At 44.2% G+C, this 142,636-nt stretch overlaps 5 protein-coding genes across 7 annotated transcripts; 1 reads left to right on the top strand and 4 right to left on the bottom strand.

Annotated features, from left to right (window-relative positions):
- Positions 1–8,002: 8,002 nt before the first annotated feature.
- LOC129341898 (lipocalin-like) lies at positions 8,003–14,467 on the bottom strand. The gene is made up of 6 exons (XM_054997255.1): positions 14,372–14,467; positions 13,807–13,934; positions 12,916–12,983; positions 11,533–11,628; positions 9,262–9,363; positions 8,003–8,050 (listed from the first exon to the last, which is right to left on the bottom strand). The coding sequence occupies exons 1-6, from the start codon at positions 14,465–14,467 to the stop codon at positions 8,037–8,039; spliced, it is 504 nt and encodes a 167-aa protein (XP_054853230.1). The 3' UTR covers positions 8,003–8,036.
- A 5,196-nt stretch (positions 14,468–19,663) lies between these two features.
- Positions 19,664–27,134, bottom strand: TMEM141 (transmembrane protein 141). Its single transcript, XM_054998613.1, has 5 exons — positions 26,989–27,134; positions 23,654–23,720; positions 22,137–22,217; positions 21,582–21,689; positions 19,664–20,267 (listed from the first exon to the last, which is right to left on the bottom strand). The coding sequence occupies exons 1-5, from the start codon at positions 27,040–27,042 to the stop codon at positions 20,188–20,190; spliced, it is 390 nt and encodes a 129-aa protein (XP_054854588.1). The 5' UTR covers positions 27,043–27,134; the 3' UTR covers positions 19,664–20,187.
- Positions 27,135–27,206: 72 nt separating this feature from the next.
- On the top strand, positions 27,207–35,493 carry PAXX (PAXX non-homologous end joining factor). Its single transcript, XM_054998304.1, has 7 exons — positions 27,207–27,764; positions 29,831–29,891; positions 30,847–30,899; positions 32,137–32,327; positions 33,076–33,159; positions 34,482–34,581; positions 35,384–35,493. Exons 1-7 carry the CDS (start codon positions 27,676–27,678, stop codon positions 35,421–35,423), a joined length of 618 nt encoding a protein of 205 aa, XP_054854279.1. The 5' UTR covers positions 27,207–27,675; the 3' UTR covers positions 35,424–35,493.
- Positions 35,494–37,512: 2,019 nt separating this feature from the next.
- CLIC3 (chloride intracellular channel 3) lies at positions 37,513–48,967 on the bottom strand. Its single transcript, XM_054998303.1, has 6 exons — positions 48,871–48,967; positions 45,627–45,736; positions 41,749–41,874; positions 40,831–40,937; positions 40,111–40,286; positions 37,513–38,705 (listed from the first exon to the last, which is right to left on the bottom strand). Exons 1-6 carry the CDS (start codon positions 48,904–48,906, stop codon positions 38,544–38,546), a joined length of 717 nt encoding a protein of 238 aa, XP_054854278.1. The 5' UTR covers positions 48,907–48,967; the 3' UTR covers positions 37,513–38,543.
- Positions 48,968–55,463: 6,496 nt separating this feature from the next.
- ABCA2 (ATP binding cassette subfamily A member 2) lies at positions 55,464–142,412 on the bottom strand. 3 transcript variants are annotated; one of them, XM_054997361.1, is made up of 49 exons: positions 142,319–142,412; positions 120,887–120,980; positions 120,330–120,332; positions 116,996–117,107; positions 113,328–113,494; positions 112,594–112,721; positions 111,329–111,424; positions 108,942–109,160; positions 107,133–107,461; positions 106,355–106,514; positions 105,128–105,256; positions 104,298–104,465; positions 103,955–104,051; positions 102,946–103,119; positions 102,057–102,159; positions 100,846–100,960; positions 95,849–96,039; positions 94,565–94,715; positions 93,112–93,316; positions 92,169–92,333; positions 90,067–90,247; positions 88,300–88,512; positions 86,853–87,049; positions 85,948–86,130; positions 84,220–84,404; positions 83,004–83,124; positions 81,609–81,899; positions 80,376–80,588; positions 79,362–79,464; positions 77,149–77,477; positions 76,164–76,377; positions 75,905–76,010; positions 75,021–75,132; positions 74,299–74,359; positions 73,146–73,320; positions 72,849–72,964; positions 72,553–72,700; positions 71,831–71,954; positions 70,625–70,757; positions 67,087–67,204; positions 66,051–66,229; positions 64,328–64,469; positions 63,259–63,393; positions 61,822–61,925; positions 61,546–61,638; positions 60,670–60,772; positions 60,220–60,357; positions 59,838–60,044; positions 55,464–59,300 (listed from the first exon to the last, which is right to left on the bottom strand). In XM_054997361.1, exons 1-49 carry the CDS (start codon positions 142,382–142,384, stop codon positions 59,265–59,267), a joined length of 7,332 nt encoding a protein of 2,443 aa, XP_054853336.1. In that variant the 5' UTR covers positions 142,385–142,412; the 3' UTR covers positions 55,464–59,264. The 3 variants fall into 3 exon arrangements, with proteins under 3 accessions (XP_054853336.1, XP_054853335.1, XP_054853334.1); XM_054997360.1 differs by lacking the exons at positions 120,330–120,332; positions 120,887–120,980; positions 142,319–142,412 and having other exon boundaries at positions 81,690–81,899; positions 116,996–117,147; XM_054997359.1 differs by lacking the exons at positions 116,996–117,107; positions 120,330–120,332; positions 120,887–120,980; positions 142,319–142,412 and adding an exon at positions 113,676–113,818.
- Between the last annotated feature and the right edge of the window lie 224 nt (positions 142,413–142,636).

The following is a 142,636-nucleotide window of genomic DNA, read 5'->3' as shown; positions in this document are numbered from 1 at the left end:
TTTGAACCTCGATCTCCTTGGTCTAAGTCCAGAACTTAATCTGCTATGCCACACTGGTCCTCAGTGTTGCTGCATTTTCCCATGGGATACTCAAAAGGCCAGTCTTGGAGGAGTAGGCCTCTAACCCCGAACTACCCTCGTGACCCCGCTATCACAATGTGGCCGATTGGGTGGAGAAGATGCTGGACACTACCCTTGCTGACCTCAACCTCTACTATAATTCTTTTACTACCTCCTATTAGGGCTGCGAATCTCAAGTTGGAGCCTGGAGTTCTCCCAGAATTACAACTGGCCTACTGAGATCAAGTCACCTGGAAGAAATGGCAGCTTTGGAGGGTGGAATCTGTGGCATCACATCCCCAGGGAGCTTCCTTCCCTCCCAAATCTGCTGTTCCCATGCATTGCCCCCAAATCTCCAGGGATCTCCCAAGATATAGCTGTCAACCCTCCCTCCCATTGCTAACAAACTGGTTGTGGAGGTCACAAGAAGAGTTATGGGCAGATTCAGGGGTTCCCTCCAAAAATGTATCTGTCCCGTCATCTTTGCCATCATTCTCAATGCGACTCCTAATTTTTTTCTAAAGCCAGGGAAGAAGAAGTGTCAGATGAGGTGAAAGAAAAATTTAAGGAGCGTGCCAAAGACTTGTCACTTGACCCAGAAGCAATCATCTACCTACCCAGGACTAGTAAGAGCTGCTAAGCATTTATCATTCTCTGTTCCAGTAGGGAATTGGCAAAATGAGATAAGGTGGTATGAAAAGGACTTCGGTCTTCCACAGGGAGATCTTATGCATAGTTACTCTGGGGCTTAAGCTGAAGTAACTCTCCATAATATTACACTGTAAAACCTTTTGGGGTGATGGAGGCAATGATCAAAATGTTGCAGCACCTTCACTATGAAGAACATCTAAAGAACTTGAGGAAATAGACCTCCTCACTGTTAGCAAGGTCTCAGAGACACTGGGGCTAGAACCTGGGATCTCAGTATTATATTAACTTACAATGCTACTGTGCATGTGGAACTCAGAGCCTTCTCTTGGTACCAAAGAAGTAGGAACAAGCATCTCTAGTGAGCAGCCTAGGCAGGAGCAGGGAGATCGGGTGCTTACCTCTTCCTTCTCCCTGGAATCCTCCTGCACACACATGGCCCCATGCTGGTGTGATCATGCAAAGTGGGGGAGGCACACGCACTTCACAGCAGGCCAATTTGGGCCCAAAATGGACCTGTTCCAATCTGTTTGGGGCCCAAATCAACCTGCTGCAAAGCACAGGTGTGCTCTCGGGCTGGCACGATGATGCTGGTGACGTGGTCATGCTGGCCCAAGAGCTTGCCTGGGAGGCCTGTTCCTGCCTTCCTCCACCCCTACTGGCCAGGTAAGTGGGGGAGGGGCAAGAGGTGGGAGCAGGGGATCCCCCACCAGGGGAATGGGATCCCTAGAGCAGCCCATCTAAAGCCTGTGACTTGGCCAGGCCTGGCATAACTTCCAGAAGTAGGATTACCAACCTCAAGCTAGGGCCTGGAATTCTGGAATTACAACTGATCTCTGGGCTACAAAGATCAGTTCCCCTGGAGGAAAAGGCAGCTTTGGATGGTGGATTATATGTGATCACATCTACACTGAGCGTCTTCCCCAGACTCCATCTCCTCCAGGCACTGCCCCCTAATTTCCAGAAATTTCCCAAATGACAGCTGGAACCTGTAGGACTACTGATGAGGAAAAAGTGATGTGTCCCTTTAATAAGGGCTCAATGTGTAGAAATAAGCAGTTTTTTTACACGTGCTTTCTCTGTGGTGGCCCCCGTCCTATGGAACGGCCTGCCTGAGGAGTGGAGCCCCCACTTTCCTGGCCTTCCACAAATGATGCAAAACTGAATTATTCAAAAGGGCTTTTTACTCAGATAGGAGGGCTGTATCGAAGGGAAAGAGAGGCTTCACTAATGAGTTAGGGTAGGACCATAGACTTCACCACTATATTGCCTTACTAACTTACCTGTTGCTTTAAGTATGACCCTCCTGGGTAGTTTTAATTATATAATGTAGGTCCTAGAATTGCTTATGTTCTGTTTCAGCATTTCTTCAACTCTGTATCAGATTCTTGCTAATGCTCTCTCTCTGTAAACTTGTATTTATTTATCCTGTGGCATTGTTTATTGAAATGTCCTTGACATTGATTTGCTGATCTCACTTGATGTAATCCCCCTTGAGTGTCAGTGAGAAAGGCAGACTATAAATGACATAAATAAAATAAATATATCATCTGGTGAGTAACATCCCATCAAGACTCTTTTAAAGGTATGGAATGTTTTCTCCAGCCTGTTGGGAACCCTCTCCAGGAGCTTAGTCTTCTGTATATGACAGTTCAGACTCCAACACGTCTTCCAGACTTGGGAATGACTGCTCAGTCCTGGCTAAGGTCAAACAAAGAGTCTCCTCTTGTGCTTTTAATATCACTTTAATCTGCAGAAATCAGCAGGTGAAGCTTTAAAGCTTCATTTCATGTTACTATGTGCAGATGTGCCTGCTGCAGGAGGGGAGGAAGCAACCATACAACAGGCCTGTTTCCTTTGCCTGCTTCTACATTTTGTTATGATGACCAGATCTCTTTTCTTCCACAGCTCCATGCCCAGAGGCAAACCGCAAATAGGGATAGTCCCAGAAAACGGAATCCTGGTTCTTTATATACTTCCTGCCTTTCACCCTCCAGAGATTCAAGGTGGCTAAGAAAGTGCCAACAGGCAAAAAGTACAATGAAACAGAAAAAAGCAACAATAAAAACAGAGGCAAACTGCCAGATATCCACAGTACCCAATTCTTCCCTCAAACCACCAGCAGAGTCATGTCACCTACCACCTTCAGTGAAGGCCTCCTGGAAGACCAATCTGGCAGCTCTCCTAAACACAGGAATTATGGCTCCCTTAAAGGATCCTCTGACAAACGGTTCTATAAAACATAGATCAATGACTCCAAATCTTTAAGAACTGGCAGAGGAACAATAAATCAGTCTGTGAGAGGAAGACGACCAGAAGTGCCTAACTGATTTGTGAGTTCATTTTGAGAGACATGGTTCAGATGTGTAGATGGCAGAAATGACAAAAAATGGCATCATGGTGCCTCAATAAACTGCTAAACTCATGCACGTTATGGTGTCTGTGTCTTCCTATTGGCAGTCCTTACTCTCTAGGTTGAGCTACTGAACTTCTGAGGCAGGGTGAACACCAGGATGTGAGTCCCATGGCACCTTAGAGACCAACCAAATTTTCGGAGTGTAAGCTTTCGAGAGTCAGAGCTCCTTTCTTCAACCACAACGAGTCTGAAGAAGGGAATCTCATGTCTGATGAAGAGCTCTGACTCTTGAAAGCTTGCACTCTGAAAATCTTTTTAGTCTCTTAAGATGTCACTGGACTCAAATCCTGCTGTTCGACTGCAGACCGACACAGCTACCCACCTAACTGACTCAGGGTGGTGGTTGCAACTAGGGGTGTGCAAGGCCTGAGCAATTCGGTAAACCTGTTTCGGTTTTAATGTTATGGCCCCCCAAACCAGGTCCCCCTATCCTCGCCTAAAAAAGGGAAACATGAACGTATTTTTAGCTTGCTGCTGCTAATCTTCTTCATTATTTCCTATGGGGAAAAAATGAAGAGGCAGGCTTGTCTTGCCAGGGGTGGCATTTTGCATGCAAAATGCCCCCCAACCCTCAGGGTCCCTTCTCCCACCTTTCCTCCCACCACCCACCAAGGCATTTCATGGCCTCCCCAAGTAGGTGCTCTTTTCTCCACCAGTTCCACCTGGGGGAGGCTTGTCTTGCCAGGGATGGCATTTTGCATGCAAAATGCCCCCCAACCCTCTGGGGCTCTTCTCCCACCTCTACTCCCACTCCCCACCAAGGCTCAGCCTGCTGCCACTTGGGGGGGGGGCATTTCATGGCCTCCCCAAGTAGGTGCTCTCAGCCCCCAAAGTCCACCCCCCACAGCCCCACACAAATCCAATTCCCCCCCCAGTAGCCACACACAGACTCAAATCCCGATTCCCCACATTAGCCCCTCACAGACCCAAATCCACCCCCAGCAGCCCCACACCCATAACCCCAGGAACAGGCTGGCAAAGGCCAGCCCTCCCCCTTTGTTCCCTATGCTGGGAACTTCTAAACTCTCTTTCCCAGGGCAATTCCGCACAGCCCAGGGGTGCCACAATGGTAGGCAAACTTCTGAGTGCCAACTTGTCCCTGGGAAAGAGCACCTGACCTGACACACAGACAACCACCCCCTGACACCCCCACCACCTACAGAGAAGCCTGGCCAGCCTGCCGTACTGTTTCCTATAATGGGAACCAACTGCACATCAAAGAATAAAACACGAACAACACAAAATAATTTTTTAAAAAAATTATTTTCTCACTTTCAAAGTACAAGTAGGAAAAGCATTATGTCACATTACACCAGCAGTCCCCCACACAGAAAAATAGCATGACTCACTTAACACCAGAGAATCACAAAAACACAATTCCTGTCAAAAACACTTCATTTCTTGAACAGCTTTAGGTTACACAGCAGGGGGGCACACCAAAGGGTATGCCAGAAGTATCTTACACAAAAATAACACAACTCACTTCACATTAAAGAATCACCCAAAAACACAATTGCTTTCAAAAACACTTTATTTCTTTAACTGTTTTAGGTTACACAGTAGGAGGGCACAACAGGGCATGAAAGCAGCATACTACACAAAATAATACAGCCCACTTCACTTTTTTTGACAGCAATTGTGTTTGAGTGATTCTCTGATGTGAAGTGAGTTGTGTTATTTTTGTGTAGTAGACTGCTTTTACGCCCTGTTGTGCCTTCCTACTGTGTAATTCCATCTGGACCTGGTGCCTTGCCTAATTTAGTCGACTGAATAGCTTCTTTTATCTCTGTCTCTGTAATTTTTGCATTCAGCTTTTCCTTCCATTTTTCTGATATCAATGGTAATTTAATTTTATCTAAGTATTGTTCAATAGCATCCAAATTAACTTCTTTCCTTTGATGCGGTTTTGCATAAAATTAAAAAAATGCTCTACTAATCACTGATTGATCCATCAATGTCATTCCATTTTCTTGAATCTTAGTTATCACTTTTTTTTCTTTTTTCTTTTTCAGCTGCCACGCTCAATATTTCCCAGGTTTATTTGCTCCCTCGAATGACTTTTGATTTAATTTCTTCAATTCCCATTCCAACTCTTTATTATCCATTGCATTCAATTGTTCTTGCAAAATTTTAATTTCTTGATATAATTTCTTTTTCCCAGGTCTTTTCTTCAATTGTACCTCCTTAGTTCTTATATTCTCCACAATTTCTTTCTTTTTTCCCTCTTTTCTCTTTTTATCCCTTGCATTTAAATCCATCAATACTCCTCTGATAACTGCTTTGTAAGTATCCCAAACTTTGTGGGTTGGGACGGTGTTATTCAGATTATACTGTATAAAGAATTTGGTCTCCTTTTGTAACAGTTCTAAATTACCCTTTTGCTGCAGCAAATCCTCATTTATTCTCCATCCTCGTCTTTTGGTGCATTTTCCACATAATTGGATTATGATCTGAGCCTACTTTTGGCATTATCTCCACATCCTTTGTCCATACAACCAAGTCCTTAGAGGCCCCCAGGCCAGCATTTCAGCTGTTGGTTGCAATTCACAGAAGCGTCAAGAGATCTTCCATCCATTACATTTTGATCTGCTACTGGACCTATTAGAAGGATAAAGACCACCAAGCCCTATTGAGTATGAGTCCTGGATCTGTGATGATCCATTTCAGAGGCTGCCATCAGTACAGAAGGAAAGCTGGCTTGGCTTAATTTGGCCACAGAAGAGCAAGTTCTGGCAGCTGCACTTCAGCTACATTTATAGAACTTGCATAGGAGCTGATGCCTTGCAAGGTCCGGGTTTGTTCTAACAAATCTGAATGCGCAGAGGAGACTCCTTGCAAGATAGTTTACTTAGACCTATCAAAGGTGTTAATTTGATAACTTTTCTTAGAACTAACACTTTGAGGAAGGAAAAATCCCTGCATATTTCCATACTATAAATCTTCAAAAACACACAAAATGCAACAGAGTTTTTCAGTCTCTTTATTTAGCTTGGGAGCCAGGGCAAAGGAACAGGATTGCTAGACTGCAATCAACTGAACTGTCATGATGCTGGAGCCACACACTTTTCAACAAATTTCTCTGTAAAAATATAAACAATATGGTGAAAGGGATTTTCTTGGGTATGCAAACACAACATTGTCCCAAACCTTCCTCAGGTTGGTCACTGATCATATTAACATGGATCATAGTCACGTTTTTACTATTCTCAGGCACTGCAAAAGGGAGCACAGTGGGCAGGGCCACCCCTAATGCCCTTGGTTGTCCATGGACAGATGACTACTGGAGCGTCCAGATGCTCCTTCCAGTCATTTATTTGGCTTACAGTCACACTTCCCTAGTTACCCCACTGGTCAGCGTTAAGGCCATGTCTCAGAGCTCGAGCTGCCTCCTTTTGACTGAGTTCTACTTTTCTCATTCAGTCCATTGGCTGAATTCTTTCAGGCTTTCTAGCCACCTGCCCTCCCTAGATAGGCTCCCTTGCAGATGCAGTGCCTTGATTTTAAAGGAACGGCCAGTGAGGGAGGTGTTTCCCAAGGCTTTGACATCAGCAGCCACAAAGTGATTTAGCTGCCTGTGGGCCATTGAGAGCTGCCATATCATACTTAGTGGTAAAGCATGTGCCTGTTCTACAGATAATCTATGAATGACAGCATGAGCATTCTAATTACTTGTGTAAATGCAAGGTATTCCCAGTTGCTAAATGTTGGAAGAGGAAGATCCGGCGCTGTCCCTCCTCTCAGGTTTCAGAGGGGGACAAACCAAAGAGTTAGAAAAAGAGGTCAGGGCACTCTGTTTTCTGTTTACTATTGTTTACTGCTCTGACTGTCCTTTAATATGCAGATAGCTATTTTCAGGATTTCCTCCTCCTGACTCCCTCCCTCTGTCTCCTTCTCTTCCTGGCTTTGTTCCAGGCAACACCTCTCTCCTTCTCCTCCCTCCATCTTGGCAGCATGGATGCAGGCCTTGTCCTAGCATCCATGCCTTCCTTAGACTAGATAGGTAATTAGGATCTATCGCTCCTCCTTTCCTATCAGAGTATGGAGTTCCTGCAATAAAGAACTCTTATTCCTTTTCTAAATATAAACCAAGTGTATGCTTTTATTATTTTCTCTCCTGCACACACACCAGCCAGCAGAACGAGCTCACAACCACCTATAATCATGCTTCCTATGCCAAATGATAGACTCTGCTAACGGCCCAAACATGGACTCCTTTAATTAGGTTTCTGGGGCCTAAATAACAATTTATTTATCACTAAAGAAGGGTAGAACTGACATCATTATTCCGGATCAGAGCAAAGGGAGTAGTGATATGGGTTTTGCAAAGGAGATGAGAATTCCTGTCAAAAGATCATAATTACCCTCATTTTATAACATTGTATTATCAGCACTTCTGAATTCTGACCAACACAGGCATGATCCTGCCATACATGCCTTAAGTCCCATTGCCAGCAGCAGGAGACCCAAGCATGTGCTGCACACTGTAATCCTATATCCTCTTGTTTGGATATCCCATTGAACTCAACGGGTCTTTTTTGGGGATAAACATGATGTGGGAGAAAACTGTGCTTCTCCACTATTGAAATCCCCTAACATGCTGTACTTGAGTTGATGAAGATCCAAGCATCCCCAAGGAAACCAATAGAAATCAAAGCAAATGTAGCAACTATGAATACAATGAAAACAAATAAAATTATTAGAACACCTGCAACATATGATCCAGTCACTCCTAAAGCATGGAGAAGGGCAGAGAGCATGCAATGTGGAGGCTGTAGGTCCCGAAAAAATAGGATGCTTGCAGCCTTGTGCCATTATTTACAGTCTAAGTTATGGATTCTAGAATTAACTCCTTACCACAACACATTAAAAAATACACTTCCAGTTTCTAGTATTTTACGTACCTTGGGTCCAACTAAGGGCACCGATCTGTGGAAGGAAAGATACCGTCATCATATCAGAGCACAGTTTTGAACATGGTTGCCCATATTGTTACTGTATCCTGCTCCTATATCTTTCACTGATCTGCAGAATTTCATAGATCATACTTATATTTCCATGATATGAAAGACTATACTGCTGCTTGAACTGTAGCCACTGTTTTTTTTCCAGGGGAACTGGGGCTGTTCTCGAGCGAAATTGTGCCAGGAAGACGCTGTCGTTCTGGGAGCTTGGAGCGATGTTCCATGGCCAGTAAGGAGTGTGAAAATGGCCTGGCAACCCTCAGACTGCATGGGGTTACAAACATGCTTTAAGGTGGTTAGGAAAGGGCGCCACAGAAGAATAGCTTATGGTTTTTTGGTTCCTAGTCATGCCCCTCAACTCCTGCCAGCTCGCTTCTTTTAGCTTTTCTTTTTTCCACTCCTTTATTCATTTGAATCACTCTTTTCTGAATAAGGACATTTGATGAAGAACCAACTACTACTCCCTCATTTTCACAGGGCCTAGAGAATGTGATTTCATAGCACTGACCATTATTTTTTTTCCCCACCTGAGGTCAAATCACATGCAAAGCCCTTGCTAGCCTCGGTCCCTCATATCGGCAGGACCACCTCTCCCCCATGTTCCACCATGACCGCTTTGCTCAGCTGAGCAGGGCTTTCTGGGGGTGCTACCTGGCAAATAGGCAAAGTCAACATCTGTGCATGCACATGCATGCTCTACTGGGGCCTGACCTTATGGGATCAACTGCCTGCCTGAAGAGGTGAGGAAGGCTCCCATCCTCCTCGTTTTCTGTAAGCTATGCAAAACGGCATCATTCAAGAGGGATTTTGGCACAGAAAATAGGGCTAGACAGTAACACAAAGCTTGCGGTAAAGGCTTAGGGACTGTGGACTATACCACTGGATATAGTTTGCACTATGTATGTTTTTACTGTGTAATTTTTGTATCCTTTAATGTGTTGATACTAATGTTCTCTTCACCATTGTTTCTGATCTCTGGTTGGTTCCAGATTTCTACAAGTCCAAACATATTGCATTGTCTATTGGATGTCCCTTTCTCTGTGTATTCTGTGTAATACATCCTTGAGTCCCAGCAAGAAATGCAGACTTTAAATAACACAAATAAATAAATAAATAAATAAATAAATAAATAAATAAATAAATAAATAAATAAATAAATAAGCCAGCTGCTCTTACCCATAGTGTTGAAGTTAATGATAAACTTAATTTTAAATCCAAGGGATTGGGCACGGCTCAGGTACATATTTTCCACCATTGTTGGCACATCTGGTTTCCTGGCTTGAAACCCAAAGGAGAAGTCAGGTTGGAAAAGAAGGACAATGATGCAGAGACACGATCATTTTGGATTTGGAAATCCTGAATCCCCGTGCTCACCTTTTTGATAATGGAAGCATTTTGCAGGGGGTTGGACTAGATGACCCTGGAGGACCCTTTCAACCCTATGATTCTATGATCAAGACAGCTTGTCTTGGGCTTATTTCTCATAATCCTTCAATGAAGAATGCCATCATTTTGAAGACCAGTGTGGTGAAGGTGAAGTGTTAGATTTGGATCCAGGAGAGCCATGCCAAGCCATGAAGACTGTTCCATAGCCATGGATCAGTCACCCCTTCTTATGGCATAGCTAAATTCCAGTGGATGGTTTGATTAAAAGAATTTTGGGAAGAGCAATATGTGCTGTGGAAAAGTGCACAACTGTTTCCCTGTTCCAAATCATCCCTTCCTAAATCTGCCTTTCTTTTTAAAAAAAAGAAATGATATAATATGTTCGTGTAATCCCCCAGAACTAGTTGGTTTAGCCCTGCAGGCACTAAGTCAGTATATGGAGCTTAGCATCAGAGAAAGAAGCTGGTTGCTGGGGAGATTGATAATTTTTTTCTGGGCTTTTATGATCTTATATAAGGTAACTGGAAAACTTTGTATATGAAAGTTAATTAGTAAAGGAGGGTTACATTTAGATTAGCTGGCATTATTGTAGTAACTTGTTGCAGGGCAATATCTTTCAAGCTGCAGATTGCAGTGCAGTTACTGTGTTGTCCAGTTTGTTGGAATTGAGTCCTTTTGAAAGAGAAGAAGATGAGAAAAATCCTGCACCTTGGTGGACTTGAGAAGTGGGACTTAACCAACCACAAAGCGTTGCAAGCAAGAGCCAGTTGTTTCATTGAACTCACAGGCTATCTGTTACATTTCCTGTTCACTTGTATATTTATGTTTTTGTTAAATCAGTTTTGTTGCATTGTTCCATAAAAAAATGGAAAATTTGAGTTAAAGATTTTTTAAAAAATTTAAATCAATTTGTCATGGACGTTCAGCCCTATAGAACTCACACAGAAAGAGGTTACATTTGCATCTAATGTACAGTTCGAACCAATGGCTATGCTACTTCACAGAATTCTTGTAAGGGTAAAAATGGAACTACCAGCAAATCTTGATGCTACAATAAAATATCCATGGAATTTTGAGGAAAGTTAAAGATTTTTGTAGAACAACATTTCTCAGCTGGTGTGTGAATGTGTATGTGTTCTACATATTTCTAGATAGCAGCTAGATTTCACCAAAATTGAAATTTGAAAAGAAGATGCCTCTTTGTAAGATATATCTGAAGGATTCTCAGGGAATTCAGAAGAGCTTCAAGAAATCTAGGAAATTCCTTCAAGGTGTGGCTCACTTATTTTTTTATTTTATTTATATTTCAATTTATATACCGCCCATCCCCAGGGGCTCTGGGCGGTGAACAGTTAAAATCGATAAAAACAGACCATAACATCAAGCAATGGTTTAATTAAACTAACCATGGTTAGTGTGAGTGTCTGTGAGTATGTAAGGTCTGTCAAAGGAGGATTTGACACCATGGTTTGTAGTTGATTTATAAGCCAACATTAATCTTAACTGCCCTGACCTGGATACTCCAGGTGTGCCTGATCTCATCAAATCTCAGAAACTAGGCAGGATCGGCCTAAGTTAATAATTAGATGGGAGACCTCTAATGAAGACCAGGGTTGCAGAGGAAGGCAATGGCAAACCACCTCTGTTAGTCTCTCACCATGAAAACCCCACCAGGGGATGCCATAAGTCAATGCTGACTTGAGGGCACTCTCCACCACCACCAATCTTAACTAGGTTGTGAATGCAAACATCCTGGCTTGTTCCCCCAACACCGCCCTTTCCTGCTTTAGAGTGAAGATGATGAAACCAGCATTTGTCAAGATAAACTAAGATTTGACTGATTGTTTACAAGCTGAATCCTGCTTTCACAAGCTAACAAGGGTGTTGCATTATATCTGAACTGGGCCTCTTTGTCTCTGTGTGTTGCACCTTTGACCAAACTGAATCAGCATCCTTGTATCATTTTTAAATCATAATGCTGCATTTTCAAAACATGTCATACATTTCCTACAATACCCCCTCGACACCCTCCAATGACCCATTGTCCTCTTTGACACATACCAAAGAGCTGCAAAACACCATTTTTCGGTGTTTCAATGGAAAGTATGTAGTAACTTTCATAGCTTGCCTCCACCACACTCAAGACACGCTCCTTTTCTTTGGGAAGAAAACCAGAAAATAACTGTTAAAGGCCGAGTTATCCCCCTAGACGTCTAGTGCAGAATTCAGACTCAAACAGTGTTCCACAAAAAGGACTCAAGTGCCCATATTGCAAGAAGGCATCATTCTCTGAGCCAAGCTACAAGTGATGAATGACACGTGAATGGCAAGTGAACAGACTCACGTGTATTCCTCCCTGTTCGCTTGCGCTCCACTTGATCATGTAGTGTTCAAGTGTCATTCGTCACTTGTAGCTTGGCCCTATGCCAGGTAGAAGGAGAGACCCAGAGCAGTATTGATCACTTCCCCTCTGCCCATAGATGGGAAAGGACATCGTTCTGAGGGAAGGACTTATCCGCTTTGATAGACCTTATGCCGGAGCTGACAGGAGCAGGCAAACCCCAGAAGCATCTCTTTTGCAACTCAGAAAAATGGAGAGCAGGAGGCAATACTAATGGATAGTCCAGTTGCTTGAAGAATACCTGCAAACTGTTCTGGAAGCTGACTGAGGAAATGTAAAGTACTGTGAACTTTACTTTCAGTCTGTCCTTCAGGCTTGGCCTAAAGTGGCGTGCCTTGAGGGGCGGGGGGGACCTGAGCCCATGCAAAAAAGAATGGTGACGTTTCTTGGTGATTGCAGGTGTCTCCTCACTGGGTCTGAAGTATCAAGAAATAGCCTTGGCCTAGTGCCCACCAAGGCTTGGAAGAGGTGTTCCCACTCTTAACTAAAGGAAGGGGGCAGGTGTGTAAAGAAATCACAGTTGAGAGTCTAGAAGGGATAGAGACAGACAGAGGGACACAGTTGTGAGCTGTAATCCTTATGGGTGCAGGATCTCTATTTCTGGGAATATGATGTGAGGTGTAGTGGATCTACTGCTCTGGAGAAATGTCTTTGGTAGTCCACCTGTGTTCTACTTACACATTTGTAAATACAGCAAACACTACAAAAATGCTAGAAGTTTTCAGCACTGATTCTCCTCCAAACCAAACTAACCAAACTAACCCAGGTAAATGCTAACCCCTGGATCTTCTCTTTGCATGTAACAATGCATAACTTTTCGAGTGAAGAACACCCATGTCTTTAAATTCGGGAGGAAGACTGCGCCATAACTACCAACAATCTGGGCCAATGTACTTTCCTGCAATGAAACTCTAGAGATAGAATACAAATTTTAAGACTTCTGAGAGTGGCTTGAGATATACTGTCTTCCAGAGGCATGTACATGCATATTCTTTTGTTCTGTTGTCCCTACTGATCAACTATGATGAGAGTCTTGTATTTACCAGTGGTGAATATTCCAGCACGATCAGTATGTGACAAATGAATATTTTCCTCTTTGCACTTGTCCTTCCTGGAAGGGAAGAAAATGCATAAATGTTTCTACAAAAGACAGTCCCTTCCTTCCACCTGAACAGGAGGTAAGTCACACAGTCTGATCTGGGGACTGGCAAGTTCGTCTCTAAAGGTGGGCGCTTTCTGTCAGTGAGAGCTACTTCTCCCAAGAACCACCCATGATCTGGAATATGAAGACCAGGCTCTAAGCTTCAGCTCCACAACAGGCACAACTCTTGCTAAGGGATGACTACTTAGCCTACAAGGTCACCTCCTAATGTTCATAACAGGATGGAGTTGGGCAAGCCCCCATGTAGCAGCTTGAGGGCTGCCTCTAATAAAGCTGAACTGGAGATACACAAGTCATTGGCTTGGCTCCACTGGAGCATTTCTGGGGGCGGAAGGATTTTCATCCATGGAATGCACCTCTTCTGCTGCAGCCCAAAATGCCCCATGGAAATGCTCTGGTGGATCTAAGCCATTGTCAATACATGCTGGGAAAGCATGTATTATAGCATTTCAATTCATCATTGCAAATGGACCCAGAACTTGTTACTTTAACAACATGGGAGGAAGATGCAGGGCTGGTCAAATCCCTCGAAGATGGCAGCACCAGGACTATACTGAAGACAGTTCATTTGCAAACTCTACTACAATTTACAGAGGAAACATTCTTTGAACTTCATTTCTACTCTTAACTTGCATAATTTCCTGTTAACATGAAGTTGCACAATTTGGATTGTGGAAACTTGGTGGTTGGCTCACAAAAGGGAACAAGCTGTAACGGATGGCTTGAATGTAGGGGAACAGGAATATGATTACAGAAACACAAAGGAACTTACGAAGGTATCTGTGCTTGCATAAGCATGTCTCCATTTGGTAAGGGTTCCACTATATGGTCTAGGACTAGGATGCTCTCAGGTGGTCCTCTAGTCTTCACTATTGCAATGGCATACCACTTCCCAGCAAACTAGAAAGATTGGGAGAGTTCATTCTTAGTTTGTAAGACAGAAATGCAGTTTGCAATCTAATGTAGATGGTGGAATGACAGTCTGTCACTCATGTCTAACATTCTATCCAACTGTTTTGAAGGGTAAGGCTTGGGTGAGTTCTTGTAGAAGGGCCCTGTAACCTAGGAGTTAAATGAGAATTGTCTCATGCTGCCTCCCTCTTTCTTGAATTCTCTGTGCTGAGACTGGCATCATTTTTCAAGCAGTGTGCTTTGCTTTCCCCCATTCATGGGTCTGGCTCCAGACTGTTTTCCACCCACACAAGGCAGTTTTGTCCTGTCTCCAACACCCCCCCACCACCACCACCACACACACACTGCAGCCCACTAATCTCCCCAAATGCTGCTCCTGGGGGACAGTTCCCCCTCCCCTAATTTGGAAATCCTTTGCCTTTTACCTGTTGGAGGTCAAAATCTGGCTTTACTGGAACACCAACTCCAAAGTCAAGCCAATAGACAATGGCTAGCGCAGCACTGAACATCAGGCATTTCATTCTCCCAGCAGGCCTTTACTCATGCCAGCTGCCAGAAGTTTCAAGTGACCAAAGCAGTCTGGGATCTTCACTGCTGCCTCACTTTATAACCTTCAGCTTCACCATACAAAACAAATTTACTCTGTCTTCAGGAACAAGTGATGCCAAGTGGAGAGGGAAAGGGAGAGGGTTATTTTCAGAAGTAATGATTTCCCTCCTGCACAAATTCTGAAAACTCCGGAACGTTTTGTACATCACAACCCCAGTCTGCAGGCACCTGAGATCAGATATGCTCCCAAAGATGGGGGTAGTGGGTCATGATGGACCTCAGCACCACTTGGACCAGGATCAAAGTTAGTGAGAGCCCTTCAGCTATCAGGACAAGGACATTCATATACCCCCAAGGTATTCTGCAGGATCAAAGGCTTCATGTCTACCCAGATCCCACTGCCCACATGCCATAGTCCAGAGAACAGAAAGTGTAAGTTTTGATACTCACTTCGGAAACAAACATGCTGTGTTCATTCACATGACTTACAGATGAGGCTTAGTAGCTGTTCCCACAACTGTATTATCTTTATAACTGTATTATCTTCTATCTTATCTCCACCTCTAACTGATGCAGAGTGCTTTTCCATGCTGCTGAATAGGCCCAGAAGATTAAGGCGCCATGGTCAGATCTTGATTTTGAAAAAGGTGTCATCTCGAAGATGTGCAAAATACTTAAAAAAAACTTATTGGGAGGTAAAAGTACTATGCTGGTATGCCCCCCCCTTCCCCAAATGGTGGAAAGTTCCAGAGGCAACACCTGTAAGGTTTGATTTCTTTTGGATGAGAGAACACTGGGCACTTGCTACTATTTGCTTAATTTAGGAATATACAAGCAGATGTATATATCCTGCTAAGCATGTACTGCAAACATCCACCATCTGGCAGCCATTCATAACGCATCTCACATCCGAATTCATTGCTATCTGCTACCACTTTTACTGAGGACTGGATAGAGGCTTTTTTCCTGAAACCTGGGCACACACCATAGGCAGTGCCACTGGTGGCCCTTAAGGTCCTGCAGGATAACAGATAGACACATATTCCCTGTGTCACCCACTGCCTGAAGCCAAAAGTAGCAGGGGGGACCAGTAAGAGTGATGGAGAACTTGCTGACATACTTAAGGTTGAAAGGGCCATTTGCAGTCATTTCTGACCACCAGTTTCTTTCTTTTCTTTTTTTTATAATAATAAATTTTATTTATCAACAAAACAATAAACAACTTCAACCATACAACTTAAACAGTAAATACAAAAAGTAATATATGGAAGTAACAATAAGATACTCTTCATAAATAAAATTGCTGACAGAATGCTATGATTTGCAGTTCTTACAGTTAAAGATATACAAAATTTTCTTGAAGCAACTTAGCTCATAACTAACTATCTAGTATTTTCTGATATAAATGGTTTGGAGGATTTGCTTCTGTCCTATCAATGTAGTCTAAGAAATGCCACCATTTTTCATAAAAGTTGGATTTGTGTGTTGTGTTGGTTAAATTGTCTGTTATTTTGTATATGATAAGCTGATCCCATACTTTGGATAGCCAATGGGAGATTGGTGGGGGTATTTGTTTTTTCCAAAAGTGAGCAATTGAATATTTTGCTATAGTTAGTAGGTTAATGATTAACTCTTTTTGCGAGGATGGTATGTTTTGATTTTGCCAAAGGTTTAAAAAGATTAAAAGAGGGTCCAGTGGTATTTCGTAATTCGTTATTAATTTTATCTGTTTTAGTATCTCTACCCAAAATGCATTAATTTGGGGGCATTGCCACCAAAGGTGAGCAAATGTGCCTATACTGCCACAATTTTTCCAGCACATAGGCGAATAATTAGAGGTCATAACTGAAAGCTTCTTTGGGCTTAGGTACCAACGAGTGAGAATTTTAAACGATTGAAGTTTGATATTTATTGTTTTGGATTTTAATGTCGAGGAGGACCAAATTTCTTCCCATTGATCCAGTGAAATTTGGGCGTTACAATCTTGTTGCCATTTGTTTTGGTACGCGTAATATTTTGGTTTTTGGGAGGTTATGATAGTTTTATAGATTCTAGAGATTAGTCCTCTTCTTTGATTAGTATTATTTTCCAAGAGATCTTCAAATTGAGTTTTTGGGTTCGACATAATGTCTTTCAGAGATATTTTATTTGCCATATTTGCCAGTTGTAGATATGAGAACCATGGAATGGTTGTGTTTAATTTTAATTCCTTAAAATTTTAATTCCTTAATAATTGCTATTCCAACTCTGTGTAGTTGGTGTGTTAATATACACCCACCAACCGTTGGTACTGTACCAACTCAATCAATTGGAGTTGAAATTTAATTCAAATATATCTAAAAGTTGTTTGATAAACTGTTTTTTTTAAAACAACAACGACAACAACCACTTGTTGCAAAGAGCTAAATATAGAAGATCCCCATCCTCCCCCACCCCAAATCCCGGCTATTATTATATATATTTATTGTAGTGTAAAGTATAACGTTTCTTATATTGCTTAAAAGGTCTATTGCTGTTCCCCTTCAGGTATTTCTGATAGGGATTTTACTCCCTTTGCTGGGAGAGAAATCCTGCGGCCTCTTCCTTTTCTGTGATGTCTGGTCAATCTCCATGTTAGGGATTAGGTTAATGCTTCTCATAAAGGATCGACCTGATTCTGGATCCATTACAATATATTGTTTGCCACGGTGTTGAATTGAGAGTTCAGTGAAGTTTCTCCATCTGTATTGTATCTTGGCTTGTCTCAAGAGATCAGTTGTTTCCTTAAGCTCTTTTCTTTTATTCACTATTTCTCCAGGTAAGTCTGTGAAAACTTGTATGGGAATATTATTTAGGAGGATTGATCCTCTGCTTCTAGTTTCTGACCGGATTTTCTTGCGAGGTTTTTGATTGGCAAATTCTACAAGAATGTCTCTTGGTTTAGCTCTTTGGTTTTTTGAGCCTACACGATAGGCTTTTATTATCAGTGGGATCGATTCTTCTTCCAAATTAAAAGTCTCATTAAGCCATGAGGTCAGCCATGTAATTAAATCTTCATTAATATTAAAATTCTCATCCACCCCACGGAATCTAAGATTTCTCTGTCTTGTGCTCAGTTCAAGAGAAAGAACTCTGTCATGGAGATTTTTGTTTTCAGTTTGTATTTCTTTTATAGCACTGTGTGCTGAGTTGCTAAGCTCCAATGCTGCCTCAGCTTTTTGAGTAGTGCTTATTAGGTTCAATTTAATTTCAGTTAACTGTTCTTTAATTGGGCTCAAAAGTACTGCTATCTCTTTAAGCATGTTGATTTGTAACGCCTTCAGGTGTGAGGAAAGCTCTGAAGCGGAGGAAGGGTTTTCAGCGTTAATGACTGCGATCGCTCCGTCCGCCATTTTTAGAGCTATTCTCTTCAGTCAGCTCTTGTGAAGATGTTTGACTCAGTAATACTGAAAAATCTTGTGATTTCTTCGTAACTTTGCCTGTCTGTTTCTTCTCCGATTTGTTTGCCCATTTTGAGTGGTTTTTGAAACGTTATATTGCTTACCTCCAGGGTTTTTGGCCGGGGGAGGATCGGAGCTTACTAAAACGCTCCTGACTCCATTGAAGCCGAAGCCACGCCCCCTCCAACCACCAGTTTCAACACCCACCACAACCAGATTCAGCAACACAACTAAGTTTCACAATGCAAGCACATCCAGGACACCACTATGTGGTGGAATCACATGCTGCAGACAATCAAGGTACTATGAGCTGCAGCGTGTCATCACAGTGTTTTTGTGAGGAAGGACCTCCATATTTCTCATGAAGAAACTGTAGCAGGAAATTGATACACCATGTTTCAGAGCTTTATTTTGCACACATGAACAGACCTGGATTTCCAGTATTCCTTGTGAAGTTCCCCTGATTTTCAACAGACTGCAGGGATGCAGAGGAGGATGCTATGTGGCAGGCAGGGGGCAGGTGGTAAGTCAGAGGTGGCAGGCTTAACACAGGAAAAGGAGATATTCCAGCTTCTATTTAGAGAATATTCAGAGAAAAAGACAACTTCTGTGTATTATATACAAATTAAAGAGTTGGAGTAGAATTATTGTATAACTGAGCTGACCTACATGGCCCAGGATAGCTGAATTTTTCAGATCCCAGAAGCTAAACAGGATCCGCCCTGGCCATTATTTGGATAGGAGACCACCGAGGGAGTCCAGGGTCACTATGCGGAGGCATGCAATGAGAAGCTAGATCTGCTCATCTCTTGCCTTGAAAACCTGGTTTTGGGGGGCGGGGCACCAGAAGACAGCTATGACTTGATGGCACTTTATACACACATAATGGAACAGTGCAGGAGATTGCTTTATAAAGGAGATAGGCTTATGATCTATTGCAATGGTTTTTCTATCACCTTTCTTTTACTCCTCTGCCTTGTTCCTTTGTAACCCATTTTCTGTATTATAGAAGGCCACACCTTATAAAATTTTGTATCTTCTGCATTGTTTTCCAGTGGTGTAATCCTAGCCTGAATTCTCCCTAGAAGCTAAAATGATGAAACTGGGACTATTGTCACATTGTGAGAAGATAAGACTCACTGGAAAAGACAATAATGCTAGGAAAGGTAGAAGGCAAATGGCCCTTTCAACCTTAAATATGTCAGCAAGTTCTCCATCACTCTTACTGGTCCGCCCTGCTGTTCCAGTCTCTTTTCTGTATTGAATTATATAGCAAAGACACAGAAGGTCGACAGTTTCCCAAGAATTCAAACCAATGAAGGAGTTGCAGGAGAGCCTCACAGCTTGGATGGGTAGCTACAACAGGCTGCTGCCAAATCCATCACACGCTATTGAATCCAGGGCACATGTGGTGGATAGGCCTCGTCTGGTCAGTACTTTTGGTGCTCCTGGGAAATTCTAAATAGTTGTGTTCATTCATTCACTGTCCATTTCACCTAATTGTTTTGTTTTGCATGGAACTAAAAATATCCTGTAAAAGAGCTTTTCAAGGGAAAGAAATTGTCCAACTGGTTTGAATTTCCTTCATAAGCATTAAAGGAGCTGGACACCCTGGTTAGAGAGAGAAGGGCTGCTGATTTCTCCCTGGCATAACCTATTAAACGTGGGCCTTACGGTGCAAAGTTAATCTTACTGAACGTACGCACAAGTAGCCCCCCTCAAAAGCTGTGTTTTTCATACAAAATAGAATTCATAAAACACATTTATTCTGGTTTCCTGAAGACAAATGAGGGCATTATTGTAAACTAATTAAACAAAGCCAGATTTCTGGGTTGACTCTTCAGGATGGATCTGAATTGTCATGATAACAGAAGAGCTATCTGGGCATGATAACCAGTCCAGCCAAGTACAAAATCCAACAAAGGTCTGCCGCTGAAAATGGCAGGTGCGCATCAGGTTTCTGCAGCTCTTTCCTCAACTTCTCTAGTTGAAAGATGTGATGCACAATCTCATCATCATCATCATCATCATCATCATTATTATTATTGGGTGAGCAGAACAACAAATTACATAGGGCCAACACATCCCATGTTTCCCTAACTGAATGTTATAGTGAGAGAGGGGAAAGTGGATGGGGACCAGCCAGTACATGTTTAAGACACCTTCTCATTGTGCTCTAACCTAACCTAGAAAGAGTTTCAGCCACAAAGAGTTCAGTGTCTAGCTGTGCATTGGAGACTTCTCCTCTGGCAGCCTGTGGCAGGATCTTCAGGCTAATCCATGACATCTCCATACTTATTCTTTTTCTCTCCCATCTGTGTTTTCTCTTTGGGATACTGAGCGGGCACTTTCTCTGCAGAAACAAAAGAAGAATTAGTTGGAATGTAACACCCCTCCCCTCCCCAAATGATGCATCAATTAATTCAAGAAGCATAAAAACGAGCTCCTACACACAACCAATTTTGCCACCAAAATCAATCTGTGAAGCAAACATGTCTAAATGAAAGAAATAAGAGCCGTGTTGGGTGAGACTGGCAAGTCCAGCATTTAGTTTCCAACATCAGCCAGTCAGGAGCTCTTGGTCCATTCATAAAGAGAGCTGGAAGATGACACACTGCTGATGAACACAGCCGTTCTATTGAGCTAGCATTTCTAATAACAATTAGTAGACCTGGCTAAAATACAAGGGGGCTGGTCCCCCCCCCATTTTAATTTTTAAAGCTTTTTAATCCACCGATAATTTAAAAATTAGCTGTAAAATGTCACCCTAAACTTTCTAAAATCACTAATAAATAAAACCAGGACAGCTGTAAAGCTTGCAATAAAATCAGAGCAAAGCAAACACAGGTTTCTGTCAATCAAACAAATGAAAAGGGAAAAAGGAAGAAGAAACAGAAAGTGCCAATCAGGTGAACAACTATGAGAAGGGAATTCCAGAGATCAGGCTCTTATATTTTTGCCACGTTTTTTGATTATAGTTGTTGGTTTCCAATGTATATGGTATTTACATGTCTGATGCATTTCATTTATATGTACACATTATAATACAACTTTTTGATATACAAGAAATGTTGAAAAGCGTATGCATTTTACAGGGGATTTTTTTGGTAAGGCAACAAAAATGCAACAAAAATAAAGATCCAAACATTTATTTTTGTTTGATGTAAAATCAAAATGGGGTTTGGGATGTTGAAAGAGCAAGGATGAGAACTCCAAAGTCATCCTTCCCCACTACCACTTATGGCAGCAAATTCCACAAGTTGGAATGCATTACGTGCAGAAATGATTTATTTAGCCTGTATGAATCTACTGCTAATGGATTAAGAAAGGGTAACTCATGAAAAGTGTTAAAGGAGTTAACAGGAAGGGCTGTTGATTCTGTAGTTGTCATCGTGCCAACACAGGATTTCAAAACTGCACAAAGAATTCAACATTTGCAAATCTCAACAATCAGAATTTTAAAAAGCAAGAAATCTTTGAAGGCTGCAAAGGTAGGCTTGAAAGTATGTGACTCTTTGCCTACTCTAAGATGAGCCGAAGCAATAAACTACACACAGTAGCTTTGCATAAGAGTCGCAGCCTCTTCTTGCACTCATCAAGAGATCATTTTAGTTCTTCTTCTGTATCCTCTTCAACTCTACTCTTTCAGCTTCCCCACTCTGCTCACCTTTGGCCACATCTTGGAAGGGCGGTCCAGACTCCAGGAAGATCCATAAGTTGGAGCACTTCTGGGTTTCCCAGCGGGTCACTGCATAACTGGCAACTGAACCCACAACTGTAAACACCAAGAAGGATATTGACAAACTGGAAATCATCTGAAGAAAAGCTGCAAAGATTTTGCTTAGGATTCTGGATTCAGTTGGACAGTCTGAAGGAAGCAGGCATCAGACTGAACAGCCTTAACTAACCCACATTCTAACATGATCTTTCTTGCAGAATTGTTGCAAAGATCATTAATACACATGAAACATTTTGAATAGTTATATAAGCCCAGCAGTATTGTTATTAATAAAGACAGTTTCAGTCAAAAACAGAAAGGAGTTTAATGACAACAGCACATACATAGCATTTTGGATTTTCCTCTCCACCCTAAACTGTCCGTAAGCTTTAGATACTAAGCACTCTGTTGTAAAACAGAGGCTAGGCAAGGTAGCAAGAGGTTGCTGTTGGTGCGACACGGAAAAGAAAGAACCTTCACAATTGAGTTTCTTTAAATACCAACCCAAGGAAACAAGAATGTTCCACTGGAGTGCGTAGGGCATCTTCCGGTTGAATTTCTGAAGGACAAAGGCCATCCCGGAGCCTGTTTAGACAGATACACAAGCTCAGATTACTACTGGCACCATCACCAAACCCTGACAAGGCAGAAATTGCTGGTTGCAAAATTAGTGAGTCGTCAAAGGAAAGAATGTGGTGGTGGAGATCCCCATGAAGCCCACAGGCTTGAAAGAGATGACAAAATGACCTACAATATATAGTTTGTGCAGAATTGGCAATGAGCAGGGCTTTTTTTCAGCTGGAATGTGGTGGAACGGAGTTCTGGCACCTCTTGAAAATGGTCACATGGCCAGTGGCCCTGCCCCCTGATCTCCAGACAGAGGAGAGTTTCGATTGCCCTCTGTGCCACTCCGCGCCGCTCCAGCGGTGTGGAGAGCAATCTAAACTCCCCTCTGTCTGGAGATCAGAGGGCGGGGCCACCGGCCATGTGACCATTTTTGCCAAGGGCAATTTAAACTTTTAAAAACTCCCTCTTGTTCCAGCTGACCCAAAGTGACATCATTGGGCAGTCCTGGGAGTGTGTGCACACTTTGCGCTTGCACATGAGATACCGGGGGCACCACCTCCTGCCAGGAGTTGCCCCCTGTGCTGGCAACCCACTGAGTTCCACCACCTCTTTTCCCAGAAAAAAAGCCCTGGCAATGAGGCACCACCATTTGGCTTTCCATTCTGTTGGTAGAACTGGCACATCAAGGAGTGTTGGGGGCTGAACAGTAGGCCTTAAAAGACCAGTTTCATATCTTCCTCCAGGCTAGTTAAAACAGGCAAAATCTAGGGAAGCCTGTCTCTTGGACAGTTTTGTGTTGGCAGGTGAAACAGTGGCTTTTCTTAAGGGTTATCCCTATTGGCAGATGAAGTTAGTTTTGGTTGTTGGGGGTTTTCCGGGCTGTATTGCCGTGGTCTTGGCATTGTAGTTCCTGACGTTTCGCCAGCAGCTGTGGCTGGCATCTTCAGAGGTGAAGTTAGTTTTAATGCTTTGTTTTGCTTTGTCACCACTCATATTGCTGTCACAGTGCTGTTTTGTCATTAGCCACTGGAGTTTGGGTAATATTTTATATTGTTGAAAGCAGATTATTTTAGATGGCTTTTGTTATTTTGCATCCAACTTTAAAAATGCAAAGAATACTCGAATGAACAAATTATTAGACCAAGAGAATGAAACTGCCCTAAGGTTAACATTCTAGTCCTCATTGCTGTAGGTGGGGCTGTCTATGTCAGACTACAGATGGGGGCTCACATGCCTGAACGTTCCTCCAGATGAAAGTATTTCCTGTATGTAAACATCGAAGTTTCAGAGAGAAAAATTCTAGCCTTTGATGTTCCAGTTTTTTTATGAAGAAGTTTTTTTTAAAATGCAGGAACATTCACTCATACAAGCCCTCACCACAGGTTGACCGCTTTACTGCGATCTTGGCCTAAAGAATTTATACAACTGCAACCCAGGACATGTTTTGGGCTTACCTGTGATAAAGGTGCCAACGCCCTTCATGAAGGCATAAGATTGGCAGGCAGCATATTCCTGCAGCCCCTGAAAAGACACATATAATTTTCCTTTTAAAAAACCATCTATTCATATGGACTTCCCCCAATCAAACTTTAAGTGCATATAACGTGGGGACCTGCAAGCGGTCACAGCTCAAGAACCAGGTTGTGATGTAGTGGTTACAGTGTCAGACTAGATTTTGGGAGACTCAGGTTGAAATCCCCACTTTGCCATGGAAGCTCGCTGGGGGACCTTGGGCTAGTCACACACACACAGCTTAACCAACTCACAAGGATAAAATGGAGCGGGAAAAACTTTGTAACCTGCTTTGGGTTTTCACTGGGGAGAAAAGTGGGGTATAAATAAAACAAATGATGAAGTAAATCTACATTGCTGACTAAAGTGGGTGTTTGCTGTTACGTGGCAGTACAGAATTAACCCACAAAGGAGTCAAAATCACTCCCAAGCATGTCTGAGAGGGGCACCTTGATCCTCAGCACCTCTCATTTTAGAAACACCCCAGCTGCACACGAAAGCTGCAGTCGGGACCCAAGCACTGGAAGTGGGGGGCAGGGGGAATTGCTTCATTTTATCATGGGCCAGGCCAGCCTACAAATCTGTCATGACATGATCCAGTGATGTCATTTAAAAATGAGGAAAAAAATTCACAGAATGGTATTATGAGATGTGTCCCAGTTCGTAGTAAGCCCAGAGAATTGACACTTGGGCCCCGGCTGCAAGCCCCTGTTCCTTAGCCTTGAGTGTGCCTCTCTGTGACCCTTCCACATGGCATGTTAACAAGTTACTCCATGCACCATGAATCTTTGTACTTATTTAAGTATGTATATGCTGCTTTTCTGTCAAATGGAGACCCAATCCAACTGATAACATGACGTAAATAAGCAGGCGAAACAGGGGAGGGGCTTCCAGGGATAAGGCTTCCCTCCCACCAACAGATCTTCCCCGCAGCTCCAGGCTTTGACTCTTACAGCCAAGAGCCCATCGGCTTGAGCCTTTGGGTTAGTTCAAGCTTTAAAAGTTACCTTCAAGAAAGGGATGGTACACACACTCAGCTACAAGGCCTTACAGCAGCTGGCTGGTATTCCAAATCGCTCCTCTACTTGGACTTCACAAGAGGAAACCAAGCTGTGCTCCCCCCTCCAACAATCTCCCCAGGGGCAGACATGTTCCTTTTTCTCCTCCCCAGCTGGGTTCTCATGCTTTTAACCACTTGACAATTATTCATGGAGCAACAAGAGCTTGCAGTTTAAAAACTGCAAACGGGGGGGGGGGGGGGACACAAGAGGGAAAGGTGGAGAGAAGAGAAAGAAATCTGTGTTCATGCTGGTCACAAGCTCTTAGGCGTAGTGAGAGTGGATGGTGATGGAGGGATCACACCAGAACTCTGTGACAAGCAGAAATTCAACAGGGGCAGATTTTTCCAGGAAAACAACCTGATGATTTTCTACATTCTCTCATTTTTTTCCACGTGGATAGCTGTGTTAGTCTTCAGATGAGCCAAAGACCAACTAAGGGTTTCCAGGGTATAAGCTTTTGAAAGTCATGCTCCATTCGTCAAACAGAAATCAGAACAGAGATCTGTAAAGGGATTTTTTTGACTTTTTACCAATATGGCTCTTATTGAAGTTGCCCTCTTACACAGGAGGCAATTTCTGCCTCGATGGGTAAATTCCTTCTTTCAGATAAAAGCTGCGGGTCGTGATGAACCTACAGTAAGGACAGAATGTCAACATTTCTTTTGTTTTCATTTTCTTTTTTGCCTTGGATAAGCAGTCTCTTAAGTTTTATACTCATAACAAAAGCATGACTCCGGATATTGAAATGTTTATACTACAAGATCTGATTTGTCCTCTCTTAGGACTGTTGGTGCCATGTTTCCTCGAGGAATGTTCTTCTGAAGAATTATTTGTATTAACCATTGATCTTATATTCTGTAAACAAATAGCAATTATCCTGTAAACAAACATTATTGAGAGCAGGGCTTTTTTTCTGGGAAAAGAGGTGGTAGAACTCAGTGGGTTGCCCTCGGAGAAAATGGTCACATGGCTGGTGGCCCCACCCCCTGATCTTCAGACAGAGAGGAGTTTAGATTGCCCTCCGCGCCGCTGGAGCAGCACGGAGGGCAATCTAAGCTTCCCTCTGTCTGGAGATCAGGGGGCGGGGCCACCAGCCACGTGACCATTTTCAAGAGGTTCCAGAACTCCATTCCACCGCGTTCCAGCTGAAAAAAAGCCCTGATTGAGAGTATATAGGATTCTCTGGTCTTTACACGTCTCTCTGAAATGGAGAATGTGCCCGGGGTTATTCAATAAACCCATATTCCTTTGAAGATCACTGCTTTTGTTGTCTTGATTTGTGTAAAGTCATTGACTGTAAGGAGAATATGAATAAAACGCAGAGTACTTCAAATAAAATCCTCTTAAAAAATCCTACTCGTATCTCACAAAGGGAGCTTGACTCTCAAAAGCTTATACCCTGGAAACCCTTTGTTGGTACTACTGAACTGGAACTTCACAGTCAAAGTAGCTATGGTCTAAGAACCATGGTCTATTGCTGCCCCCAGATGGCAAAGTTACACCACAGATATATTGTCGAAGGCTTTCACAGCCAGAGAACGATGATTGTTGTGGATTTTCCAGGCTGTATAGCCGTGGTCTGGGCATTGTGGTGCCTGACGTTTCGCCAGCAGCTGTGACTGGCATCTTCAGAGGTGTAGCACTGAAAGACAGAGATCTCTCAGTGTCACAGTGTTACATCACAGAGTACATTAATGCACCTGAAAAAGCAAGCTCAGCCTCACGGAAGTTTCTGCTTGGAAAAAATATGGTAAAGTTTTGAACCTGCTCCTGAACTCCTGCTTCATTTTGTCCAGGTTTCCTGGCTAAGAGCCGAAATACCTATCCTTGTTCCATCTAAGCAACACTTGGTGGTAGCCCCCATCCATCACTAAAAGCACAGTTTCAGGCGGGCAACCGTGCTGGTCTGCAGTAGAAGAGCGAGATTCGGGTCCAGCAGTACCTTAGACCAACCAGATTTTCAGGATCCAGATCCTGCTCTTCGACCTGAAACTAGATTCCCAGGGTATGAGTTTTGATCTAGGTGGTCTTTAAGGTGCTCCTGGACTCGAACCTTTCAAAGCACAGGAACCCCGATAAAAGAAAAAAGGCCCACGGCTGCAGGCTCAGGGCAGTTGAGCGGGGTTTTACAAGCTCTCCATCTCCAGTCTCCCTGGCACGCCCCTGGCCCTCGGCAACTCTCGACTGGCCCCTGCGGACGCCGGCGCGGAACCCACCGGGTGCTTGGCCGCCACATCATCGCTCACGCGCGAAAGCCCCAAGTTCACCATTTGCGCAGCGGGCGCCGCCGAAAGCGCACAGGCATGCCAAAGCCCAAGCGCCTCCGGAGCCCCGACCGCTGGAAACCGGCCCGGCGCTTCCTCTTCCCCGTTTCGAACGAACGGCAGCACCACCTAGAGGCCTGGCGGGTTCGGGTTCAGGTTGGGGAGGAAGACTCCCTTTACGCGACAGAAAATCACCTTTTTGCAAAGGACTGGGAAGCGGGGAGAGGCATCCGAGGTGCGAGTTGAATCCAGATTTACGCACTTTCTAGCAGCAAGGATAGAAAACCCCTTTGTTTTAAAACTGCAACCTATGCCACGCAATCCTACGCCTGTCTACTCGGAAGTAAAGTCCCACTAAATTGTGGGACTTATTCCCAGGTAAGTGCCGGAAGAGGATTGCTGCTGCTGCTGCTGCAGCCTTTCATCTGATTTCCTTCCCGCCCAAGTCCCGTCTGAGACGCAGCTTTAGCTAAGAGGTAGAACTGGTTTAAACGTGGCCGATTCTTTTTAAAACGAGGCGAGAAGGGAAAAGGCAAAGGAGAAAACCAGCTGCTGTCGCCGCCGCTTCCCCTTTAAGGATCGGAGCTGCAAATCCGGCTCCTCCCTCCCCAAAGAGATCGAACTGCCTGAAGTCTACTGATGGCTCTAACCGGGAACTTTCGGGTCGTGCATCACGAAGGACAGCGTTTCCTCTGCTTTTACAGTGAAAACAGCGTCCCCAAGCTCCAGTAAGGCAACACCGGGGGGCGGGGCAGGGGGCGTAATTTAAAATAACAGGATCACTTTTCGACCATGATCTCCCCCCGCCCCCCTTCTGTTCTCCCTAGCCATTTCAGCTACGTGGAACTTCCATGTTCAGAGGCAGTGTATTACCGAGGAGCGCTTGCTAAGGAGCAACAGCCGTTGCCTTCACCCTATTTGCGGCTTTCCAGAGTCCCTGGCTGGCCACTGTGGGGTGATTCAGTAAGGGGCCCTGAGCCCTCTTTTTCATTTTCAGTATCCAGCCCTGGCTGCCAGGAAGAAGCCATAAACTCTGAAGAGAACTTCAGTGGCTCCAAGAGCCAGGTTCTCTCTCTCTGGGACTAGTGTGCAGGGCTCTTCCTCACAGGACTGGACTCCCAAACAGATGTAAGCCGCAGTCCCTTTGAAACTGAGGGAAAGGCTTATTTCTCTTCCCTAAATAAGTCTGGGGGGGCTTTGAGCCTCTAAACTAAGTGGAAATTAATAATTCTGAATTAAGAAGGGAGAGAACAAGCCTGTCATTCTAGGTTTGCTGATAGGGTAAATTCCATTGAATACTATAAGTTATACTTCTTGAGGAGGCCTATGTAAGATTCCTGTGTGAGCGTAGTTATGTACACATATAGTTACTTTTTCTGGTTCCAGTGAATGACACAAAACAATGTGCAAACTTTTGAGTTCCCCAGAACTCTTCGTCAGGCTGGATGTTAAGGGGAGGAGAGATGCCTGAGGCCTTGATGTTGAGCCCTGTTCCTGCCAGCATTGTGTGTTTAGGCACACAGCAAGGGAGGAACCCACTCAGAACAGTATCAAGGAGGGTGTGCATCCCTCTTCACATCGGCTCCACCTGCAATGATATCATTGACTGATTGCATTCATCTGGACTTACCATGATTATTTGACTCACCATTGGACTCTCTGTACTTACTGGACGTATGAGGGTCCTGTTATGGAATTATATTGACTATTTGATATTTGATTTACTGTTGGAGTCTCTGCGCTTACCTATTGAATGAGTTTCCAGATATAGCGTGTCTGGTTTATCTGTTTTGCCATTGACTACTTGACTGTTTGTTTATCATTGTGACTGAGTTATTACAACTTATACTATTTCATTCATAGTTTGAATTTTGTACTTATTGCTTTACGTTGCACCCTACTCTTGTGATTTCACCCTCCTTGATAGCATTGTGTGTTTAGGCTGAGCAGCCATTGAGTTTGAAAATGGTGCTGCAGTCAGGCTGCAACCCAGCTCTCATAGAGGGAGGGGCCATCTGGGTTTTTTCTCCATTAACAAAGTCCAGCAATTGACCCTATTAATTCTCCAACCCTATAAATCCCTTGTTGTCAGAAATTCTCCAACCCTATAAATCCCTTGTTGTCAGAGAGCAAAGTAGTCATAGTGTTAGCTCTGGGAGTCAATTTGAGGTGCTGCATGAAATATAGAGACAACTGAGGTCAAACTGGGCCTCATTCCCATTCTTATATGTGCATTTTCTCATTAGTCCTATTCTTCTTCTGCAATGTAGAACTCAAAGCTAAACATACAACAGGAACGAACCAGAGCAGGCTGCTGAATGGTGGAAGATCTTCCTCTGTATGCAGAAACTGGAGGAAGGAAAAAATAACTAAAGACAAAGGGGGACAAAAAGGGGGGGGTTAGTCAGCATCTAAAACTGTACAGAATAGATTCCATTTACACTGATGTGGAAGTTCGGGCATCACCCTGGAGACAGCCCTATTTCTGGCAGCCACAGATGATGGAGGTGGCCATACACAGAAGAGGTCTCTCTGGAAGGTACATACAAGCAATGTATTAGAAAAACGTGGCTATACTTCAGCATGGCTGCACCTTACCATCTCTCAGCGAAACAGTCTGTCATTCTCCAAGGTAACCTGTGAAAGGTTTGGAAGCATGAATTTGAGTACCAAGGAAAGCTGTGGAAAGTGCAGAGAAACCCACAAAATCTGAGCTAATTGTGGCCTTTTCTCTCACAAGCATCACATATGAGGGAATAAGAGCCTGATGACCTCTAGCCTTCTTTCTTCACAGTGTCACAAATGTTTGTGAGTTCTGGAGCTGCGATGTTGCTTTGGACAAGCTGGACAGACAGGTAAGCTTCCAGACGTAGGTGCTGGAGCCCTCTCAAAACCACTACAGACCCCTCCCGTCATGGAATGCTTGGCCGAGCAATGGGAGGCCTCCACTTTAACCTGCCCACTTGCCACACTCTGCTGGTTTGCAAAAACAGGCCTTTATGCCATGTTTTCTCCCTTGAGGGATGAAATGAGACGTATAGGAGGAGACCCAGTTTGGTGTAATGGTTAAGAGTGTGGGACTCTGATCTGGAGAGCTGGGTTTGATTCCCCACTTCTCCACTTGTAGCCAGCTGGGTGACCATGGGCGAGTCACAGCTCTGGAGCTCTCTCAGCTCCAGCCACCTCACAGGGTGTTTTGTTGTGGGGATAATAATGGCATACTTTGTAAACCGCTCTGAGTGGGCGTTAAGTTGTCCTGAAGGGCGGTATATAAATCAAACGTTATTAATATGTTATTATTATTATAAGAATGTAAGAAGAGTCCTGCTGGAATAGACCAGTGGTCCATCCAGTCCAGCATCCTGTCTCATACAGTTGCCAACCGGCTGCCCTGGAGGGCCAACAACAGGGCATAGATGCCGAGGCCTTCCCCTTTGTGTCTCCTTCTAGCACTGGAATTCAGAGGTTTACTGCCTCTCTTCAGCCACCACAGATAGTAGCCGTTGATGGGCCTGTCCTCCATGAATAGATATTAATTAAAATCTACCATTTTAAAGAAGCCCCAGCCCAGCATAAAAACATTGAGCATAAAAACAGACCCCAGGCATCTTAAAACAACAGTTTCTAGGCTAAAATAGTGTTTAAAAGTTAACCCCTTAGTTAAAAGCCTGGTTGAACAGAAATGTTTTGGCCTGGCGTCTAAAAGAAAGTGATATAGCCACCAGGCAACTTCAAGGGAAAGGCGTTCCCAATACATACACAACCTTTTGTTTCTTTCTCCGAGCAGTTGTTGCTTTTTTCACCCACCAGGTATCTCGGGATGGGCTGAATTCTTCATCCGATGACTGCATTGCTAAACTCAGGTGGGTGTCCTCTATCAGCATTTAGGTTCTTCCTTTATTTCCGAAGCTTACGGTGGGTAAAAATTAAACCTGTCTACTCATTAACAGTACTTGGTCCCATACAATGAGAATGTCAGTTTCATTTGCCTGTTTGCAATTATCTGTTTGTGGCATCCCCTTTGAATGGAATGAGATTTGGTGCCTGTGTTGAGGACAGGATTCCCTGTTTGAAATCCAGTCAGCAACTCTGCTTTGTGCCAAGATGGGAAAGAAAGAGGTCAACCACATATTGCGATGGAGTTTGAAATGTGAGGTCTTAATTGTTTTAACCCATTCATTGGTTACACGTAAGGGAGTTTATACATTACCCAAATGACAATATTTTGAGGAGCTGAAGGTAGTGTGAGATGATATGCAATTTCATATAATAACAGTGCAATCCTAAACAGAGTTACATGCTTCTAAGCCCCATGACTTCTGTACTATTCCAGCAGCAAGCTGACTATATTAATCAATATGTACCAGGCTAGAATGTATGCCTATAGTTTTAAGAGAACTGCATCTTGGGAGTTGTAGTGCCTTACCCCATAGGTTCAGTTCCTGGGGCATTCAAAGCCCTCCAGAACTTGTTAAGGCCATTTCCTTTTTTGTTCATTCACACCTCAGCAGGGAGAGGAGCAAGTCATCTCTCTTTTTTCACCACATTCATTGGGTCTACAAAGCTCCATCAAGTGCCTTTATGCATAAAAGATGCACTCTCTCCTTTCGTTATATAGAAGAATTGTGAGTAGAGATTCCTTATGTGTATGAAGAAGTTAAATAAAACCATTTAAGTTTGTAACCTGTGCGTGTGCATTGACACTTGATGACAAAGGGTTGGGAATTCCCTCCTCGCGTCGGAATAACTTCCATGAACTTTGACAGGAATAACTCTGCTTAGATTGCACTGTAAAACTCTATCGTACTTGTTGATGTTTGTCATTCTTAATATATTTTTCCTCTGAGTTCACATACCAGAGCCAAAATACAATTAATTTAAAAACTTAGTTGCTTAATGTGATTTCTAATTTTGTAATCCAGTTTCATTTGCATTGTTTTTAAAATTTTGTAATTGTCCTTGAGTCTCAGAAAGAAAGGCAGACTGGATGTGAAGCTAATAAATGTAGATATACTGTGTGCCGTACTAGTTATATTTGCACATCTGTCCGTTCAGCTCCCCAACATTTTGTGTTGTTGCTCTCCTATCTTTTCTCCATAGAGAAGCCTTTGAGTACCAGACTCCTACCCTCACCATACATAACAGCAAGGCCATCTTGCAGTTCCATGATGACGGACAAACTTTGACATTTGACTTGTTTAAAGTACCTCTCTCTGAAGCAAGGGATCAAGCCCGGGATCTGGTTTTTGGCTTAGTGGAGCGGGTGCAGACGCTGGAAAAACATCTCAAAGGTTGTATTTTGTACATACTTGCTGGGTGGGCTGGGGAAGGCAAATTTCAACTAATTCTAACTTTAAATCCATCGCAACATCTCCTTTTACTCTTATTCATAGAATTTTAGGATCTAGCTTGCTGGTGACTTTCTAGATTTGGTATAATGTAAATATAAAGAGTCAAATCAATATAAGGATGGTCAACATATACACTGTCTCCCACATCCTGCAACTCTACAAATTGCTAATCCACAAAATTACTACTCTACAATAATGTTTAGTGGCCTACCTGCCCACAAATGTTAATCATTTTGTGGCAAAAAGAATGTGTAGCTTGATCCTACGGATGTTTATTCTCACTGAATGTGGGATAGGTTAGCTTTCCTAACTCATCACTTGGAGACCATTCTTTATTCACCATAGGTAAGCAGCTATTTTAAAACCCCGTATCAGTAATTTCTGAAGGTACCTGAGATATATCAAGCAGCTTGTCAGTTTCCTTCTTGAGCTGGAGCAGAGGTATTTGCTCACCAGGTTGAAATTGACTGTCTTGTCAATTTCACAGGAAGGCTAAGATTACCTCCCCCACCCTTTTTTTTTTAAATTTCAGACCTGTTTGATCTCTGCCAAGGGAAAAATTGATTCAGAGGTTGTCAATTTTCCCTTGTCATTTTCACCCCTTCTGACTTCCAGGATTACAATGCTAGAGTGCAGGTTGAAGGCAGTTGCAAATTGTTGAGGAAAAATATTTTTCTTCTCTTTGCAGAGGGTGCTTTGGCCACTGCTGCTCCTTTGTCCATTGATAGCCCTGAGAAGAACATGCTGAAAAGCCAGTCTCTCTTCGCTCCAGGTAAGAGATGGACGGCACACAGCCACGGTGGCATGTATTGTTAGTCTGTCCATGGAGGTCTTTTGTACCAGCACAAATTTTCAGTCCTTCCTGTTTTAATAACTAACTTCTTCCCGAGGCCAGGCTGGCTTGCAAAAGAGAATCTATAAACAAGGCCATGTATTGCTTCAAGCCCCACCCATCAGTCAAGAAAAACCACATTCTGTTTTAACATCCACCAGTTTTGTTTGAGCTTGATAAGGGGAAGCACAACGCACCATTCTGAGCACTGAAGGGCTGTCTACCACATTTCCAGTTCTCACCTGGCTTCACAGGTTTCATCCAACATTAGGTACAAACCTGCCTTTGAAACCATAAGGCCTAGAAACTTGATGTTTCACTCTCTTTTTAAAATGAAGAGAAGCTCTTTTGAAAACTTGGGGTAGCAGAGAGAGCAACTCTGGCTAACTGCGGTCCTCTGATTTAATCAGTCTGTTCCAGTGGTTGCCTATCCACACCATATTGTGACACTCAGAGGTATTCGAGAGCTTCCCCCAGTATCAAAGAGAACAAGGAGGCCTTTCTTGTACTGGGGTCCTATGTGTGCACCAGAGCTCCTTATTCACAGTGCTGATGGCAAACAAGAGTCGTGTCAGCCCATTGGGAGGACTTGCTCACTCAGAGCCAAGCTGCAAGTGAACACTTAGAACACTTGATCGTTTTCGCAAGTTTTCCTGGGAACTGAAGTCCCAGTGTCCTTCCCCTCTCTGTTAGAATCACTGCCTGAAGAGCCAGAGAAAGCCGGATGCAGCAGCAGCTTTTGCAAATCCAAAGCAGCTCCCCGGGAGCAAGACACCCGGGGAGAAAGTTGCAGCTTCCCGCCCCCAAAGATCGTTGAGAGCAGGCTTGTGACTGGAGGAAAGATTTGCAAAAGCTGCTACTGCAGCCAGCTTTCTCTGGCTCTTCAGACAGCGATTCTAACAGGGGAAGGACACTGGGACTTCAGTTCCCAGGAAAACTTGCGAAAACGATCAAGTGTTCTATGCGTGAAAAAAGTCACTTGTAGCTTGACTCTCAGATTACCCCCAAGATCCTTGCCCAAGAACATCTAGACTTGCTGGTTGCCCAACAACCATTCATTTCCTCTTTGCTTTTTCAGTGACAACACTAGTACTGCCCCTTTGCAACCAACTGTAAGATTCTTGCCCTCAAGCAGCCCCTTCCCACCAATACACTTCCTGCCTATCTAGCACAATGGACAAATGAAATTGAGCTGTAGGAGCCCAGAAGGAGCTGTAGCAACATTGTCAACCGCTTTCTCTGGGTTTTTCTCCTGTGAACAGAATTGAGTCCACCCAAAGTCTGGGGTAGAGCTGGCCCAGGGCAAGCAGCAAGTAAAAAGAGGATGCCTGGAGAGTCCCTCATTAACCCTGGATTCAAAAGGTAATTCCAGACTGCCTCTCTCATAATTCACTTTGGCCCCGTTTGCAATCAGGTACTACTCCCAAAGCCTTGACTTTGTAGTTGATGGAAGAGTTCAAGCCATGAATGAAGAGCATATAGTAGCAGTCTGTTTCCTGGCCCCCAAAGCCAACTTTTGGAATTGTTCTCTATTCCATTGTTGTCCTCTTCTCTTTCTACTACTAAACTTGATGGTCAAGTACCTACCAAACACTCCCCCCCGCACCACCAAAGTAAAGAAAGTCGGGCTTTCTACATGTCTGAGGGGACTTCCAGGTATGCAGAAAACAATTGAACATAGTGAGTAGCTGGATGAAAATGCTGACAGTGTGTGGCAGTGGTGAAAAAGGTGAACTTCATGCATCTCTTTCACCATTTGTGGTGTGCTAGCTGGAGGGTTCTCAGTCATGGCACTGAGACTGAGGTACCTTCTCCCAGGGCTTTTTTTCAGCTGGAACGCGGTGGAACAGAGTTCAGGCACCTCTTGAAAATGGTCACATGGCCGGTGGCCCCACCCCCTGATCTCCAGACAGAGAGGAGTTTAGATTGCCCTCCGCGCCAGTTTTCTTTTAAATCTTCATGTTTTATTGATATGAATTCTGTGATGTCATTGTTAGGCTTATTTTCATGTGGTTTCATCTTTATTTCGATGTAAGCACATTGTAGATAATGGAATAGAAAAGCAAATATAAACATTTTAAATAAAGTTACAGTAAATGTATGGGAAATTACTAAAGAAATGTACACTGTGTGGATGCTATCTTTTCTCCTCCTTTTTTCATAGTAAAAAGCTACCAGCAGGGGTCGATTTTGAAGAAGTCTGAGTATGCCCTACATCAGCCAAGACAAATTTGCAAGGCCACATCACAGATGTTTTAACAAGATATTTTAAAGTACGTGCACGTATTTGATCATTTTAAAGTGGATGAATTGCCCAGGTTCCAGTCTGCCTTGTATTCAAAACAGAGAGCAGATTGAATGCCTGTAAAAGACTGCCTGTAATGCCTGTAAAGACTGAATGCCTGTAAAAGACACCATTCTCAGGTGAGATCTCTAGCATTGGTACCTGTTGAAGCCCACAGGTTGGCAGAGGACCCCACACCGCCCAGAGACATCGAATTGATTTCCCATTTCCCGGTGGGACATGCGGCATTGCAGTGATTCTTGCTTGCTTTTTCTAGACCTGCTGGCCACCATGGGGACTGAAAGCAGTGCAAGAAGATTACTCTCCACTGCCTTTAGTGTAGCATCAGGGGCAGAGGCGCTAAGGGAGGAGGAGGCTCCTCCTGTGCTTAAATGCATGCAAAAAGCTGCTTCTGGAACTGTGGAGAAGCCTTTCAAATGAATTAAATGTGTCTTTCGCTAACCCTTTTTAATGAAATATGCCTGTAAGTTATTTGAATAAAGCACCCCATGTCACTGTTTTATCAACTGTTTGCATTCTTGGCAAGGCTTCTGTGTGCCTACCCCCCACCCCTTGCCAGCACCCACTGTGAGACTCATCTGGTTCTTTAGACTCATCTGCTCTTGAAAAAAAATGCTTCTGAAAAACCTAATAGCCTACCTGTCTATTTTGCTACCTGGCAAGGTAAAACTCTGTTTGAACCTTCTTTATTTTAAAGCTATACACTTCACTTTTTGACTAAGTGATCTCCAAGGCATCTTACAGCAGATTGTGACATCTCTGTCCCTCCTTTGGCCTGGCTGGTCTTGCCCTGCTGTTCTTCCTGGGAGGGAGGGGATGCAGCCTGAGCTTTGCCTCTTCCTTTCGTGCTGGCCTTCTTGCATCCTGCAGACATTCAGTGCTAGTATCCACGCACCTGCTTTTAGTTTCCTTCTGCCCTAGACCAGCTATAGCCCAGAATAAGAAGCCTTGCATTAAACTGAATGCAGAAGTAACTGTGTTAGATGATCCTGCAGATCAGTGCTGCAAATGGCAACACATTTCTCCAGTGGAAGAGCCTTTTGCCTTAGCAGAGGGCATCACGTACAGTAAGGGAGCATCACCTTTAGCAAAGTAGGTCCATGTGATCCACCCCAACATTTAACACAGTAGAATACTTTTTAAAAGAAAAAGCAGTTAGAAGGTATAGTCTACATATGCAGCAGAATTACTCCAAGATGCATTCCTTGGTGAACAGATCCCTGCAAATGGAAAACAAGCATAACAAGAGGAGAGCTAGGTTTGAATTTTTCTCCCTGCTATGCTAGTTTTTTTACTTGCAAGGAGTTTTACTGTTTGTCTCTTGGATACAACACATATGGCCCGAGATCCAAACATGGCCCGCCAAGACCCGTAGTCTCAGCAGGTGACTACAGGTGGGGCCTGGAGATCTCCCAGAATTACAACTGTTCTCCAGACTACAGAGATCAGTTCCTTGGAGGCAATGGTTGCTTTGGTGGGTGGATTCTACGGCATTATAACTGTGCTGAAGTCCCTCCCCTCCCCAAACTCCACCCCCAAACTATCAACCCAGAGTTGGCATCCCTAACCAAGTGGGGGTTGAAGGGCTAAAAAAGCCCTCTCCCTTCCCTGCACGATCCTGATGCAAATTGAGGCTTCCTACATCTTCAAGTTGCAGTTTATCTACAGGAAAGGATGACTATCATCTCTGTTTTGAGCCTTAAGTGTTGCCAGCTCCCTAAACTTCACAAGGCAAGACCTGGTGCTGTTATATTTTCACAATACATCCTATTTAGTTCCAGTCAATTCTGAAGAATTAACTACTGGAGTGGTGCCCTCTTGTCCTAGCTACAGCAATAGATGCACCACTCCCCTTACAGTAATGAGATTCTTGCTTCTTTGTGTTATGGATGACAGGCTGAGAGAAACGAGCCTTCGTCTAAGTTACCTTGTGAGTTTGTGGCAGAGATGATACTTCAGCACTGACCACAAAACCCACACCACACGAACAAGCTTAGAAGAGTTTATTGGGTTATGGTGTTGAAGGAACCCCGCTGTTGGCCCCAGTTTAGCTTCCTTTGGGAAAATGCTGTCTGGAGGGTTAACATCAGGTAGAAACTACAGTCAAGTTAGTTGTGCTTCCCTCGCCCTGCCTCCATTATAAAAACAGCAAAAGACGAAATTGAAAATACTGTGACATTTTAAATATGAGCCACCCTACCCCCATGTTTAACCTGGCCAGCAACCACTGGCCAAATCAGAGAAATCTGAAATTGCTTCTGAACTAAGGTTATGCTTGGACTTTTAAGCAAACCTTCAGGAAGATGGAATGGAGGGGGAACTGCCGAGTGAACAGACCGCAATATTACTAAGAGGCACAGTAGAATCAAACCTTAACCTGGATAGCCCAGGCAAGCCCAATCTCATGAGATCTCAGAAACTACACAGGGTCGGCCCTGGTTAGTAATTGGATGGGAGACCGCCAAGGAAGATGAAGACGATGGGATAGAAGACCTCCAAGGAAGATGAAGGTTGCTATGCAGGGGAAGAAAATGTCTCTTGCCTTGAAAACTCCAGCAGGGGTCACCATAAATCAGCTATGACTGGAGACCACCCTCCACCACCATCAGAGTGGAATGTACAAGAGGACAGAGTACTGGGTTAAGAGGATCTGAACAGCTCTGCTGGTTCTTGCTGACTAAGCCCCCATTAGCAAGACTTGGCTGTCATCTGGATGTCATGAGGCCAGCAGCCAATGGTATTCAGCTCCAAGGTTGCCCTTTCTCCCCAAGGCCAGCATATCCACCAGCTGTCTCCGTGGCTGTCTCAGTTGAAGGGCAAGAAGAAAAACAGCATCTTTTTACTCAAAGGTCACCTGTGCGAGGTAGCAATTGGCCAGGACCCCTTTCGGTCTCAGTCTACAGAAGCCCACTTGACAGTTCTGGTGTGGAGGAAGAGGAGTAAAGCTAGTCTGTGGGGAGGGATGAGGGGGCGGATGCTGGCCCTCTTGTCAGGCCTATGCTGGTGTCATTCTTCAGGTTTACTGGAACGGCCTGACCACAGCACGGTAAGCTTGCACAATCTCCTCGCTGTTGGGACAAGTGTACTTAAACTCCTTCACCTCGGCAGCGCTGTCCAGATACCGCCACAGGCCAAGCAGCTCCTTCGGGATACCAAAGTGCCGATAATGTTGGCACACAATCTGCAGGAGGAAAAGGAGAATAGTTGAGAGCCTTCCCATTTTAATCTGTGGAGAATGAAAAGGCTGTGCAGACGGGGCCGTAGCTCAGTGGCAGGGGGTCTGCTTTGCATGCAGGAAGTCTCAGATTCCGTCCCAGCATCTCCAGTTCAGAAGATCAGGTAGTAAGTGATGTGAAAGACCTCCACCTGAGACCCTGGAGAGCAGCTGCCAGTCAGAGCAGGCAATACTGACCTTGATAGAACAGTATCCCATCTTAGTAAAAGGCAGCTCCGTGTATATCTGTTGTGTACAACTAAAGACGATGCTTCCATTTGCCAAGTAGGGAACAGAGGCCAAGACTGAACAGTGGGGGATCCTTAGCTGAACCTGGAGGTGGACTGGAACTGTTGTATCTCCCCCCATTTCTGCATCTCAGGATGCTTTGCCCCTGCAAAGGGTTCATGTGGCTGAAAGGGAGCAGGGTGGTATCCTGAGCAGAAGCCTCAGCTTGCTGGGCTAAATGCAGGCAGATGAGGAAGAGGAAGCAGCTAATGGTGTTTACAAAAGACACTTCCAATTTCCTGGTTGTGTCATCCCATGAAATTTTAAAAGCTATCATCTTAAGCTATCTTCAGGTCATAGAAGGAGAGAGAGAGAATAAAGTATCAAAGAAAGAAATCCTGCAAATGCAGTTTTGTGTTTTACACCAGTGCAATAACCAATATACAGAATTTAGGGTGCTGGAATATACTTGCTTATTTCAGTTCAATTCATTCTGTTACCAGTGGGGAGGGCCCAGAGGTGTCTCTGGCTACTGAATGCCCTGGCTCAGGCCTCACTAATGCAGGCAGAGATGATTCAGTACTGAGCTAGACTGGCCCAATGGTCTGTCTTGGTCTAAGGAAGCTTTATAGATTCAGTGGTCAGGGGCACAAGAGAGCTGGGGAACTGTTCCTTTAACAGAAAACCCTGGAGATCCTCAAGAACCATGGCCATTCGGGTTACAGGAGGGCAGGAGAATCAGTGTTAGGTGAGACAGATGATCGGGGAGAGTGAGCCTTTTGGTGTTGCAAAGCATTCATAGTCGATCCAGGGCATTCACATGGAAGTGGATAAAGACGACATAAAGAGTCACAAAGCATGAATTGGGGAGAAGGGTGAAATCGCAAGAGAGCCAGAATAAGGTGAGCATTCAGCAGGAGATGGCGCTAGTTTGACGCTAAATTTATGGCCGTGTGACGATGGCCTAGGAGAGCAACTACTTTGCTTGTATTCAGAAAGCTGTTGATTTGTTCCCTGGTTTGTCTAGTTAAAGATCTCAGGAAGGAGGAGTTGGGAGAGGGCTTTCCCTCTAGCCAAGAACTTAAGAGACCCAACAGGCTGTCAGAGAAGACAGTGCTGAGCTGAATGTGGTTGTGGGACTCACTTTAACAATGTTGAGCTTGGGTAAAAGGCTGCAGTCGGCAAGGGTCATCTGGTCACCATCCAGGAACCGCCTCTGAGAGACAGTAAGTTGAGGATCCCGCACCAGTTCATACTCCAGGGGTGTGTTTAGGTACATGTCCAACTTAAGGAAGGCTTTGAGAAGGTTCTTCTGTAGGGCTGGAAAAGAAATGCATGAAGGAGAACCTCCTTAGGACTTTGGTTGGTGGAACATCAACCAAACACTGTTTGTGTTTAAGAGTCTTTCCTGCTGCATCCCCCCCAAACTAGCATTCACCTATTGCACAAACAGTAAATATTTGGTTTTCTTACAGAGTGGAAAGGGGGCATTAGGCCCTCAGCTCCATGAGTCTACTTTAAGAGGAGACATTTTAGGGCACGGAAGCATTAACCAAACCACCGCCACCCTCTACAATTCCACCTAACACCTAAATGGAACCTTCATGTTCAGAAATAGTATTTCAAAAATAATAAAGACGAACAATACAATGCCTTGCTCCGTTGCCACCAGTGGAGACAGACCTCTGGGTTGATCTCACAAGGCAATTTTGGTGTCTTTGCAAAAGAGGTAGAAAAGCTAAAGGGCCAAATCTAGTCAATATGCCACTGTTTTGAGTCTCAGAGTTTTGGAGAGCTCTCTTAATGAGGAATGGATCCTCTCCCATCCTAGGTGTGCACCTCTATCCTTCTTATCATCTCTTACCTTCATCCTGGGCAGGTGCTGGATTCTTGATATAAGCAGAGAATCTGTGGAAAATATCATTTCCAGCAACAGTAGACTCTTTATACTTGGGCACCAAGCTTGGGAAACTGTGGGGAAAGGAGACAACTGGGGTAGCGGAGTGGGTAAGGGAATGAGCGATGAAGCTGGAAACTGACCTCTTGCCACACACAATGGTGTGCATTCAACCATCTATGTACAGAAGGGCACCTGGAGTTACCCCCCATGATCCTCCAGTGGACCCTCCTGCTCTCAAAGTGATCTTTCTAGGGTCATGGGACCTCTGCAGAGGAACAGTTGTGCGGGTCAGTGGGCAGGAGCAAAGAAGAAGCCCCATGAAATCAAACCATTTCTTCAGTAAAGATGTGCTTGCAGAAAAGGAAGGACGAGAGATACGCAGCTAGATACATAGACGTTGGATATACAGCTGTGTTGGCATCTCTCTCCATGTGCCAGGTGCAATACTCATCAGCAAAATCTCAGCACCTCTCTGTTGTGGCACTCGCCTTCTTGAAAGTGGTCCAAATGGCACTCAAAAGCAGCTTTCCAGAATGCTTATAAAATGCTCCTTCTTTGTTTAATTGTAACAGATTTTTTAAAAACTTCTGGACTATGGAACTGCATTCAGTGATTAATGCTTTATTCTTTACAAGACTTTAACATGTCTTTTTCTGCCCATTGTGATTGTCATAAGCTCTTGGAACATCAGAAAAAGTGGGATAGAAATCTTTAATATTCAAGAATAGGCATTAATATTATTATAGTAGGGGTGCGGGGGGAGGTTAAAGACAGCACCATCCATTTTACACTGCTTTTAATTCCACACACACACACACACCCGGCAATCTAGTTCTCATTCAAAATTTTCAGACGGCCCTCCCCATCAGGTTGGACACTTACTCGGGGGGTCCCAGAGTCTCCTCCAGAAACTCTTCAATCTTGTTAGTGTCTGTTTTGGATTCACCGTCGTACAGCAGCACAGGGAGCTGAGCTCCTGGGGCAAAGTCCTTCAGCACATCCAAGGACCTGGGAGGGGCAGGGCAGGGAAGAAGAAAAATCACTCTTGGTTACTGATCCAAAGGCTGCAGAGCCTTCATGCATGGCCCCAGGCTGAGTTTGCATCAGGCTCTAGTCTAAGAGCCAAGCTACAAGCGACGCCTGACACAGGTTGGACACTTGTCAGCTTCCCTCAAGTTTTGATGGGAAATGTAGGCAGCTTGGTGGAATGTTGGACAAGTGACAGTTGAAAAGTCCTTTGGTTTTTTTTTTAATTTTTATTGGTGAGTATACTTTTCAAATTCAATACATTCATTCCCTCAATATCTAATTAACCCTATCCCCCACCCTTTTCCTCCCCCCTCTCTATCGACTTCCAACAGCTTTCCAACCCTTAACCCCTCTTATTACTTAATAAATCCCTTACTCTAAGCACATTCTAATCCCCCCCCAGGTATTCTATCATATATATCAAATATCCTATCAATATAATATACTTCTATCAATTATGCTATCAAATATTCTATCAGTATAATATACATCTATCAGTTATACTATCAATATAGTATAGATCTTATACCCCTCAATATAGCAGACCAGTATAATATAGTGTAATATATAACAAAAGTCTTAATTTAAACATATTCTATTTCTTTTAAACCTATATTCTATCAAATATGCTGTCGTCATTATAATATGTATTAAAACCCCTACTGTGTGCCCTGCCACCAATGTGGCACAGCATACAACACCGTACTACACATTCATTATATAATATACAATCTGATCCACTAGCATTATAGTATATATAGTATACCCCATCAGTATATTTATTTAACTATTTCCTTATTCATATACTCTAAAAAAAGATATTACTTATCCTAACCTCCCTATCTTATTCTTTACAAAATCAGTTCTAAATTTCACCCCTTTTCTACTATATTATAGTCCAAGCTTAGATTAAAATAGATATAAATTGGTATAATGGTAAAGTCACTTCTCTCTTCTATTTGAAATGTCTTGTTTTAAAAATTCTCAAACTGCCACAATTCTCCTTTCACATCCCATTTTTTTTCCAAAAATTGTTTCAATTTCACCCAGTCCACCAAATACTGTCCCGGATCCAGGTCTTTAAGTTTTCTTGTCATTTTATCCATCTCTGCCATGTACAACAATTTATAAATCCAGTCCTCTACAGTAGGTACTTCTTGCATTTTCCATTTCTGTGCATACGGTAATCTTGCTGCAGCTGTCATATAAAATAACAATGTTCTATTCTGCACTGGAACATTCTCCATTCCCAAGTTTAGTAGCAGCAGTTCTGGGTTCTTATTTATTTGGGTTTGTAACACCTCATTAATTACTTCTATTATATCTCCCCAGTACTTCTTCGCTACTTCACAAGTCCACCACATGTGGTGTAATGATCCTTTGTGCTTTTTACATTTCCAGCACTTATCTGACATATTAGCGTTCCCCAGCGCAATTTTCTTCGGTGTTAGGTACCATCTGTATATCATCTTGTATACATTTTCTCTAATATTCGTACATGTTGTAATCTTAATTATATTCTTCCACAAGTGCTCCCATGCCTCCATTGCTATTTCTTTATGAAAATTTATTGCCCACTTCACCATCTGTACTTTCACTACTTCATCTTCAGTATACCATTTTAGAAGTATCTTGTAGATCTTTGAAATTTGTTTCTTATCTTCTTGTAACATTACTTCTTCCAATTCTGAGTTTTCCATTCTTATTCCTCCTCTTGAACAGTCCAATTTGTAAAGATCTCTAATCTGTCTGTATTGAAACCAGTTATAACAAGGAGACAATTCTTCTTCTGATTTTATTTTTGGCATTAAATATTGTATTTGTGTTATCTCCTTATAAGTTAAACGTTGCTGTTCGTTCTCGACAGTTCTCGGGTCTATTACTTCATACGGGACCACCCAAGAAGGGATTTGATCTTCCAGATACATCTTATATTTCTTCCAGATTGTGAAGAGGCTTCTTCTAATATAGTGATGCAGAAACAGAGAGTCCGCTTTTATTTTATCGTACCATAGGTATGCATGCCATCCAAATATTTTCTTATAACCTTCCAATGCCAGAAGCTTGCGATTTTTCAACGGTATCCAATCCTTTATCCATGTCAAACAAATTGCTTCATAATACAGTCTTAAGTTGGGCAGTTGCAAGCCACCTCTTTCTTTCGCATCCTGTAACACTTTCATTTTAACACGTGGTTTCTTGCCTGCCCACACAAAATTCGAAATTTTTCTTTGCCATTTTTCAAATTGTTTAGAGTCTCGAATAATCGGAATCGTTTGTAACAGAAACATCACACGAGGTAGAACATTCATTTTTATTGTCGCGATTCTGCCCAGCCATGATAAATTCAGTTTGTTCCACTTTATCAAATCTCTCTCTATTTGTATCCACAGCTTCTCATAGTTGTTCTTAAATAAGTCTATATTTTTTGCAGTTAGTTCAATTCCCAAATATTTTACTTTGTTTGTTACCTCGCAGTCCGTTAATTCCATCAGTTCTTGTTGTTTCTGTTTGGTCATATTTTTGCATAGTATCTTCGACTTCTTTTTATTTACAAAAAAACCAGCCAGATCTCCAAATTCCTTTATCTTCTTTATTACCTTTGGCATATTGTCAATTGGATCCTCTACAATCAACATTATATCATCCGCAAATGCTCTGACCTTGTAGGTAAACTCTCTTATCTTTATACCTCGGATTGTATCGTCCTCTCGTATCTGAATCATCAATATCTCCAAAATCAATATGAACAGCAATGGAGACAATGGGCAGCCTTGCCTTATGCCTTTGCTTATTTTCAGTTTTTTTGTCAAATCGTCATTCACTACAATCGCTGCACTTTGGTCTTTATAAATTCCTAGTTGAAAAGTCCTTTGGACAGCAGTCAAGAGAGCCAAGCTGCAAGACCAGGATGCCTACGTTTCCCATCAAAACTTGAGGGAAGCTGACAAGTGTCCAACCTGTGTCAGGCATCACTCGTAGCTTAGCTCTAAGCCTCAGTTTCAACCCATAAACCTGTTTAATGTCAAGTCCAGTCTCTGAGTGGTTGTCATGAAATGAAACATCAAAGCCAAGCAGCACTTTTCAAGTCAGGCTTTGTTTTCTAGCCCCTACTTCAGCTCTCTGTGTGTGAAGCTTTAAACTTAAGACAGTATTCTTAAATGTCTTGGGTTTTTTGGTTGTGGGCTACATAGCATGGTTTGCAATATCCTTAAGGATACGGGTTTGTAAAAGGCTCCTCTTTGGGGTAGAGCAAGGAAGAGGCTTTTAAAAGCCTTTTCAACCCAACACATTTTCTCAAATGCAAACATCCCTTCATCCCACTCAAGCAGGAAGGGGACATGTAGGTGACCTCTATTTCCTCCTCAGAGGGGTAAGATTGAAACCGCAGAAGGATACATTTGGAGTCAGGGGAAAAAAATCTTTACCCCTCCAAACATACACACACAACACTGATCTACAACATAACTGCTCTTTACTAATAAAAGAAGCTTGGAAGGACCGTCACTGATCTCACAAGGAGTGATCTACTTTGACTCTGACGGCAGATACTACAATGGTTTAATAATGTTTTTAAAAGAACTCAAAAGTGATATATAATCATTAGAGCAAAAGAACATAGACATGATATGTAATCATTAGAGCAAGCTAGAACAAAAATCCACAGAAATAAATACAAAGTATAAAAAATTAACTACTTGGGGTAAAGCCCCTCTCTGTGTATATGGTACCTTTTGGTATCCACCGTGGTCAGAGTAAAGGGTACCCCTTTAAGGAGCAAGATCATAAAGAGACGCTGGCAGAAAGGACAGTGCCCAATAGTCTCTCCATCATCACTTGCCTAAAAAAGAAAGAATGGGCAGATTAAAATTTCAGAAGTATCAACACCACAGATTTAAAGTTCTTTGACAACCATTCTAGCCCTGTTCACAAGTTCCAGTGAACGCACATACAATTCACGTGCAGTGTACACTTGATTTTTCTTTATACATGTGTTGAGTAATTCTTACGTTAAATTCAACTGATGTATCTGAACACGTGATTGAAACCTCACATTTGTGCAGGTACTGATACCCTGTTTCAATGGTAAAGTGAATGAACGTTGGCTCTTTCTTACAAACAGGTGTGCTTGGGTTCACTCTAAAGCATGAACAGGGTTTCTCTCTTTCAGGAAACCCTGGGAAATGTAGTTCTATGAAAGCAGGGGCATGAAAGGATATCAAAAAGGGAATTCTCAGTATCCTTGCTAAACTTCTTTTCCCAGCATTTGTGGGGAGGGGGATCGTGCCAGTTAAGCTGGTACAAAACCAATATACATTGATAGTGTAGACATAGATCTTCATTAGCATTACCAAAGTTTCTCAGAGTCTGTTAAAATTCCCCATCATGCTACCTCAGTTCACTCTGAATTTTATTTGAGGCCAGGTTTCAGTAGCAGTGTTGTTAGCACCTGAGGGTGGGTGGGTTTAGCATTCGCTCTGGGTGCCGCACAGGTGTATCCTGGGAGCAGAATGTTTTCTTGTTGCTGCTGCTGATTATCCCCTCGTCATTTCCTGATCTGTTCATGAAAGGCCATCCAGGTGACACAATGCATTTGGTATGCACCAAGTCACCTGTGGCAGAGAATGCCTTTCGCACAATGCTTAATGGTAGAGCTGCCTCCTACACTGGATATTCCAGGGCTCATTCTATCCCCAGCACAACATTGGTTTGCAAAGAAAACCCTTAGGAGCAACCCCCTCAAATCTCAACACCGCCCTCCCGCCATCCTTCCCCGTCATATTGGAGTTTAATTTTCTCCTCCTCTTTATGTTGGGATGAGAAACTTGGCTAGAGATGTTGCCCCAGGTCAGAGGCCTGCTGGCGCTTCAGATTGATGAAACCGGTTTGGGTGAGGTGTTATTTTGTGCAAGCCAGGTGAGCAGAATGGGCTCCTGGGCTAGTTACCTGCATCCTTAGAGCAAAGTTGCCCATGGCCTGGGCAGATTCTCAAATCTCATTACAGATGGAGAAAGGAGGCCCAAGTCTGTATCTGTGTGAGGGGGGGGGGCGTGATTAACATTATTTCTTTGCAGAGTGCTTAAAATGTAGTCAGCTCATTGCAATAAATTAAAAAAACAGAATAACAAGGCTCAGCCTGAAGGCTTGTAAATAACCTATGTTGGTCCGGATGCAAGAGGAAGTGTGGGGGACAGACTGGAAAACTGGAATATGCAATTGGCATTTTAAGGGCACAGACAAACATAAGGGGATAATCAAACTTACAAATGCAAAGAAATTGCTGCTGCTGTGTCATACATCTAAAAGCCGTGGGGGGAAATACCCTGTTTTTTATTCTGCTCTTCCTCTAAGCAGCTCAGGGAAGCATACATAGTCTCCCCTATGTTACCCTCAGTGTAGGCTGGGTTAAAAAAGAGATACTGGCCCCAAGAGATACTGGCCTCATAGCTGAGTGGAGATTTGAACCTAGGTCTCTGAAGTCCTAGGGAAAGGAAGAAGTTTTTGCAAAGGAGGTCAGAAGTATGGCAATAAACAGCCATGGGAAAAGAATGCAGCAGGAGAAGCAAAGGTGAAATGTAACCCTGGGGTAGACCTAGACAGGTACCAGGTTGATGAGTCCCCTCCTCCCCCATCTTCACAGCAAAATGAATGTGCAAGACTCTCAATGGCTGCAGTATCGAGCAGAAACCTGCATAGGTAAATGTTCTCGATGCAAACACTCACAGGGAAAACTTCTGCATCACCTAAAGTGACCTTAGACACAAGACATTTCAGTTGCATACACTTGGCCAAGAGTCTCAGAGCAATACAAGTCTGGGAGGAAAGTTGACAAGCACATGAAAACTCCTAGAAGGTGATCAAGGCTTCCCTCTCGGGTATGTTTCAGCCCCAGCATCCCTTAATTTTGAAAGCCCTGCAGGGAGCCTCTTTGTAATGGAATTAAGGGGCCAACAACGTACTGGACAGGACAAATTATGTAGGGATTCATTTCTCCAACCCCAAAACGGCATTTAATGGTACCAGACTGGCTTTATTCAAGGAGCCCATTTGTGGGGAGGGCGGGGTATAAATCGAATAAAATAAATAAAATAAATAAGGATAGTCCCCTATTAGAATCATACCCTGTCGGACCTCTCAGCTTAGAAGTTGCTCACTTTGGGGGGATTCTATAACTGAGCCCGCCTGGATAATTTATTCCTTTCTGCTTTCCATCCCTTCTTCTCTTATAACAAGTAGTCTAAGCTTTTGAGAGGATCCCCAACAGTCCAGTCTCTTTTCCTTTCCCCTAAAATGTATTTTACAGTTATGATGATCATTAATAAAAACTCGTGTAGAATACAGGATTAATTATAATGATAATAGGCTTGGAAGAAGGGCTCATGCGTGCCTGGTAGAAGAAAGGGAATCAAAGACAGAAGCAAAAATCTTTGTTGAGATAATCCTGGACCCTGACATTTTGTATCCTTGCCTGGGATGTGGGAGGGGGAAGTCGGCGAGACAGGGGCTTCACTCAAGCGCAGCACATCCTATACATATAGGCTCACACAATACACACGTAACTTATGGATCAGTTCAGTTCAATTGCCAACAACCTCTGATGTTAAATCAGAGGTTGTTGGCAATTAATTTGCAGAACTCATGACCACAAGATGAGGCAACTGTCTGCTACAATTCATGGAGAATAGTTGTGTCAGCCACGATGGCTGAACAGAGCCAGAGCACTGGCTGTTGAATCCCACTTGCTGGGGGACAGCGCCAGGGAAAACCTTCATGCCCTGCCTGTGGCCTTCAGAACCAGATGGACCTTTGCCCGGTCCCACCAAGACTCTTTCTTAGAGTTGGATCATGGGACAATCCACTGTTATTCCAAAACCACTCTGCTCCACAGGGTTTGAAATACTTGTGCAGTCTCATGCCAATCTCGACACCCTCCATTTCCCACAGTGCAAGGACCCAGGTCCTGTTAGATCTCACCTTGACAAACAGCTGGATTTTAGAGCTCTCGGCCATCCTGCTCAGAACGCTGCAGAAAAAAACCCAGGCTGGTCTCCAGCACCCTTCTCTCGGTCTGCTTTATAAACCAGACACACCCTCCCCAAAGCTCCACAAGCAGCATTCCTCTCGTCTCCTCTCAACGCCCTGTTTCTGCAGTTACCCAAATCGTCTTTTCAGAGGAACTCCCTCACTCCTGTTTCTGTGCAACCTCCAAAGGCTGCAATTCTGCCCCTGTCCCAAAAAGGCAATGGATATGAGACTGGCCAAAAGACACCAACCTTGCCCTACAAAATCCAAAAGAAGTATAATCTTCTAGGTGGCAGTGCATGAGTGCCTGCAAGCCCTTCTCTGCCAGTGGCTGAGCTGCTGTGATGTCAGAGACTATTCACAAGAATTCCAAACTCTGCAGGGGAAGGTATCACTTATGCAATGGGATTGTGTGATTGTTAGTGGGTGGAAAACCAGGAAGTAGCACTCCTGGTGGGAATCAGGAACTTTGCGAGAATAATGAAGAAATGAGATGTGGCTTGATATATTTCTGAGCATTGTGGATACAAGCATTGAAAACTGCATTGAAAACTGTCTAGAAACTTCAGTTAGTCCAAAATGTGGCAGCTAGGCTACTGTTGGGGCCTGGGTACAGGGACCAGGTCACCCCTGTACTAAAAGCTGCCTGTGTGTTTCCAGGCACAATTAAAGCGCTGGTTCTTTCCTTTAAGGCACTAAATAGTTGGGGGTGGGGGTGGAGGCAAAGTATGTGAAAGAGACCACCTCCTCCCATACTGCCCAGCCCTTGAAAATCTTGTTCTTTGCAGAAGTAAGATGGGTGGTGTCCAGAGACAGGGCTTTTTCAGTGGTGGCCTCTAGCCTGTGAAGTGCCTTTCCTTTGAGGCTTCCTTGGTGCCTTACTGGTTTGCTGGAACTATAACGCAATATAAAACAGTCACCTGAACATTATACCTACCCTACTCTTTTAGGTACCAAATCAAATCGTTTCTTTTCACCTAGGCTTGACTAAAGGGGATGATCATTTTAAACAGTATTTACAGTCTGTTTCCAGGGCTTGTTTTATGAAGATCGTTTTAGGCTGTTAAACGGTTTGTGCTGTTTTTATGCTGTGGCTGGTATATTTTTCATTCTCATCCTGTTTTAATACTTTTTATCTTGTGAGGCACCTTCAGCAGGTCTCTGGAGAGATATGTGTGTGCGCATACTCTAAATACATAAATAAATACAGAGATGGAGGCGCTCCACACTTGCAGAAACAGGGCAAGATATGAGCATTTCCCCTTTTCACTGGATTTGGAATTGGAAGAAACGTAGCCGCTGCGGCTATGCCTGCTGAATACAAGCTGCATTTAGCAGTGTATCCACCAGTATTTTGATGCCGCAACCTGAATCCAGAAACTTTAAGAGTTACCAAGACAGCTGCCTTAAAAATCTTCCCTCCCACATTGCCTGACTAATAATAATAAAAACACCCCAAAAGCCCTTTGATCAGTTTCCATACCTAGAAGGAATGGCAAGAGAACTGGAAGCTTGTAAAGAGAGGCACTGGGAATCTTAGCTCAGAAGCCTGTTAGGTACAACGGAAACTGGATGCATGCCATGCCATCTTCTCATCTGGCTGTGGGCTCTGCTCTTGGCCCATGTTTTGGAGGAGATGAGCTACGCATGACAGTTTGCGCCAGCAGCCTGCTCAAGGCAGGAAGCAACAAGGCCCGCCCACCTGGTTCCTATTACATAAAGGTCTTTTGCAATCACTGAAACTGCTGCCTTCGTCATGCTGCCTGCCCAGGTTGGCACAGACCCAGTTGTTAATATCGTTGGACAGAGAAGGTCCAACATTGAAGTTCTTGAGCTCAACAAGATTCTCCTACTCAGGCCTCGCCTTGGGGTCCTCTGAATGCTCTTCTAAATCAAGACAGAGTACCCCGGGAGGCAGAACCAGAGAGCCACCATAGCTGGGTAATTGCCAGATGCCATGATCTTGCTAAACACCTGCTGTTGACCTTAAATGGCTCATCCACACTACGGTTGCCAGCTCCGAGTTGGGAAATTCCTGGAGATTTTGGAGGTGAAGCCTGGAAAGTGACCTCAGAGGTGTATAATGCCATAAAATCCACCATCCAAAACAGCCGTTTTCTCCAGAGGAACTGATCTCTATGGCCTAGAGATCAGTTGTAATTTCGAGAGATCTCTAGCCAACACCTGGAGGTTGGCAGTTGGCAGTGCTAATCCACACACAGCAAGAAATGGAAGATTACTTCAGAGACCTGCGTGAAGTTGCCCGCTAGAGGGCATACTACCTAGGTCTTTCCTCTGTCCTCCAAACTGCCTTGGTGAAACATAGGGCCAAGCTACAAGTGATGAATGACACAGGTTGGACTCTTGTCAGCTTCCCTCAAGTTTTGGTGGGAAATGTAGACGTCCTGGTCTTGCAGCTTGGCTCTCCGACTGCCGTCCAGTGGACTTTTCAACTGTCACTTGTCCAACATTCTGCCAAGCTGCCTACATTTCCCATCAAAACTTGAGGGAAGTTGACAAGTGTCCAACCTGTGTCATTCGTCACTTGTAGTTTGGCCCACAGTTAAGCAAGTAACATCAATGATTAACGCAACATCCACCATGTTTTGACTGCTGTTTATACAGCCCAAGGTCCACACAAACAAAATAATTCCAGAGAGCAAGAACCTGTTGAGGTATTTGGCACTATCCTGCTTTCCCTCTGCTGACTCCACCTTCTCCAAGGAAGGGGCAGGGAAAGACATATTATCATTTGTATGCCATCAAACTGCAAGGAGGTTTCCAAAGTAACTCAAGCAGAGGAGGCTGTGTAGCTGCTACAGTTGTACCAATGACAAACTGTAACACGAAGTCCAGCTTCTCAAATCCCTTTGTTTTTCACTTTAAATTAAGAACCAAGTGTCTAGCCCTTATGGCTGCAAAGATGCACTTGAAAGTATGTGGACTTTGCCTACTGAAATGTCACAACTCCTATCCTGTCCTTCCTCCAAAGAGCTGGTGGGTGTACCTCATCTCTCCATTTTTAGAAAAAGATTTCAGGTGGTTGGGAAAGAGACTTCAGTCCCCCAAAGAGCTCCCTGTCCCTTTCCCACATTAACAAAAAGAGAACTGTGCACATTTGGATCATGTTGGAATATTTTATGTAAGTTGCAAAATTCAGCTTTCATTTGTTGCATTTTTTAAAAAGCCTTGACACGCACAGAGCCCTGCATAAATTAAAGCAGGGTGCTGCATGTCATATTTTTGGGAAGCACTAGTTCATTGGATAAACCAATGCTCCGCTCTATTAACAAAAGCAAGGCCAGTCTGCATTGCTTGGATTCCTCTGTGCCTAGCTCACATTTGTTGCATGAAGTCCCAGAATCCACCCTAGACTGGGCAATCCAAGAGTGATATCTTCGCAACCTTGTTTCTGGCAATGAGCCTCAGGGGCTGAAGCACTGCAACTTCTTCTATATATAACCTGCTGCCTCGCCCTACTCTTTTTGTCTCTTGCCACCTCTGAAACCAAGAGGGAGAGGTCCACACCTCCAGGAACATAAAAATAGCCATCATATTTCTGTACTGGTTCATGAGTCAATTGACTTTTGAAGTGGCAGAGATGAACAAAGCTTTATAAAAATGAGAGGTTGCTCAGCATAAAGGCTAGACTTTGGGGCTCTGAAACGATATGCAATTGAAAAGCATTATGCAAGCTACACAGTTGTGCAGGAAATCAGTTTCATTTCAGACTCTTTCTCTGCCACTACGGGACATGGCTTAGTGATGCATGGTTCAACCTAACCCCAAGGATGCCTCCTCTACCAATGAAATCACTGAGCAGAGACCCCCTTCTTCTCATTTGCCCACCCCTTGCTAAAGTGGAACTTCTCCAGTTGTGTCTGACCGCAGGATTACATAACACATGGAAATTTCTTCTCAGCTTCTTTAAGCCTGCCATTCTTCCTTCTCCCATCCCATTCCTTGAGGTGCCACATGCTATGCCCTCCTACTCCCCCCTTCTCTCTGAAGCCACTGTACACTGATAACGCCACCACTGATGGTATGACGGAAAGCATTGTAAAGGAGGGTTTCCTAGGTGCAGCACGGACAATTGGAGGGGGAGGAGTTGGCAGTGGCCTGGAGTGGAAGCTTGATTGGCAGGCTTCTCCCTTCCCTCTGATTGGCCAGTCAGAATCCACTCTCAGGATGCTTGAAGTGTGCTCTGACAGGATTTTTGAAGTGTGTGTGTATGTGAGAGAGAGAGGGGGGGAGGTCAGACAGGTTCCCATCTGGCATGATGGAAAATAAATCTGTTGCCCTAACTGTAACACCAGTGTTTTGAGGGAGAATTCTGGATAAGAATTCCAAGTAAAAAAGCCAGCACAAGTTGAAACCCGTTTACACAGCCAAGATAGAACTGTGTGTGTGTGCTTTGGTAGCGTGAGTGGGTAGTAAGTGGAGACTCCCATTCAAGCCAAGTGAATAAGGTTATGTCTTCTTAGGTGAAGAATTCCTGCCCAATGTCTAGAAGGGGGTTTGGCTCTAAGAAGGACCCTGGGTCTGTTGTAAAGGGAAACTGTTTTGAATTAACGTCTCTAAACCTGAGTTGTAAGGGAACTCTGTAAAGAAACATTGTTGCTGCAACCCTTTCATTATGGAACAAGAACAAAGAAACCTATTTCACCTGTAATTTAAAGAGTATTCTGTTCTACCAGAATACTGTCCTTACTCCATCCCTGCCTGTTAAATAAAGTTGTTTATTTTTTAACATTACACTATCTCCAGTGCCATTTCCCAAACAGAACAGGGCTCCCCCCCTCAATTTTCTGAATTGGGCAAAAAAGCCAAACTTATAACTGTTTATCAGGGTGTGACACAAGAGAACTTTAGAACCACAAATAGAGACATGCTACTTGGGGCTGCTCAGCCAAAACAGGCAACTTTGGATTTTGGCAAGAAAAATCTGTCTCAGAGTGTGGGAGTGAAGGAGGAGGAGTCTGTCATAGATGGGTTCTGACTTGTGGATCAATCTAAGGAATATAAATAAATAAATAGGCATCCTCTGATTTGTTTGTTCTTGCTATTTTCACATACGCTGGTGCAATTTTCAATGAGACATCCAGTTATTTGCAGTTCAGTAATCCCCCACATTTAGTATTTGATATTGGTTTTTCCTGCTTTCCCTTCAGTTGGTTTTATATGTTCAATAAAGATTAAAGTAGTCTCTTTCTCATTATCTGCCATTCCAAGCCCCTCCCTGAGAAGTTGCCCAAGCTTGCGCTTATTTCAAGCACAGACAAAAGATTACTTGACATAGCAATCTAGGAGTACATTTGTGAACAGAATTGGAACATGTTCTCTGAACGTTTACAGGAACACTGGGGAAACCCAGGTTCAAATCTTCTTCCCTCTGCTATGAAGTGCACTGGGCGACCTTGGTGTAGTCACTCTTTCTTGATCTAATCTTCCTCATAGGGGAGTTCTGTGATGAAAAAATGAGGGAGAGGTAAACCATGCGTGCTGCTTTGACCTCCTTGAACGAAGGTGGGGTTTAAAAAACTGATAGATACCATAGCTGAGTATTTGGCACAAAAAAAAAGAGATCAATTTTTGGGCACTTCATTACATAAACTATTCTTGAATGTACAGACCAGAGCTGCTGGTAGCACTAAGCACATAGTGCTTAAGTGGTTGGGTTGCAAATTAGCACTCTGTTGTTTGACTCCCACTACTGCCATGAGTTCTGCAGGTGGCCATGGGTAAGCCACTCCTCACAGCTCCAGCTTCCCAGCTGTATTGTGGGGATAATAATAACACCAAATTGGTTCACTGCTCTGAGAGGGCACTGATCTGTCCAGAAGCACTTTGTTATTATTATTATAAAAATCACTGTATCTTCATATGTTGGTGTTCCTTTTCAGGAGAGGACTCAGAGTAGTTTTAAATTTCAAATTGGAAGTAGAGTTTCGAAGGAAATCATTAATGCAACATTCACGAGTCTCTCTCCCCCGGCCCACAAAATTCCAGACATCTAGCAAAATTGTTTCAACACTGTTTTCTCTCATTTTAGTTCATGTTGCTTGCCATGTTCATAGCAAATAATTTTGCATATTCCTCTTGTAAAAAATTCTCATGTGAAAAGGAGAGATGTGGGAAGGGGTTCTGGGTTATTCTACCAATGAACTCACTCCCCCCCCCCACTTGCATCACATGAGAATTTGTAGCAGAGCGACCAAGTTTTAAGTGGGAGAAAGTGAGGCTTTCTTGCAAATCTCACAACCTGCAGCCTCACAGAGCAAGACAACAACAACAACAAAAGCAGTAAACTGCTTTAACTTCTGACATCTTGCAGCATACGTTTCATGACAATGGGAAACGGTTGTTGAGCAGAGGAAAATCTCAACGAGAATCGGCAAAGATTTGAGAAGATGAGGCATAAACACATCACCCCCTCCCTTTTAAAAACTAAAAAAGCCAAAGTTCATCTCATCCAAGATCCTTTCGTTGCCTCCATGTGTTGCAGAGCAAGTGACAGCAAAGTAAGAGCATCCAATGATTGCTGGTTGGTTATTACGATTTTTATTAAAACAATCATTATTTTCACATTTTGTCCTTTTTTTGCTAGCAATATACAGGCTTGTTGTAAGGCCCTTACCAACTACCAGGAATTCTCACAAAGGCCAATGAAACAGCCCTGGTTCTGGCTCAGTGAGGCACAGTACATGGAAAACTGGCCTGGCGAAATCAGAAAAACAGGGGGAACGCCTGGAGTGTTAAGGCAGCATGCCAGAGACCAAGAATCAAAGGCAGCCAGAGTCTTGCAAAGGGCAGGTTTTTGGGACATCTTTAAAATGCACATATGTGAGCTCCTCGTGGGATAAGGTGAAGGAATGGATCCCACAGTTGCTCATGTTGGGGGTACACTCTTCATACGGTCCAAAGACACAAGATCTTGAGTTGCAAGTGAGCTGCAAAGGGAGAGGACAATTCAGAAAATCTCTGGGGAAACCCTCCTGCTCCAGAGTCCCTACATGCATACAATCGGCCCTGCCCTGACCTCCTGCCCCTTGGTATATCTGAGGTTGTTCATTTTCTATGTTTTCCCAAAGAAATCCATGTTTTCCCAAAGAAATCCAACAAAAGTTTTTTTTTGTTTTTGTTTTTTAAAAACCATGCTTGCAAGAAAAATGTGCACTGGGTTTGTTTAAAAAATAAACACATTTTACACAGCTCATGCTAAGCAGCTCATTTGGCACAACATCTTGAGGAAAGGGGAGCTGTCTGACAAGGTACAGTAAAGAGGTGGAGGCTGGAAAGTAAGAGGGGCATTGAAATGGATGGGGTGGAGGGAAGAGAAGCACACAATTGTAGATAATGACAAGAGACAGAAAGGCAAGGGTGCCAAAATACAACTGTCAGAATCCAGAGATAGAACCAAACTACAAGACAGGGAAGGGAAAAGAGAGAAATATAATGTCTTAAAGTACCTTAGACAAACTTTCAGCAAAGCCCTTACAATCTCTCCCAGTGTTTTCCCAATGGATGAGAATCACACACACATACCCAAAAAAGAAGGGCATACCTCATTCTTACACCTGAAAAGATTTACTTTCCAGAATCACCCACATGAAAAGGAACCCCTCTCTTCCTTGGGTTTGATTGCTAATTGGAAGTCGCCATACGGAGCTGCAACTCAACCAGATGCACATTTTGCAGCCTCCTCAAAGGGCAGGGAATCCTGGTGTTTGCCTGCATACACAGCAGCCAGACAATCCAAACTAATCCCTTGAAAGGCAGAGATATGCTAGAATTACCAGTGCCGCTTTAGTGAGGGTTGATCAGAAGGGGTTAAGGGCAGAGCAGCAGACAGTGTAGAAATGCAGCAGGAAACCTCTATAAGGTGGGTACTAAATTAAAGACTCCCATGAAGCCAATTTCCCATGGTACACTAGCAGGCTTGTTACAGCACACAGCTTGGACATTTCTGTATTCCATAGGAGGGTTGGTTTAGGCTATATCCTAAGTCCCCTAAAGAGGCAATTTACATTTGTAGCACAACTACAAAGAGAACTGGAACTGAAAACTACAAAACACCTCTCCGGATGCCATCGGTTGATTGCAAAGGGTGCACTTATTTTCAAATGGTGCCTGTTTCCCTGCAATGCTCATGGAAGCAACCAAGAAAGGACATTTTCCCCCATGTTTATGGCAGGTTAGAGAAAGCATCTAAAACACGCAGCAAGGGCCTGATCCTCTCTTGATTCCCTTTTCTGCATTTTATGCAGAGAAATCCACACATTTAAATGCACAAGCGCTGTTCTCATTTGATGGCGCTGGACGTGCGGCTCTGCCTTTTCAGCTTCTGCTCCAAAAAAGATAAAAATGTGAAGCTGCCCAAGTTCTCCCCAGGAGGAGGGGCAGACTTCCTCCGAAGCACCATCTGAGCCAAAAAGATCAGATCTTGCCTCAGAGGCTCTGTCTGCTGCAGCTGCACCCATCCCTGCGACTAACAGATGCCTGTAACATTTCTCTAAAGAGGATCCAGCACCCTTCAAACATGGCAATATTTTGCAGGCATTGATATAGCCTGCAAAATATTGGGCCAACTCATGGTGGAGGGGGAGTTCTACTAGCAGCTATCACTCAAACTAAGCCTCTGTTTTCAGAGGCAGTATACCTCTGAATATCAGATGTTGGAGATGGACCACAGGACCCCACTATCTCCCATCTTGCCCATTGCATCTGGCCAGCCATTGTTAACGGAATTCTAAGCTTGAGGGAACTAGGGGGCATACTTCTCAGGTGCGGGGAGAGGCGCTTTCAGAAAGTGCAAGCATTTGGATGTTCAGATAAAAAATAGCACTAAGCAAGGTGCTTGAACCCGGTTCCCGAAATGGAATACCTAGCCTTAAATTCTGAGGACCTGGAAATGGACCCTGCCAGATCAACCTCAGTGCTGGAACAAACATCTCCAGCACCTTGATAGCCCAGTCTTGGACTCTCCCTCCAGGCCCAGGTCTGGCGCTCAGTCTCTGAACTGCCCTGGATTATTGCTGTAATATGTCACTCCAAAGGGAGCTTGAGGCTCACCATGATGCATCCTGCAAACCCCATTTCCCAAACAGGATGCAGCCAAATTGAAGCCAAACTGAGGTAAGGATACTCCCCTCACCTCAGTCGCAACTATGCAAAGCCTTGCTCCAAATGCTTCTCCCTTTCTAAGCCTTTAAAGCAGATACATTGTTGGTGTTCCTCAGCCATGAGGGCTAGAAGCATTAGTTTATTTTATTTTTCAGTAAGAGCAGCATTTCATGATCAATTAAGTTTAAAAAGAGCTCAGGGACCCTTGGTTAGGGTAGGGGGAGCAGAGACAGAGAAGGAGGGAAAGAACACAGACACACACAGGCGCACGCACACACACACACTCACTCACAAATAAACTTGCTTTAGCACAAGCAAAGATGTCCAGCAGGTTCAAGGGCATTTTCCAAATCTGCAAAAAGCAGATGGTTGTACTGATCCCTTTGGCCCTGAACTTAATGCCAGAGTGAGAAAGAGGGAGCCTGAGCCCCTGGACTCGTCCTGCTAGGGAGCGTGCTAAATATTCTCCCTTACACTTCCTTTTCAAGGAATCATTTGCTCCCTTCAGGAAATAAAACATCCAGACAATCCCTGGGTGCAAGTTAGATCAGTCAGTTGGCTCCTTCCCTTTCCAAGCTCCAGGGGAGGCTGTGCAAGACCCACCCAGGAAAGCAGTGCCAAGGCAGCCAAGTCAAAAAGTCAAGTCAACATCGTAGAAAAGAAACACGGGTTCAAAAACCCTCCAACTGGAGGGGGGAGGGGTCAGAGGCAATGTCTCCTCTTGCAAAAGCATTCAGTAGCAGCCAAGAGAAAACTGTCAGAGTCAGGAATGCACTGCCCCTCTTCCTCGCCGTGGTGCCTGCAAGGCTCCTGTGTTAGCACCTTCTGCCCCTAAGCCAGGCCAGTGATCCTCCAAAGAACCAAGAGAGTTGCATTAATGGTAGGGGCACAGTTCCTCCTCATTTAGTCTGCTGCCAGAGATCATGCTATTAACAGCCATCTCTGCTCTCCACAAAAGCAGCTGGTCTGGTCCAGGCCAGCTCCTCGTTCACGGGACTCGCTGGCAACATGTCGGGACCCTCCAGGACGCTCTCTGAAATCAGATGCTTGCAACAGCCTTGTTGGCAGGGCTTCAAGGTACCCCCTCGCCTCCTGCCACCTTGCTAACAGGGGGCAGCTACCGCTCAACGGAAGGTCAGGCGAGAGGCAAGGGAAGTGGGTGCCAGGCAGGAGAGAGTCTGTGGTTTAAAGCCAGGAGAGGGGGCTGAATCCCCCACCATTTTTCAGCAAAGCGTGTCAGTGTTGAAGGAGAGCTGAGCCTGTGGAGACAAGCAAAAAAGGAGTCCCAACTGAAAACTAGAGCTGATTGGTTAGCAGCTAACGTGGTTAGCCGCAGTTTAAATCACTGCGCAACCTGCAACTCCTCCCATTGCCAGCTTGACTTCCCCTTCCTTCTCCCTCCAAGGCCCCTCCCTGTCTTTGCACCTGCCTTTCTAGGAGCTCTGTGTGAGACCCAGTCCTACTCTTTCATTGCTAATCCTTTCCCAGCAGTCTTCTTTGCATTTTCTCAATGAATCTTTTGTGCCAATCCTAGCTTCTCAGATTCACTACTTCCGCTACTCCCCTTCTTTCAGCCACCTTGCATTCTGCTCTTCAGCTCCTTTATGACCGCTGCTATCCTGCTGTTCTTCCCAAATGGCAGCTGCCTGGTATCACAATGTTCCTTGCTGCTGCAGGACTTTCTTTCCCCCAACAAAAGAGGTTTCTTGCCTCCCTGGGTAGGCACTAACACCATCACAGTGCCTGTTTGCACAGCTTCCCCTCCCCTCCCGCAAGCTTGCTTCACCCCTGCTCACTCGCTCTTCCTCAAAGCTGATCAGTCCCTCGTCATCTGTTTCCAGATCCTCGGGCTCCTCCACTACAAGGGCCCGCAGTTCAGTCGGGGCGGCTCGTGGACGCAAGATGTTCAGCAAGCGTTGCAATGGAGACTCCACTGAACAGGCAGGGCTGGTCTCCTGCTGTTCCAGATTATCGCTCTGCTTCTTGGCAAAGTTCACAAACACCTGGGAAGGGTGGGTGGAGGAAACAAAAGGGCCAGCAAGTGAGTTTCTGGGTCAGTGATCCATTTCCAGGATTCGGGGCAGAGGTCCTTCCCAGCCCTGATCTCCAAAAGCAGAAACTTATAACCCAGTTAGAGAGTTGCAGCCTCCTGCTGCTCTGAGCCTCTCCTGTGCTTACATTGTCCAGTGTGGTTTGGCTGACGGAATAATCTTCAATGCCCAAAACATCCACCACTTGCTCCATCTTGCTGAACACTTGGGCTAGAGAGATCTGCTCAGATTTGAGCTGGTATTGCACCTTTGTATGATGCCGTTCCTGGGGGAGCAGGAAGAGGAAGAAAAACGTCAGTGGCAGAAAGGGGCTTTGCTCAAGTCTTCCCATTACCTTCCACACTTGCAGCTTCACATGAGCAAGTCAAACAGCTGGCGGTCCCCTTCCATTCCTCTGAGATCATGTTCAGTGAAGAACAATGCTGAATTTCGGTTTCATATTAATTGCATCCTCCAAGCAGCTCACAGTACAGCTCTCCTCCACCCCTCCCCAATTCAACTTCACAACAATCCTTATAAGTCTGCTTTAAAGCAAGGTGGGCAGGAAGTGAAGCCTCCCCACTGGAATAAATCTCACCTTGAGGATAGCCTCTGGGAAGTTCCTGTTGAAGAACCGCACCACCTCTTTGACATTCAGGCTGGATTTGGTCCGCACTGTGATCATGTATCCATCACCAAACCTGACCAGTGTAGAGACAGTAAGGTCAAGAAGCCAACTTTACCACTTAACTCCCCACCCCAACAAGAAAAAGAAAGCCCTCTCCTATGAATCTGCCCTGGTAATTTTTTACTGTTTTTAAAAAATAAGTTTTAGAAACCTAACTAGTAAACAAAAGACACGTCATGATCATACCATAATGGGATGATATGCCATTATGGTATGATCATGCAATATGCATACTCTCTGTAACTATTCCAAGAGGACATACATTCATTGCTCATTAACAAAGGGCAAACAGTACAGAGTCTCCTCTTCTAACTTCTCTTAGCTGCACAAATTAAGCTATCCTTACACATTACTGCACTTTTCTGCATCTGTTCTTTAACTTATGGAGTCAGGACAGCTGGATTTAAGTCCAGTGGCATCTTAGAGACAACAAGATTTTCAGGGTGTAAGCTTTCAAGAGTCAAAGCTCTGCCTGCATCTGAAGAAGGGAGCTTTGACTTTTGAAAGCATCTACCCTGATCATCTTGTTGCTCTCCAAGGTGCCACTGGTTTCAAATCCTGTCGTTTTACTGCAGATCATCACGGCATCAAGGCTGCTGGTCTTCACAGAAGCTTTGGACGTTTCAGCAAATGTGCTGCATCCAGTAAAACAGAGACTCACAGGAACCACAACCCAACTGCATGTCAGATAGATAACAGGAGTATTACCTGAGTATCAGCACAGTTCTGGCCAGACCCTGCAGGGCCAGAAGTACCCCTCTCCTCCCTCGACATCCACTCGATTACCTGTTTTTCAGGTGCTGGATGCTGCCCAGACACTTCAGGCGCCCGTTCACCATGATCGCCAGGCGAGTGCAGAGGGCCTCACATTCTTCCATGCTGAGGAAGGTGAAAAGGTAGGCATGAGCAGGGAATTGGTTAGGCAAATCACCTGGGCTTGAGTCACACATTTAGTCTTCCAGCTAAGCACATGCTCCTAGTCATTAATCTGCTGTTGGTGGCATGGTTTCAGCAGTTCCTCCCCACCACCCCCTCAGGCAGTAGGAATAGGACACGCCCAACCTGTGTGATGTCAACACCACTGAACGGCCAGTTTTGATGATGTCCAAGATAAGGTTCCACAGAAAACGCCTGGCTTTAGGGTCCATGCCAGTAGTTGGCTCATCCTATCAGGAAAGGGGGCAGAGGAAAGAATTAGCCTCTCTAGAGTAGCATCTCTAAGATTCCCATCACTGGTACTGATCCCAACAAAGCTTCTGTCAAGGGCTATGGGTCTTAAAATATACATTTCTAGAACAGAAGGGATCCAAGAGACCCTGTTCACTAGATCACTTAGGGCAGAATTACACAGATCTATATTGTTGTCTTTTGTGACTAGAACCTTACATTGGCTTTTTAAACATGTATCCTCTGTGAACAGGAACACATACATATTTAGTTTCCCCTGTTTTGGTATTGCAATGCTTTGGTTCTGCCACTAAGCGCTGCTATAGCACTATAGGTTTCAATACATATGAAGTCACAGCATAAGTTCTGCTCTGTCACTAGCCATATCTAGTGACAGAGCAGAACAGTACGACACAGAACTGAAGTTCAGTTCTGCTTGTTAGACAACAAGGACTGTACAAAGATGTGAATATTTGATATTTCTGAGTCAAAATTATATGCAAAATTTGCTGTTTTGTTTAACATGGGGATGTCTGAAATGGCAAAAGGCAAAATTTTGGGACCCCCCCTAAATTAACATCCTGAAATTTCAGGATTGGGGGGAGGGGGGTCATTTCACTTTCAGGGTAGACCTGACATCCAAGCCTGAATGCTAGGTCTAGTGCCACTGTTTTCAACGGGCAGTAGACCTGACCTCTAGTGTCCAGATGCTAGGTATACCATCCACTGAAAACAGAGGTGGTGAACCTGGCATCTATCTATCAATGCTTGGTATTCCCAAGTCCCACAAAATTATCCAAAATGGATTCCTGAAATGCTATCAATAGTAGAGGTGGGCATGAACTGAAATACGAACCAAAGCTCGTCACAAACTGGGTTGTTTTTTGGTTCGCGAACCAGTAGTTCATCGGAGGGCATTTCTGACAAACTGCAAGAATTTTTAGACAGGTTCATTTTGTTCGTTTTTCAGTTCATTACTGCAGACAGCCTGGTGCTGATCAATCAGTTTCCTAGGTAACGGGGGTGGGGGTGGGTGGGCTTTCTGCAGATCTTCTGCTGCCCCAGAAGTGACATATTCATGAAACAAACAAATCAGTTCATGAACCGGGCAATTTCATGCTGGTTTGTGGTTTGTGGAACATGATGAACCATGAACCACAATAAACGGCCATTTCCCCAGTTTGTGCCCATCTCTAATCAATACTCCAAAAAATTTCAGGAAAATGGCAATCATGCCCTTTCAAAAATACACCTGCCAAAATTAAAAGGAAGATTTTTGACATGCATATCCCTATGACTGTGCAAGGCCCCTGACCCATCTTTATCCCTCACCAGGAAAATGAAGGCTGGATAGCCAATAAGCGCAATGGCTGTGGACAGCTTCCTCTTGTTGCCACCACTGTAGGTGCTAGCAGGTTTGTTTGCATATTTTGTTAGTTCCAGCTTCTTCAGGGCCCATTTCACCACCTGAGAAAAGCAAAGGACATCATCACAAAAATCCTGAGTATCTATTTAATCCAGAAAACCAGATTAGAAACTCTGTTGCTGCAATCAATAACATGGATTATAATGCCCAACACTTCCCTGATGGAAAGTATGATTGGGAGCTGAAGTGTGTTAATTTTGTCGAAGGCTTTCACGGCTGGAGAACGATGGTTGTTGGGGGTTTTCCGGGCTGTCTTGCCGTGGTCTTGGCATTGTAGTTCCTGACGTTTCGCCAGCAGCTGTGGCTGGCATCTTCAGAGGTGTAGCACCAAAAGACAGAGATCTCTCAGTGTCACATCTTTTCCACACTGTGACACTGAGAGATCTCTGTCTTTTGGTGCTACACCTCTGAAGATGCCAGCCACAGCTGCTGGCGAAACGTCAGGAACTACAATGCCAAGACCACGGCAAGACAGCCCGGAAAACCCCCAACAACCATGTGTTAATTTTCATTATATGATTTTCTTTCTGGCTATGTGCATTCCCGTGTCTTGACTGTCAAGTTGTCTGAGTTGGAATAACCTTGAAAATGTACATAGAGATTTACAACAGAGATGCCGTGCACTCTGTGCTGGGATCCAGCTTCAGTTGATAGCCCCCTACCCTTCTCCAAGCTATCAGCTACCTTGCTTGATGCTAGTGGAAAAATGCAGCCAGACATCCTTCTACTCTGCTTGCATTCAGACCTCACTAAATTCAGCATGTTTTATTATATTTATATCTAGATCTTCAATTGCTGTAAACTGCTGGCCGAGGGACAATCTGAGTGGTTACCTCATGATTTGTATGTTGGCACAAGACTGTCCCTTTAGTGTTTACATCCCACCCAAGTCTTTATGAAGGAAAGGGGAAAAAAGAGCTAGTAGACCAACAGCTGAAGGCAGTTTCACTTGCCCCCACTGTGCTGCTGGCTTACCTGTTCCTCATCCTTCCAGGGGATGCCACGCAGCCGGGTGTACAGCTCCAGGTGCTCCTGCGCAGTTAACTCATCAAAAAGTGCATCAAACTGCGGACAGTAACCCAAGCTCTGCTGCACCTGGAGAAGCTCCTTCAATATGCTACAGAAGCAGAGAAGAAGAGGAGAGATTTGCAACTACAGAAATGCAAGGAGCAAGGCATGCAATACAAGAAATGAGGCAAGAAACTGAGTTACACCAAGCCCATCCCAAGAACTGAAAGGGCAGAATCTCCCTGCAATTTTCAGAATTACATAACGACTGAGCAGGCTCTGCCTTATGAAAGATTATACTCTTTCAGGAGGAAATGTAACCCTATCACAGGAACTTTGCTGGATTAGGCTATGGTTGGGTCCATCTGTTCCAGCATCTTGTTTTTAACAGTGGCCAGGAACAGAAGCATCTGACCAAGAAATCTGAAAGTAGGGCATGAAAATAACTATGAATGTGCAATCCAGGTCCAGGATTCAATGGGGAAAGCCAGATTTTTTGCCAATTTAGCAAAATCCAGCTTTCCTGGATCACATTAGAGAATCCCACACCTGATCAGGATGTCCAGATTGAGACCTCTAAATAAATCCAAGTACATCTGAGTTAATTTGGGAAACACGGCTTGGCTGTTCCTCTTGCTGTTTCCTTGCAAAGAAACAGCATTTACCCCCTTTTGGGGGAAGAGAGGGGAGAGGGAGGAAGGAGGAGGAGGAGTTTGGCAACGAGGGAGCAGTGAGTGGCCAATCTGTGCAGGAGCTCTCCTTATCTGCCTGGTTTCTGTGAGTGACACTGATCTAGTTGGGCTAAGTTACAAAAGTGTCCTTTGCTTCAGTTTGGTTTGGGTGGAATTCTCTGTTTTGACATGATTCTCTGGTTTGATGTTGGTCCCGTTGATTCACTTTGGTTCGGGGTGGGGGGTGTTCATCCATTCCTTTGCTTCACTTTGGTTCTATTGGGCTTCCTCTTGCATTTGAGAGTGTGCTTGGAAATGTTTCCCCCATAGGAAACAATGGAGACTGGCTGGACAGCTTGTCCTGGGGGCACTTGGGTTCTGAGGACTCTTCAGTTTGGTTCTGTTGGTTCTGTGTGTGGAGCTTACATTTGGGAGTGTGCTTTGGTCATGGCAGCCTTGACCTAGCATGTTTCTGGAGTAGGAGTCAGCTTGACTTTTCCCCCATAAGAAACAATGGAGTGGCTGGGGGTATCTTGTTCAGGGGCCCAAAGAATTGGACCGCAGGGTCCAATCTTCCTGAAATTTGACGGGGGGGGGGGTCCTTAGAGAACAATCAGCAATAGGTTTCTTGAAAATTTGGTGAAGTTTTCTTGAAAAATAACTCTTCCCCCCAATCCCCAGGGATAGCCTCAGAATGGTTTTCCCCATAGAGAATAAGGGCTGAATAAACCCAGATTTCTCTGATCCATCCAAACAGGTTCAGAGAATCTTCCCTGGATTTGGGGAATCTCAGATTTTTTGGGGATCCCTGAATCTGGATTTCCCAGAGTTTTGGGGGTGCACACTCCTAAAGACAACAACTTTGTCCTGTTCTTTATCCCCATCAAATGGTATTCTGATGTATAAAGTAATACTAACTTTCAACCTTGTCTATAATAATTGCCACTTTCTACCTGACCCCCTGGAAAAAATAGAGGCTGCTGTTCAAATATCAGCACCAACATCATCCATGGACATACCTGTGCCCATTGACAAAGGCCTCCCCACCAGTTGTACTTTCATCACCCGTCAGCATCTTGAAGGTGGTTGTCTTCCCAGCTCCATTGACACCCAGCAGACCAAAACACTCCCCTGGCCTGACACCAACACATAGGCGGTCCACAGCAAGAATCCGCCCAATTTTGCGGGATTTGTAGATCTGGTAAATAAGAAAATGGCATACAAATTGAGCCAATTTAACACATTTCACTGTTTCCTGGACTCCATCATACACTTCAGGTTAGTGGTGAATTTACAAAGAACTCCTTTTCCTAGCTGTCAACTTGGAACCTCTCCTGGCTAGAGATGAGCACAAATCAAAATATGAACCAAAGTTCATCATGAACCGAGCCGGTTCGTGGTTTGCGAACCGGTGGTTGTCAGAGCTCATTTCTGACGAACCACAATGAACTTTAGGCCAGTAAGTTTTCGGTTTGTGAAGCTCAAAGCAGCACTTGTCATGCCGTTTGCAAAAGGCAAGAAAAGTGTTGCTTTCAAATGCCAACCGCTTTTCAGCTGATGGGACAGGGATCCCCCATCAACTGAAAAAATCAGCCAGTGTTTGAAAGCAGCAACACTTTTCTTGCCATGCAAGATAACTGTTGCTGCTTTCAAATGCTGGATCCCTCCTCCCATCAGCTGAAAGGCTTGCAAACGGCAAGAAAAGTGTTGCTTTCAAACTTCCCACCCTGCTTTTTTTACTTGATGGGAGGGGGAGGAGGGAGTCCCCCCCCCAAATCGAGTGAAAAAAGTGGCGGGGTGGGAAGTTTGAAACTTTTCTTGCTGTTTGCAAATACAAACAGCTAGGAAAGTGCTGTGGCTGCTGCTGGCCCCAGGAAGTGACAAACCATGAACCAAATGAACCGGTTCGCGAACTGGGCAAATTCATGGTGGTTTGTGGTCCATGGCTTTTCATGAACCACAAACTGCCATTTTCCCAGTTTGTGCCAATTTCTACTCCTGACCCTAAACTCCACACCACTACCTTTGTTCCCTGCCAGTTACAGCTGCTCTTACCTTAGTAAGATTCTCAATCTTGAGCATGTCATTGTCGGCATCACCGCGCAACACACGATGTCGCTCGTTTGCAACGTCCACGTCATCCTCAATGGGCTTGGTGGACACAGGAAGACGTCTGGTGTAGGGAGAGAAACAGAGAGTGGTGAAGGGCTTTGTGGTGAAAGCTGTCACAATGGCTTGTTCTTTTCCCAGATCAGGAGAGTTAGCCACTTCCCAAGGATGGACTAGAGAGCCTTTGACAACTCAGACAATAAATGGACAGATTGGCTTTTAAGGCTCTTATCTGTCTTCATTACACAGCTGTGATTACATACCATTAATAGTAAACCTGACACCCACACAACCCCAGAATTAAAATCTTAAGACTGCCTGTTATGACCCTTACTTTCTCTAGGGTAGATTGTTGCCACCAGGAATATTATATTCCAAGATATTTTATTTAAGTTTTCCTTTCAGTAATGTGCCTAAGCATCAGGCTCCTTCATGGTTCTATGTGGCCCTGAGGATAGGAATGGAATATGACAGCTACTCTGGGATATAACAAAACATATAACAATGACAGGTACTCTGGGATATAACAGAAACATAACAATGACAGCTACTCTGGGATATAACAAAAACAAAATAAACTTATTTTTTCAAGAAGCTTATCAGTTTCATAAAAGTAGTTCTCAGTTCTTAAAGTTACTTCATTTAAACTCATTCATACAGATCTCTTCTAAGGCTTCACACACAGTTAGCCTCTTTCTCTAACTCAATATTTCTCACAGACGTGCTTAAAGTTACTCAGGCTGCACACAGCTTGCCTGCTTAATCCTGACTCAATATTTCTCTCACAGAAATGCTTAAAACTTCTCAGGCAGCACACAGCTAGCCTCTCTTTCTCTAACTGAATGTTCTTTCTTCACTCTCAGAGCCAAGTTACAAGTGACGCCTTACACAGGTTGGACACTTGTCAGCTTCCCTCAAGTTTTGATGGGAAATATAGGCATCCTGGTTTTACAGCTTGGCTCTCCATTACAGCTGCAAGACCAGGATGCCTACATTTCCCATCAAAACTTGAGGGAAGCTGACAAGTGTCCAACCTGTGTCAGCCATCTCTTGTAGCTTGGCTCTCAGTCTCAAACTGCATTCACTCCGCCCACACTCTCAGTCACCAGCCAATCATATCATTCACTCTTCCCTCTCTTCCCCCCCCCCCGACTCTTCACCTATCTCACACCAAGCATTTAAAGATACATGCACACATTTACTTGAAATAATTACACTGCCTTTGAAACATAAGACTGAAAAAGCAGCATGTTTAAGTTATTCTTTTCCCTTCTGGTTCACAATTATAGATAAAATATGTGCTCATGAAAAACAAAGTGATATTTTCATGCAGAATTGGTTTTCTGACTTAGATACCATTGGGCAGTCACAAGCCCTGAGGCAAGTAGGTAGGGGTGTGGGGGGGAGAGAGAGAGAGAGAGAGAGAGAGAGAGAGCATGTGCACGAGAGGGCAAATCCTAAGATCGCACAGGTGGAGATAAAACTCCCTAACTTCAGCACATCACAATGTAGTCATCACAAGAAATCCTTTAAAGATGAAACAAAACTTTGATTTGCTTAGGATCTTTACATCAATATAGAACTGCCACAAATTAAGTCAGGCCATTTGTCCACCTAGTTTAGTAACTCCTCTGACTGGTGGCAGCTCTCCATGGAGAAAAAGGTCTTTTCTCTCTCTCTCTCTCTCTCTCTCTCTCTCTCTCTCTCTCTCTCTCTCTCTCACACACACACACACACACACACACACACACACACACACCTTCCACGTTATATTTTGTTCTGCCCTTTGTATACAGACCCCAGACATTTCTTGGTGAATTCTTTAAAAACATTGATTTTTCTCCTCTGGTGGAAAACTAACACTCCTTCTTTCCAATTTGGATCTATACATCTCTTATAGAGTAGCACACTTCACCCTGGCAGTTAAGAAAATTCAGGCTTGAGATGTGTTTAACGCTGAGACTTCTCCTCCTGTGTATAAGGAAGCTGCTAATGTGTTTTAACATACTTTTATGCGTTTTTAACATTATAGTTTTATTGTTTATTGTTCATGTTTTACTCAGTGTGTTATATTTGCTTAACTGTGATGGCCTTTGGCCACATGCAATAAACATTATTCTGATTCTTATAACTTTTAAAGCTTCAGTTTGATTGTCCTCTTGGTTGCTGTTAATCAGGTTTGTCAGCTTTGGCTTGTTTTACTTGAAAATTGTCTTAACTTGTATTTATTGTAAACTGCCTTGGGAACCGAAGTCCTCACAGGTAGTCTTATTACTCTATTAGAGCAAAGCAGCAAAACAAACAAAATATTACGGTAACACTTTAAAAACTAACAGATTTATTGCAGCAGAAGTTTTCACAGAGCCATTTCATCTGCCTGATCCAATTAGGGGTTCAAACCACATGAAATCCCCTGCAAGCCTGCCACCACCCAAGTTGTTCAATATTCCCCTTCCTTTTATAAAAAGAACAAGAAGCCCCAATATGATCTATGTTTTACAAATGAAGTATGACCAAAGTAGAACATGAGTGAACAGGATATAAAATATCCCATTTACAGAATTATAACTGCAGAGTAATTTACTGTAAACAAAAGGTATATACCATTAAAAGTTAAAAACCTACCAACTTCTAAAACTTGGGAAGCCATTATGATTGACGGCAACCTATATTCAGCAAGTGAATTAAATCTAGTTCTGAATACCCACCCTATGGGGACAACCATCTCTCTGCTCTTTGTTCCAAGGGAGGCAGCCAGCCCAAGGACAGTGGATCAACCCCAATGACCTAACCCCATTCCCAAAACACCCTGCCTCTTTTGTCTCCTACACTCTCTTCTCTGTACTCACCTTTCAGATAGATATAAGGTTGGGCATTTGATTGCTCAAAATAATTGCTCAACTGACAGGGTCAAATATTTTTAATGCATTAAATTTATTAACAGAAGAGAGAGTTTAATTTTTAACATGTTTTGGAAATTTGGATAAGCATCATACAAGATAGCTGACTGTTGAGCAATGAAATTACCTTTAAAAAAGTGTTGAATTATTGCAACTTTTAGCATGAGTAGGCCTAGGCAATAAACTTTGCCACTACTAACTGCTTGTGTTTCTGTTTCAGGTGCAACTATGCAGAATCGAGGTTGGTGATCTGCAAGAGAAAATGTGCTATGCTACTGGATCAGCCCCTCTCCCCGTGCACACACAACATACAACCAGGCTCACTGGCAAGAGCCCCCCTTTCCTGCCCTTGCTTATCAAATCGATGATGGAACGGAACACGAGAGGGGAACTGCCTCCTGCATCATAGCATTTTTGGCTTCTGGGGATATTCAGCAGTAGTCCATCAGTGGGCATGCCAGTACTAGATGCAGCAAATGTAGTACAACCCATCTTAGTTAAAGCACTAGCCTGAAGGTCAAGGGCACAGACTCACACCACTCTAAGTCTTAGAGCAGGGGTTTCACACCCCACTGGGTACTCACTGTGGTTTCCGGAAGAAATTATACTGGCACATGATAGTGATGAAAAAGCCCACAAAGCCTTCGATCGTCATGGCAACCAATCCTCGTGTGACAATATCCCATTCAAAGGGTGATTTAATTTTGTCAAACTGTCCTGGAGAGAGGAAAAGGCAACTCACAAAGACAGACCAAGCTAGCAGCTGAAAAGCACTGATTGCAGGTAAAGAGGCGGCAGACCGGCTCTCCTTTGCGCCTAGATCCCAATCCGACCAAGCAACCAACAGCCATAGGCAGCCCAGAAGGAGAAAAGGCACCAATCAGGCATACTTCCATACTGACTGGACCAAGACCACAATGTTAATTTTTTCCATGTATTGCTGTATATTTATTACAACATCGGCCTGATTAGCCCAGTTTGGCCTGAGCTTGTGAGAGCCTGCAGGGTTGGCCACAGGCAGGAGCTGGATAGGAGACCACCAAGGAAGACTGGGGATGCTATGTGGAGGAAGGCAATGGCAAACCACCTCTGCCCATCTCATCTCATCTAGAACGCCCCATGGATGGGTTGTTATGAGACAGTTGTTCTTTTTATAACGTGCGTTATTTGTGTTTTGGCAGGCAACTTCAGAAGCCAATTTCTGACTGAAAAGCAGGCTAGACTTTTTTAAAATGTGTCTTTACAGGAATGGTAGTTGTGTGTGTGAGTGTGTGCTGTATTAATGATGTTTTTAACATAACGTGATTGCTACCATTGTTATATTTTATGTATATTACTGTGCTGTGCTCTGCTCTGAGCCTGCTTGCGAGGAGAGCGGACTAAAAATCTTAATAAATAGATAGAATATGCAACAGATAATGATGGGAAGGTACAGAAAACCTCTGGCTTGTTCCATGCAACTTGCATGGGGTCTGCTATGGAGCCCAAAAGCCCCATCTGTTCTGTACGCATTTTGATTTGCAAGAGATGCTACTTTATTCTGAGAGCTGCCGGATGCCAGAATTGAAGCATGAGCTAAGTCTTATCCCCCCAGTGATTACACAGCAGAAGGACATTACTCTTCAGCTGCTTGAAAGTTATTTCCCCCCAGTTATTGTTTCACACATTTCAGGAGTAAATTGTGGTACTGGAGACAGATTCTGGCACTCAGCCCCTGAATCCAAACAAGCCGAGCAGGAGGCAGAGATGAAGCGGCAGCACAAGACGCTTAAAAGGGTTAGCAAGCTTACCGATCTTGGCATAGTATTCATTGATGTACTCATTGTAGGCCATCTCCATCAGCCCATGGCCCAGGTTATAATTGGGAAAGATCAGGAAGCAGCTTTTCAAGTAACTGTTCACCACCTTTAGGTCCTATTGAGAATAACATATCCCACTGGATCAGGTCAAAGGTCCATCAAGCCCAATGTCCTGTTTCCAGCACCATTTATTTTATTTTACTCATTTATTTAAAACATTTATTAGCCCACCTTTCCACCTTACGGAATTCAAGGCAGTTTACAATATAAATAGAAAAAGCATGAAAATATATATCAAAAAGAGTTTAAAAACACAATTTAAAAATATCAATACATTTTTAAAAACTGGCTAGACAAACGCTATCCTGAATAAAACAGTTTTCAGCTGTCTCCTGAAGAATTTTTTTAAAGTGAAAAAACCCAGACGCTTGAAAAAAGGCTCCTCCTCTTTAATCATTCTGGTTACTCTTTTCCAGTCCTGCCACATTCATTTCAGATGCAGGAGACCCAGAGACGGACAATTAAACAAAAGGCCTGCAAACCAATTACATCCGCTAAGACAGGGAAAGACTTGTCCAAGGATAGACTTAGCCACTTTCACAGCCAGCCATGGATCAGAATGCAGGCCTCCCACTACCCTGACTTTCCTCACAGCCTAAAGTAGAACCACGGTTATTTCTTTGTCCTCTGCCCCCTACCAGAATCTCACACACCTTGTCATGTTCAAAGAGCTGCAGCAGGAAGGTGGCCACAGTGGCAGTGATGCCGATGAACAAGTTGATGACAATCAGAAAGACATAAGCCGAGCTGGGCACCTCAAACCAGAAGGAGGCTGGGTACATGATGGGCGTGATAGACCAGCTGCAAAAGAGGGAGGCAAGGGGGTGACGTTTGTAGGCAAGTCTATCAGGCTCTGGCCAACACAGAGGCAGGTCTCTCCTTCACTCTACACTTCCAGAACCACAAGTGTCTGACCCCAGTTTCGCTACTGGCAACAGTGACAACATACCCATACAGCAGGAAGAGAGACAGCACAGCTGGAAAGTTGGTTGGAGAGGTGTATGCTGGCAGGTCAAACACAAAGAGGATGATGATGCAGCAAGTAGCTGGCACCAGGTAGTTTAACTACAAAAGAAAGGAAGGGTGAAAAGCACTTTATACTACACCACAATGACACAAAAGACCCTCTTCTAGCTTACTTTACACCCCCAACATAACATTTACACAGGGCATCGGGTCTTAATCCATCCCTGTGACTGCCTTTCTAAACAAGGCCTCTCCCCCAACAAAGGCCCTTGGATCATACCATGTCCCAGACGTAATTCGCCAGCCAGTAGATAACTGGGTTGCAGCCGCTCACAAATTGGAGGTGCTTGGCTTTGGTGGACTTCTCTGCCACCAGGAAGACCACAAAGCTAGCCGGCACGAAGGACATGGCTACGATGATGAAGATGGCGATGACCACATCGGTGCCCTGGAGGCTACAATGGGATGGATCAAGATTGGGGAACAATCGTTGAGGCATAAGCATGTAATCAGTTGTAAGCTATGGGAGGAAATTAATGCATGTGCGCGCGCGCACACACACACTCTTTAAAACTAGGGATTCAGCCTTTAATCTGCTTAACTAGTAGAGTAATCAACTGCAGCTTTAAACTAACCTGATGGGGTCAGTTTTAAATAAAAAAGGCCAAGAGCATGCTTGATTATTTGTTCAGGCTACTTTAGTTGTGTTTCTACACTGGATCACTGGACAGCCAAAGCAGGTTTACGGAGATCTGGTTTTAAATCATCGTTCTGCCATCTATCTCACTGATTGCCTTTGCACTGCCCACATTCCCTCAGCCTCACAAGGTTGTTGGGGGGGTGGGGAGATGAGTAAGGCCCTACCGAGCATCTTTCAGGAAGGATGTGACAGAAATGTGTGAAACAGAGAAGATTCAAAAGAGAAGGCCAAAGCCAAACATGGGAGGGGAGAAATCTAAGGTTATTTCTCTGGATCACCTTTCTGCAGACAGTCATGACATTTGGGATGTATATACATTTATTTATTATTTTATTTTACTTCATTTATACTCCACATTTTCCCCCAACAGGGACTCAAGGTGGCTTACATAATTCTCCTCTCTTCTATTTTATCCTCACAGCAACCCTGTGAGGTAGTTATGCTGAGTTCATGTGACTGGACCAAGGTCACCCAGCAAGTGTCCATGGCAGAGTGGGGATCTGAACCCGGTTATTCCAGATCCTAGTCAACACTAACCACTACACCATGCTGTATGGCCATTGTTTAAAATTGTGACTATGCATTTGTATTAAGTTGCTCTGAAATTCTTGTTTTTATATTAAATATTTTTTTAAAGAAAGTCATGTTTACTCAGCTTGGAAAAATGTTGCTAGAATGTGAATTAAAAAATAAGTTAAATACGACAACAAAAAACATTAAAAAGGATACCTACAGGTAATCCAAAGAGAGACTGGCGCTAGTCTTGTTCATTGGGTGGTTGGTCAGAGTGATACCTGGAGCACATAAGGGGAAGAGGAGAGGTTCAGGGAGTTTCCTTTCACTCTCACATAGGCATACACAACCAAGCAGCATCAAGTTTCTCACAGATGGATTCCCTTGATATGACAATACAGCTCCCCAATGCCTAAACGATTTGAGCACATCCCAAGGCTCAGATTGCTTCTCAGTCCACTCTGTTTCCATATGACCCAGGAGTGCTTCCCATTGACAGACCTTGAGAGAGAGGGAGAAGCACCACAGCTTCCTGAGTGACAGACTTAGCAAGTCAGCAACAACGCGGCTTTTTACCATCCCAAATCAGACACAGATTTGGAGATCCACAAAGCTACAAATCAAAGAAATTAACTCAGAGCGGGACCACAAGTGACGCCTGACACAGGTTGGACACTTGCCAGCTTCCCTCAAGTTTTGATGGGACATGTAGGCAGCTTGGCAGAATGTTGGACAAGTGACAGTTAAAAAGTCCATTGGACAGCAGTCAGAGAGTCAAGCTACAAGACCAGGATGCCTACATTTCCCATCAAAACTTGAGGGAAGCTGACTAGTGTCCAACCTGTCTCAGGCATCACTTGTGGTCCTGCTCTCAGTGCTACTTCAGATTTCTGGTTTTGAGTTTTTATACTGTATTAGACTCTTGTTTCCAGAGCTACTCACCATAGGCAGCTGGGTTCCCCCTGCTTTTGGGCAGGTTGGCGCGAAGGATGGCATTGTTGAGGGTGTTGAGGTAGGTAGGCATACTGTGGTATCCCTTGTTGTTGTAGTAAACCTGGGCAACACAAAGAGGAGGGTTAGCCAGAACATATCAGCCATCCGATCTGGAGGTCTTTCAATAGAACTCATGGTGTGTGACAGGAGGTATAGAGCAATACCGTTCAACACATAATTATGCTATCAAAACTGCCGTATGTTTTGTGCTTGTAAGTTTTAATTAGTATGAAATGCAGTGGTGAAATTGCTCACTGGTGATTCTTCTAGGAAACCCAATGGTTTTGAACGAATTACCTGGGCTACAAATTAGCTTCTGGGCTGAATCTGAAGTGTGGGTTGTTTCCTTTAAGTACTAAACTGTCTGGAACCAGGGTACCTAACAGACCACTTACCCATAAGAACCTGTCCAGCAATTCAGATCATCTACAGGGATCCTCCTTTGCATGTATAGCCCCTTAGGGAAGGACTCTCCTAAGTGGTAGCACTTCGACCATATAACTTATTTGCCTGCAACTCTGTTTGGCCAGGTATAGACTTCTTTTGACCAAAGCATTTGGTAAATGTTGGTCCTTAGCTGCTTTACTTATTTTTCTTCATTTAGGTGATATAATTATGTTTTGTTTTATGTTGGTTTTAGTTGTGCTCCTGAACTAGCCTTTTATGGGCTTCAATCTTTTAATTGCTGGATTATTAGCAGAGCTGGTGTACGTGTATTGATATACTGCTTGTATTTTGATTTTATACTGTAAACTGCCTCAAGAGCTCTTGACTGAGAGTTGTGGCTCATAAATATTTTAGTTAAATACAAGAAAACGAAGCAGCTCTCCTACCTGGGCTGTTCGCCGGACTGCAATTTTCCGCACCATGGGAGGAGCTTTGGCCCCAAAGGATGCGGGAATGGATTTCTGGATATTGCCAAAGGTCATAGCACCATATCTGTTAAAAAAAAAAAGGAATGCAAAAGGTAAGTTCTAGAAGGGATATTGTAAAGCACAATATCCTTGGGCTGAGGAGACAGATCTCCCTAGGATCCCCTGAGTTAGGAAGCAAATAGTGCAGGCGTAATCCACCCTCCCCGCCCCCACACACCTGTGCAACCGGAAGCGGTCTGATGTATAGAGTAAGTACTCAGAGGCATTGCGCCCTGTGATGTCTACCAAGATGTCTCCTGTCACCACTTTCATCTGTGGGGGGTGGCCTCCAACTCCACTTGGGCAGGAGAAGCCTGTGCCCTGCATGGAGCAAGTACACTTCATGGGTTCATGGATGATGTGGGGCAGGGATGGAGCAGAGGTGACCATTTCTGTGCAAGAGAAAACACACAAGCAGCTCTCAGCCCTGGATTCTTTGCTGTACATCTTATTCATTGCTAGTTAATAAAACATTCCTCTTGTTTTTTGAACAGTAGATCTGTTGGAAGAGGAGGATCCAGCACTGTCTCTCTCCTCAGGGGGACAAACCAAAGAGTTAGAAAGATAGAGAGGTCAGGGCACTCTGTTTACTGTTTACTATTGTTTACTGCTCTGACTGTTCTTTAATATGCAGGTTGCTATTCTCAGGATTTCCTCCTCTTGACTTCCTCCCTCTCACTCCCTCTCTTCCTGGCTTTGTTCCAGGCAACACCTCTCTCCTTTCTCCTCCCTCCATCTTGGCAGCATGGATGCAGGCCTTGCCCTGCCATCCGTGCCCATCCTTAGACTAGATAGGTAGTTAGGATCTGTCTCTCCTCCTTTCCTATCAGAGTATGGAGTTCCTGCAATAAAGAACTCTCATTTTTTTCCTAAATAAAAACCATGTGTATACTTTTATTATTTTCATTCCTGCACACACCATCCAGCAGAACGTGCTCACAACCACCTATAATCACACTTCCTATGCCTAATGATAGACTCTGCTAACGGCCCAAACATGGAATCCTTTAATTAAGTTTCTGGGGCCTACATAACGATTTATTTATCAAGATCTTCCAGGCAAAATGAATAAAAACAGCACATAAAGCAGCAATCCAGCCCAGTTCTCCAAAAACTGGATCCAGCCTCTCATAACCTCTGTCTCATTTGTTGGCATTCCTTACCTTTGAGAGAGGAGGGGTAGGTGGTAGAGTTCCAGGCCCGCAGCAAGTCCTCGTCCAGAGAGAAGGGGTAGTCTGAGGGTGCTGGGGACGGGGGTGGTGGCACAAAGTTGGAGAGAGGCAAGCCCTGGGTGAAGGAGTCCACACACATTGCGTCGAAGTACTTGGCTGCCAACATCTTTGACTCATTGCTGTTGAGGTTCAGTGTCTGGACTAGCTGGTCTAAGGTGCTGTTGAAAGCCGTCTTAAGCACACAGGTGGCACCCACACCGGAGGGCAGGTGGAACGTTCCCACCATCTGTTGGGGGCTGGCATCTGGTGACAGCTTTAGCCTGAAAAGGGGGAGGGAGGATCACTTAGGAGAGAGGGCTGAACAGAACTCAGGGGCAGGAGACTCCAAAGAATCTAAGAACAGGTATAATCTGGTTATTAAGAGACTGAACTACTAATTGGAAGCCCCTGGTTTGAATTTTACTTCTGGCAAAAACTAAGAGGCAATCCACTATTTTGCTCAGCCCTTCCTCCTGCAATATTAGTATAATAATAATGACCTGCCTTTCAAGGTTGTTAGGAAGATAAGAATGAGAAGCACTTGGTTTTAAACAATAAACATTTTTGAATGTTCAATTCCACTCAACTGGAAATGGGAGAGAACTTATGAATTTTCATGCCAAATAAAACCGAAACGTTCATCTAGCCTCATTTGCATCCCTTGTCAGCAGAGGTTGGAAGACCCAGGTTCACAAGCTGGGGAGCTGCCATCACCTATTTGTCCCCCTGATTTGGTATTCAAGGGTATACTACTTCTGAATATGGAGGTTTCCTTGCCATTAGGGAAAACAGCCATTGACAGAACCTACCCTACATAAACTGTTCTAATCACTTCCTTAAAGCTTTCTAGGCAGGTAGCCATCATCACATCCTGTGACAAAGAATTCTCTACTTTGTCAGACTGATGAATTAATTAGCAGGCACACATGAGCTCATGGCAGGAACAGCAGTATCCTCATGGAGGAAGCACAAGCAGCCAAACAACATATCTTGTCTGGAGATCTTACAGCCACCTAATCCAGTTCCTGTGGGAACCTCTCAAGAAAAGGACTGGGGGAGAACATGGCTGCTGTGCCTTTCTCCCCACAGGGCTGTCCTCCCTCACAGCAAAGTATACTCCACAGTTCATTGCATATCTGGTGTGCAAAATCCTTCAAGAGCATGGGTGGTGGCAAGCAGGATTGCGGAGAAGGCTCCTTCACTGACAGAAGTGCCTAAAAGGAAAAATGTCACCATTTTGGCTCAGTGGCAAAGCATCTGTTTTGCATGCAAAATGTCCTGGATTCCGTCCTCAGAATCTCAGGCCACAGGTGCTGGGAAAGGCCTCTCTTTGCCTGAGTCTTTGGCAGGGCCAGCAAGCCCATAGAGGCCAGGTAGGCGGTGACCTCAAGCGCAAGGGCCCTGGAGAGGCGCTGGAGGGGGTGTCAGGGGCGGAGGCGTGCACTGCGGAGCTGGCGTGGCTGGCCCGCAGCTGCTGCAGCCAGCCAACCCTGTGCCACAGCCGTCACATGCCCACAGCCGGGCGCAGCAGCCATGAGCCGCTGCTGGGGTGGCGTGCAGAGCGCGGAGCAGCCTCTGCCCGCCACCCCAGCCATCCGCCGGCGAATGTCCCTGCTTTCACTGCGCAATGACGTCATCGTGCAGTCCACGCGTGTGGGGGGGGGGTTGCTGCAGGCACCAGAGACCCTAGCGCCAGCAGTGGTATTTGGAGAGCCTCTGCCAGGCAGGAAGAACAGTAATAGATGTAATATATCAGTGGGCTGACTCTGCACAAGGGAGCTTCATGTTCCATTCCCCGATTTTATTGGCTTTTTAAAAAGGTTTAGATCAAATCATGGTGTTGGTGGCCTGTCAACGACTGTTAGCCACAACAGCTAAATGGAACCTCCATGTTCAGAGGCAGCCTACCTCTGAACACCAATTACTGGGAAGGTGGCAAAAGAGGGAAGGGGCTTTGGCCTTTGAACCTGTTTGTGGACATTTAAAAACACCTGGTACTCCTCTGTTGGAAACTAGAAGCTGGACAGGATGAACTGATCCAGCTGGGCTCTTCTACTGTCATGTTTTCTGATCACAGAGCAGTTGCAAATGGTAACTTGCCCTCCTCTGCAGTTCTTCCAAGAGCTTTCTCGTGGTGCAGGGAAAAGAAAGAATAAAGTTCTCACCGGTATTCGTGCCGTTCTTCATTGGCATATGGGATAAAGTTGCCTTTGGGTTGGGTGTAGTTGTGATACTGGGATGGTGTGAGGATGAGGGGAGGCAGGTCTCCTGTGGAAATGCAGGAATCATTTGTCAACAGCTGACTTGGAGCTCTGGGAGCTGCTAAAGGAGTGCTAGTATGCCCAAGTGCTAACACGGCAAGGAGAGGGCTGAATCTACCCAGGATGGAGAAAGCCAAGAGGGGGGCTCCTGGTCAGTCTATTATCCGCCCCACCCCTCATTGCTCTGTGCATTCACCCCAGCACCATGCATCCTAGTGTTTATCAACTTCCAGCCTTGCCACTTTGCTCGGTTGAGGATGATGGTTGCTAGGCAACCTGAATTAGGCCTGGAGGCTGTCACCATGAAAGAGACTTCATGCAATTTTTGCACAGAGAAACTGCCATAAGGATTTGCCTCCCTGCAGCAAGGTCACCATTCACTTTGTATAGGAAACATTTGTTTGCAAAGGTCTCCTTCCCACTCCCACCCTCCCAAAACTCCAGCTCATGAGAGTTAAAGGACAAATAGAAATCTTGGTGCATTCACCCCCTATTCCTGTTTATATTAGTGATCCTTAAACAGGGCCTAATTCACCTCTTCTTTGGTATACCCTGGGCACTCTGGGAAAAGGTTACTCTAGGATAGCCTGGGTTCAGAAGACAGAATACATTCCATAAGTGGGTAACTGTTTGGGATATGCTCCCATGCAGAATGCTCATGTGCATGAAGCATGTGTGCCAAAAGAAAGCCCTCACTTCCTGAATAACCACTTCAGTAGAACCCAGATTAGAAATGCTGCTGCAGGGATGGGGGGGGGGGCTCAACTTATTTTTATATCAGTTTCTACTAAATACCTCTAAATGTGTCAGCTTGGCTGGCCATTGTCACTATAGCACCCTAGCCTGGTATTTATTCAGTCCTCCTACATTTCAGGGTGGCAGTGGCAGAGAACACTCCAGGACAACCGGCATACATACCTATCTCAGGTACAGAGAGGGCCACTGTCATAGCCACACACACAAAGAAGGCAGGCAGCAAGATCTGGGAGAAGAGAGCTTTGGTGTTGCGCTTGGCACAGTGGAAGCGCTTGACGATCAGCCCGTGGAATTGGCGCAACTTAAGCCAGGAGCCCTCCAGCTTGAAGCTCCCCTGCCCAGCCAGTGCATGCTCCTCAGAGTCAGTTTCTTGGTCTACAGCGGGGAAGAGCAAAAGGGAAGCACAGGAGAGACTGAGGCGCTCTCTCTCTGGGTGCAAATGATCTCTCTCTTAAGCAGATATAAAAAGAAATCTATCACAGGAAGACATGCTGCTATATCCACATACTGAAAAGGGTCCTCAATATCAGAAAGGAAGGTTCCCAAGAAAGGAAAGGCTACAAGGTGGCATATACAACTTTGTTTTCTCAGATCCTACTTTCTTTGCCTGTTTGCTCCCTCCTTTCTGCTGTCTCTCAGTCTCCCCTACTGTCGAAATGAATGGTTCTGGATTGGATCTCCCAAATATTTATTTAAAATGCAAAAGCCAGCTGTATGTGTGTGTTTGCGGGAACAACATGAATTGAGGAATAGGGTGCTGGGAAGGAAGAAGAAATGGAAATGGCCTTCCCAAACTGTTTTTTTCCCCTTCAAGGTGGGATGGAGGTGTTCTGATTACAGAAATGGCAGAAGGGATAGGTTTAATTCCCTCCTCCCACACACATGCAGTTCCATAGCCTAATCCATGTCACTCACCCTCTCACAACTTGTTTTTGCTGCCAAAATACAATTCTGGGGATCTGATCACGGATCTGCAATATTGTGTAGTTTGATACTTAGAATGGAAGCTCCTTGAGGCCGACACCTTCCCCTTTTGTGGCTTATGCTGCTCTCTAAAGTGCCAATGCATGTTGATCATAGCACATATATAATAAATACCACCTCTGAGGGGCAGGCAACAGCCTAGCAATCTTTCTGGGTCTAGGGTATGCTCCAACAGTAACCCAGTTTCACACAGATGAGACAAAATACAAGCACACAAATTTATAATCAAAGATTTTCCTGGAGAATAAATCTTGTCTAAAGTTTCATTTCATCAAAAGATAGGTTTTAAAGATATAAGATATGCCCCTTTCCCCAGTTTCTAGAACCAGAGAATCTGGTAGTGCGATCGTACCCACCTTCTCCCCCACCCCCTGTGATAACGCAAGGTCTCTCACACAATGTGTTACAAACCTTGCAAACTGACGTTATCAGGGTCTTGCGGATTATCAAACAACGGAGAGTAATCCCCATAGAACTCCGAATAAGCCCCACCTTCATCACCCCGCACGGAGCCCGCAGAAGAAGCCGAGCACAGCGATGTCTGAGACTGGGCTAGCTGGGAGCAGTCCAGCAGGTTGCTGTGGTCCATCTCTGGCTTGTTGAGCATTTCTGCACCTGGATGAGGCTCTCCATTGGCCTCAGGTTTTGGGCCCAGTGGGGGTATGGGCAGCAGAAGAGCATCTTTCTTGGACTCTTTCACATCTGCAAGAGATGGAAATTGTGAGGCCTGCAAGAGGCACCTGTGAGATGGATGCTTAATGTAGTTAAGCAAGTTCTGTGTGTGGAAACTCATGCCCAGACTACCTGAAATATTAAACATTCATAGTGCTCTGATTACCTTTTGAGCTGTCTCTTTAATTTATATATAGCTTTAGCTGCCTAGAGATGGGGTGAGTTCCCCCTCATTGGCAGTCTTCAAGAGCAGCTGGACAAATACCTGTTGGGGCTGCTTCAGGCTGTTCCAGCACTGGGCAGGGGGTTGGAACTAGATGGTCTATAAGGCTCCTTCCAACTCTATGATTCTCTAGTTCTATGAAATACCAGCATTCAGTTCACTGAAATGCTCTTACCATAGTTTAGTTGTTCAGTTGCTGCCACCTCTTCCATGTCCTGAGGAACAAAGTACCCTGGCAGCCGGTTGGCCAATGTGGAAAAAAGGTTGTGCCACTTTCATCTCAGGCATTCAGACACAGGGGCCATTTTCACATGTCTTTAAAATAGTGTGATACTCACAGAAGGCTGCTGGCTTCCTTGCACGATTTTTGACACCATCCATTTGCAGGCAGTGATGATGACACTTACGTGGCGTTTTGTAAACGGATGGCATCAAAAAGTGCACGAGGAAGCCAGCAGCCTTTTGTATCATGGTATTTTAAAGATGTGTGAAAATGGCCAAGGTCCTCTCTTTCTTCACTGGTTATTCACTTGCCTGCTTGTTACCAGTGGTGTTGCCTCCTACCCTCCTGTTGCTGCTGGGAAAGTTTACTGCCCATCCCACCACATCTGGCACTTTTTAAAAAGCAGCAGCACTGGCATCCCATGAACATGAAGTGTAGCTATAGCTCAGTAGAAAGGCACCTTGCTTTACATGCAGAAAGTACTGGATTCAATTGCCTGCATCTCCAGTTAAAGTAACAGGTGCTAGGCAAGACTTTTCTCTGTCTGAGACCCTGGAGAATTACTGCCTACCAGAGTAAATGACGCTAGGCTGGATGAACCAACTGTCTGATTCAGTATAATGCAACATCACACAAACTCTTCAGTGAGCTTCCATGACTGTGAAACAGGAACTCTGGTCCTTCTTACCCACATCACTATTCTCCAGAGACTGATCTTCTTCCGAGACCTTAAGGAAGACTTCCTCCAGAGTGGTGTCCATCAGCCCAAAACTGGTCAGGTCCAGGTCATCCAAGCTGTGCTCCAAGTGCTACAAACAGGAAGCCAGAGGAAGGGAAATCATCTCCAGAGCTTCTGGTTAAGCCTAGTATAGACTCACTTTCTCCTTTCTGCCCCCATCGCCATATTTTAGATCAGCAGAAAGCACCCACTTAGGCATACAGTTCTTGCACGAAGTATGAACAGGAAAACCACAGAGGCAGATGTTTTTTGTGAATTCCCTATAATTATGCAGCTAATAACTCAAAGCACAAAGTCAGAAACAGTGGAAGCATTGGCCACACTTCTCTTGCTTTGTTGGCGAAGGGGGTAGTCATAAATCAGCATCAATTTATTGTTTTTAAAGCATGTTTAGCTGTTAACAGAATTTTAACAAGATCTATCATCTCATGCCTAGATATATGAAGACCTGAGGAAAGAAAATGGGCAAGGGGACCAAAAGTTTTGCCTGTTTTTCTCCTCAAGGATACCCCACCCCCATTTTTCTAAGTTAAACATTAGAAATTTTGGTAAACTCATATTTCCCCTTTTGGAATGTGTGAAATCTTCTTTCAAAGGTTTATTCTCTCACAATTATTCTATTTTAGTACAATCTGCTGCATCAGAGCATGATAAATGTGTCCTGTAGACATACCTTTAATATTTTCAACACTACTTAATTTATTTAAAATGTTTATATTTCACCTTGGATTCTCAGACTCAAGGCAGATATATTGTTGAAATGTATCTAACATCTACAATTCATATGCTAGTATATGATAATACACCATTGAAAAGTTCAGGGTTATTTCAGTGTTAAAAACTTTAATATCCAAATATGCCACTGATCCTGTTACAAGACTGTTCCCATTTAAATAAACTTTTTTGTTACAAAACCTGTGCCGTTTTGAATTCTTATTTTTTCCTACCTCTCATATGGTAAAAATTAAGATACTTGCACTACAATAGCTTAGTGTAGCAGTTTGCAGCTCTCTTCCTAATACTGGGCATACTTATCATTTTGCCATTTTGTTTCGATTTCTGTTAATCTAGGCTACAAATTAGCCCAGTGGATCCCAGTTCCTTTCTACGCCCCTCCTCCTCCATCATCCCCCCCGCTCATGTGTGCTCATAAAACAGCTGATACCTGAAAGAGCCTCTCAAAACAGCCCTTCTTGACAGCTTCGCTGGGTAGGATGTAGGACAGTTCTGTGTTGGTGTCAGAGATGAGGAGGCAGGAGGCCACATACTTCTTGATGAACTGCGTGACCCGTACTTCAGAGCAGGGGCTAACAGAGGAGTGAGACGGGGGACTATGGGTCTGTCCAGAGTCTGAATAAGAGGGGAAAGAGAGAAAATGGCATTATGGAAACCAGCCTGCTCTTTGCGATGAAAGGTGGGCTAAAAGGGGAGAGAAACAGTTAAGGTAGGCAAGAAATTAAATGTACCAAATAGAGTCAAGGGGGAAGAAGCTAAGGTTGCAGAGCTGGAAAAGGCACTGAAAAGGGACAACTAAAAGGATGACAGAGTTGAAGCACCTTCCTAATGAGGAAAAATGTTTTGGGAAGTTAATATTATTGTTGTTGTTGTTGTTATTATTATAAATTATATTTCTCATCTGCTCTCCCCCATGAACAGGCTCAGAGCAGAATACAACATATATAAAATACATAATCCTATTATTTTAAAACCAGATAAAAACATCAATAAATATATAAAACAATTTCTAAAAGACAGCAGTACACATATTGCACAACCCAAACAGCAATCTGTGGGGCCAAATGGTCAACTATTAGATGTTGACAGAAGAGGGGGTAAACCCCTCCCCCCATGGCAGGAGGCTGGTTTCAGGGCCCACCCGCCTCAGCCACCATATGCCTGGCAGAACATCTCGGTCTTACAGGTCTGGCAGAAAGATAATTCCTGCTGAGAACCAGGTCTCCACAGACAGAGAGTTCCACCAGGCACGAACTCAGCCCTGGTCCTGGTTGAGGCAAGGAGGATCTCTTTGGGGCCAGGGACCACCAAGAGATGTTTATCCATTGATCTAAGTGTCCTCCGGGGAACATAGGGTGAGAGGCAGTCCTGTAGATATGCTGGTCCCAGTCCACTAAGGGCTTTAAAAGTTAAGACCAAGACCTTGAGCCTGATCCGAAATTCCACTGGGAGCCAGTGCAGCTGGCGCAATACTGATGTTATATGTGACCAGAACGGACTCCTGGTCAAAACATGCGCTGCCACATTCTGGACCAGCTGTAACTTCCAGAGCAGGCCCAGGGGTAGCCCAGCATAGAGCGAGTTACAGTAGTCCAACTTGGAGGTGATTGTTGCATGGATGACTGCAGTTAGGTCACAGGTCTAGAGGTAAGGGGCAAGTTGCCAAACTTGTCAGAGTTTTACAAAGAGATGAACATATAAGGCTGCTTCACTCCATGAAAGACTCTTAGCTTAGCATTTGTTGATTCTCACTGCATCTTGGCTGTGAAAGGACTTTTAATACCTGCTATCAGAGACCTTCTTAGCTGAAGATACGAGGGATTGAACCTGAAACTTCTGTATGCAAAGGCTGAGACTTTTGCCCCTCCCTATGATTAACAAGGGGAATGGATAAGCATTCATAAAATTATTTCCGGAGACAGAAGTTTTTCCATCTTCTTTCAAGAGTCATGAAACACTTTGCTGATTTGCAAGTAGTTCAGGTTGGTCAACGCATAAGGCAGTTTAAAAGATGGAGTCAAGTTGCTTGGAACCAGAACCATAGTGCAACACTGCCAGCCCTTTCTGTGGCAAGGACTAGAGGCTGGAGCCAACCACCAGTGATTCTTTCCAGGACTGGGAGAGAGACTGAGCAGAGTTGCAAATCAGGAGTGCTGACCTGTGTTGGTCCGGGAGTCAGACTGCTTCTTGACCACAGTGAGTTTGTATCCATCACCGTAGGTACTCTTCAGGAAGAGGGGTGAGCCGCAGCACTTCAGCTTCCCATGCGAGATAATAGCAATGCGGTCACCAAGGAGGTCGGCCTCATCCATGTGGTGTGTAGAGAGCAGGATAGTCCTTCCTGTGCAAAGGGAACGGGGAGAGGAAAAGAATGACATCAGGAAGAGCATAGTAATGACCTCTCAAAAGACTCATAAATCAATCCCGATTGGAACAAGCTGCAACTTGAGAGCAGGGGCCCCTTGGAAAAAGACTTCTAAAGAAGCTATATAAGTCACATGAATAAGTAAATCTATTACTTATCCCGGCATATCTTCGGGACCGCCTCTCCCTGTACGTTCCCCAGAGATCACTTCGATCAGCGAATAAATATTTACTTGTGGTCCCCGGCCCTAAGGAAGCCCGCCTCGCTTCAACCAGGGCCAGGGCCTTTTCAGTCCTGGCCCCAGCCTGGTGGAACGCTCTGTCAATGGAAACCCGGGCCCAGCGGGACATATTATCGTTCCGCCGGGCCTGTAAGACAGAGCTGTTCCGCCAGGCATTCGGTGATTGAAGGGGCGGTGCCATGTCGGCCTCCCACCTTTGGGGTGGGGGAGGGTTCTCCCCACCACTGCACTTTGTTAATTTGTTTTATTGTTTGTATATTGATTTTAGTTCTTGTTTTTATCGATTTTAACTGTTCACCGCCCAGAGCCCCTGGGGATGGGCAGTATATAAATTGAAATATAAATAAATATAAATAAACTATAATGCAAGAGCATGAACAATGCCCCAGGTTTTTCACCAGTCTCTATCTGTAGAGCCCTGGGAGGGAGTAGGGATTTAGTTCTCTAGGCTATGCACCTTGTTTGTATTTGAGGATGAGATCCCAAATTGCTCTCCTTGCATAGGGGTCCACGCCAGCTGTGGGTTCATCCAGGATGACTGCCCGTGATCCCCCGACGAAGGCAATGGCTACGGACAGTTTCCGCTTCATCCCACCTGAAAGTGTCTGCACCAGCGAGTGGCACTTGTGGGTCAGCTCCAGATCCTCAATCATCCTACAGGATCACAACCAAGGAGGAGGGGGATAGTTTGGGCATCGGACCAGGAATTTGCTTATTTTAAAAAATGTAAATATGTCTGAGATTTAAACACACACATGCACACTATACATTTTAAAAGCAGCCAATAACAATAAAACACAAAATATCATTTCTTTAGGGACAAGAAGTTTGTGCCACCTGTCTATGTGTCTGTCTGACTGATTCCCAAACACAGAAAAGTTTTTACTTTGGCCCAGTTTAATGTTCTATCCTTTGTACTTTTAGAAGGGAGATACTGTGGTGTACTGTGGCAGGAACATTGTGCAAGTGAGGGAGATGAAACTACTGGGCAAGTTTTATTGTGTTGCCCTGTTTATTACAATCTTAGATATGATTCTGTTATTCCTAGTCTAAAAAAAAAATACCTAGGTAGGTCAGAGAAATCATATATTTTCCTTCTTCTCTCAGACCATAAGTCTTGCTTTATAGACAGAGTCACCAGAGTTTGTGCACCTACTAGAGTTTATTGTAGTTCTGTATTAATTTAATGAAATATATTTGCTATTTTTATATCCATGTAATCTTTTATATTAAAATTTCTAGTACTGTATCTAGTTGTGTGCTGTCTTTGAATAATTAATTAATTCACTCACTCACTAAAAAACACTGATAAATAAAACTGTCAAAAAAAAGTCCAGTAAAAACAACAACATCACCCTAGTAGCTCTACACAGAGGGAAGAAAAAACGAATATGTAAAAACAGACTTGTCTGAAACTACAATATGTGGAAAATGTACAAAATCCACACAAACAAGAAATATAAAACAAAAGCAAAATCCTAGACAGGCAGGTTTGAACACTCAACCTAAAATTCAACAGCCTTGGTTGCAAGACAGTTAGCTGCAGGAAGGACATTCTACTAGAAAGAAGGTTCTGTTCTCCAGTCACCACCCACCTTCCTTAAACAACTAAAGACATATAGAACAGGGCCTCCAAAGAAGATCAAAGTTGCTGGGGATGTTCGTGTGGCAGCCAGCCCTCTCTTGGTTCTTCCCCTCTTCTCCAATCCTGCCCAAGACTCACCTGATGGAATTTTTGTGTGAAGCTTCTGAGATGTGTCAAGAAGCAGCATGGGCTTTTCTCACATTTTTCTGACCTTCAAGTAGCTCAGTAGTGAAATGGGAACCCTTGCACACGTTGTCCAAATGTACACCCACTCCCAAACCAAATAACTTCAACTACAGGAAAGAGAAAAGGAGCTTACTTATCCATCTCCTTGCGTATCTCCTCTTCTGCCATGCCCTTCAATTGTGAGTAGAACCACAGATGCTCCTCCACAGTCAGTTTATCAAAAAGGACATTGTGTTGGGGGCACATGCCGAGGTTCTTGCGGATCTCATCCATTTCTGTCCGGATGTCATGGCCATAAATGGTAGCAGAGCCAGAGGTAGGTGGGAAGAGTCCTGTCAGGATGGACCTATGTAGGAGGAAAATTAGTGGTGATGACATCAAGATGTGCAGTGATGTCATTGAGGAGTGCCTCTCCTGCTCCCTACAGATGAAGATGTGAGAAATGCAACTTCCATTCTCCTTACAATGAAGGAGTGATACAGCCAGATGTGATCAGGCTATCTTAGAATCCACACTTCCACAATCACACAACCTGTAGATATTGCCATGAAATCTTACGTGTAATGATAAAAAAACCCCACAAAGTTTCTGGCCCACTTTGTAACAGTGGAGCATTTGATTGTAAGTGGACAGGTTCATTATAATGCTTAGATCGCACCTACAACATTAACTATTTTGAAACCAGTTAACTACTGTCAAAGCATTACCTTTCTTCCAGTCCTCCTTCCCACAGAGAACTAAAAAGTGCCTTGCGAAAGTGATGAGAATTTTTTTTTAATTAGGCAAACACCCCCAGTTCTGTCGCAGTTCCTTGAGTTCTTTGAATGGTGGCCATGACATTTGTACAAGCTTGAAACTGGCTTAAAATGTGCACTGTGGATCTACCTTTTGGAAACTACAGAATATTTCTAGAAAACAGTAAGTGGAAGGATGCTTTTTGTGCACCCTCCTACACCCATCCCTTTGATGACATGTCTGAACACTTTTGCCCCAACACTCAGCCACCCAATCCTCCTCTTCCAAAACTTTGCAAGACGTAAGTCTTTTCCACACAGGGCTTTTTCATCGGTTCTGGCCCCATACTGCATCGATTTCTCTCCAGACTTCTGCATGTATGGCCAAAATACCCCGATTCAGTTTCCAAACTGTTTCCCAGAGAATTTTGCATTCCTCACAAAGAAAGGCTGCAACCACCGCAGAATCTATCTTTCTCCCCAGCTTTTCTCCCTGCATGCATACCCTAATGTTTCTTTTCCAGCAAAGTCAAACCAGGCCATGCCTTTCACCCTCCACTTTATTCCCCTGTATCCTGATTGGTTGAACGGCAACCAATCCATTTTTTAGAGATTTTTAAAAATTAAATGCCAATGATGCAACTTTGGTACTATTAAAAAGACACCAAAAAACCCCCTTTGTGAGAGTCCTCAGCCAATAGACTAATGAAACTGACAAGTCCTCAAAGCCTGCAGCATAATCCTGGTATTTTTCTAGTGAAGAAATAAAAAACAGACCCCATTTCAGTTTAACTCCTTCAAAGTGTAGAATTAAAGAATCGAAGCAGTATGGGGCCAGAACTGATGAATAAAGCGGATCCAATCCTCATGGGTTGAATACACAGAAATCCCGATGTAAAGTTCACCATGTGGAAGAGGCCATAGTCAACATACTCATCTTCTCATATTAAAGGGGTAAGGAGTTTTCCCAGAAAATATGAAAGTTTTGATGTCCAGGTTGCCTATGGTTTTTGCCTGACTTGTTCCCATCAAAGTATATCTGTGTTCAATGAAAAACCGAGTCTTTTCCCCTTTATCCCTGGTGGTATCTGGTCTCTGTTGAGAGGGAACATGACCTCAGCCTCTTGGCACTTGGTGCTTCTGTGCCCTACAGCCAAGTCACTCACATGGTTGTGGTCTTGCCAGCTCCGTTGTGGCCCAGGTATGATACCACCTGGTTCTCATAGAGGTTGAGGCTCAGCTTGTTCAAAGCCAATTTTTTATCTGTCTTGTAGATTTTGGTCAGTTTGTCCACACAAACCACCAGTGGAAGGTGGGTTGGCTCCTCCTCAATGCCACGGGTCTCTTCTGGACAGAGAAGAAATTGAAGAGTAAGGTTATTATTACCTATAACAGAATAAGTAACAGTGCACAAAGACCTCCGCAATACATGTAATGGTAATTCAGTCATAACTTTCCATGGCAATGAGTTTCATGGTTACACTGTCTGAAATTCTTCTTTATTCTGAATTCACTACAGTGGGATGCAATGCAGGTCTATAAAATTATGGGAGAGCTTCAAAATGCTTCACCTTGTTTTATAACACTAAGATTGCAGGGTAGCAGTGCTAATCCACAAGAAAATTCTGGAGAGTCGCCACATAATACCTTTTGAGTAGGAAGAACCTCAATTTGACATAATAGTATGTCTGTGAGTTCCCAAGATCTCTTCCTTAAGCAGAAGTTCAGCAAAGAAAATAAAAAAGAAGGAGCATTGAAAGTGAATGGTCATTTCCTTACAAGATGAATAAGCCCCTGGTCTGCACTTTGAGAAGTCTTAAAATGGAATGTAGGATGTATTGGAGACTTAACTAGATTCTGCATTGCTGGGTGCAAAACAGATTTCAAAATGCACTTCAGACTACTAGGATAGAGAAGGAAAACAAATGGCCACTCTTTAAGAACAGAAAAGCCAAAAGTTATTCATATCTGTCCCCAGCAGTTAACTGGAACAACTGGGTCTCACTGTTAGGGCAGAGAGCAGGAAAAAACCTTAGTAATCTTCACATTAACAAAGCTGAAGATTAATTTTAGGTGATACCTCTGCCTAGTGTAACAGTACAAATGGTTTTATCATTGCTTAATTGCTGTTATGACCTGTATCTTTAAGGTTTCCAGAAACTGGTGCTTTAGATAGTTTTAAATTCTGTGGCCTGTCTCCCTTCATTTTTTAGATTTTATTCCACTGGCTGTAAAAAAAAAATAGTATTTGTTTTTAGGCAGTGAGATTGTAAACATCCTGAGTATTATTTATATTGGAAAGGTAGCATATATATTCCCTAAGCAAACAAAGACAGCTGGCAATAGATTCAGGACATGGGGGAAAGAAAGAATGGTCCACCTCTAGTGTCAATTTTTAGACCTTTTCTTTTGCGTAGGCACACTATTGTATATATAGTGTTCTGCATTTTGCTGCATGCATTGGACAGTTTGATGAATGCTAAAAAAAATTACGCATGCTTTGCTGCGAAATGGTTTCAATTCATTTGCCCAGCTGTTGTATGTAGTGGTTCTGTGCCATTGTTGTTTGATCCTACATTATCAATAATATTCTTCCTGTTAAATATTTTTTTGTATTCCAACAAATTATTGTTTTTTTCCCCCTTTTGCTCCATGCTTCTTTAGGCATTTGGTTTTGGAGATGGGGAGAAACAGAAGCAGCTAAAAAGGCCTCAAGTTAAAGAAATAAAATTCTACAGAAAACACAGTTTATGGAATTCAGTGCCACAAGATGTAGTGAATGGCTGAAGATAGTTCTACACTAGACAAATTAATGGACAAGAACAGATCTCTCAGTGGCTATGTAGAACATCCATGTTGAGAGGCAGTGTACCTTTGGGTGCCAGACACAGGGGGGCAAATAAATGGGGAGGATTCGTGGCTTCATGGCTTGATTGTGGGCACCTAGTTGGACCAGATGGCCATTTGGTCTGATCCAGCAATGCAGCTCTTACAGTCCAGGTTATCGTTGAAGGAAAGGGCATTTTTAAAAAGTTTTGGAGCAAATACGGTAATGGACAAAATATAAAAAATATAATGTGAGCAGTTCTCCTTTCTGAAGAGGAAAATCTATTTGTTTCTAATTTGCATTTATCTTTTTCTGCACTTCCTGAATTTTACTCTCTCTTTTTCAAGGCCCACAAGACTGTGTCACATCCTGTCACTCGTTACCATGAGCTCGCCAGCCTTCCGCTGTCTCTACCAGACCACTTCCACTGTCACTTCTTACCCAGCCTCCTGTTCTCCATGGCACAAGCTTGATCTTCTTCCATGACACTCAAGCGGGTGGTACGTGACCAGGGCCACGTCCACTCCCAGGCCTCGGTGCGCCCATTCCCCAGCCAGTAGGATTTCTGAAACGGGAAGTACCAGGGCCGGGGAAGGCCATACATTCCTGAGAAAGGAATAACAGCTGGTGTGAAATCTGAGCCGGAGCAGCTTCATAGCTAAGAAACTGAGATGTGATCCAGGAGGTTCCCCTGTTCAAATCTCACATCTGCCAAGAATTTACTATGTGGCTTTAGGCAAGCAAACCCCTATCTTTAACCACATCATGAAATTCAGGTATAATAATACTGACCTACCGTACAAAGGTAATAAAGATATTACAATAAGTTAGTGTGTAAACTACTTTGAACTTTACATTTTTGTTATTATTAATAATTGAAGAGGCATAGGTGGGAGCTGTCAAAAAATGTGCAGCAAGAAATAGTAATGATGCAACCTGGCTCCTCAATTCTTAACTTGCCCTCTGGCTTTCTTTACTTTGGCCCTGACACACCACCGCATATGATTAAGCTGACATGGATGTGGTTCTTCTCACCTCCAGCTAGGATCACCTCTGGATTGACCAGGCAGGAGATTCTGGGGAAAATGAGTCCGCTCTCTTTCTTTTTCTTTCAAACATCAAGGGGTGTAATGAATGTCTAACAGCTGTTGTGACCATGGACAGCCTAGCCCACATTTAGGAAAGCTGGAGCAAGAACTGCATCAATCCTTTCTTAATTTGTATCCAGCCCCCTCCCATAGGACATGGTCCTTCATTGTATTACATCAACCCTGTGAAGTCGGTTTGGTTGGCCAGACCTGCTGCTGGGTGTACAACCTTGAATCCACAGCTCACTCCTAAGTGAAGATGGCCAAGACTGGCACATTCACACCCTCAGACCTACCTGGGTGAACAGCCTCGATGTACCATGTCAGAACCCCATAGACCACAGCATCGATAATCAACATCATCATTGATAGGAGAAGGTTGAAGTCATCCCCTTCCACAGGCGATTGGCTGAAGGTGTGCCACTGAATGCCCACGCCTGCCACTTCATACAGAGCAAAGTACTTGGAGCCAAGCCCAAAGGCTGTGGTGGACATGAGGGACTGGGAAAGAGAGGAGCACAAAAAGTCAGGTGTTGTCAGTCAGACTGGCTTCTTGCGCTCTATCTACTCCAGACTACTTATAAACAGTAAAAATTCTACATCAAGAAGAAAATAATTTTCAAAATCAGGCATGCACTAGCCTAAGTTATACCACTGCCACTGCTCCTGAAAAGAAGCAAAGAGTTAGCCAGCATGCTAAAGATACCCCATGCTGTGGCTAACAGAGATACAGCTGAGCTTTTGAGATTTTATTTTTCATGGCACAAACATTATGAGCAGCTTCATCATAAAGCATTGAACGCTACTTGGAAAAGGTTGTTCTCAAGAACCAGAATTTTGGCATTTGATACAAAATTCTGCGCCCACACCAAGTTATAGTATTTATACCTACCCTGTAGGTACACAGGAAACAAAACCTCCATCCTTCACTTCCTTCCACAAGAGAAGGACTGTGGCTTACTGGGAAAGCTAATGCCTTGCAAACAGTCCCTGGTTCCATCCCCAGCCCCTCCAATTAAACAACCTTAAGTAGCAGGTGCTGGGACAGTTCTCTGCCCAAGATCCTGCAGAACTGCTGGTCTTGTTTTCTTGGGCTTTTAAGATGTGGCTGGGAAAGCTAATGCCTTGCAAACAGTCCCTGGTTCCATCCCCAGCCCCTCCAATTAAACAACCTTAAGTAGCAGGTGCTGGGACAGTTCTCTGCCCAAGATCCTGCAGAACTGCTGGTCTTGTTTTCTTGGGCTTTTAAGATGTGGCTTTGTCACATGTGAAGCTGGTTTTAGTTTTAGAGTATGGATAGGTCTATTGACATTTTACTGCTGAATTTTCCCTTTCTTTTCATCTTCTGTGATTTTGGTTTTAAAAGCTTTTTCAAAGAGTAACTATTTCATTGCTCTAAAAATTGTTTGCTGCCTGTTCTATTAGCTGTAGTGGTTATGAATTCACTGGATTTGTGTGTGTATGTATTTTTGGTACATCATCGTAAGAACCCTCATCACTTAAATAAACTAATAATGGAGCCACATTCCCTTCTCCCCCAGTTGCTTGCTAGCAAGTTCCGTTACCATAGATGTCATCAATACCACCTCACACCCTTCTTTGAGAACTAAGTTGGCAATAAGGAGAAACAGGCAGGTGATGTCATCAGGGTGTCAGTTTTAGCACAAAGATTTCCAGTTGCTGACTCCTTGCTGCTACGGAGCCTCAGAAAATAAGCAAAAGGAAGGAGGAAGGCCTCTGTTTACTCACAGCAATGCACTTCTCAAAGGCTGTGATCTTGTCATGGGCGACTTCCTCCCGGATGGCAACGTACATGTACGGGACGTAGCTAAGAAAGTAGATGATGCCGCCACAAGCGGAAGCCAGCTTGGCTTTGGAATAGAGCACGGACACCAGGAAACTAAGAAAAACAAGGCAGAGATCATAGAAACCCACATACTTATGTCAAGAGGAAAAACAAGTACACTCCCCATCAAAGTGAGTTAATTCTGAGTGCCAGGATTGCAAGACCTCCAAAGTCCCCACCCCCACCCCCGCCTTTTACATAGTAGGTCCGAGGCAATGCAAGATTGCATTGCAATGCAAGATTGCATATTCTTCCTCTTCCAGATTAAGGAGGTGCCCATTCAGGGTGCTTTGCCAGAGGGCTGTTTAAATCCTGGGGATTGCTGGTGCAACCCCAAGGTGCACACATTTCTTTCTAAGGTGAGCTTCTGAGCCTCAAGCCAGGGTTGAAAAATCCTAAATTCCATGCCAAGAAAATACAGAGTCATGGGTAAAATATTGAAATTAAGTACATTTATGTATAACCAGAGAAGCCAAACTGACGAGGGGCTATGCTGGACACTGGACCATCATTCCTTGTTCCACAAGAAGTCTGTTCACAGCCTTGCTAGATTTATAGGAAGAGCAACTCAAGGGTAATAGTTCAGGTCCTTTTCCCACTAAGGTGGTAAATTTATGTCTGGGTTAGGTTGTGTCAATTTACACTACAGGTGGGGGCTTGAATGCCAACACTCCTTCATACCCCCCCCCCCAAAAAACCAGGGAACTAGTATGTCAGGGTGGTGGAGGTGAACTAGAATAAGGCTTGTCTCAAGCAGGGAATATTTTTGTCTTAAGAAGGTTCAGTGTTGTGAGTACCAATGTGCAGCCTAAGGGAATTCAGCACAAATGCTGGCTGGCTACTCCCATGAGAACTAGGAGAAAGAGACAGAGATGTGTACTAGTAGATCCCCTGTTCAATACTCACTGCTGAAACAGCAAGCCACTCTCCATAATTTTGCAAGTGTTCTGCTTTTTTGTGATTTTATAAAAATCATATTGTTATTTGATTGTGTACACTGCTCGAAAGAAAGGGGAATATTTGACCAAAACACAGGAGGGTACTGTTTTAAATTAAAATGAAAAGGATCACCCTATGGTAATACTGCCATATTGCAGAGAACATTCAAAAAGATGAATGTCGAATGTCGGCCAAAGAAGAGTGGCCTGCATTCTGTGGCTGCCTGTGCAGTTCCCCCTTCAGCTCACCAGAACATGATGGTGGCCACTGCATAGATGGCAAGGAAGAGCCAAATGATGAAGACATCGCTGTGCATCAGGACCTTTCCGTACTTGAGGATGGCAGTGAGCGCTGTGACGGAGATGGAGAGCTGGACAAAACCTGTGATGAACCAGGCTACCCAGTGGACAGCATTGTTGAGCCCCATCATTTTCATCACCTGCCGGGAGGAAAACGTGCAGAGAGTCAGCCCAATAGCCCTGCCTCATTCCTGCTAGAAGGGAGCTCCTCTTTAGCCTTTATGCTTTTTCATAAAACATGTATACATTGCAATGTGGTAGAAAACAGAGATTCACTTTTGGGCCTTCCACGCTTTCTCAGAGCCAAGCCACAAGTGACGCCTGACACAGGTTGGACACTTGTCAGCTTCCCTCAAGTTTTGATGGGAAATGTAGGCATCCTGGTCTTGCAGCTGTAATGGAGAGCCAAGCTGTAAAACCAGGATGCCTACATTTCCCATCAAAACTTGAGGGAAGCTGACAAGTGTCCAACCTGTGTCAGGCGTCACTTGTGGCTTGGCTCTCAGAGGTTTTTAAGCAGGGCCGTTTCCACACTAATCACCTTCAATTGGAAAGCTGTGGAACGTTGCGAACAAAACACAGAAGATAGCATTTTCTTGCATGATGTCACACAAAACTCGCACGAGAAAACGCTATCTTCCGCATTTTTTTTTTTGCAATGTTCCGCGGCTTTCCAATTGAAGGTGAGTAGTGTGGAAACAGCCCAGGTGTACATTGTTTCCCTCTCTCCTTGTTTTATCACAACAGCCCTGTGAGAACAAAAGAAGAATGGTACAAAAATCATCCAGTCAGTAGTGGCTCTGAGAACAGGGCTTGAGACAAAGATCTTAACCAGCAAGCAACATAGTATGAGAGTTGATCCTTCAAGTACTTCAGTCATATGAACACACAATGTTGCCTTCTACTGAGTCAGGATCATCTAGCTAGTGGTTTTTGTTAAGGGATTTTTAGACCCCTTTCCATAAAATCTTATGAGCATACATTCAAGCTGACAGCACGTAAAGCACACAAACACTGTGAGATAGGCCTTGCTCTAGGGTCAAGATTCTTCCTCTGAGATATCCTGCTTGTCAGATAAGTCTCTGGTAGGCGAGAAGGGTCACTGAGCAAAGTATAAACATTTTCTTGTTTGGGTTATTCTAATTAGATAATTAAGACTTTAACCTTGAATGCATTCTTTCCCAAGAGGATATCAGATATATGGCTCCGGCTTCTCAAATGTTTGTATAATTAATTTGTCACTCAAGTTTGTCAGATGTCATGTATTCTGAGAAATACATCCTTTTGTGTCACTCTGACAGGGTGTTTATACTAACCTTTGATCTTTTATTCTGTAAACAATTAGCATTAAGGGTATATAAGATTCTCTGATGCAACTGGTCTTTACACATATGATCCTAAAGGGAGGTGTTATGTGTCTGGGCTTATTCTATAAACAATAAACCCATATTTCTTTATAGATCATTGCTTTTGGTGCCCTGATTTTGTGTGAAGTTATTGACTGATAGCGGGGTATGAATTAAATTCTAGTGACTCAGGTTAGAGATGTTCATATCACCTACTATCGGAGCATTTTACACTGAAGATGCTGGGGACTGAATCTGTGAACTTCATCATGCAAGGCAGATGCTATGCCACAGTTCCAAGTTGATTAGGGCTTTTAAAAATAAACTTTGAATTGCGCCCAGATTGTTTCATGGATAACCAGACTGCGCACACCAAATGCTCTGAACATTTCGAAGTACTGCCATCCTCCTCCTGTGAGGCAACTCTCACGTTCTGAGTCAGGCAGTGGTAAAACGTGTGGGTAGAGCATTTTGCTCACAGCTCAGCACTGCTTCACTGTCCCCAGGGAAGTGCTGCACATATCTAAGCCATTAAACAACCATTTGTTGTATTGATCCACCAGCATTCGTGGCCAGCCGTCCTCACTCACCCCCTTTCCTGCTCCGGGCCAATTCTTCTCCCAATGACTGCTAGTTAACTGAGGACCGAATGTCAGTGTCTCATGTGGAGCTGAGTTTGCACCCTTCATAAAAATAGATTTCCTTTGCAAAAACTCAGCAGACAGGATTTGCCATTGCCTGCCTCGGGACTCCAGGGCTAGAGACTGACAATAGGTTTTTCATGAAGTTAAAAACACTTTGAGAGGGAATTCATTTTCCCCGGCTACACTGGCATCATTAAATTAAGTATTGAGAATGTATGGAGGTATCTAGCAAAATAATTTTTTCATAAAAGTACTACAGCATCGTTCTCCTCAATTCTTACTGTAATTCTTCTCTGCAGAAGTTGTATGAATTGTATTATGGTTTCAGCCACTGCTAATCAGGCTAGATAATAGAGCTAGATGGACCAACTGGCAGGCAGCTAAATATACATACTTGGAATCAGGTCTAGAAACTAATTGGCTAACTGCACAGTTGAATCTAGATGGGGAAAACGTGCCTCCTAGCAATTTGCTCCTATGAACAACCCAGTGGCTTGCATTCTAGAGCAGCTGCAGTTTCAGAACACATTTCAAAGGCAACCCCAACACTATGGAATCTTTCCCACTGATATAATCTATTAGAATGTCTTATAATTTAATTCTTACCAAGGTAGTCTGCAAGCTAAAAACTCTACAGGGATACCCAGTGTTGTACTTAGATTATTTCACTCTGATATAGTTTTATGTGCAGCTTATCTGTCTAGTCTTAGCTCAGCACTGGGAGGAAGTCCTCTTGGCAGCTGGTATGCTCTCTCAACTCCCCTCCCTTCTTTGGCTAAGAGAGGCACACGCCCAGAGATTTACAGCCAGCACTGCCTGGCTCAATGCCCCCACCAGTTCATCATGCTCTCATTAAGTGGGCAGTCTAGGGAGCCAAAAAAGTGTGGGTAGTGCTGACATCACAGAACAGAAATGGAGAGGAGGCTAGCAGGAAAGGAGCGCCCTTGCCAGGAATTTCAGCAGACAACGGATTCTTTGCAGGACAGTGAAGTCATTTTCGAAGAAGTCAGAGAAGAACAACATCGTTAGACTTTTGAACAAGTGGAATGACTTTGTGACAGTGCTGGATGAAGAAGAGCGGGAAGAGGCATGACTGCAGATGACTTGAGGAGACAGCATTTTCAATTGTCAAGGACTACGCAAGAAAAAAATCAACAAAGGGATTAGCAAGGAGAGTTACATAAGAATAACTGCATAGGGTCATCTACAGAATTGGTGCATGCTCTTCACCACTGGAAGCCCAGAGGGTGACTCCACAGAACAGCTCCTTTCAGTGGTGGCAAAGAGGCTGTGGAACTCCGTCCCTAAGGAGACTTCCTTTGCTCTGTCCCTTTTAAATGCTGGAAGTCTCAGCGTAGATTTTCAGACAGCTTTTGGGTGTCCCTTGAAATACTACAGCTGCTTTTGGTTTTTTGCTAGCTGATAATTAGTTAGAATTGGTTTTAATCCTCTGAATGAGTTTGTTCAAAATATTTATACCCTGCTTAGCATTTTGCTCCTTTAGGTGTGACCTATATATTGCTGTCTCCCTGATTTTCTTAGTGTTCTCTTGGATTTTGCTGCCAAAAGCTCTCACCTTAGTTCCCTCTCAATCTGACTTACTGTATAGGAAATCTTAGCCATAGATAGTATTCACAAAGACTAATATTCCCCAGAGTTGCCACTTAGAGAAGAACATGGAATTCTTTGAGTTCCCAGAAATTCACTTGCCACGTAAGCTGAGTTCATCCACAAAAATTTCCTCTCTCAGCTCTTCCCTCACAGAATTACTCTCTCCTCTCATCCACAGAGAAACAAACTTCTACACAGAGTGACTGAACCTCACTGACTGACTACTTTTGCTCTGATCCTTTCTAACTAAACTGCAGTTCCTTCCATCCTCTGGGATACAGCTACTATCACAGCATGCTTCATTCACCCATCCAGCCCTCCTTTCTTTAGTGGCCAGGATTTTAGATCATGGCAACATACATTCAAAACCCTACATTAACAAGCAAAAACAAAAAACATGAACTATTTACATGGTAAATCATTACACTCCCCTCCCAGCTGAAGCTCGGGGAAGCAAAAAGGGTGCTTTAAACTTCAGCTGAGAGGGGGGATTCCCCCTTCTCAGCTGAAGTGTGGGAAAATACTTTTAACCCCAGTTTAAGCTGTCAGGCGGGGACTATCAGCAGAGCAGGAAGTTTGTCGGTGTGCTCTGAATCTTTACAGAGCACACCAAAGGAGGTTAATAAGCGATTAGTCCTCCAGGGGAACTGATCTCTCTCTGGAGATTGGTGAGCGGGGCAACTGGACACATGATTAATTTCAAGAGGTACCGGAACACTGTTCCACTATGTTCCAGCTGAAAAAAAAGCCCTGTGCAGTATGGTGCTCAGTGTTACCAGAAATCTGCCTTCCAAATTCTGCCCTCTGTTCCCCTGCCTTCAGATCAGGCAAGTGATAATTAGAGACAAAGTATTTTCTGTGGTGGCACCTTGCCTTTGGAATGCCCTCCTCCTTGAGGCTTGCCTGGTGCTTACTTTCTTTTAGGTGCCAGTCCAAGATACATCTTTTACCCAGGCTTTTAATTAGAGGTTTTATCAGCTTTTTAATAGTCTGCTTCTACTTTATGGATAGTTTTTATGCTGCTTATGTCCAGTGGCTTATTTTTTTTTCACGTAGTGTGGTTTTTAATTGTAAGCGACCTCAAGCATGACTCTGAAGAGGTGGAAGAGAAGTATTCTCAATTAACAAATATGGACCCATTAGGATCAAAAAAGGAGCCAGAGTGTACCCTACCACACTGACTCTCTCCCCATCCTGCAAGCATCTCCAAACAACACACAGGGGATTTCTCCCTAGGAAATAAAGAAGAGTCTCCCATGAAGCAGGGCATTAGTCTCAGTCCTCTGGAAAAGAGCCAGACCCCTCAACCTCCGTTTCCCACTGCAGACCTATGTGGCAGCCCTACCTCTTTCAAACGGTGCTCCTTCTCTGCCACAATGTGCTGGATCATCATGGCCACCGAGTAGACCCAGGAAATGACCATGCAGAGGGGCATCATGTGCTCAATGACAAATAGGAAGCTGGGGAGAGAAAGAGGTGAAATGTCATTTACGGCTATGGAAACAGGCCGTGAGTTCACTGCCACCCAAGGAGATCTAGTGATGAGTTTAGCTCACGATAGTCTGCAGACAACCAAGGCTGGCTATATAATGCAGCAAGGTGAGGCAATGGAATCATGAGGAGGATGGAGGGGGGCAGCAGCCTCTGCCTGCGATACCACCCCTGCCTTGCTATCACCTTCTGCTTCACCTCCTCTGTGTCACCCTCATCACCCAGGAGCCAGAGCAGCAGATGACCCTTCCCTCCTTAATCCCCCAGGAGTTTCTAAACACAACAGGACAAACAGGACAAGCTAAACAGAGCTTCCCAAAGTCTCATGAGACTCCTCTCATGCAAATCTGGAAAGCCTTATTTGGGTACAGGTAGCTGTGTTTAGAGGTGCCTGAGAAGCAAGGATAAAAGGTGGTATAGTTGCTCTAGGTGCAAGGCAGCCAGGAACACAAGGAGGCAGGGGATGGCAACAAAGAGCAGCAGCCTTGGGTGGCTGCTCTTGCTAAAATGCCGCCAAGGACAACATACTCTACTCCTTGGTCTTGGAAGGGATGATAAAATAATAATAGGGGTCTCTGAAGCTGAGAGAGAATGGCTTGCCTAGGGCCATTTAAACAGTTTATTGCCAAAATGTGCCATTTGAACTAGGGATCTCCCAGATTGCAGCTCATTCTCTTAGCCTGTAAGGTGAGGTGTCAGACTAGGATCTGGAAGACCTAGCTTTGAATCCCCACTCTGCCACAGATGCTTGCTGAGTGATCCTGGACCACTCCCCACTCTCAGCCTCACTGGATTGTTGTGAGGTTAAAATGGAGAAGAGAACAGAAGCCAGTCTGGGTCCCCCATGGAGGAGGAAAGTTGGGAGTATAAATGAAGGAAATAAATAAATCAGCTCTTCTACCTCAGCTGCTGTTGTAGGATCCACTCAGACTTTCTGCCCTGGGATGGGGGATAGTGGTTGAAAATGAGAAATAGCCAAACTACAGGCTTTGGAGAAAAAGGCTTTCTCCAAAGTGTCCAAAGAAATCCTGTGTCCTGGAGCTTCTCACGCACAGAAGTACTCACTCATCCCGGGTGTAGCACGGATACGGAAACATCTGCACATAGTTGCCAGGTTCCACTACATCATGCCCTACAAAGGTGTTGATGATGGCTCGCTCCATCATATCTGGGGGAGTGTTGAATAAAGAGAGAAAAAGGGGGGTAGAGATACAACCTGTTACTGTTGTGCTCAATGCAGACTGCCACAGTTATTAAACAAGTCATTCTTAAACAGCTGCAAGAGTCCTAAAGTGGTACTCTACCAGCAGACCCCAGACATCTTCTTCTCTGTACCACACAGTTGTCCAGAGAAAGTTGCTGGCAGCTAACATTCCTGCTGCACTTCACCTCCATCACTTCAGATAGCCAGAGTGTGGTATTACAGCTAAACTATTTTGCAGTGATTGGGAGATTCAAGGAACCAACAGGATTCCACCTGAGCTTACCTAAACTTTCTGCTTAGGACAAGACTTCTCAGGCATCGCCCAACTACATTCCTTCACTGTATTTGTCCTTTGAGGCGGTCCTCCCACATATCCGTAAACCGTCCCCCAGAAATGCAATGTTTCTTGTTTGACTGCTGCTGCAGTTATGGTGAAGGGGCAATCTGCTCTTCATCTTTACTGAAAATGAGCCTGCCTCCTCAACATGCCAAGTGTAAACTTGAAGTCAGTGAGTGCAAACCTACACTAATTTTAAGCAAGCTACAGTTAAAAGAACGTATGACGCATCACCTCTTTTAGTCTCTTGCCATGAAAACCCCGCTAGGGGGTGGGGTTGACGGCACTCTCCACCACCAATCTTGTGAAAAGTGCACAGGAATGAGGAGAATAAGATACAGCAACAGCTCCCACTTTGGGGGCTGGAGATGAGACTGCTGTGGCTGACAATGGAAAGGCCAGTATATGCTCACCCTGGATCCAGACAAATCCATAGAGGAAGTAGAAGCGGCCCCCAGTGTTTGGGCCTGGTCGCCAATAAGCCCGGCGGATCTCATTGGTCTTTTCTGTAAAGCTGGAATTCTGCCGGATCTTGTACATGACGTGGGGAGGGAGGGTACCGTCTTTGTTGGTTTGGAAGATCACACCTTCGTTGGGGTGCAGGTGAGAGAGGAAAAAGAATACATAATGAGGCTCACCAAATACAAATGAATCACTAACAACTGATGTGTTGACCAAAACAGCATCCTAAAATATCAGTTTTTAAATACATCCTTATGGCGGCAAAATGAACTTCAGATTACATCAGCAATGAATGGTATAACAGAGCAGCGCGTATGTTGCAAACTTGCAGGAGAACAGAATGGGGTACAGGGTACACAAATCTCAGGGCCAAGCTACACATGACGAATGACACTTGAACGGCAAGTGGATTGAGTGGAGGGCAAGTGAACAGGGAGAAATACACTTGCTGTTCAAGTGTCATTCGTCATGTGTAGCTTGGCCCTCAGCTGTCATATATAAGAAGGGTGAAGTCCTCAGGAATACAAAGATATGCTTGAAAGTTGCAGGCAATTCCTAGTGAAATATCAGAGTAATATTTCTGCAGAAGATGTACAATATATTGAACCAGCTTTTTAATGAAAAAAGGATTTGCAATATATTATTGTACTTGTACAGATATTTTATTGATGAATTTATTGTTGGAGAGTATTATTGATCGTCTTCTTGACATCTGTGAAACTGCCGTGAGCACAGGATAGGCAGCATATCTTAGTTAAAGAAATCTATGCAGAGTAGCTATCTGGTATAATGGTTATTCACAACCCTGGGCATAAGGTCTGGAATGGCAGTTTAGGAGAGGAACATGCCAAGCCTCCTTAACTGAACGACACAAGCATGAAAAAGAAGAGATGCAATCCAAAGACATGCCAGCCAGTCACTGTGGGAAAGGGAAAAACACTGCCAAAGCAGGAACCTTACTGGCGAACACCGTAACGTTATCTTGGTAGGCTTGGTTCAGTGTGTAGTTGACGATACTCTCCTCATCTGGGAAGCCCTTGAAAATATCCACGCTGACCTAGTAGCGGAGACAGAGATGATGATAACAACAACAACACCTGCACTTATATACTGTTCTTCTAGACCGATTAGTGCCCCACCCAGAGAGGTGAACAAGTACAGGGACATCACTTCTCATCACAGGTGCTGTCTCCTTACAACAATCCTGAGCACCTTTTTGCCTCAGAGGCAGCCCCTTTCCCTGCTGCCCCCACCCCAAGGTAACAAAAGGGGCTGGCTCTGAGCCACAGAATGGGGCACTCACCTTGGACATGAATTGGATCCAGCCGCAAGCAGCATTATCAATGGTATCCAGCTGCTGCACAAGAGCACTGGTGTTGGGCAATGAGAAGTTGCTGTCCAGGAAGCTTTGGAGCGGGTCACCATTAGAAACATTCAGGATTTCAGGATGTTTATTGAGATCTGCAGTGATCTGCGTGCAACAAGCAAATGGCAAGGCAGGTGATGAGCAGTTTCTCTCTCCCACACATACACACAGACCCCAACAGTCCTCCTGGATCAGACCAAAAACTCCTCTAGTCCAGCATCCTGTTTCTGTGGTGGCCAACCACATGCCCTGGAAGGCCTACCTACAATCAGGGCATGATGGGCAAAGTCTCCCCTGACGGTTGCCTCCCAGCAACTGATGTTCAGAAATATATTACCTATGAACAAGAAAGTTCTGCTCAACTATCATGAATAACAGCCACTGAAAGACTTCGATGATTTTGTTTAATCCTCTTTAAAAGCCATCTAAGATAGCGGTCAACATCACATCTCAAATCACTTGCAGGCCTGCCTGTGGCCATACCTCTGCAGTGTATTTCAGGCATGCAAATGCTTTTCAGATAATATAGAGAAGAATTCGTGGTGGAGGCAGCAGTGGGAGGCAGCAGAGGCACTCCTTGTTATTGTTACGTAGAGCTGCAAACCTGTACCAGAACCTAGATCGCGCCACTTCTGACTTGCTTTGCACTCTGGTTTAGATTAAAAATTTCCAGCACCTAATGATTATAGCTGTGGGCCTGGCTCACTTCCTGCCCTCTTCTTCCACTTCTGGGTGAGGAGTGCACTTCAAATTAGTCGCCCTTGTACCTGTTGCAGCCAGCGGATCCGCTGCTGCAGTTTGCCCTCCTCCAGGAAGCTGCGGATCTCTGTCGAGATGTTCAGCCAGACCTGGGCATAGCGAGTCACATTTCCAACAAAGGCAAAGGTCTCATTTGCCTGCAGCAAGCAAAAAGTAAAAACACATCGAGTCAAATAAGAAAAGGACAATGTAGTGCTGTTTAAAAACCACCCCCAAATTCATTCCATAGGTAGCACGTATTTTTGTTTCTGAATACAAAACCTTCTTCCAGAATCAAACTAAAAGGTCTGTCTATGTAATGCTTGGATCCCCCCACCTTTGTACTCCATTTGTAAACCAGTCAGACGTCTTGGCTCCCCAGTACCTGGCATTTAGTGCTATACTGCCACTGCACACAGAACTCCATTTAGCTGTCACAGTTGGTGGGCTGATTCTCTATAAACTGGACTAATTTTTTTTCCAAAAGACATTCAAGCCAGTGATTGTGTTGTGAGCAATATTGTTTAAAAAAATATCCTGTGCTGGTGCAGGTCAAGTCCTTGCAGTGACCCCAGCCTGACAGGGAATACCAGCCTGCTCCCATTCCACTGGTGGTTAGGAACGAGCTGAGCACCTCAGGAACACCAGCACCATCCTAGTTGCTTCGTGGGCAGCTTGGATGCAGAACTGGCCCTGGATGGCAGGCAGCCCTTGTAAGGCGGAGGGGGGAAGGCCAGATGAGTGAGAAAAATAAAACGTATTAGTTGCTTTATGGGAAATCCTTTAAAGCTTTGTTTATTACCACAATGTTACAATTTTCCATTAGTGGTGCATAAAGGAGAAAAAATTAAAACTATCATATTTATAGAAGAGTGTGTGTGTGTATATATATACCTGCGTGTATGTGAAGCCCTTTTCTTTCTGTAGAAACAAGTTTACAGAAAGACAGGAATATTTATTGGTGAGCAGCAATAGATGGGAAACAACAAGCACCCTAACATTCAAGTTTTGGGGCTAAACGAGAAGCTTCCTGCTTACTTAGCCTCAAACCTCAGTGCTTTGGTAAATTGTACAAGTGTGCTAAACTTCTGGTGTCAACACAAGCAGGATGATAATCATCCAGTCCCAGAGCCCATCACTGTTCTGAAAGCGAGAACACCTTAATCATTTCTGTACCCCTTCCCCTCCGTCCCTGCTGATGCCCTATGAGCTACCCACTGTAGTCCATGCCCCTCAGCCACCTTCTGACATCCCACCTTCAGGATGACTTTATCCACCTCCGTGCCAACAGGAGCATAAAGGATCTTGGGATTGCTTGTCATGAGGTGAACCAGGAGCCCTAAGTTCCGCTGCTCTTTGCTGGTGAACCCCAACGAGCTCATGTTCCCCTGCTTCAGGGCCTCTGGCTCAATGGTCCTGCACAGGGAAGAACAGCACACAGATACCCTGGCTATGAGGAAGCACCACCACTCAGGGCTCTTAGAAATACCTCCCTGAGAGGGGAATGGAGGCAAGAACACAGGAAGCCCAACACACATTTGCAGTGGTGGCCTTTTTTATAATGTATTGGGAATTTATGGCATGAGATCTGGGAGCTAGAAGAGAACAGAAGCAAAGTATGCATTGGAAGATAAAGCTATTTTGCAACATGGACAGCAATGTCAACAAGGAAATGTTAGTGAGTAAAAATTTATTTTTAGTTTGCTTTCCTCTATTTCTTGAACTTATCTGGTTATAATGCATAAATCAAGATAAGATAAGGATGGATGAAATAACCAAGATAAGGATGGATGAAATAACTGTAAGCTGTTCTAAATGTGCAGGACAGGACAAGTTGCATTTTCTCTACATTAAATTATTTTGTTTACTTATCTTCTAAATAGTACTTTTTAAAAGTACTGGAAAAAAGAACACCAGCATTCAGAGTAACAAAGCATTAATAAAATAAAATACCATCCTGAGGAGCCTAGTGGAATTCCCCACCCCCTCCATCCCATGACAGCAAAACCTCAGCAGCAGGACTGCAAACCTTACCGGTTGTTGCCGCAAAGGATGGGCTGCAATCCCGCCCACAGCTGGACAAAAGCTGAGCACTGCCCTTGGGGGTTCTCGGTGGGTAGGTCGCTCTCGCTTTTACCCTCCTCAGCGGTGGAATTTATGCCAGAGGTGAAATTCCCTCCCGAGCCAGTGCTGTTCAAGGCAGCAGGAGGAACTTTGGTTGAGCAGGCTCCCTTGGGAAGCAGCTTGGCCAGGGCTGAGAGGATGTCCACATCCTTCAGGATCTTCTCCATCTCCATCAGATCCTCCAACAGTGCGTGGAGGCGACGTCGGGCAGCTGTGCTGTTCACCTCATCAAGCTTCAGCTGTGGGGCAAGAACAGGAGAGGGATTCACATGAGGGCATTCTGCCCTTCCAATAGATGGTCCCCACCACCTCCTGCCGTCTGCTCACAAAAAGAAATCAGCAGGGCTACGCTGGTTCCTCTCCTGGAACAGACTTCGCCCTCAGGCCACTGTCCCTCAGAAGGTACCACAAGCCAAGACACTTGAGTCCTTGCTTCTTCAGTGGCTACTGCAGAGGTGGTAAATTTCTGCTGTATGTGGAGATTCCATACAGTTATCTTATCTAGAAGTCACGGGTGGCATTTATCAAAGGATTACACCCATTCCACAAATAACAAAGAAGAGGGTCAAATCTTACACAATTCCCTGGTGGAAGGTGTTCCCTGCTAGAAGTTGTGGCCACTAAAACAGGTGGATTTAAGAGGCAGATTGGACAAATTCATGGATAGAAGGATTGCTGCCTATCAGCCATAACAGACAAAAGGAGGCATTTCTTGGAAGGGGGGGTAGGGAATAGCAGCAGAGGAAGGCCTTCATTTCCTGCTTGGGGGCTTCTGACTAGCCACTATGGGAAACAATATACCAAGCTAGACATTCTTTTGTTCTTACAAGTCCTTGAACAGTTATTATATTAGCCCTAACAGCTAAATGGCCCTTCCATGTACAGAAGCAGCCAGATACTAGGGACAAATTGGCTAGAAGGACAGTGTTTTCACACTCTGCTTGTGAGCATTCCCAAGATGTCCAAACTAGTTAGTTGGACCTCTGGCATGATCCTGCAGAGCTCTTCTTAACCCTCCTTCCGCACAGAAAGGTTCCATTTAGTTCTCATGGTTATATGAAGTTGTAGACCTTCCCTCTAGCCTTCTGTCAAATTCTGTTGAAAAGTCGTATCTATGGGTCTTCACTACACCTTGCAAAGTTCACGTGAATTCAGTCTGCTATTATTTGATATATTTAAGGGGAAGACAGACCTATCAACAGGTGTTAGCTCTCCCCTGGGCATGCCTGTGTGTGTGAAGGTTTTATATAGCTATCATAGCTATCATTCTACTAGCCTGCTTATGAGTTTCCACTGGCACCTGCATGGTGGCAAGGCAATTCTTTTGTTTTTCTGTAACACCACACATGTACAGAGATAAAAACAACACAGGGATAGTCACCAAACATGGAAGAAACATAGCAGCATCCTGTTTATGTGCAGCAATTTGCTTCTGCACCATGAGCACTGGTGATCAGGCACCATATCAGAAGGTAATATAGCATCAAGGATTGGAATGGTACAAGAGAATCAAGGACACAGGTTCAAATCTTTCCCAACATTTTGTGGCTCAGCAAGGAAGTAACTACATCACAAAGCAAATGGAGAACTACACCTCTAGATGCCAAGAAAAGAAAAGAGGTGGTTCAGCCAAACTGAGCAACTGGCCCTGGCAGGCACAGAGCAGGTTGTCACCAGCCCAGCAATCCTCCTGCTCTACCATCAGCTTCATTGACTCACCTGACTGATGACCTTACGAGCATCTAGCTGTTCCTTCAGCTCAGTGGCTAGCTGGCTGAAATAGTCCTTGCGCAGGCCAGCAGTCTTGTTGCAGACAGCAACCCGGTAAGCTCGCAAGAGGGAGCTCTGGCTTTCTGGGACCATCAAGATGTGTTTGAGCTCATCTGGGCTCTGCCAGCAAGTGAGCCTCTCCAGCACAGAAGGCTTGAAAAGAATATTCTGCAAAGCGACACAATTAAACGTCATTTACCTTCAGGCCTGGGGAAAGCTCTAATATATTGGAAAACAGCTCAGGGTATCTTAGACTTGATTCTGAGCACAAGAAATCTTCTAATGACCTGAACAGAAACATGTCAGGGTTCCGAGTGCCCCATCCCTTGCAAAAGCAGCAGTGACAGCAAGACAGGGAGAAGGTAAGACGGGGTAAGATTCTCTTCTCTCCTCCTGAGCACCTCTGGCCACTGGGACCAGTGCATTCTGGAAAATGTAGCACTAGAATGTCGGACATTAGCCATCTGCCATCCTCAGGACTACATTTCCCAGAGTGTAGAAAGCACCATGAACACTGAAGCACCCAAGGCAGGGGGAAAGAGGACGATGAGAAGAAAGGAGAGCAGAAAGAATCTTCCTTCTTGCCAGCCAGCCACATGTCCCTGCAACAGTAGGTAAGTTGGAGAAGGAATTCTTCTCTGGCTTGGAGAAAGATTTGTGAATGCAATGCTCGCCTGGATTTAGCTGCCAAAAGCTCATGTTTCAAGCCAATGGAGTCTCCAGGTAAAATGGTACCTCAACGTTGAAAAATCCTCAATCTATATTCAACTCTTCTTGCCTGACAAACAACCAAAGTTATATTGCCGCCGATTCAAAAATAAGAGGGTCAAATCTATGACTGAAGCAGGACACTGGCAGAAAAGGATGGCAGAAAAGAGGTGGTTCATTGGCTAAATGACACGCAGCAGGCACCAACCATGCAACTGCAGCAATTTCTGCCCCTTCGATCATCAGTCTCAAGAAAGCCTGTGGAAGCACCCAGAAACTACAAGAAATATCATTTTTTGGCCTCTCCCCCACCCCACCCTCCACAAAAGGAGAGCGCGCATGAAGTCTTGCTTCAATTTCATTCCCACTTCCCAGGGCTTTACCTCCATGTCCTTCACAAAGGCTTGAGGACTGTAGGAAGCAGAGGATTCTGCAGGGGGGTTAGAGAGGCCCAAGGCATGGGACAGGAGGTGCAAGAGGGACTTCTTGGGGGGGCCCTTCTGGGGATAGCGCAAAGCCTGTCGCACCAGCCCATCCTCCACTGTCCGCAAGCTGCCCAGAAGGCTTTCCTGGCGTGGATGAGAGACAGAAAAGAGGGAAGATAGAAGCCCAGCACCACCAAGATGCAAGCAAAGACTCAGAAAGAAATGGGAGCCTTAGGAGGGAGGGATAGTTCTTCTAGGAGGGGGAAACGAAGGACGGATTCAGCCACAGGATCCTCCTCTGTCTCTCTGGCAAGACAAGATGCAGAGTAGAAGGGAGAGTGTCCTGCTCCTTTGGCATACCAGTGCAATGAAGGGGAACAGAACAGGAAAATTGTGATTTGTTTGTATTTTGTTTAATTTACTGCAGCAATAGATTTGTACATTGCCCCCTCAGCTATTAGATACAAAAGAACGACTCTCTATAAAACTGGGATTAAAACATATATCTATTACCTATGAGAAAGAGAGAAACTGAGATCAAGCAAGCAGCCAAGGTTCCATAAATGAGGAGCCACTACGGAAAAGGCCCTGCCCCACTGTTATCCAATCTTTCTCACTTCCAAAGGTGGAGGCAAGCAGAGAAGACTATTGACAGAGGAGAGGACCCTTGCTGGTTGATCATCTAGTGCTGTTCCCCTGCTTAAGATGCACCACTCAGAGTGCAAGCCACCCCAAATGTCCCCCTCCAGGGGATTCTGCAAGAGCAGTGTGACAGAGGAGCCTTCCCATACATTATAATGTAACACATGAGCCAAAATTCAGTCTACTTTTTTCTTATTAGAATCCCCAATTAGAAAACAAAAAAATTATCCCACTCCTCCTTTAAGGAACTTAGTGTGCATGCACACCCAGTTCTTTCCTCACAACAACCCTGTGAGGTTGGTTGGGCTGAGAGTGACTGACCTAAAGTAAGCAAGCTCTGTGGCTGAATGGGGACTCGAGTCCTAACCAAGAACTCTACACTCTATACCACATGATGCTCAGAGATCATACTTTAGAACACAGGAGGACTAGTCTCGCGAGATCAAACCAAGACAAATCTTCCTTGAAAAATTTCGAGCAACCAGTAGCCACCACCTGAAATTGATCACGGCCTACCTTCTGGACCCCCTCCCCAGCGGGCCCTTTGCCAACTCATCTCACCTCAAGCTGAAGCAGTTTCTCAGCAGTGCCAAAGCGGTCCCACGGCTCATGGAAGCCATCCACTGAGGAGGCAGTACCAAAGAACAGCTTGTACACCTGAGGAAGAGGACTCATCAGTGAGAACCTGATTTTGTTTGGTCTTTGATTCAAACATTATTCCAAAGACAACCTGTAGGCTATACACACACTTAAGTAGAATAGCACAGAATTCTCATTTTTTAAATTAAACTTCAGCCCCTAAACCTATCAGCTTTCAAAACCCTGCCCTTCATCAAGAAAGGTATTTTTCTTGAGCCCTAAACTGCAACACCCTTCACCCACCCTAAGACAGTCCACCAGGTCTCAGCAGTTACTAAGACTCTCTCAAAGAAGCTGATCTGTGATGTTGCCCAATTTATTGTCCTTGGGCCACACTTCCAGAAAGCAAGCCCATCTCATTAGACAGCAAGCCCTCACAGAACCCAAAAATCGACACCGCTGGTAGCTACCACATTAGAGTGAGAGAAGAGAAATGGCTCCCTCCTCTCCCCAGTCCACAGCAACAAACAGTCTCAATGTCTTGATGTCTTGCCAGGCACAACAGATGCCTCAGTATTTTAAGCATTTTATTTTACTGTGCCAAGAAAAAAAGAAAGAAAAATGGTGATTCTCAGCAACCAGCTTTAATTGAAAACAGAGCCGGAATCAGTTGAACAAGTAGGCACTGGCAACAGCATATTAAATAATAATAATAATACTGCAGGTAGAAGGGCAAGCAACAAATGTACCTCTCCATCACTCCCATCCACCCAACTGCATTGAGAAGGAAGGACAAGCAGGCTGGAAAAGTGGAGGATCGAACAAATTAATGCAATAAAAGGCAAAATTTTGCATCATTGAAGCTCAAACTCTGGACCACAGATTATGCAACCTTTGTGAATAATCGTGCTAATTGATGATTGTGCGCTTAAACCTTTGCATACTCAACCCTGCTTCTTCTAACCTAGGGGAGGCACAGACAGCAAAGCAGGACACTGATGCCCAAGCCAATGGCCACTGAAAAGTGCTGCCCACCAGCCTCTTTGTTCTACCAGGTGCCAGCCATCCTGCCTTGGCAGCTGCTTGGCAGGTTTGCATTTTGGCATAGTTCCTTTACCAGGTGTAGTCCATTCATTAACATCTCAGCCAGATCTCTTTTGAAGGCAGCAGGAGTCCATGCCATCTTACATGGTTAGGAAAAGCAGATCTTGCCATTCTTTTTTCTGGACCCCTACCCAATCACATACCTCTTGAAGGTTAATGTTGGACCCTGCCAGCAGCTCGGCTGTCTCATTGGACAAGGAAAGGTTCTGTGTGAGAAACCGGTGAAATTCACGTTTGTCCTTGGCAGCAGAGTCCAATGTAAAGCCAGGGGCTGTGAAATTTGGGACACAGAGGAACAGAAACAAATTGTGAAATTAGAAAAATAACTTTGAATAGGGTCCTGGCAACTGGTTTTATTCTTGGGAAATTATTCCAAAAGCTAATGTTTTGACTGGTAGGTGTGCATGGAAAATGGAAGCAGAGCAACTGCTATGCATTCAGGTGATCCCAGGTTTCAGCTTAAAGTTAAGAGATCTCAGGAAGCAAGATACCCTGGAGAGCCAGTGTCAAAGGAGACAGCACTGATCTATATGGTCTGACCATACAAAGCATCTTCATATGACGAGATGGAGACAATAAACCTTTGGCAGGAAATGGCTTTAGCTCCTTAGGTATCAGTCTCCTGAGCCGAACCGTTGGACCAAAAACCAATTGCTAGCTTCTACCAAGTCTCCCCCTACTCAAGGTGACCTTTGGCTTTCCCAACAGTAGTTATGCCAACTGAACACATTCTGTGATGTTATTCAATGTACGTTAAAATGTTTGTGAACATTCCATGATATCACAGCTGCTCCACCAACAGAGAATTGTTACTCTGCAGCCCAAACCAAGGAACATGTGGCTCAATCAGGCACACGGGGGCAGTCTTCACACTTACCTGCCTGGTTGTTGAAGTGGGTCTCCATGGCACTGGGTTCATTGCTGCTGAGAGACTCCAGATGGCGCCGCAAGGACTCCAGCTCCTCTTCCAGCCCAGCATGATCTGGATCAAACAGGTTACTCTCCTCCACCACCTCATTGAGCCGCTCCAGCAGCTGAGTCACCCTGCAGGGAGAAACATTATTGGGTAGTTAAGTGGAGGGGGCAACCCTGGGCTGGGGAGAAAGGGCAAACATTCAGCCTGCACACCTGGAGCAAAGTGGCTGGCCAGAGACTTGGGGGAGGGGAAGAGTTGGCTTTGTATTCAAAATACAGTAAACAAGAGACTCCCAGTCCAAAAGCCTACCTGAAAGGAGCGTCATTACTATGCATGCAGACATCCCTAGGTACAAAAAGATTTTAGGTAGCCAGGCAGGGAAGAGATCTCAACCTGATGTACTGGAGAGCCATCATCAGCGTGCATACATGGTCTCCAGCAACTCCAATTACAGGATCTTGGGTGGCTGGAAAAGAGACCCTGCAGAGAAGGTGCCGGTTGGAGAGAGAATGTGCGTCTGTATGTGCATCTGCGTGTGCGTCTGTGTGTGCTTGTGTACAGAGCTGGATGGACCCACTCAGACTCAGCATACAGAAGTTTTTCTGTTGAATTTTCATTCAAATTGCTGCTTCCCGTCATCTACTGCTATATATTTCAGATTATTAGATAACTCCATTTGCTCCTAAATTGCATTTCAAAGAATTATCACTGCTGCTTTTTTTGCTTTGTCTCAATGTCTTTTTAATGTGGTTATTTTTCTTGATTGTTTTATTATGTACACTGCCTCAAGGAGTTAATGGCTGAGAGGCTGTAATCATAATTTAAATAATAAAAGCAGCATTGTCCTGGTTTAGCACTTGCATCCACCCATCAGCCTGCCAAAGGTCAGCCAACATAAAAAGGTGCCTGCAGAGCAAATTGCTCTATAGGGATCAAGCAAGCAAACCAAGCTATGTATTAGTACTGCCAGTGACATTGCTTCCTAACCCAGTGGGACAGTGAGACTCAGAGAATAAACAAAACATGCAAAGGTAAATGTTATTGAATGCATCTGTATAAACTTTCCCAGCATCCTGACGCCTGGCATTGTAACCAGAGAGCTATCAAGGGTTTTGCCCTCAATCCAGACCCTAAGGTCTGATTCATACATGCAGAAGAGTGAGGCACAAAACACAGAAGATTTTAGCATAGGAGAGCATTCCAAAATGTGGTCCTCCACGCTGAAGTGTCATCATCCATAATGCAATCTCAGGCCTCTGCCATCTCACTCCTCTGCATGCATGAACCAAGCCTAGGTTTACAACGTAACTATATAGTGGCCAATACATCTTCAGAAGGGATAATGGGAATGATGTCCTCAGCATGCACACCCATTCAAAGCCCATCAGCAATTCTGTTACAGGTTTATAATTCTCGCTACGCTACACATCTCATTACAACAGTCAAATGAAACAGAGACGCACTTATGGCTAGAGCTGCCTTCCAGAATACCTATGTGATGCCACCTTGGTTGCTTCCTTTAAGTCCTTCCTTGACAACTCATGAAGCTACTAACACAACAGCCACTCCACCTATTGAAACTAAAATGTGTGATGAGAATGAAAACATTCTTTCCCTCTACCTCCCTTCCTTGGCCTTCTTCCTTGTGTTAAATTTTACATTTTAAGCTTCTCAGGGCAAGGATCTATCCTCTTGCATTTTTAGAAGTATCTTGCACATGGATGCTATATAAGCAAGAAACTACAGTCACAGGGTCACCCCCTCCCCACACCCTCAGGTGCCTATTCTGTGCTCAGGCATACATCGGATCAGTACTTGATTACATCTTGGCATTGCTTGTACTTATCTCGGGCACGAAATGCAAGATACAAATCTCAATGTTCTGTACTAAGCTAGCAGGACAGGGAATATCACTGGACAGAGTACATTGAGGAGTGCCACACACAGGTAATGGCTACAACACAATCCCATTGGGACTTCCTAGCCGCAAGTTCAATGCCAGGTCAGCTTATGCCAAATCACATCCTAAGGAACTAGGAAATACAAATCCTCCCCCCTTTCACTGCAATACATGAAGTTGCTTGATACCAGTGCAAACCAAAGCTCAGTATTCTCTACCCTGATTGGTCACAGGTCTTTCCCAGCACTTGCAAAGCACCTGCTCTGTGAGTCACAGTCTCTGACCAAAGTACTTTATTCCTACATCCAGGGAAAGCTAGGAAGGGATAGGAAAGGACAGTTTATGACACAGTAGGCTACAGCCCAGGCCCCTCCCTTGAGACCCTTTAGTCACTTACTTATTCCTCCTCCTCCTCCTCTGTTTCTGCCTCTCTCATTGTGATGAGGCAAGTATTATTGTACTGCTATATAGCTAAAAGCTACAAATTTATAAGGAAGGGAGGATGACCATTTCTGAAAATTTAACAGACTTGTCTGGATCCCAGCAAGGGTTTTTGATCTGACATGTGAGTCAAATGTTTACCCCTATAATCAGGGATTGGCAGTGTTTTATAATTGAAGAGCCAAACTCAGCCAGAGGTCCTTAAAAAGCTAATATATAAGAAAGGTTATTTGCATAACTGAAATTGCATCACAACATTAAATACTGATATGTTGTTTAATAGCAACATACATTTATGCCGTAACAACTTTGTACTCAGACATTTTGCAGTGAGACTTCCTCTTCAGCCCCATTTGGCTAAACTCTTTGAAACTCGCATCATAACTGGTCAAGCTCAGCACATATTAGAGCCCCTCCTACGGGAGCAACACCCCTCTCCCATTCTGAAGGCTCCCATTTCCTTCTTTGGCAAGCCTCCACCCCTACTTCCTCCTCTCCTTCCTAGCTTGTGGAGCTTAAAGATCTCTGGACTCACTGGTCCTTTAGGTAGCTCACAAGTGGCCATCATTTTAGGAATGGCCCAACAGGGTGAGGGGACAACTTGGGGACATTGACTTCCAGTTCGTTTATAGACACCACACTAGTTTTGACCTTTAAAGCCCTGAAGAATTTGGGAACAACATACTTCTGCAGCTTGAACCTAGCTGGACACCAGGATCATCCTGTGAGATCCCATTCTCCATAGCACCCGAGGATGGCAATATACAATAGGTCCTTTTGGCCCCAGAATTACAGAATAGCATCCTGCACAGCTGGCATCCTCCCTTATGGCTTTTAGGAGGGCTGCGGAAAATTTAACTGCTGGTTTATCATTTCCTTAATGATTACTGATGCTATTTTGTTTTACTGTATATAATCTTGATTATTTTTATATTTTGTAAGCTATCTATGATGCACTTTGTGCCAAAAAGCAAGGCAGAGATTTTTTTTAACAAATGAGATGACATCCAGCTGGTAGCTTCTAATAATTGTACCCATTATCCACTTTCACCTCCTACCAGCCTTCTACAATCTTATGCCTGATAAAGCATCCTTGACAAAAGAACACTCTGCGTTACAAAGACTGGAAGAAACCAGATTTTAAAGCAACACCGGCTACCAAGAGCCTTCTGTGCATGTTCTCAGTTGCTAGAAAAATGTCTCCTCTTGATAAACATGCCTTTCTTACCCCCAAATTATTACAAACATTACTCAAAGACGATTCAGAAGGAAGAGAGATTGGACTCACGTGGAGTTGGAGTATTGCAAGAACCCAAACTCGTCTCGTTGTCCATCAGGACATAAGGATTGCATCACCGGCAAAATCCCAGCTGAGGTGAGGGGAGCTGCTGTGTAGTAAGCTAGAAAGGGGAAGATTACAAGACGACAGTGGAAGAGGTGAGGAATATTTGGGGGTGGTGGGAAGAGACAGATACCCAGTTCAAAGAATAGTGTAAGTACTGGATCACTACCATTATAGCTAGTTAGGTCCCCTTTCCCCTTTGATGAGCTGAAAAGTATTCAGAGGGCTTAAAAGGTCAGAGGTCATCCTGCCTAGTTTGCTAATGTATTTTCCCACATTTCAAGTCAACAGAGAAGAGAAGTGGTTCAAGTCACAGAACCAAACAATTTCATAACGCTGGTGTAATGGGAACTTGCTCCATCATAAAATTCAAAATTCATTTGTGCCAACTGCCAAACTTTATTTAGAACCACAACTGAAATTTTCCTAGGAATAACACGCCAGTGTACAAATCTTTTTACCAACTTGAGGAAGTGGTGTGAAGCCAGGCCCCCATACACTAGTCCCAAGCTCTGGATTTTAAAATGTTGAATTTAACTGCACACTGATATTTGCAATTCACAGTTTTATTTGCAATTCACAGTTCAAGCTATCAGTCATGGGGCAGGTGTTTAAACAGCAACATGGTAAATATGGGTTGGACTTGCTAGACTGTCACCTGGGAGAGGAATCACAGGAAAACTATGCCAAAGACTGCACATATCCGCTCAGTTGATACTATAGACATAATCCGAATTGGCCCTTGCTTCCAAGGAAACACATTTAGGACTGGGATCTCAATTCTACTTGCTGCTCTGAAGGTTAAAAGCCAGAGAGTGATTCTATGACTTAGCACTCCATCCACTTCCTTAGACTGTAGCACAATAATCTGAGTTATCACTTCTGCCACGAAATCACTAGATTGTCATAAACAAGCCTCTCTCTCTCAGCCTCATTTGCAATATAGGGGAAATAATGCACTAGCCATGTGAGGTAGGTCAATTACAAGATAATGTACACAAGGCACAATAAACATCTGAAAACATAATAAATTATTGTTAGGATGACCCATGACCTTTCAGCCCTGGCGAAGGACCACTTTCCTCTGACTAATCTGCACATCCAGGAAGAAGGGACAAGATAGGTTAGGAGATCAGAGAAAGGGAAGTGAGAAAAGACTGGTAAGGCACCACAACTCTGCCTGGCCTGTACCCCTTTGGCTCATCATTCTTGGCTGTCTTTATGGACAGCTCCCCAATTAACTGGCCAAGGCAAAAATCTCAGGTGGGGAGTAGAGAGGAAGAAAAATTGCAGTGTAAATTGATAAAAGATGACAGGATCCAGGGACTAGCAATGGAGCAAGTCTGTGTGCCCAATTACTCAACTTTTAAGGCTTATTTAAAAACTACAGCATTGCAAAGCAAGCAACCAAATCATGAAATTTAACTTTAATAGCAATTTTTATTCCCATTTTCCACACAAGTTTACACTGCGGCAAACAGCTGTCCCCAGATCCTTCTTCAATGGCACTCCAGGAAGATGAGAATAAAGAGGAAACACAAGGGTTAAAATATATTAGTCAAAGCAGTCCAAAGGATTAGGTCAGTATGGCCACCCTTTCCCCCAGATTGCTTTGCCTGAAGCAAAGATGCAGGCCGTCCCACTTACAGACTGGAAGAAACAATGGTCGTATGTCAGAGATGGCGAAACAAGTACAGGTGGGGGAAGAAAAAGAAAATGAGGGTGGGGAGGAGAGAAGAAAATAAATGTGTAAGAGACAATGAAAAACAAAACCAAAAAGAAAAGACTGTCAGACCGTGGCTTTTCAGAGATACAGCTCAGTCATGGTAATGGAGGGTTGACCTTAGGCCATCATCTCAAGCCTGCCTTCTGATGTGCCATCTTCAGTCACTGCATCAGGAAACTGAGGCACAAAAAACGACTTCCACGGACATTAATGACAGTTTAAATGAAGAGATTCCATTCAGTGCTAACATCCGATACATTTGCATAGAGAATTTCACCCCCTTCACAAGCAACTTTTCCTGGAGCGGCTGCCACTTTCTGCTGCAATAGTCAAAGTATGCATATCGACTTCTGCCCCCAAGCAAACACAGGAATGTAGTTTGTACAGAGTCAGATTGGCCTGCCTAGCACAGTACTGCCTCCTCTGATTAGCAGCTGCTCTCCAGGGAAGCTGAGAAAGTTCTTTCCCAACACCAGAGATCCTTAAACTGGAGGCACTTGGGATTGGACAAGAGATGTCACTATGGCCAGTCTCCAATGTGGTCCAGCTTCCTGTTGTTTACAAGCAAGAGACCTCCCAAAGGCCCAAGCATCCATGCACATTTGGTAAACTCACCAGGCAGTCAAACCGCATGGACAGACATTTTTACACATATTCTGACCTGCTTGGGAACAGCTAACATGTTAAGAGGGCTTTAATGGCTTCATTTGCTAAGGGAATGGTGCAATCAAAGGAGTTCATTCCTCACCAGCACTTGTCTAGCCCTTTTCAAATGCAGCTACTTTCAACTTCCATTGCTCAGTTCAAGAGCTGTAATTCCCAAACAAAGTAATGGGATGGCCAAACTCATAGGGTACCACGTGAAATGAAATAAAGGGTCCCATGAGCCTGCAGTGCCCATATATAAAGCAGGCTGCCCATAGCTTCTCTTTATGATCCTCTGCGCTGGCCTTATTTCCTCTGAAACAGCCTCTATGTCACAGTAAGAATATCTTTGCAGAACCAAATCTCCCTATGCTTCGCTCATCTGAACAGGGCCTTCTACAGATCCCACCCTGCAAATGGACAAAATCAACAGCTGCCCATACACACGCACTCTCTGTGGTGGCCCCTACCTTGTGGAATGGCCTGCCTGAAGGGGTCAGGAGAGCTCCCACTCTCTTGACATTCAGCAAACTTTGCAAAACTGAATTATTCAGGAGGACTTTGTAACTCAGATAATAGGGCTGTGCTGTAAGAAAGAGAGATCCTTTGGTAAAGGGACAGGGTCTGTAGATTATACTAGTGAGTACTACCTGTTGATGTAGATATGCCCCTACTGGGTAGTTTCCACATCGTTTAATATGTCATGTCAAATTACTTATGTTTTGTTCCAGCAATGTTTCATCTCCATATTTGAAATTATGCTTGTTTTCCAATTTCTACAATCCATAGGCTACTGTATTATTTATTGAATGTCCCAGCAGTTGATTGATTTAAATTGTGTAATCTGCCTTGAGTTTCAGTAAGAAAGGCGTCCACCATTCATAAATAACATAAATAACATACAGAAACAAACTCAATCTAAGCCAGCATCCTGTTTTCCAAGGCAATGAATTGGCTTCCCAGCATGGCACTTAAACACAAAGGTTCCATTTTGCCATTGTGCTTAATAGCCATGAGATGTTTTTCCATGAATATGTTATGTTCCCATATATATTCCAGCCCTTCTCTGCATTGGACATGAAGGCAGATGATGAAGATGCAGCAGAATTCTTACACTCAAAGGCAAGAATTTCTTGTTGAATCTCTACACAAGTCTGCAACTTTTAATGAGGAAAATAAGGAGAGAACGGCTTCCATGCCTTTAGCAACTGGATGAAAGAAGGCATTCAATAGGTCCCAGTATGGAACTAGTTAACTAGTTAACAGTGATATGAAAGCCTTCACCTGTTGAATTTTTGTCAGTGTCACATTCAAGGCCATGAGTTAGATAACTGATATTTCACTGTGGGTGAATGGAGCAAATTAGAGGACAGATGCCGCCAGACAGCTAAAGAACCATTTTAATACTCTGTCCATACAGCCCTGGAAGACCTCAGCTTCTTTCTGGTCCCTAGCTGTCTGCTTACCTTCCTTCACAGGGATGGTGGGTTTCTTCTGCCGTAGTCCCAACAAAATGAAGAAGAGGACCAAAGGGATGAAGATCTCGAAGGACAGCACCCACTGCAGACCAGAAAATGATTTTAAAATAAATTATACAAGGAGCTCAAGGTGGACATGAACCATGCTTGCTGATCCCTTCCACCCCCTATATAGACATTGCTACAAACCTAAGCAAAAAAAAAAAGTGGGAGGTGAGAGGGAGGACAGCCAATTTTGAACACTTACCAGTTCAGCAGAAGTCTAGTCAGAAATCCTACCCCTTTGCAGACACGTGCGACCACCCCTGGATCCCCATCCTATCTAGTCAAAGAAAGAACACCGCCAAAAAAAATGGTAACACAACTCAACCCAGTCTTGCCCATCAGTATGACGTGTAGGATGTTTCTGGGAGGCACTGGGCATCTGTGTGTCCATGGATGTTGGACGATCCAGTTTAGGAGCCTGAGGCAGTTTTTGTACCCCCTCCCCACAGTTCTCCAAAGTCTCAGTCAGAGAAAGGTTTTTCCAAGACCTGCTACAGGAGGTTTTTACGCGGGGCCCTTCCAGACATAAAGCAAGTGCTTGATCACTGAGCCTCAATCCTCACCAGGAGCCATTCATTCACTTCTATAGAAGAAAGTCAAAGAGTTATTCAGGGAGTAGCGTCCAAATCTTCCTCCTGTGACTGGTCGATCCCAACAGCCGAGGCTAAAAGCAAAAGTTTCCCTTTTCCAACATCTCAAACTTCAGCTTGATTATAGCTTAACCCACAGAACTAGAAGAGAACCACTGAGAACCATGCCAGCCTATATGGCTTAAAAGACTATGAATCAAGAAGCACCCATTTCAAATCTTGCTGCTACCATGACCACAGCGGAGCAAACCACCATCTCAGCCTTGGAAGCTCCTTTTTCACCAATCTGTAATTCTGGGGCTGGAGGGGGTACTCTGACTTACAGATCTATTGTAAGGATAACGTACAAGGAATGCTTTGAACACTCCATGCACCCCTGCCATGGATCCAGTTTCCTGGTTAATGAAACCTAGTTAAATGGACTTTTATAGAAGCACACAATGTATTAGACAGGGAATGACCTTGGTTGAAATGATGGTGTTCTGGTGTTTTCTTTACCTCTTTGCCCAACTCATCTTCATTTTTATGGTAATAAACTTCAGAGGAGCAGCCATGTTAGTCTGTTGCAGCCAAACCAAACAAAAGTTTTGTGGTACCTTTGAGACTGACAAGTCTGAAATAAAAGTTACCAGAAGGTTCCTGTTTATTTTATCTTTATGGCTGCTGATCTAATAGGCATTTTCCATCCATCAGTTGAGTCCACACATCAAACAAACTCATCCAGATAACACATCTAGCATGCAATTAAAAAGCTGCAAATCAAATGAACATCTGAAACCGTTTTACATAGAATCAGATTATTGGCCACCTAGCTGAATATTGTCTACACAGGGGGTCTTTAAGGTGAGAAAGATCTTTCCTAACATCTGCTACCTGTGATCCTTTAGCTGGAGATGCCAGGAAGTGAACCTGGGTCATTCTGCTTTAACTGCTCTACAGAATGTCATAATATTGTCTACTCTGACTGATATTAACTCTTCAGGATCAGATACAGCTAGTGGAGATGTCAGTGCCTGAATGGGGACATCTGTGTACAAAGCATGTCTGACCATGGAGCCAAGGCCCTCCCAATGGGATGCTACCACATCAAGTCAAAGTATTGGTCCATATAGCCCACTGTTATATGCTCTATGTGCAAGTAATGGACAATATATATTAAATGCAGAGGAGTTAGCCGTGTTAGTCTGTGGTAGTCTTTTTGAATATATATTAAAGGGACAGAACCCTGACCCTCTTTTGCATCAGACCACTCTAGCATTCCTGAATGTGTTCTTTATTCTCTCCAGGATCTTGGGATGAGAAAGCTCTTTCCTAACACCTCCTACCCAATATTCTTTATCTGCAAATGTCTGGAATTGAACCTTGGACTTTCTGTCACTTCGCCACAGCCTCTTCCCTTTTATCACCTCTTCTTCTTCCTCATTTAAACTTCTGTACCACATACTGGCTTCAATAACCATTGTTTAACTGCTGGGATGGTGCATTCCCTCCACTTCCAAAGCTCCTTTTAATTACACCTTAAGTAACATAATCCCAGCCTAGTTCCCAGGCTGAAGCTTTCTTCTTGACTTTTACATAGTCCTGAAGTATTATCAAAGGTAACCAATACCCAGAAAGCTTATAAATTTTCAGTAAAATGAGCTCCCAGTACTTCTTTTAGCTCTCTGAAACACTAATACTCCCTGATTCGTATCTGGTAGCCATTATGCTACTTTAGCTCTTCATCTCTACCAACAGTGAATCAGCTTCATTCAAATCTGCTAAGAACTAGTCCCTGGCAGCAGCAGCAGCAGTATCTCTGTGCAGTCTCCCTTCTCCAGCACGGGCCAGTTTATCCCCCTTACGCTTGGAGAAGTGCCGTTGTGGGAAGCAACGATGGAATCTCTTGGTAAGCAATTTCCACCCATCAGGCAGCAGACCCAAGTGACACAGGCTCAGCTGCTGTATCAGTTACAGGTTTGCTCTCAGGGAGCGCAAAAGGGCAGCAGCTTTGTTATGTAATCTCAGAGATCTTTTGGCTTCTTATCCTATTTAAGAGATGGTGGAAAACTTATTCAGCAAGCACCTAGAATACAAAGGCAACAGTTTGAATTCTGCCTATTCTTCATTGCACGTTAAACAGTGGCTCTCCAAAAGTGCAACGTGTACTTGGAAAGCACACAGAAATGTCATACCCGGAGTTGCTTAGATATTCTCTTCTCTGGGCTACTAGATAATCCGAACTCAGGTCAGCCTGCCAACTGCTCATCAACAGAGCCATCAGGAGGTGGGAAAGAAGCAGTCTGGCCTCCCCCTATTGCTTCTGAATCCAGCTCAGCTACAATTCTCCTCCCCACTCTGTATTTAATCTTGTCAGTTTATTATTTTGATTCCCACAAGCTGCTTTATAAGCAAACTTTGGGCCAAGAAGTGGGATGAAGATAGCAGACATCTGATTTATTTGCAAAGTAATCAGAAGGTAAGGATCTCTTGATCCAACCTCCAGCATGACTACTACTGCTTTGAGAGTCTTCTGGTTGGAAAGCAGGACATAAATCTAACCAATAAATACTTGTGACCATTGTGACATCTTTCCCTTAGCTTGTTGCCTCCTCCACTTAAGATTCAAAGCTTCTTGAGGCAGAATCTCATTTATAAAGCAGTATAAACTAAACAAAGTGCACATTCATTGAGGGTACTGAGAGGGGAGAAGCAACAATGACTTGTACTAGTAACAGGCACAGCCGGGGGGGGGGGGGTGAGTAGTGGAGATGGTCCCTGCCTATTTCAGCCATGGGCAGCTTCTCAACAAGGTTTACAGCTCTGTGGATATGTTCTAGATTTTATATAGTTTTGGTTGCAATACCATTAGGCATGCAATGTTTACCTGATTAAAGGGCAAAGTGAATCTTTTTTTCCCCTTAATTCATTGTTTTCACCAAGAACCCCATCCACTGGAAATGTTACATACAGTTCTGGCCATCCTACCTCTAAAAATCTATTGCAGAACTGGAAAAGATACAGAAAAGGGCAACCAAAGTGATCAAGGGAGTGAAGCCCTTAGAAAAAGAGAGGACTAGGTTGGGTGGGGCATGATGGAGTTTTGTAAAATTATGGTATGGGGTGGAATAAATGGGGATGGAGAACGCTAGAACTTGGGAGACAACAACTAGCTAATTTTAATGGCACTAAATCCATGACAGACAATGGAAGAAAGACTTCCAAGGCTGCAGTGTTTAATTGCTTTGCAGAACTCACTGCTACAAGAGGTAATAATTGCTTTAACAAGAGGATTGAACAACTTCATGGAAGATGTGTCAATCAGTGGCTATTAGGTAGGGTAGCTGAATAGGACTCCTCTGTTCAGAGGCAGTAATACCTTTGAATGCTCGTTGGGGGGTGGAAAATCAGAAGAAGGCTTTGGCCTCTGCGCCCTGCTTCAGGCACTCCGGAGACGTGGCTGATCACTGCAGGGAAGAGGAGGATGAACTGGGTGGACCTCTGGTCTGATCCAGCCAAGCTATTCTCAGGTAAAACCAGTGGGTTGGCCTGAGATGGAGGTTCACCTATTTCAGGACAACACAGTATCTGGTACAAGATGGGAGTGGTACAAGGTGGGAGGGAACACAAAGATAGTGCCTCTTTGCCCTACCTAAGCAGTGTATCTGGTAACAGTCTAAGAAGCAATCTCATATATCCTCACAACCAGATAAAGCAAGGCTGGAGGAAATTGCAAGATAAAAAGGTCTTCCACTGCCAGTTTAAATGAGTCAATCTTTGGGCCTGACCTAGTTGAAGAAGAGTGCCACACTTAGAAAAGGAAAGCTTTAAAAAAAATTAAAAGAAAGAAAATGAGGTGTTCGCTACATGTGCCAGATGCACTGAATTCTGGGCAAGTGGCTTGCAGATGAGGAGGGAAATATCCTGACTCATAAAAATACACTGGCATGATGACTCAGCACATTTCTCCAAACTGCTTCATGCTGCCGTGAATAGTGTTGAAAAATGACCACCTTTTAAAGTGCTATGCGTTTGGCCTCACTCATTGGGCAATTGGCCAAAAAAAAAAAAAAACAGCAGCAGAAGCAAAATTACCAGGTCACCTATTTTTGAGGTGGTTGGCAATTCTGTGCTAGGGGTTATCATGAAAAAGAACCCTGGATGCAACTATATTGGCAACAGTGGTCTTAGTTACCAGTGAGTAGCATTACAGAGGGCAAGGACGCTCTGTATACAAAAATCTAATACATCAAGAACCCATCATTGGGTTTGATCCTGATCCAGTTTGATCCTGGTTTTATGCATCTAACAGGCTTTGAAGAAGTTTCTGCTCTGCTAAGTTATTGTGTTAGAATGTGCTCAGATGTTGATAACTAATCTTATATTTGTGTTTTAAGTATTTATTTTTTTTAAAAAACTACTTACAGTGCAATCCTAAGAACACTTTCCTGGGAGTAAGGTCCATTGAATAGACCTCAGTAGGATTCTGAGTAGACTTTCATAGGATTGCTCTCTTCATGTCTTACAGATGTTTTATTATCCTTTATGGGACTGTTACCACTTACCAGTCAACTCGGGAATCATTTGAATGAAAATATGGGATACAAGTGTCTTAAACAAACAGAATCCCTTCTCCTAGCTGCTTTGCTATATACAGAGGATTTTTGTGAATAAAGTTGCATTACAATCACGCAAGCACTTTCCAGAAATATGAAGCAGAACAACTCAGAGAGAGGTCGGCCACCTAACAGAGAAGTAGACAACAGCAGCAGGGACCCTGTAAGGGGATGCAACCTACTTCTGTGTGTAGGACAGGAATGCGATATGTAAGGCCCACTTCTATACATCATAAATACTGGCATTTTACTCAGCCTACATATAAGGACCTTCTTTGAAAACTCTGGCTGTACTCATTTAACTCTCCTACGACTTCTCAAGAAAGTTGCAAAGAGGCTTGAACAGTAACTGTGTTTTTTTAAAGACTAACATCATTATTGCATACGCTTCCATCTTTAAAGCTGCCACAGGACATTCTCCTGTTGAAATGAACACAGTTCTCTCACCCATTCCCAAGCTGTTGATTTTGAAGTCTCCTTCCTAAAGAGGAGATACAGAAGGATCCGCCAGACCTGTTGGCTTAACGTTGATAGACAGCTTTCTTTCCAAAGCACCTCATCCCCTCAGACACCTACAGGTATTCCCACAAGAAACACTGAATCAGCCAACACACACAGATTTCTGGCCCAAGGAATGCAATTCAGTGCAACAAAGAATTCTCACAATGAAAAACAATTACACAACTATTATCTATATCCAATTCCTGATCAGTCACGAACTAGGTATTTTTTTTTACTCTTGCTTCTTTGGAGTATTGACCTGTCCCCCTCCCCCTCCCCATTCCTTCCTGTCCAAGGCTAGTTCCTAAAATGAGGAAGATCGTTATATCAATAACTTGTCAAAGGCAGCAGCAATGGATTTGTGCAAATTTACAGGTTTATCCAAAACCCTCTATATTCCAATCTCATTTATTTTTTCAGAGTCATAGATCTGTGAGCCTGTTTTCACACTCTTTTTTCTTTCTTTGCACCAAAGTTTTCCCATTAAAATTAACACATTTTCAGTATTATTTTTGCACAAAAACGGTGCAAAAGAGATAAAAGAAACAAAAGAACCATCAATGGTAGAAGCAACAATTTAATAGACTGAAGCCATTGACCACAAGAACATACAGAATCCAAAAATGGTAAAAACGGCTATAACTCCTTAGTCAAGAAGACCAACCAAGCTGGTATCTGTGGTCTGGGGACATAAACCCACCATCAGTATAGATTTGCTGAGACAGAAAACCACAATGCCCACTCTTTTTAAGTGCTTGAGTGACAGAGGTAAGACAAATATCCACTATAAAGGACAGCAGAAACACCGCAAACTCACAGCTAAGAAAACTTGCCAGCTAAATTGCCAAAGCCTGTGGGGAATTACTGCATGCATGTTTTGCAACATCTGGAAGATTAGTTGCTGGCAAAGCTCTACATGTGGAATTTGTTCATCACCCTAACCCAATTCTGTCTTGCAGGCAGGCAGGGGGGTTCCCATGCACACATGGGGAAGCTACCCACAGGGAGAGTACCACTCAACTGCCTAGCAAACCAATCTGGACGCTGGTATCACAAATGCATAAAAGCACACACAGGACCCCCGTCCAGGGTTCATACTGTCCCATATGCAGAATCCCAAAAGACATCAAGCACATTTATAGATGAGGAAATTCTGTTTTGTGCCTTTCAGAAATTCCATAGTGGTTAACAGACCAAGCTATGAATCAGGAGCCCTCAGATGGAACCTCCTCTGCCACAAAGTGGCTTTCAGCAAACTCCTCTCCCTCATCCCTACAACATGGGCACAGTAACTCTGGCCTTCCTTCCAGGGCTGTTAGAATGGTTACAGCAATAATATGTGACACACTCCGAACACTAGTTTTTGCACCTAGGCTCTATCAAGTTAAATACAATTTGTATTGTAGCTAGCTTCCTGGCACTCTAATTTACAATACCCTTCCACCCTCTATGTGGATTATAAGGACCCCTCCCTTTTTCTGACTCTTGAAAGCTCATACCCTGAAAATCTAGTTAGTCTTTAAGGCGCTGCTGACCCAGATCTTGCTCTATTAGCCATCTAATACACTTTTTACCCCACCTTTCCTCCAAGGAGCTCCAGGTGGTTCAAGGTTCATGTTTTTTTCAATGTTATCCACAAAAAACCCTGCAAGGTAGGCTAGGCTGAGTGCATGCAGCTACCTCAAGATATCTCAATGAACTTCATTATTAAAAGCAGACATATGCAGGAAACAAGATGTGTATTCCACCCACTCCAAACAAACTGGGATCCCATTCTACAAATCTGTGAATACATCTGTTAACCCAGTTCTTAAACCAACAACAGCATGCCTCCCTACATACTCCCGCCTACCAAGAAGGAGCTGCCCCTCTCACCAACCACCCCAGCTCAGCCTGCACTATTGTTCCCAGGGTCTCCCCCCTCCTTCTTGTTTACTAGTTGTTGTGAAAAAAGCTCTTACAATGGCACTTTGTCACCATGAAACATTAACACCCACTTCTTTGCCAGCTCCTACCAGGCAGCACCAAGCTGAAGGTGGGGCAGGCTTGATTTTTGTTTTGTGGTTTAAGATTTCAAAGACAACATGCAGGTTTGCCAATAACTTGCTTTTGAAAGATTGAGGAAGAAAAGGACTTTATCAAGATTGTTGGTACTAGCAGCAGTAACACTCAAAAGCATGAAATATTCCAATACTTGATGCCTATAAACAGCCTTCTGAAGAGACCAGCATTTAATCGATGGGGAATGGGGGTGGTGGTGATGGAGGCTACCATAGCAGCAGCAAGACTTGAACCCAGATTTCATGAGTCCGAGTGCAGCATTCTACTACAAACACCACTCTCAGTTTCTACAACTGTTACATCTATCATCAGTTGCACACAATATGATTCCCTTGGATGAGATACTGGCAATGTCTCCTCTCACTCACTGAAATGACGACCTGGGTTTTTTTACCAGCTATGCATCAGTCATACACTGAATCCAAATTACTACAGCCCACACCCAAAGCTGGCTTTAGAAAAAGATAAAGGTTGGCCAATTCCAGAAAGACAAAATGATCTGTCCATGATCTACACTGTCCGTGGTTGCAGATAATTGATAAACACCTCATGGTATCTTCAGAAATGTCAATAGAGATGAAACCCAAGTTTGGGTTGCATTTTCAATTCTCCCTTGTGTGCACTGAACTCATGCATCAATTTTTTTTGCAGTTTTCTCTTTCTTTGCACCAGTTTTCCCCAATTAAATTTCAATAAATGTTTGCTGCTATTTTTGTGTCATTAAAACAGCACACAAAAAAACAAACAAGTAAGGAACACAGCAGCAGAAAAGGAGTAAAAAAGAAAAGGTTCACAATGACAATATATTAGCATATCTGCATGTTCCTAATGTAAAGGAAAGCTGTTCATTCATAGCTTTCAACCACATTGCAAAGAGAGTTTTAAACTGCTGTCTGAGAAATAGTGTGTATAGTGGTTAGAGGCATGAGCTCTGAATGCCCCAGCCAGTTCAAATTTTACCTCAGTGTTGCAATATGGGTACTGCATAATAATGGCAAAATCCTCACAACAAACCTGTGCTAAAATGCCAGATGTGAAGAGCTTTGAGCACTTAAAAGAAATGCTACATAAATATTATTTCAAAGAGTATAATAAAATTCTCCTTGTCACACAGCCAGAAAACTGACTTCCAAAATAGTTACATGTGGTACACATGAGAGTTAAAAGCAGTTACCACAGGTTGCCTGTGACTAATATATACTTTTTATACTTGTTTAGCTGTTACGGTCTCCCCCCTCCCCCACCCAGACATCCTGAGAATTGTTTCTTATAAGCACGCTGAACATTTTCAGTTCAAAATCATTAACTCTACTCACATAAGTGTAGTCTCTTCAGAAAAAAAGAGGAAGCCATTATGAAATCATTTTAAGTATTCATTTAAAACAGGATGTCGCTCAGGTGTATATTTTGAGATAGTGGTCAAGATAGTGAAGAAACCATGAGGCAAAATTTCCAAGACGGAAGAAAACAGACACATCACACACACATGGTGTCAACCATTCCTCCTCACCTCAAAATGGTGCCTGTGGGTAGAAATATCATAACTATTTTGGGAGCCAAGGAGTCTTTATCCTGAAGTGACTTTTTACTCAGAGATTCAAAAAATAAACCAGTTGTGTAGAGATGCCCCTAATCTCTTCACAGGAAAAATTTCAAATTATGCCACCCTAAAAGATGTCAGAAAGTTAGCCATTTTCACAAAAACTATTTCAGCTTGTGCAAAAAAGGCTTGTTTATTTCTTAAAACTATTTTTGACAACAATGGTTACATTCAAAATTTAGGGAGCACAATGATATGGCCTTTGCGGGGAGGGTCTCTGTTCACAAAACATGGCTCCTGCAGAGCCAAACATGCAAATTGAGGGGATTTTAATGCAAAAAAAATAGGGTACATTTGCATAATCCCAACACAAAGAATTTTGCATTTTCTTTATATAAGAAGTTTTCTGGAGGTTCCAGGGAGCAGACACATCTCTCCTATAGAGAGAAAGTGGCCATTTCAGATCATGCCCCCAGCTGCCCTTAAGGAAATTCAGCCAAAATTGAACTCTGCTCCCCTAATCCCATTGCGACCCCTTCCATCACTTTCCCTTGTCAGCTCCCACTGCGATACAACTACTGGCCTTATAAGAAGATATTCTTTCTATGTTTCTATAGCAACAGAAACAGATTTAGAATGGCAAGCAGCAGCCATGCCGTTTGCTCCCCTCCCCTCACATGGTACCGAGTTGTTTTTTAAACCCTACTAAAAACCTACAGGGTGAGGGTTTGGATTGCCAATTGACCAGACAGAACAGCATAATGACTCTTGTGCCTTTGATGCTCAGTCTGTATAAAATCAACAGGAAAAGCCTTTTCCCAGCATGGAGAGGGGTGACACCTCCAGAAGAGGCTGTTGTTAATGTATCACGGAGCGGAGGGGTGGGGGGTTGAAAGGACTGATCAAAATAGACGTTTTGCTCTGGTGCCAGCTTTGGGCATATTAGGCCACCCACACACAGACCCGCCCAATGCTGGTGCTGAGGTAATGACTGTAAAAGAATGATTAAGCCAATCTGGCTGCACATCTGATGCATGCTGATCCATCTTATGCAGGTTTGTCTTTGGGCATGGAAGATGTAGGAAATGCGAGACAGAAGGGGTGGGAGAGGACTTCAACATCCAAAGTTGCTCTGGTTTCTCTCTGACTGTGGTCCACCAAGTCCCAGATGAGCCCCTCTCATGCAGAAGTAGGCAACAGTGATGTGAATGTAGTGACAGATGCCTGGTTTAGCCAGACTGGCCGCCAGGCAGCCAGCCACCCTCCACATGAACAAGCAGAGGTTATGCTTTCCCCAGACCAGGGTGCCTTCTGACCCAGTTCTGTGTTGACCAGCTGTGTCTATCTCCTTCCTTGTTTGCAGTCCAAACTGTACCCTCCAGATTAAACAACACCACCTGTCCATAAACTAACTCTCCGAGTTGGACTTGCTGGCTAGTAAAACCAAAACGAGGCAGGTGATCCTGCTGGCTCCTTCCAAAGCTCCCACATAAAACTCGGGCGGGGGAGGGGCATGAGATGGACATGTGGTGTTAATTTGTCACACACTGGCTCTGCTTCCTCATGCATTGCTATGGCAACAGTGAGGGTATAGGCCTGCCCGCCCAATGCCACCTGTTCCTCTGGAGGACGTTGCCGGATGTTCCTCACATGCTAACCAGAGCATCCGCCTTCGCAACTCAATCCAGCAAAGAGGCTTTGGAAAAAGGCTTACACAATGATCATCCTTCTGCTGCAAGGAGGACTGAAAACCCCAAACTGTGCTACTATATTTCCGGAGCACAACACCAAGACCAACTCCTTTGGGATGTATCACTCTAGAATGCAGGTGCAGATGCACATAATTGAACACTCTTCCTTACAAACATACCAGATGAACACTACATTCAGAAAATCAGCATGTCAAGGGAAAGGCTAAGCTAGATTCCAATGGGACATGCTAGTTTTTGATAAGTTATTTTTAAATATATGTATGAGAAACTCCTATATCTGCAGTCTGATATGAACCCCCCAAAAAATCACAGATCTCGCCTTCACCAGGGCATTTTCTCCAGCTTTGTTATGTTACCCTCAAACTCTACCACAGCCAAGGCAACAACCAAAAGAGTCAACTTGTTCCCAAACTCCTCACATTGGCTCGGCACCACTCTGCAGCACCTTCCTACCTCCTATTCAGTCCATTAAATGCTCTCACCACCTCTCTGGCTGCAAGTGACATCACTGATGGGTGTATAGTTGAGCCAAGAAAAGGACACAGTGCTACTTGGGAGATAATAGGAAAGACAGGTTCTTCCAATGCACCAGGACGGTTTCATGCAGACAACAGTGCAGCCATCAAGCTGCAAGATTTAAACGTGCTTGTAAAACTTCTCATTTGTTATGAGCCAGAAGGTTCAATCTGCAGCGGATGGACATATCCTACTTCTCTGGGTGGAAATGGGAGAGCAGTAACTGGCCCAACAAAGTGGCCCATTGCATATGAGTTCACGACTGGGACACTTACTTCCGCCATTAGTCTCTTGTTTCTTCACCTCTCCTACCCCTCCATTATCGAAATGTCACTTGGAAGGTCTCTGTAGCAGAGAAAGTCTTGTATGTTTGGCTCAGTAAACCATGTACATCGCTGGCACCATTCAAATGACTAATCACACAGTAACCCCACTGAGAAAGACATGTTCTTCCTCCCATATGAAGGGGAATGAATGACACCCCAGAATAAGTACACACTGTGCCTCTAAGCAAGCCCACGCATGCTGCCCTGCAACCCAACTGGGCAGACCCTCCCATTGTGGCTTTTGATGCCTTGCAGACAAATCAGCCTTTGTTCCAGCTGCAAAGTCAACTTCAGCAACCAACCAAAAAAGAAAGAAAGAAAACCCACAAAAGAACAAGAGACCCAGGCCAAGCCAAGAGAGGGCACGTTCAGTGAATGCCTTTTCTTCCTTCCCCAGCTGTCCTTCAACACAGTTCCTGAGAAATTAGTAATTTATTCTCAAAACTGTATGTGAGTGAATTGCAAGAGTGCAAAACACAAATCACAAATATTGGCATTTGGGGCAGGGGGTGCCTTTTGTATCTTTACATTGAAAAATGCATTTCAAAAACTCACTTATTTAACACAGTGCAGTGTGGAGTTGCATGGCATGGCATACCTTGAGCCATGCACTAATAAGAATCCAGGAAAGGTACATGTACACTTGTATAATAATCGGCCCTATCAAAGCCTGAGCAAGAGGGTAGGCAGAGCTAAGAGGAAGGGGGAACTATACTGAAGTCATCTTTTGTGAAAGCTCATTGGCTTTTAATATTTTCCTGCTGCTAGACTTTAATTTGTCTTAATATGATTGCTTACAATATGGTTGATTTATCTGCTGGTCCATTCATTGTTGCTGGATATGTTTTATTGTTCTGATTGCATTAGAAATTGCCTCGAGAGCTTGCATAGCTAAGAGCACTGGGGTAAAAATATTTTCAGTACATAAACAGGGGAAATTAAATGCAATCTCATGCATATGAATAGGATGACAGCAGCAGGCACAAGGTGTTCATCAAGGTGACTCTAAATACACCTGCTCAGACTTTCACAGGACAGGGTGATCACCCTGGGGTTTCTAACTGGCTCACAATGAAATACCAAAAGCTGCAAAACCTTGGTCAGCAACTAGTTTGGTTCAAAGCCCTATGCATTACCACCTCTACAAGATGGCCCACAGGCAAGTATCATTCAGAGGGGAGGGGATGAGGAAAAGAAGAAGTGGCATCTCAAAAGAAGCTGGACTTGGCTTAAAGGCCAACAATTGTTGATTCTCCACACTGAAAGACTTCTGCTTGCTCTTATGTAAGATGCAAGCATAAAATTTAAGAACTGCCCTACAATTTTAGAGAAGCTCACATTTTCCACCAGTCTGACACCATGTACATATAATTATCACATTTCAATGGGCTGTACCAAATTCATCTAAAGGAGTCTCCCCGAAAACTTCTATCCATGCTTCAGATTGTACTGAAAAGGTGCACTTTGTCCTCATCCATGCATCAAGAGGTACCATGTTATCATTGCATTACAACAATAATTTGCAACTAGAGCTTCCTATTTGGACAAGCCACTCGAGTCGTGTGTAACTGCTACAGCAGAATTGTGGCATTATATCCAACAATGTGTGGATGCCCACCTCCGCATTCAGCACTCTCCTAAACTCTACAGTCCTTACTGGACATTTGGCTACCTCCCTTAAACTTCCGATTTTGCAACTGGAATCATTCAAGAGGCAGAAGATCTGGAAGAAAGTGGGGACAGAGCAGTAAATCATGGTGAATCTATGAGGCAGCCTCCTCCAAGAGCAGGAAATTCTGCAGCATCTTTGCAGTGAGCACAATTGGTCTATTCATTCACACCTGATGCAGAAATGCAACAGAGGTTTTTCCCATCCTTGGGGGAGGACGCCTGTTGCTTCTCTGCCTGAGTCACTTCTTTCAATTAGGGGGTAACTCATTCAAGCACAGGGTGGGCTTCTGCAAAGGGATTGGGTAATTTTAAATCTTACCCATAGATACAAAAGAGGAAGCAGGTAACTTAACTGTCAGTTTGGAAAACTTGTATGTGATGGAATAAAAGCCCTTCTGGATCAGACCAGTAGATCAGCTAGTCTTGCATTGTTTCATACCATGGCCAAGCAGTTGCTCTGGGCAGCCAACAAACAGAGCAAAAGGCCAAGGCCTTCCCCTGATGTCACCTCCCAGCACTGGTATTCAGAAGTTTACTGCCTCTGAATATGGAGGTTCTCCTTAATCACCGTGGCTGAATCTACCCTCCATGAATCTGTCTAATCTCCTTTTAACACCATCTACATTCAAGGCCATCACTACAAGCGAATTGCACAATTTAATTACTGAGGAAAGTTTTGCCTTTAGCTTATACTGAATCTATTGCCTATCAACCTCCCGGGGTGCCCCAGAGTTCTAGTATTATGGGAAAGAAAGAAAAAGCTCCCCATCTCCGCTTTATTCACCTCAGCATAACATTACAACTGTCTATCATGTCCCCTACTGGTAGTCTTTTTTCTAAAGGCCGGTTATGTTTAGGTTTAAGAAAAACATTTCTCCAACGATCAGGATGGCTAGTAACCAGAAAAGGGAGGGGGCAAGGTTAACGTTTATTGCAGCTTGGCTCACTTCCATGAGCCAGCTGGAGCAGTTGCTTTGGAAGCACCCCTTGGAGCATACCTATTTCCTAATGATGCCATTGATTGATTTGAGGAGGGCAAGGGCCAAAAGGAGAAAGAGAATGAGCTGGAACAGCCTGTATTTCCCCCCTTAAATCAGACATCCTACATCTTCCCAAGACAACCACAACTAACCACCTTCCTTGTGCAACACACACACACCAGCTCAACAGAATCACTCTGCTCTGCTGCAGCATCTCTCATCCTAATGCATTCAGCACTGCACCCCACTGCTGCAGAAGGAGGCTACCAAACCAAAGAGCAGCACTGCTGGAATAGGCCATCACAGAGAGAGCTGAGGCGGGGGGCGGGGGTATCTTTCTGGAGGAGGCAGCAGGAACAAGCCTACGATGGTCTCAGCTCTCAGTGATGAAACCAGGTTTAAAGCTGAGATGTGTGATCAGCTGGGCACCAGATGTCACAGGGCCTTGGATGCTTGCTGAAGAGGCAGAGAAAACACCAGCAGGATTCTCTGCCCTCCTGTGGAGCAACTTTGATCTCTCTTTGCTGGGAAAGTCCCTGTCACGTTAGTCAGAGTATCCCAGGTCCCCATCCCTCAGCTCTCTGTGGCTGCCATGGAAGCCTGCAATGTTTCTCAGGTGCAAAGTACACAACACCCAAACCCACCTACAGCTCCCAAAAGGGAACAAGGCAAATATGCAGAAACGTTAGAAGCAAGTTCCGTCTAGCCCAGTATACAGTCTCCAATGGTGACCAGCCAGATGATCCTAAGGATCAAGCAAGCACAGCACAACAGAGGTAGCCAATTCTGTTGCTCCTCCACAACATCTGGTGCTCAGAAGTAGACTACCACTGAACATGGAGTTTCTATTTATCTTTCATGAGTCATAGCCAGATTCATGATCAGGGCTGGGTGAAAATTACTTTTCCTGCTCAGAAGACATATATTCCAAGCCTCTCAACTGTTAAAAGATTAAGAGCACCAGCCTTTTAATTGCAGCTGAGCCAACACCCTCCCCACCTCCCACACCAAAAGGAAATGCAGGCTTCATGTGCAGGTATACGAGTTTAACTGCAGGCCAGGTTTTTCCTGCTTACAACTGAGGTTAGGTTTCTGTTCTGAAACCAGATCTCGAAAATCATAAAACAAACTGACTTCATAGCATAAGACCAAAGTCCATCTTAGCTTTATGTTGTTAGCTTGTGGCAGCACACAAGCAGGCCATGAAAGAAAGCAGACTTCTCCCATTGCTTGTACCCAGCACCCAATAGTGAGAGGGAGATAATCTCTGCACATGGAAGTTCCTCTTCACTTTTATGGCTTATAGCCACTGTTAGACCTCTCTCCTTCCATGAATGTGGCTAATCCCCTTCTAACGTTATCTAAAACTAGGGGGAGGGGTAGCCCAGGTGAGCCTGATCTTGTCAGATCTCAGCTCAGCAGGGTCAACTTGGGTTAGTACTTGGATGGGAGACCTCCAGCAAAGACAAGAGTTGCAGTGGCAGGCAATGGTATAGCACCTCTGTTAGTCAAACCCCAAGAGTGGTCGCCATAAGTCCATTTTGACTTGAGGGCACTCTCCACCACCAAATTAAAGGGCATCATGACTTGTAGTGATTTCCACAAATTAGTTATGTACTGTATGAAGGAAGGAGTCTCTTATCTGTCCTGTATCCACCAATTTCATTGGCGGACTGTTGCACTCTATTATTCTGCGAGAGGAAGGCTACGCTATGCAGAATTTTATAAGACTATCATGGTCTATAAGACCATGGTTTATAAGACTATCATGGTTTATATGACTATCATAAGACTATCACTGTCACCTTTTTCTAACCTACGCACACTTTAGCCTTTCTTCATAGGGAAGGTGCTCTAACCACTTAATCATTTGAAGCTGTCCTTTTCTGCACCTTTTCCAGGGCTATAATATCTTTTTTGAGATAGGGCAACCAGAGCCATATTAAGTTTTCTAAATACAGCCACACCATGAATTTACACAATGGCACTGAGATCCTGGCTGGTTTGTTTTCAAGTCCTTTCATAATAATATCAACCACAAAAAATGCCTTTTTCAACAGTGCCATACACAGGGTTGACATTTTCACAGAGCTATCCATCACAACCCCAAGATCTCTTTTCTGGTCAGTCAACACCAGTTCAGACCCCACCAGCATATATTTAAAGTTAAGATTTTTGTGCCCCCATGTGCATCGCTTGATGTCAAATTTGGTTTGTTCTGTTGTTGTTCTCCCACCCCACCCATCCAATTTGGAAGGATTGTCTTGGAGTCCATTTGGTTTTGCTCCTAGATCTTGACCCTTGCCACCATACCCTGGACTTCGTCACCCTGAATAGTCTGTGGTGATCAACACATGTAGTCACTTCCTGGTTCAGCCGGCCTGCCAGATAATTATTAAAGGGAAATGGCTGCAGAAACCATAACTATGTCACCTTCACTTAGCCAAAATGTTAACAGAGCCTCTTCAACAATAATTCTCCTTACTCAAGGAAGCAAGTGCAAGCTTACTTAGGAGTAGGAAGCCTACAAATGGGTGTTTATTGTCCCTGGTTAATTTCTAAAAGAAAAGTACTGCTAGCCAAACATTGTAACTTACAAACACTAACCCCAAAACACTGGCTGCAATTCTAAGAGCACTTTTGCAGGAGTAAAACCCATTGAACGAAATGGAACTTACTTCTAAGCGGATGTACTTAGGATTGCTCTGAGAGGTTACTCAGTGGCAAAAGAAATACACAGTTCACATACGAACTCGGACAATATAAGCACTTAAAAACAGCTTCAGGGCTGGCACTGTGGCAATCCTGACCCCACCAAATACTGCTTTATTACTAAGAGGCAAAAGCTTTCCACAGAATTAATCCCCATATGAAGAGTCTTACACCTGACTACTGCACATCCTTCCTACAAAATTCCTTCATTGTAATGCACATAAATTAAAGAACAAAAAAAAATTAATGCAATTTCTGCAGAAAAATCCAATGCAGGGAATGAGATGGGAATGAAACTATCATTTGGAGGCCTAAAGGCTAAGGATCAAAATGAAAAGGAGAACCCCACCAAACCAGAATTTGAGCACTATGTCTAAACCTGAGAGCCTCTTTTAAAATGCCTGATCTGAATGTTGGAATATTATTAAGGGTTCCCTGTACATGTGCAGAGTACTGCCCTGTAATGACTGAACAATGGCAGCTGCTGCATGATAGGAATCTGCAACCAGATCAAATCTCATCCACAGAAGGTAGTACCGACACAGAAACTGAAACATGGATGTTGCAAGGAAGCTAGGGAAAGGGGGCTAGCCCACTAACTCTTCCTCCACCCCCTCTTCTCAAAAGAACCCTCCAACAGACCTCATTGCTAACTAAAATATTATGCTAAAAGGACAGTTTGGCCAACAGCTTCTCCACCCTTTTTTAGTAATTGAGTACCACTGATGCACTGTTGGAGGGGGGGCCAGGAGAAAAGCTGCAGGGGGGGGGATAAAGCCACATCTTTCTGCAGCTCTGCCTCCCCAAAGCCAGGAAAGCTGGCAGGGTTGACAAGAAGCGAGGAGGGAAGATCAAAACGTACAAAGCGAGGGAGAGTCGGACCTGACCCACATAAGATTTGGGGGAAAAGCTAAATATAGCAGGGATCGTAGAAGTCCTGCCAGCTACATAAGTACATTGGCACTGCCAGGAGAAAAATCGAGACAGAGGAGAGCACTGCATGCCTGGAGGCCTGGTCAGGTAGAGGGGCCGACTGGGAAGTAGGGCAGGGCACAAGGGGGGGGGGGATTCCCAGTAGTATGGGCCTAAACTGGGGGTCATTGGCTATAAATGATGGTAGAAATAAAGATACTATGCACAGGCTGGGCTGCCACAGTGTTTGTGACCCCATCATCCAAAGTGATGCACACACATAGGAGAGGAAGGGCTATGAGCCAGCAGTCCTCTCTTTCCTGCTTTTTAGCCTGCACAGGATTGAAATGCCACAGGTGGGAGGTCAATTGGCCTTCAGACCTGGCAAAGAGAAAAAAGCATCTCTCTACACGAGACGTCTTACACGAGGACGCTCCACTGAAGGGAGATGCTATGTTAGCTGGAAGCGTAGTTTAAAAAGACAGAGGCAAAGGCTCAGTCTATTCCCCCTCTCTACTGAGCCAGCAAAGATGGCTCCTCAGAGGGTTTGTTAATTTCTTCTTTGCATTCCCAAAGGGGAGGTGAAATTGACAAAGCCTTCCAGAGGCAAAGAGGAAATTAACAAACCCTCTGCAGAGCCATCTTTGCAGACTCAGAAGAGAGGGGGAATTGACAGAGCCTTTGCCTCCGTCTTTTTAAACTACACTTCTGGCTAACATTGTGTCTTTCTTCACTGGAGCATCCTCGTGTAGGAGGGGGTCTCATGTAGAAAGACTCAAAGAACTAGGAACTAGGCAAATGGCAAACAAGGAACTGCACAGGGCGATTTCTGAAGTCCACATACTCAGAAGAGCAGGCAGGAGCCAAAGATGTACACAAGGTGAACATTCTTTCCCCCATTCCCAGGGCCAGTTCTAGCTTCAAGGGAGAGTGACGCACTCCACACCTGAAGGTGGGTATTTTGGCACCTTTTAAAAGCAACACATTTAGAGGTAGAAGTTATTAAAATACTTTCACATTCTCCAAGGAAACTCATCTGAATTGGCTGCTTCGGGGTCTAAAATGTCTCCTTGGGGCATCTCTGCAAATTCCACAGGAACTAGAACCTTAAAGTTTTTAAATGCCAAGAAAAAAGCCGATGAATATGTTTACATATTATATTCTTTTCTAAAAGTCTGCATTTTTATTAGTATTATTTTCAGAAACCTAAGAATTTTTCATCACAATCACAATAATACTGCACTCAAACATTGCTATAGCCAGCCAGATAATAAATCTGTCAATGGATACTGGCCAGTCTGATACCCGGGGGAGGTTACACATAGTACGATGAGAATCTCCATCATCTGTCCTTAATCCCCAGCAACAGTAACTGGAGATTTTATTTTTTTCTTAAAAAGGAGGCTGGATGTTATCACAGCCAGCTACCAGTGTCAGATCTGTCTCTCCTTATAGTTATTTTCTTCCTTTAGGACATGTACAAACAGCACACTATCAGGTGGCAATGAGTTCTGCAGACCAGTGGGTCCATCAATAGGGTCTGGTTCAGTGATTCAGCACACACATTGCAAGATAGAGGTTCCAGGTGCAGTTCCAAACATCTCCATTTAAATAATGTCACAAAGCAGGTGTTGGGAAAGACTAAAGACCCTGGAATGCCTCAGCCAATCAGAAGAGACAAGACTAAGCTAGATGAATCAATGGCCTAATTCAGAAAGGGAACTTCATAGGAGATCCAGACTTAAATCCCACCTGAGCCTCCATCTTCCCACCTGTATCAGCCACCCAAGGGATATCTAGAGTCCACAAAAGAATATAAGGCTCCAATAGAATATATATAATCCAATAGGAGCCCCCAGTTTCTTCTAAGATGGTGCAGAAGGTTGAAGGATGCACCTCTCGGATTATGGTACAGTACTGCACACTCCTCTTGTAAAATGGGAATTCCTCCCCCCCCCCCCCCCGCTCCTTGCGCAAAGCTGCTGGTGCAGAAAGAATAAGATACACATCATCAGTTATGAGCTACATTTAAGAAATTTTTTTAGGTGGCATGCCAAACTGTGGACCAACAAATTTCTCCCCCATGTTGTGGCGTACATCCTGCTTTGATTCACCAATGCTAAAAGAAACCACAGTCTCTTGTAGCAATGAGCTCCACAGGTGCACTTCACAAAAAAGTATTCCCTTTTTACAGTTTGAAACCTGGTCATGATTTTGAAAAAGCCCCCTGCTTTACCATTTGTCTGATTTCTCTTAAAGAACACACAGATAAATTCTCCCTCCTCAAAAGCCATACCTGCATTTATACATTCCTATTGTGTGTGTCCCTTCCAATCATTCATCCCCAAGCTGAAAAATCATCCAACTGTTCCTTCACAAGACAGGCTCCTTTATAATACCCCCCAACAGATCATTTGAGTCCTCCTTTCTTAATCTCTGCCACAGACCTGAGAAAGGCAGAAAGAATTCTGAACCAACTACCCTCAAAAACGTAGATACCGGGCACGACAAAGCTTCCAGGATTATTATTTCCTTCAGATCTTTTCCTAGATTTGATGCTCCCAGCCAAATTCAAAACGGGGGTGGGGGGAGGAGGGGGCCAAGGATGAGGGGGGGAGGGATGAAACAAAGCATGGCTCCAAAACAATAGACTGCTGCTGACCACCTGTACCCACATTAGGGAGACTTCCACAATTCCTTCCAAATTAAGGGGTAGGTTTTTTTCTTGATCCCCTCCCAAGACAGAAGGGGTGTTTCTCGATTTTTCCCCTCCCCCACACCCAAATTGGCAGGGGGAGAGGAAGGGCCTTTCCTAAAACTCTCCCATTTCTTGCAACAAAGCAGAAGGGGCGTGGGGGGGGGCTCTGTTCAAATTGCAGCTTCACTGGGGGAATATGATTTTTCCTGATCCAGCCCCTCCAGCTATACGAGGTAATGCTTTTTCCCGATTCTCTCCCCAATCCCCACAGAAAGGCTTTTTAGCCAATCAGACTTGCCCATTCAGCCTGCTTGGCCTTTGGAGGCCTTGCATCTCTGTTGCTGCTTGGGGGGCGGGGGGGGGGGGACTAAGAAGGAAAGCCGGTCCAATCCCTCCCCCCACCGTGTGAATGCACCGGCAACACCCCTCCCTCTTCGCTTCCAACAGCTCCCAATGCAAAACAGCAGAACCAAACTCTGAACCTTCTCAGATCTGGGAATATAATGTTAATTTTAAAAAGACAAGCCCCCCCTTTCCTTACCCGCACCCCCAGTTACTAACCGGGCTCCGTCGCTTGAGGGTCACATTCTTCCACAGCAAGAGGTAGAGTTGGTGCAAAACCCCCATCTTGGCTCCTTTATCGGCTGCAAGGCATTGGGGGGGGATGCAATGTAGGGGAGGGCGCCGGAGAGAAAGTGGGGGTGGCTGGGGGGAAGAGAACCTAGCCCACACTGATCTCCTCTCCTCTCCCCCCCCCCCCGCTCTTGATTCAGCAACCACCTTTGGCTAGCTTTGTCTGCTGCAGATGTAATGTGGGATGCCGACAGCAAAGTAGCTACAAGCCCTTCTCCCCCGAAAAAAAAAACTTTTTAAAAGGGA

This window comes from Eublepharis macularius, chromosome 14 (assembly GCF_028583425.1).
Source record: "Eublepharis macularius isolate TG4126 chromosome 14, MPM_Emac_v1.0, whole genome shotgun sequence".
Classification (NCBI taxonomy): domain Eukaryota; kingdom Metazoa; phylum Chordata; class Lepidosauria; order Squamata; family Eublepharidae; genus Eublepharis; species Eublepharis macularius.
The sequence above is the reverse complement of the archived record's forward strand: the minus strand, read 5'-3'. Positions and strand labels throughout refer to the sequence as shown.

Coding starts and splice junctions, on each gene's coding strand:
- LOC129341898 (XM_054997255.1), bottom strand. CDS start 14,467: ATGAAATGCCTGATGTTCAGTGCTGCGCTAGCCATTGTCTATTGGCTT. Junction 11,629..12,915: donor TGCTGGAATATTCACCACTG/GTAAATACAAGA, acceptor TTCTTCCCAAAG/AAAAGGAGCGTGTCTTGAGT. Junction 9,364..11,532: donor TGGTGTTTTGCAGCTCTTTG/GTATGTGTCAAA, acceptor TTGGGTTTCAAG/CCAGGAAACCAGATGTGCCA.
- TMEM141 (XM_054998613.1), bottom strand. CDS start 27,042: ATGGTGAACTTGGGGCTTTCGCGCGTGAGCGATGATGTGGCGGCCAAG. Junction 23,721..26,988: donor ATGTGGCGGCCAAGCACCCG/GTGGGTTCCGCG, acceptor GTGTCTTTTCAG/GGGCTGCAGGAATATGCTGC. Junction 21,690..22,136: donor GAACATTCTTGTTTCCTTGG/GTTGGTATTTAA, acceptor TGGTGTTTACAG/TTGTGGGTTCAGTTGCCAGT.
- PAXX (XM_054998304.1), top strand. CDS start 27,676: ATGGCTCTAACCGGGAACTTTCGGGTCGTGCATCACGAAGGACAGCGT. Junction 27,765..29,830: donor AACAGCGTCCCCAAGCTCCA/GTAAGGCAACAC, acceptor CTTTCTTCACAG/TGTCACAAATGTTTGTGAGT. Junction 30,900..32,136: donor GACTGCATTGCTAAACTCAG/GTGGGTGTCCTC, acceptor TTTTCTCCATAG/AGAAGCCTTTGAGTACCAGA.
- CLIC3 (XM_054998303.1), bottom strand. CDS start 48,906: ATGGCCGAGAGCTCTAAAATCCAGCTGTTTGTCAAG. Junction 40,287..40,830: donor AGCACCTGCCCAGGATGAAG/GTAAGAGATGAT, acceptor TTTCTTTTCCAG/CCCTACAGAAGAACCTTCTC. Junction 38,706..40,110: donor CCAAGCTCAACATTGTTAAA/GTGAGTCCCACA, acceptor TTCCTCCTGCAG/ATTGTGTGCCAACATTATCG.
- ABCA2 (XM_054997361.1), bottom strand. CDS start 142,384: ATGGGGGTTTTGCACCAACTCTACCTCTTGCTGTGGAAGAATGTGACC. Junction 113,495..116,995: donor TTGCAATACTCCAACTCCAC/GTGAGTCCAATC, acceptor TTCTCCCTGCAG/GGTGACTCAGCTGCTGGAGC. Junction 90,248..92,168: donor CATGGAGAACAGGAGGCTGG/GTAAGAAGTGAC, acceptor TTCTCTGTCCAG/AAGAGACCCGTGGCATTGAG.